The sequence below is a fragment of the Natrix helvetica genome (genome assembly GCF_964273705.1).
Source record: "Natrix helvetica genome assembly, chromosome: 3".
Classification (NCBI taxonomy): domain Eukaryota; kingdom Metazoa; phylum Chordata; class Lepidosauria; order Squamata; family Natricidae; genus Natrix; species Natrix helvetica.
In genome coordinates, this window is record NC_138549.1 from 29,609,346 (window position 1) to 29,734,873 (window position 125,528).

At 40.6% G+C, this 125,528-nt stretch overlaps 3 protein-coding genes across 10 annotated transcripts; 2 read left to right on the forward strand and 1 right to left on the reverse strand.

Annotated features, from left to right (window-relative positions):
- The first annotated feature begins 22,148 nt into the window (after positions 1-22,148).
- On the forward strand, positions 22,149-46,644 carry NAXD (NAD(P)HX dehydratase). Of its 2 annotated transcripts, none has more exons than XM_081947080.1 (11): positions 22,149-22,261; positions 27,268-27,639; positions 31,035-31,185; positions 32,434-32,479; positions 34,125-34,213; positions 36,117-36,225; positions 42,174-42,224; positions 42,304-42,408; positions 44,642-44,762; positions 45,323-45,443; positions 46,247-46,644. In XM_081947080.1, the coding sequence occupies exons 1-11, from the start codon at positions 22,195-22,197 to the stop codon at positions 46,395-46,397; spliced, it is 1,383 nt and encodes a 460-aa protein (XP_081803206.1). In that variant the 5' UTR covers positions 22,149-22,194; the 3' UTR covers positions 46,398-46,644. The 2 variants fall into 2 exon arrangements, with proteins under 2 accessions (XP_081803206.1, XP_081803205.1); XM_081947079.1 differs by lacking the exon at positions 22,149-22,261 and adding an exon at positions 22,476-25,308.
- Positions 46,645-53,316: 6,672 nt separating this feature from the next.
- Positions 53,317-92,509, reverse strand: CARS2 (cysteinyl-tRNA synthetase 2, mitochondrial). 3 transcript variants are annotated; one of them, XM_081949489.1, is made up of 15 exons: positions 92,400-92,509; positions 86,142-86,192; positions 84,325-84,442; positions 81,004-81,075; positions 79,803-79,908; positions 78,946-79,029; positions 77,936-78,065; positions 73,670-73,803; positions 70,971-71,035; positions 68,948-69,014; positions 62,304-62,442; positions 61,236-61,359; positions 57,692-57,790; positions 56,018-56,278; positions 53,317-53,489 (listed from the first exon to the last, which is right to left on the reverse strand). In XM_081949489.1, exons 3-15 carry the CDS (start codon positions 84,406-84,408, stop codon positions 53,445-53,447), a joined length of 1,410 nt encoding a protein of 469 aa, XP_081805615.1. In that variant the 5' UTR covers positions 84,409-84,442; positions 86,142-86,192; positions 92,400-92,509; the 3' UTR covers positions 53,317-53,444. The 3 variants fall into 3 exon arrangements, with proteins under 3 accessions (XP_081805615.1, XP_081805613.1, XP_081805614.1); XM_081949487.1 differs by lacking the exon at positions 92,400-92,509 and adding an exon at positions 87,603-88,479; XM_081949488.1 differs by lacking the exon at positions 92,400-92,509 and adding an exon at positions 87,611-87,695.
- Positions 92,510-92,672: 163 nt separating this feature from the next.
- ING1 (inhibitor of growth family member 1) lies at positions 92,673-98,821 on the forward strand. Of its 5 annotated transcripts, XR_014175107.1 has the most exons (3): positions 95,962-96,102; positions 96,976-97,042; positions 97,860-97,996. XR_014175107.1 is itself a non-coding variant. In XM_081949491.1 (2 exons), the coding sequence occupies exons 1-2, from the start codon at positions 93,477-93,479 to the stop codon at positions 98,561-98,563; spliced, it is 846 nt and encodes a 281-aa protein (XP_081805617.1). In that variant the 5' UTR covers positions 92,673-93,476; the 3' UTR covers positions 98,564-98,821. The 5 variants fall into 5 exon arrangements, 4 of the variants coding, with proteins under 4 accessions (XP_081805617.1, XP_081805618.1, XP_081805616.1 ...); XM_081949491.1 differs by lacking the exons at positions 95,962-96,102; positions 96,976-97,042 and adding an exon at positions 92,673-93,618 and having other exon boundaries at positions 97,860-98,821; XM_081949492.1 differs by lacking the exons at positions 95,962-96,102; positions 96,976-97,042 and adding an exon at positions 95,117-95,334 and having other exon boundaries at positions 97,860-98,821.
- The last annotated feature ends 26,707 nt before the right edge of the window (positions 98,822-125,528 follow it).

Here is a 125,528-nt window from a genome sequence, read left to right on the forward strand (position 1 = left end):
TCGGGGTATGCAGAGGGTACCCTATCCCATCGTTGGTTCCAGGTCTAGCTATGGGAACTTCCTGGGACCTCGGGGGGGTACCCTTGAGCTGCGATTTCCTGCCCTGTAGCCAGAATGTTGTGAGTGAAACGGGGCGGTTGGCGGTGAATGGAGAATAGAGAGCGTTTTTCTGCTGCTGGGGTTGGTGTGGTCATTGGCGGGGCTCCCTGCCTGGGGTTTCTGCCGCCGTCGCTGCCACTGCCCACGCCATGGTATTATCCTGGTAGTTCCCCCTGCTTATGGATGTGAAAGACTGGATTAGCGGGGGAGTGGCTGAGGCGGCTGGCATGGGTATTGATGCCAGAGGAAGATGGCTTCGGTAGTTGGCGTGGGCGCGGTTGGAGTGGGGGGGCTCCTGTGTTGTGGTCCCCACCAGTATCACCGCCATTGCCTGGGCCACCGTACTGTGCCATTTGGCCCCTCCCCTTGTGACACTATGGACTGGGTTAACGGAGTGTGGCCCTGGCGACGGATATGAGTGCAGCTGGCATAGACGGAGCTTAGTTATTGGAGTTGTTGGAGCAGCCACTGCCATCATTGGCCACTTCACCAACCCACAATTTATCATCTGCTGCGATTTTGATATCTGACCGTTACCCTTACATATTGTCTTCAACATTGACCATGGCTATGATGGACATAAGCCTCCTGCTACCCCCTTGAACACTGTCGGCTGCCCCCCCTCATGGATATGTCATCTCCCCATTCCATCTCCCTGTGATGTCACCCCATTTTGGTTGATGCCACACTCTCCTCTATATTATACTGCGACAGAACTTTACTCCCTTCAGGAACTCCCCTTTTCCCGGGGATGGCCTTCTTGCTTATCAAGACGCTTCCTTAATGACGGATCTTGGGATCCCGAGAGGTGGCATGCGAAGAAGAGGCTTCTTAGGGGTTTTCTACAGGGTTTTTAAAATCAAATTTTAAGGGGTGGGCGGGGGGTTGATTCGGATGGCTCAGACAGACTTGGGGGGGAAGTCTGCCAGGACACAGGCCAGAGCTAACTAATGTCCGCGGGTCGGGAATGCTAGAAAGGGTTGGGATTCCGGGGGAGACATTAAACCATTCCAGTGGGGGGTTTGCCATCTCTACTGTATGTGGGAGGGACAGATACGGGGGGGGCTTAGGGCCAAATTATGTCCGGGGGACGCAGGTTTGCTGGTTAAGAGCAATCGCGCACTCCAACCCTTATTGCCTCTCTCGCACCTCTGGGTGCTCGGATTACAGGACCCGGGTCTCCGGCTGGTATCGCTTAACGCCAGGTCCGTGGTACATAAGGCTCCCCTCATTTATGACCTCAGACAAGAGGAGAGAGCGGATCTGGCGTGTATTACGGAGACCTGGTTAGGCCATGAGGGGGGTGTTCCCCTCATTGAATTATGCCCACCAGGCTTCCGGGCGTTTCACCAGCCGAGAGCCCGGGGCAGGGGTGGTGGGTGGCGGTGTTTATTAGGGAAAGTCTTGGACCTCAGGAGGTCACTGTGCCTCAGATAGGCAGGTGTGAGTCCCTTTTTTTGAAGTGGGGCCTTGGAATCCAGGTGGGCCTTTTTGTTACGTACCTGTCTCCCTGCTACATTTCATCAGCCCTGCTGGAGCTACTGGATGTGTTAGCCGGATTGACGGTTGATTTCCCCAGGCTTATGGTCCTGGGGGATTTTAATCTGCCTTCCATTGGCGAGACATCCGAGTCAGCTCGGGACTTCATGGCTTCCATGATGGCTATGGACCTAACTCAGTTAATTCAAGACCCCACTCATAACAGGGGACACACACTCGACCTGATTTTCGTCTCTAGACAGTGGATGAATGATCTAGATTTAGGGGATATTTCTATCCAACCCTTGTCATGGTCGGATCATTTCTTCCTTAGGCTTGACTTCCATACTGCCACCCCTTGCCACAGGGAGGTGGAACCGATTAGATGGTTCTGCCCCAGGCGCCTGATGGACCCTGAAAGGTTCCTGATGAAGCTTGGGACTTTTCCTGAATCCCTTGCTCACAGTTCGACTGAAGCCCTAGTGGAAGCCTGGGATAGAGTGGCCACTGGGGCCTTGGACTGCATTGTGCCCTTGCGGCCTCTGACTCAGTGCCAATCCCGGATAGCTCCCTGGTTTACCGAGGAGCTCCGGGAGATGAAACACCAGAAAAGACACTTAGAGAGTGATTGGAGGGCCAGCCGGTATGAATCCGACCGAACACTTGTAAGAATTCATATTAAATCCTACTTAGTGGCGATAAAAGCGGCAAAACAGCAACATTTTTCCACTCTTATCGTGTCTGCAGATAACTGCCCAGCCGCCCTGTTTAGGGTGACCTGCTCCTTACTTAATCAAGGAACTGGGGAAGACCCCTTGCAGGGTAGGGCTGAGGAATTTGTTCAATATCTGCAGGATAAAATCACTCAGATTCAGACAGGCTTGGACTCTGACTGGGTAGATTTGGGTGAGTTGACGGGGATGAATCTTGTGGAAACTATCTGGGATGAGTTTGACCCTATGACTCCCGATGGCATGGACAGAATTATGGGGAGACTCAGTTTTGCCACTTGTGTGCTGGACCTGTGTCCCTCTTGGTTAGTTTCGGCTTCCTAGGAGGTTACACGAGGCTGGCTCCAGGCTTCATTGAGAGAGGGGTTCTTTCCCACCACCTTGAAGGAGGCGGTGGTGAGGCCCCTCTTTAAGAAGCCTTCCCTGGACCCAGCCTCTTTAGCCAACTATCGTCCGGTCTCCAAACTTTGCTTTGTACCGAAGGTTGTTGAGAACACGGTAGCAGGTCAGCTTCCCCAGTACCTGGATCCTATCTGGATCCATTTCAGTCGGGTTTCAGGCCCGGGTACAGCATGGAAACGGCATTGGTCGCATTGGTTGATGATCTCTGGCGGGCCCAGGACAGGGGTTGTTCCTGGTCCTATTAGATCTCTCGGTGGCTTTCGATACCATCGACCATGGTATCCTACTGCGACGACTCAGGGGGTTGGGAGTAGGGGGCACCTTTTTGCGGTGGTTCTCCTCCTACCTGTCAGATCGATCACAGTTCGTGTTCACTGGAGGACAGAGATCGACCCCGAGGTGCCTCACTTGTGGGATGCCCCAGGGGTCGGTTCTCTTACCCCTCCTGTTCAACATATACATGAAATCGCTGGGCGAGATCATCCGTGGTTTTGGGGTATGATATCATCAACACGCCAATGATACCCAACTTTTCATCTCTACCCCAAACCACCCAAACGATGCCCTCAATGTGGTTCCGATGCCTGGAGGCTATACAGAGCTGGATGGGGACGAACAGGCTCAAGCTCAATCCCTCCAAGATTGAGTGGCTGTGGTTCCCGTCATCCCGATTTGTGCATCTTGTACCATCTTTGATGATAGGGGGAGAAATTTTAATCCCTTCAGAGAGGGCCCGCAATCTGAGAGTCCTCCTGGATACATGGCTTAGTTTAGAAGAACACCTGACGGCTGTGATCAGCGGGGCCTTTTACCAGGTTCGCCTGGTATGCCAGTTGTGCCCTTCCTGGATTGGGATGCCCTGTGCACAGTCACTCATGCCCTCATCCTTTCTCCCCTGGACTACTGTAATGCTCTCTATAGGGGCTGCCCTTGAAGAGCACCCAGAGGCTTCAGCTGGTCCAGAATGCGGCTGCGTGGGTTGTCATGGGGGTACCTAGGTGCTCCCATGTTACACCCCTTTTAGGCGGCCTGCACTGGTTGCCGGTTGTTTTCCGGGTGCGATTCAAGGTGTTAATTATGATCTTTAAAATGCTCCATGGCTTAGGCCCAGGGTACTTGCGAGACCACCTACTGCCACCCGTAGCCTCCCACCGTCCAGTACAATCCCACAGAGTTGGCATCCTCAGGGTGCCGTCGGCCAGCAGTGTTGGCTGACAACCCCCAGGGGGAGAGCCTTCTCTGTGGGAGTGCCTTCCCTTTCGAATGAGCTGCCCCCGGAGCTTCGCATAATTCCTGACCTCCGGTCCTTCCGGCTTTTCCAAAAAAGTTGGCTTTTCCAGCAAGCCAGCCTGGCCTGAATAAAATTAATTATTAATTTTAATTGTTAATTTTAATTTAATTTCTAAATCTCATTGCAAATGTTATTGGGTTTTTTTTTTGATATTCTATTTAATCTTTCTTTTAACTTTTGTAATATGTGTTTTTATGTTGTACGCCGCCCTGAGTCCTTTGGGAGAAGGGCGACATATAAGTACAATAAACCTAAACCTAAAGCTAAACCTACTGTATACTGGCCAGTAGTGGGTGGCTTAACTTGTGCATTTCTTTATTCTAAATAATAATAGTAATTTTCTTTATGAAGTTTCATTCTTTTATTCTCAGCTCATTTATCCAACCATTGCCCCAGCTATAGCTTTTCCCTATCTCCCAACTGCATGTTTTTTCTTCTGATTTCAGGCTCAAAGTATATTCCAAGACTAGGTGCCTCCAGTTACCATATCATTTATACTTCAGATCTATTAGTATATGACATCAAACATTTTTATATAAATTATTAAATTTTCATATAAATAATGTGATTGCAGAAGCTGAACTTTCCTGAAACATTTGTCTAGTGGCTGCTATGTTTATTTGTTTTCCATGTACCAAACTATTGCAGAATTTCTCCTAGGTCCTGTCCTTTCTAGGAAATTGACATATGTAATAATGAGAGTTGCAAGAAAGCTTTAATGGTACATTGCTTGATTGAATTCAGAAGCCTATCCGAGATCTAGAACTACTGTTCTCTCAGTAACATTTCTCTGCAGGTTTTCAGCCTTTTAAAAAATTCACCTGTCATTATTATATATTTTATCTTGTTTACTATTAGGAGAAAAACTGCAACAGCCTTTTTCTAGAGTTGCCTATAGTTCACACTTTCAACTATACTTTCTTTGAAAATTGGGTAATTGCTGAGTCAAACCCACCACCAAACATATGGGCTATAGCTTAGTGCAGTCATTCCGATCTGCTGGAGTTGAATTCTACTGTCATTTATCCTCTCCATTAATCAATTCTGGTATCCCATAAGAAGGCTAATTAGTCAGACCTATGAATTTTAATTTTCAGAAATGGCACTGATTTGCTATCCTGAGTTCAATATAGTTAGAAAGAAGGAACCTGTAAGATAAGATTCATTTTATTTATATCAAGACATCACAATGATGTCTTTTTTGTAATTATTTGCATTTCAAACATACAAAAATAATCTTCAAAGGCCTCAGAGGTCCAGGTTTGATTCAGAAATGCTTCCCCTCCTGTCCTATCTTCATGTTTGTGTTAAAGAACAGGGTATAGAGAAGAGGATACACCAGTGGTCGGCAAGCCGCGGCTCGCGAGCCAAATGTGGCTCTTTACACATTTTAATGCGGCTCTTCTGTGTGCCGGGCGCCCGCACCCCTCCCTCCTCTCGGGCTTCGGAAGGAAGCTTCTTCAAAAGCCCGGGCGAGTGACAAGTCTCCCAGGCTGTAATTTGCCGAGCTGTACGCGCGCGCTTGTTTTCCATGGCGTGGAGCAGCGGCGAGATTCTGCGCGGCGAGCGATGATTCCGGGGGCCATCAGTGGGGGGGCAGGGTCCCCCCTCACGTTCCTCATCTTCCCGGATGGCCCCTGGAATCATTGCTCGCCGCGCAGAATCTCGCCGCTGCTCCACGCCGTGGAAAACAGGCTCGTGCGCACAGCTTGGAAAATTACAGCCTGGGAGACTTGTTGTCAATCGCCCGGGCTTTTGCAAAAGCTTCCCTCCGAAGCGTTCCGAGGGAGGGCTGTAAACTTCCCTCCGAAGTCTTGGGAAGTTCTGAGGAGCCCCCCAAGGCAAAACGCCGCTGCCAGGTAGTTAAAAGTACGTCTCTGATTCGTCTCTGTCAGTCTCTCTCTGATTCCCTCTCTCACTCCCTCTCTCTGTCTGTCTCATTCACACACACACATACTGTGGTCACCTTGTTGAGTGTTCCAATCACATTTGAAACACACTCAACAAGGTGACCACAGTGTGTGTGTGTGTGTGTGTGTGTGTGAATGAGACAGACAGACAGAGAGGAACAGAGAGAGGGAGGGAGGGAGGGAATCAGAGAGAGACTGACAGACACACACACACACACACACAGAGAGAGACAGAGACAGAGACAGAGAGGGGGAGGGAGGGGGAGAAAGATAGACAGACAGAGAGAGACACACACAGAGCGAGTGATTAAGTGAATGAGTGAGACAGACACACCCACATACACAGAGTGACAGAGAGAGAGGAAGGGAGGGGAGAGAGACAGAGGGAGAGACAGAGACAGACACACTCACACACAGAGTGAGTGAGAGACAGACACACACACACACACACACACACACACACAGAGTGACAGATGGGGGAAGGAGGAGAGAGAGAGAGATACAGAGAGAGAGAGAGACAGATAGACACCCAGAGAAAATGACAGAGGGAGACAGAGAGGGAGGGAGGGAGGGAGAGAGAGTCAAAGAGCCAGAGAGAGAGAGAGAAAGAAAAAGAAAAAAAGAAAGAAAGTGGGAGAGAGAGATGAAATGAAAAACAACAACATACAAACCTGACTTACTCAAACTATCCAAGGAAATGCAAGGCCAATGTTCACATTAGTGGTTGTGACTTTGTCAGTCATTGTCAGGATGTAATTTTCTCTACATTGTAAGGCAAATTTTACGGAATTTAACGTTATCGATAAATAATATCGTTCTAAAGTTTTTGTTTTATTAGTTGTGTTATTTGTATCCTCCCGACCTATGTGGATACTTGCATGCAGAATATTCTCAATAAAAACTTATTGAAACTAAAAACAGTGTACCATCCTATGTATTTTCGGTTTTAAAAATGCGGCTCTCCAAATAAATTTCAATCGTGGTTTTGGCGAGATTTGGCTCAGTTGAAAAAAAAGGTTGCCCACCACTGGGATACACCATAGTCTTTTTGTGCATATTCCACTCTAGCACAATTTTTCTGACCACTAAGACCTGGAGAAGGACATCATTGCACACTCTCTTCTCCAGAACAATCTACATCCGAATCATTTGTGTAATACTGTTTTCATCTCTTCCTCAAATGATCCTGTTCAAGACTCCAGTTTCCCCGGTGAGTTTTTTGTGTGTTTGTTTTTTGAGGGGAAGTTCCTGTTCCTAGGACAACAAAAGGTATTACCACTCCATGAGTTGTAGCTACTGAGCTGCATGTCCTTTCAGGCAGGGGTGAAATTCAGCAGGTTCTGACAGGTCCTGGAGCGGAAATTTTGAGTAGTAGGAAAACCAGCAAATACTACCTCTAGCTGGCCCCAGAGTGGGGTGGGAATGGAGATTTTGCAGTATCCTTCCCCTGCCAAGCCCACAGAACAGGTAGTAAAAAAAATTGAATTTCACCACTGCTTTCAGGCTGTATATTTTTTAGATGGCACAAAATCATTTATTTCTACAGTGGTGTGGAAACAAACCCCCTTCCAATCCCAGCCATCTTGATGTAAGGAAAATTTAATTTGAAACAAGATCAGAAAGGACAGTTTCAATAGGTGCATGAATCATGGATAATCATGAAAGAGAATATATGTTTGTGTAGTATGAAACCTGTGTGTGGTAAGGATAGCTTCAAAGGTAGAACAGCTTCAAAGATGTAGTGAATAGGCAGGCCTCCAGCCCACGTTCACAGAGAGCTGAACAGTATCTGAGTTTAAATTTGCTTCGTCTATCACACATTGAGTGAAACTTTCACCACTTTTCAAAATTCTCCTTTACCTGAACTAGGTAATGGGGACAAGTTATGCTGCTCTTTTTAAGTTTTGTTGGAAATCATTTAAAAAGCACCACGTTAGAATGCCAATCTTAATTTTTCTATCTGTATTGATATTTAAGCTTTATTTTCTCTAAGGCTTAGTTCCCAGTACAGGGTTAGTAACTGTGTTTTTTATGTGACTCAAAATATCTTTACAGAAGAGTTTCACATATTAATTGCGGAACGAAATCATCTGGAAATTTTCCCCAGAATCTTTATTTTCTTTTATATTTTCTTCTGTTGAAGAAAAAAAATCAGTCATCATCAGCTCTGCACAATATTTTTATCCAATTTCACTGGAAGTTATATGGAATATTTTCTTTTTTTTTCTCCCTTTCAATTAAAGTTTGTTTTTATTTATATCGATTTGGGAGCATTACTTGGAACCATGATACAAAGTCAGTGGGGGGGAGCCAGTTTCACTTAACAACCACGTTACTAACAACATCTTCAATGATTCACTTAACAACTGTGGCAGGAAAGGTCATATAACGGGGGGAAACAGGATTAATTTAAGAGTGTCAAAGCAAAGGTAAGCTACCTTTGAGCTGGACCTCAAAAAGGAGCCCTGTAAGAAAAATAGCTCGCTGAAGTGGGCAATGAGTGAGCAAGGATACAAAAGCAAAGAGACTAAATTTCCTGTCTCTATCTGTCATGCCCCAGCATATAACTTTTATATACTGTTGTTGCTCTCCAGTCCCATGTAGTAGCCGGAGCATCAAATATGCCTCAACATCTTTCAGTATCTTTATATACTGTTGTTGCTCTCTAGCCCCATATAGTGGCCGGAGAAACAAATACCAGGTATGTTGTTTGAAGCTGACCTCGCCCTATTTACCCATCAGTCTGCATCTCAAAACAAGTGCATGCTGGGAAGCCAGACTCCATTTCCTTTAGTATTTGGAGAAGACAGAAGCACAAAGAAGATTCCATCTTAATCTGTGGCACATGGTCATCCAAGGACAAATGCACATCCCACACACAGAGCATTGCTGGTGAGATTTAGATTGCGCCTATGTATTAATTGTTATGTTCAGCAGTAATCCAATACTGCCTATCTTGTATTTAGTTCTCATTGTATGTATTCCTATTTCCCCCCGTTTCACCATATCCTGTTCTTTCAATAAAGCATTCAGACCTACACACACGGTCTGTTTTATTGGAGGACAGGTGGGTTTAGCTGCATGTCAAGCTGCACACAAACTAACATGTAGTGGGGACAGAACGCTATCATTCCAGAACATTTGTTATTTACCTTGCATTGAAGGGCATTTCAAGCATATTATCTATTCATTAGTTAATGTATCGTCAATCAAGAAGTAGCTCTAGCAGCAGGATAGTTTCCTAAGCAAGATTTTACAGAGTGGTGATCTTTGTATCCAATGCATTCTTTTTAAATCTTAGATCAATTCCTGAGGGTATTCTATTTTGAATGTATAATTTTAACATCTCATTTTACAGAAATCCATCTGTAGACCATTTTCCTCTGAAATTATTATAAAGACATTCAGCTGATTATCTTCAAAACGTTTTCCAATCTTACAGCATATTCATACTCCCAAAAGTTCTCTTCATTCCCTTTCAAGATAACTTTGTCTGTGACTGAAGATTAATTCCTTTTTTAAAAAAAAATATGTTACAAAAGTCAACATGCTAATATGGAATGATGGCAGGACAGTCACTTTTCTTCCATTAAAGTTTAAGGACTTTTTAATGTTTCCTTATCAAAAATCATAGAGGTGAGAAATTTGAGAATGTGCTTCGTTTAATCAGATTTTGTTGAGAACAGGATATGGTGAAACGGGGGAAAATAGGAATACATACAATGAGAACTAAATACAAGTTCATATACAACAATGATCTACCATATTTTTCGGAGTATAAGACACACCTTTTTTCCTCAAAAAAGTGGGTAAATCTGGGTGCATCTTATACACTGAATACAGCATTTTTGGCCACCCAAAACCCCGCCCCCTTTACAAAAATGGCCGTGCATAGCCTTTAGGAGGCTTCCAGAGTGCTCCTGGGGGCTATGCACAGGCTGCTTTTTCTCATTCCCCCCCTGTCCCTAGGAACTCTCTATAAGACTCTTAAAGGCTATGCATGCCCTTTTTTTGACAAAAAAATGGGTCCATTTTTGCGAAAAACGAGCCGTTTTTGGGAGGTCCGCTGATTGCAAACACTTTTTTAAAAAATTTGCCTCTTAAAATCTTGGTGCGTCTTATACTCCGGTGTGTCTTATATGCCGAAAAATACACTATATACTAGGGTTGTACACAGTGGTGGGATCCTAATGGTTTAACAACTGGTTTGGTGATTGCGCGCTTTGCGGACGTACTCAGTTTAAAGAAAACCTACCTTCCGCATTACTGCTGGGGAGTAACACAGTTGAGGCGCAGCAATCTGCCCTCCCACACTAATCAGCTGAGAAGATATATGGCAGTAAAGCGCAGGGGCAGGCGGGTGGGCCCACCTAATCATCGGAACGAACCGGTTCATTCCCAGCTGATTGTCGGAGCTACCTGTTCGCCCGAACCGGTAGAATCCCACCTCTAGTTGTACAACACTGAGTCTGCCAAGCAGTCTTGTGTCTACTGGTATTTTCTTTAAAAAATTCACATTAGCATGGCCAGGAAGGATATGTTGCTGCTATTGCCCCAAAAGACACATTGCCAAGCACCTCCAAATGCCGCCATGTCTCACCAAACCACCAGCTCCAGCACTGCCTTCACTTTAGCAACCAGATAATTATTATTTTTTGCAGCTCACAAATATTTTTTAACTCATCAATGTGCCCATTTCCCTTTATAAGTTGTCCAGGCTGGCTATAGACCATAATTGCTCAACCGCATAACCTAGCAAAACACAACCAAGTAAGCCATATGATGGCTTAGCATGATGAACCCAGCCATTATCAGCAACCTTACCATCACTGCTAACATAGATTGTATAACTTTAGACTGCAGGTTTGTTTTCCGCCATCAGATTCTTTATTTCAATATACAAAGCTACAGAAATGATACTGAGGAGATAACGACACTGTATGATATATGAACATATGGAAACAAATATGGTAGTCCTCGACTCACGACTGTTGCTAAGTGAGACATTTATTAGGGAATTTTGCCCCATTTTACTATAGTTGTTGAATGAATCACTGCAATTATTAAGTGAATCCCCATTGACTTTGCTTGTCAGAAGCAGAAGTGGGTTTCTGCCGGTTTGCCCTGGATCGGGTAAACCGGTAGTGGCAGCGGCAGGAGGCTCCACCCACTCGCCCAGACGCTTCTGCACGTGTGTAGAAGTGTTGCGCGTGTGCACATAAGCAAACCGGTAGTAAAATAAATTGAAACCCATCACTGGTTAGAAGGTTGCAAAAGGTGATGACAAGATCCTGGGACACTGCAACCATCATAAATATGAGCCAATTGCCAAGCATCTGAATTTTGATCAGTTGACCATGGGAATGCTGCAGTCATAAGTGTGAAAAACGGTCATAAGTCACTTTTTTCAGTGCTGTTGTAACTTTGAATGGCCACTAAATGAACTGTTGTAAGTTGACTGTTGTAACTGACCATGTGTACTGATTTGTGTTAATATAAAGCATGAATGGATTTCTCTTTGGCATTAGGTACTAAAATCAACACTAAAATGTAATGCAAACAGTAAAAGAAAGAATAAACAGAATTTTGTATTAGAAGGTGCCAAAGAATTATAAGGTTAAGAATTAAGGCTAAGCTTGCAACAGAGATATAACATGGTGCAATAAGTACAGATGAATCTGGATCAAAATAAATTCAAATGAGGCTTATTAGATGAATTAGAATCAGTTAACATATGGTTTTATATATTCTGCTAAACCGTAAGCCATATTCATATAACTGTATTCATACAACACACTAAGGCAAATTTAAACAAACATTTTGACCTTTTGCATGCAAAATAGACTAATAATTTTCATGTCAGCCCTACTCCACATGATTGTAAGCCAAACATTTGAATGCTGCAGTTTTTTAACTAATGCGTGTGATTGTGGATGCATATAGTGACAATTGCTAATTTGGAGAAACAAATTCGAAATAATCATGAAATGGTTATAATGCAACAAAAAAAATTGATTGAATGGTTTGCAAGGAATGAGGATCACAATTCACTGAACAAGAATGAATGCCAAAGTAACCATAGGAGAAAATGCTACTGGAAATGATTTAAGTTCAATTTAGACATCCTGTTACATGGTTTTATCAAATATCTGTGGTATTTGTTGAGTCAAAGTGTAGAGAAAATGCTACTGGAAGTGATTTAAGTTCAGTCAAATTACCACAAGATGGCAGCTATAATTTTGTACTGTATAACTAGCCACTGTTCTCAAAACAGAAAAAAAAGAGGTATCCCTATTGTTGATAAATATTTGAATAAAGTCATCAATTAGTTCAAGAAAATAAATTTTATTTTGTGAATGACATTGCTATACAAATTATTATTATTATAGCTTTACTGTATTTGAAGACTACCTTTCTTATAGGATAAGGTTTTGCAGAGCTACAACTACTGAATATGAGGGATGGAAAGACGGACATAAGGTAGATTCATATAGGTACACACAGACACACACACACACACACAGAGAGAGAGAGAGAGAGAGAGAGAGAGAGAGAGAGAGAGAGAGAGAGGTTAAAGATATGTGCATCAATTGAGATTTGCAAAAAAGAAAACCAAATATAAATAGTGATAATTATGATAAGTTATAAAACAACTGAGTCTTAAGTACTGTACCAAAACAGAATGTAATTAAGACAGACTAAATGCAAATGCTTAGTCATATTCTGTACTTGCCAGTGTTCCAGATTCTGAATTATTGCTATTCCATCAAGCATCTCTTAATGTGACTTAGCTATGTCATTAGCTTAACAGTCATGGGACCTCTTAAGAATTCTAAAGGATGCTTAACTCTTAATAACCTCAAATTTTAAAAGATTAATCTCCTGGGTCTGAGGCCCATATCAATTTATCTTCAAATTATTCCCTGAGAAATAATTCCCTGAGTATCTTCCTTCATTTTCAATGAAAACCATGAATCAGGTACAGCCTAATATCAAAAGGTTAGATCAATAAGTTAAAGCACAATATTGTAATGGCAATATATTTCTTAATATATCATACAAATAAAGAAGAAATGTGAACTGTTCCACAAAATGCTTTTGGGTATTCTGCCTATTTATTATCTCCCAATTCATCCAGTTTCTATTGTCCAACAACAACAACAAAATGGGTGGGGAATTCTGGGAGTTGAAGAACATATGTTTTAATGTTGCCAAGTTTGGAAAATTACTGCACTAGAGGCAAAAATGGGTTTCCCCCCCTACTTTTTGCTTTACTAAAACTTCTAGAAGTAACCTCAGTGATTCTTCAAGAATCGCACCATAAACAGGAAACCCAAAATAATCATTCAAGAATACAAGATCATATGCATCCTTATTTCAATCAATAATAACAATAATACAATATATGGCATATTTTTCTGCCAAGAAACAGAACCCATTGTATTTACAAATCTAGGCACTACTGCAGCACTACTGATTGCTTTTGTGTGCAATCAGATAATGTCTGTTGTAGACAGTGTCCTTCAAGATAATGTGCTGAGCAGTGGGGGGGGGGGGATTTGCTTTCCTGCTGACAAACAACTCATTTTGCTGACAAAGTGAGTTTCTTGGCAGCTACCTCCCTAGACTGAGTGGGGGCTGCTAGAAATGACCCAAGATGACTCTCTGGCCACCATGGACACTCCTGAGAAGAGGAATCCTGGAGGTTGCAATTCCTGGTAAAAGTGGTCAGAGAATCTCTGTCCCCATCTTTCCTCTTAGCTGTTTGGGCTTTTTTAAATCATGCCTGGGCTTTTAGCTGCATTCAGAGTTTTTTCTTCTTTTAATTTGATTCTTATTTTAAAAAGTTAACTGACTGGGTGAAGGCAGATTTACCCTAATCCCCTGCTGGATTTGAACACTTTCTTTCCTTTCCTCATAAGGAATATAGATAATTAAGGCCATTCCTTATCTATATGTAAATCTATAAATCTTCAATTTTTCAATCCTGATGTCAGCAAAAAGTCTGTAAAGAGTTATCAGAGCTTTATAAAAACAAATGTCTTATTTTAACTTTGATCAAACAATCCAACTTCATATTCCTTTTACTTCTAACAATTCAGATGTTGCAGGATTTGTCTTTTCAATTTTTCTTTTTTCCATCTCAGGCTTCTTCTCTTTTGTAAATCCAATAAAAAATCATGATCTAAGATCATTGTCTTGGTTTATCATTTGTATGTCCACTTTGATTTTGAAAGCTTTTACCAGTTTTTTTTGTACATCCAGTAAAAAGTCCTTATTAGGGTTATTCTCTTGGCACGTCATTTGTAATCCCACTTTACACTGCCTTTTCTATTTTGTAATCTATTATTTTTGTATTTCTACTTTGATTTTCAAAATTTTAACCAGTTTCTTTTGTGCTTCCAGTAAAAATCCTTATCAGGATCATTCTTTGGATTTCAAAGCTTTAACTTTCTTTTCTATTCTAAAAAAATCCACACTTTTTACTATCTAGTGTAGGAAGTTATCACCCAGCCCTCTCCCAGAAAAATGAAATATCCTAGGAAATATTGATAAGGCAGAATATTATATTTTCCTGGATGTGAAAAAGGGAGAAACACATTTTAAAAACTAAGTAAATTCCTGCAGCTTCTTGCCATCCTCACTTTATCAATGGGCCATTAAGAAGGCCAAGCTAGTCCACTTTACATAATAAAGAGTTCTCCCCATCAGCTCCAGGGGGGATGGGAATGAAGGCATGATAATATAAGCCTTTACTCAACTGACCACATGGCATCTGAACTCAATCAAACCTGGATTCAAAACTCAGCCTAGAGGGTTACCCTTGCACAGGCCCATGGGAGTCTGGCAACCAATCAGAATACATTTCTTACACAGGAACAGGAAACAGATAGGTGGGGCCGAACAGATTATAAAAATCCCTGCAAGCCCTTCTTCAGCCCTTCCTTTGCCTTCTCTTCTTCTCCCCAACATTGAAGCATGTGAACACCTTTTCTGTTCAGGGCTCAAGCCATGTGGTCCTGTCCACCATTAAAACCATCTTTCCAAGCAGCCTCCATGTCTCCAGTGTCTTTTTCCCCACTTGGAGCCGAACCCAGAAGGACATTTCTTTCATCACTAGTATTTCTACATCGATTTTAACATCTTTATACATAATCTATCCACTCATATAAACATCATTGCTGATATTTCTGATACTGTAGCAGCCTTTCAATGCAGCATTTAGAGCAGTGTTTCTCAATCTTGGCGAGTTTCAGATGTGTGGACTACAACTCCAGATTGTCCCAAGCCAGCGTTCTGGGTGTCGTACACATCTGAAAAGTTGCTGAGATTAAGATATACTAATTCATGGGTTTGTCAAATTTGCCTTATTCAGATAGTTTTCAAGTTCAGCTTTGTATGCTGCGATGAACTTATTTTGCTTTGTGCTTACGAAATCTGAAATCTTCCCAAGAAAATAGCTAGCCTGTTCAGCAACTTTTGACTTTGCACAGATTCACTGTGACTAGTTTGTTGCTATTAGTTCTCTGCTTTCTTCTTACTGCCTTTCCAACTTCAGAAATAAGGCAAGATTGAAGAGGCTTTTAAAATGATCCCACTGGTTGGCAATGGGTTTTTTCTACTTATCTAATAAAAGGCAGTTGGGCAGAATTTTTGTTGGTGCTTGTGTTACTATAACTCCAAATCTCAACCTACAAACGCTCTGTCTTACACATTGGCAAAAAAAAAATCAAAACACTAAATACAACCTGGGCAGATACGACCTCGTGGATGACCCTCACTCTGTCAAGAACCTGGGAATACTCATTTTTAATTATCTAAGTGCCAGAGCTCATTGTAACAGCATTGCCAAAAAGCCATTAAGAGTTGTTAACCTAATCTTGCGAAGCTTCTTCTCTGATAATATTGTATTGCAAACTAGAGCATATAAAACCTTTGCTAGGCCTATTCTCGAATACAGCTCATCTCTCTGGAACCTGCACTGCATATCAGACATTAATACAATCGAACAGGTCCAGAGATATTTCACAAGAAGAGTCCTTCACTTCTCTGCTCACAACAGAATACCTTACACCACCAGGCTTGAAATTTTGGGCTTAGACAATTTAGAACTATGCCGCCTTCGGTCTGACCTGAGCATAGTACACAAAATTATCTGCTACGATGTCCTACTTGTCAATGACTACTTCAGCTTCAACCGCAACAATACACGAGCACACAATAGATACAAACTTAAGATAAACCGCTCCAAACTCAATTGCAGAAATTATGACTTCAGGAACAGAGTGGTCAATGCCTAGAATGCACTACTTGACTCTGATTTCATCCCCAAACCCCCATAACTTTAACCTTAAACTGTCTATGTGGACCGCACTCCAATCCTAAGAGGTCTTTAAGGGGAGTGCATAAGCGCACCATCGTGCCTACCATCCCTGTCCTACCGTCCCCACTTACTCATACCCATTTCCTGTATTCATAATAATGTTTAAACCTATATCTGTATTTTATACATGCTTGACAAAATAAATAAATAAAAACATATTGAAAAATGAACTCCAGTGAACCTGCAAGTCTTTCAATCTATTGTAAGTAGCCTAGATAAGCATCAGTGAAAGATCACAGGCATGTTTTATCATATAATGATAAGAATAACTAGTACATTACACAACTTAATTAATATTTTGATATATACTGCAGGATAGATATACAAGAAAATTATCTTGTTAAGGTATTAATAAATTTTCATATAATGCTTTTTATCACGCATAATGAACTTGTGAAAAACAAAAAATTATGGTGCAAATTCATACAATGATGCAAAAGGTACTGTGGATTAATATTAGAAGGAAACCAGAATTATTTGTATTACCGTATTTTTCGGAGTATAAGATGCACCAAGGTTTTGAAGAGGTAAATTAAAAAAAAAGTTTTTGCACTCTCCAAACTTCCCCAAAATGGCCCGTTTTTTGCAAAAATGGGCCCATTTCCCCCCCTCCAAAAAAGTGCATGAATAGCCCTTAGGAGGTTTGTAGAGTGTTCTCTGGGGGGGCAAAAAAGAACAAAAATGGCCCATTTTTCGTGAAAATGGGCCCGTTTTTTGTTTTAAAAAGAGCACAGATAGCCTTTAGAAAGCTCCTGGGGGCTGGGGGGGAATTGAGCAAAAATCATCCTGTTTTTTGCTCATTTCTGCCCTCCCCAGCTCCCAGGAGCTCTCTGAAAGCCTTCTACAAGCTATGCACGGCCATTTGGTGAAGGGGGCAGGGTTTGGGGAGGAAAAAAATGCTGTATTCAGTGTATAAGACGCACCCAGATTTTCAGCCTCTTTTTTGAGGAAAAAAGGTGCCTCTTATAGTCTGAAAAATACGGTAAATTATGTGGATGCTCAACTAGAAAATAAATATGGAAAACTAATATTAATATTGTATATGGTAACTGCAGTAAAATTACAAAAATAGAATAATAAAATACCCACAAAAGAAGATTGGTTTATAAAATCAACAGAGCACATGGAAACGCAAAGGGAAAATAAAACTTTTTTAAAAAGACTGGAAACCTTATATGGGCTTTTCTAAAAGAAGAAAAAACAGAATTGATGATTTATAGATTTGGGGATTATAAAGGGCTAAAGAAGTAAGAAGAGAATTACGTGATAAAAAGAAGAGTATTCTTTTTTTTCCTTTTAATTTTTCCTCCTTTTATTGTAGCATGTATGTATGTGTGTGTGTGTGTATGTATGTGTGAATACACACAGAGACACACAAACACATATACATCATCACCATCATTTTAGCTATTATCTACCCACTGCAGGATGAAGGCGTCTTCCACATCTTGGATTAATCGGTTATTATTCTTGCTTGCTCTTACAAAGTAACCTAAAACAATAACTTGCAGCGACTAATAATATAAAAATTACAATTAGTCTGCTTTTCCTAGTAAAAAAAATATCTTCCAGCCATTCTTTCTCTGTTCTTTGAAGATTCTTCCTTGCCATATTACAACATTAAGGTGGTCGACAACTTTTGCATTTTAGGCTGATTATCAACAGTAAAGAAATCAAGAAATACACCATAAACAATTGTAAAATAACAATGAAGGCCTGGAAAAGATGCTCAGGTGCTGGGATGCTCAGGTGCTATACCTACAAAGATTAGAATCATGCAATAATTTTTCCTATGACAGTCTGTGGAAATGAAAATTGGACTTCGAATGAACAGGATAGAAAGAGAATTTACAGTTTTGAATGTTAGGGTTGCAGAAGACTCCTAAGAATATTAGAGATGGAGTGAGGGGAAGAGACAGATTTTTAAAAAAATCAAATCAATCCCAGCTTCTCACTCTGGGACACATAACGCAAAGATATTGTAACAGTTCAAGAAAAACCCTTTGAAAGAAAGACCTTTTTATCCTAACTTCCTATCAAATTACCTAAGCATCATTAGAAAGCAATTCAGAAACTGAGGCAAATTTAATTACTCAAATTGATTCTGCTGGATCTCTTAAATATTTTGTATTACACTAATTAAAAACCCACCAGAAAAATGGGGGAAGATCCAATTTAAATTATGTACTGGATATTATTAAGGATCCCCCCCCCCCCCAGGATTTCCTTGGCTTCCTCAAAGTTCTAGTAAAAGACCTGGAGGTTTTTAAGGAAAATGTTCACCTGGTTCATTGATGACAAGCCATGGCTTGTTTCAATCTTCCTTTTTTTAAACCGGTGCTCCCCAACCTTTTTATCGCCGCGGACCGGTAAATGTTTGATAATTTTTCCGTGGCCCGCTTGTTTTGATTTAATAATTTTAATTTAATTGTATTTAAACGTGCCTTCAAAATAAAATACAGCTACACCAAAAATGAATATAAAGTGATTTATTTTATTTAACTCACTAGAATGCCAAATCAATGAGAACCCTGAGCTTGTTTCTTTGCAACGAGATGGTTCCATCTGGGGGTAATAGGAGACAATGACACCCGAAGTGTGTTGCTTATGTCCAGTTTATTTCATTGTTTTGTTTTGGTTGCTGTCACTGCAGAAAACCCCGCTTCACACAGATAGGTTGTCGGAAATGGCAATAGGGATTTAAGTGCTGTGGTGGCAATCTCAGGGTATTCCGCCATGACTTTAATCCAGAACACCGGCAGAGTTGTTGTCTCGAACGTAGTTGCCAGCGTGCCCCTTTCAATACAGAGATGCCAGCGTGCCCCTTTTAATACAGAGATGTCAGCGTGCCCCTTTCAACACAGAGATGGCAGCATGCCCCTTTCAATACAGAGATGCCCCAGCATTCCCCCTTTCAATACAGAGATCATCGCGCCATAGTGCTGAGTCTCCTCAATAGCAGAGAACCCCCGCCCCCCCCTCCGTGCACTTATGCCTGAACCCGCACAAACACATTCGACCCAGGAGTTGTTGACCTAAATAAGTGCAATAGGCCTGGGTGAATGAGAGTGCATTCTAATAAAACCACTGCTGCTCCTCTTTCCGTTTGATAGTGCTGAGTCCCCCCCCCGCTCCGTGCACTTATCTTACGGCAGCTTGTCTTCAGTCCCCGCGTCTCCGACCTCGAGTCCTCAGTCTTCCCGTGGCGCCTCCTCCTCGGCCAATGGCGTGAGGTTTGCCTTTCGGCCAATGGCGTGAGGTTTGCCTTTCGGCCAATCAGGAAGCGGGAGGACCCGCTCCCTGATTGGCCAGGAGGAGCATCAGTGTAACAATAGCGAATTTTCATTCGCTATTGTCACACAATGGGCGGGCTTGGGAGGGCGCAATGCTCTGCGCCTCGGCCGGCCGCCACAGTGAAATGATTTGAAGTTCCTCGGGTGGCCCGGTGCCGATTGATCCACGGACCGGCACCGGTCCGCGGCCCGGGGGTTGGGGAACAAGGTTTTAAACAAACAGTGGAAAACATACAAAAAAAACCAGAATAACTGTGCTTTACAGTTTGTTTGTTTGTTTGTTTGTTTGTTTATTATATTTATATAGTCACTTATCTCAAAAAATATGACTCTGGGCAATGCTCAATCATAATTAACCTCATGGCCAAATTTCCCACAGCCTTGTGTCAAACCATGGTGAACATCTGTGTTTGTTACGAATGAAGGAAAATATACACCTCCCAGAATAATGTTGCATGATCTAATCTGGGTCGGTCACCGTGATCAGAGGTTTAGTCTTCTGAGCTTTCTGACTTGTGCTGGAGCCCATCCTCAGGAAACATTCTGCTAGAACAGGGGTCACCAACCTTTGGGCCTCAGGGACCACTAAATTCATAATTTTAAATCCCACGGACAACTAATATGATCTGCCTAATGACCAGCTGGGTGGGTGTGGCTAGGTGGTCATGTGACTGGGTAGGTGTAGCCAACTTGATGTCTCTCACATGAAGGGGCGCCTTGTCGGCCTCTACTCACCCCTCCCCTCCCAGCCTCACCTCGCCTCCCCACCCAGGCTCCTTAAGGCCTCAACAGGAAGCAGTTGTTGGAGCTAAGTAGTCACCATAAGAGAGTTGGCAAAGCAGCTCAGTTCAAATTGGATCTGAATGAGAAGGAGGCGCAGCAGAAGCACCTCACTGAGGACTATGAGCATAGGCTTTCCAAGCAGAGGGAAGACCTGAGGGAGTGCAAGGCCAGGAACCGGCGCCTGGAGGCTCAGCGGGCTGAGTTGGTGAGCCAGTTCCACTGGAACAAGGCCCTCCGGCTCTTTGTCACCAGCTGCACTTCCCTCCAGCCTTCGCCCAAAGCCCCGCACCAGGAGGCTGAAGCAGACCCCAAGTCAGAATTTCTCCCTGCCTCCAACCCACAAAAAAAGACCCTGAAGGGAAAGACTCTCTGCAGCAACACAAATGTTCATTGCATGTTATTCCTTCAAAGTGTTGACCATCATTTTTAAGGCGCTCCATGGCACAGGACCTAGTTATTTGCGGGATCATATCCTGCCCCATACATCCCTCCAGCCGATTCGCTCACACAGAGAGGGACTCCTCTGGGTGCCGTCCACTAGGCTGTGCCAGCGGGCGATGCCTAGGGGAAGGGCCTTCTCTGTGATGGGCCCGACCCTCTGGAATGACCTCCCCCCCCCGACATTAGAGTGACTACGGATCTCCGCTCCTTCCGTCAGAAACTTAAAACCCACCTATTCCAGCTAGCCGGCTTGGCCTAATTCCACCTATCCCACCTCAGTTCTATTTTTAAATTTTTAAGATTGGTTTTAAGGTCTCTTTTTTAATTTTTATAAATTGTACAGGGATTGTTTAATGTGATTTTTACCTATGTGTATGTTTGTCTGTATGTTTTAAATTTATTCCTGTACACCGCCCCGAGTCCCTCCGGGGAGAGGGGGCGGTCTAGAAATTTAATAAATAAATAAATAAATTAATGTATCTGGCTCCCGGGGCGTAGTTTGAGGACCCCTGATTTACTGCAATATTAAAAAAATTCTGCAGACCACCAAAATTTTCTAACACACCACCAGCACCACACGGACTACCAGTTGGTGACCGCTGTGCTAGAAAGAGGTTCCGTGGGGATGGGCTCCAAAAGGAACCCAAAAGCTTGGAAGATTAAACCTCTGGCCAGGTGACCAACCCCGATTGGATCTGTTGTTTGTGTGCGTGTGTCTGAACCTAGTAACTTAATTACAATATAGGTCAGTCACATGATTAAAATAGTTGTTATTAAGCTATTATAGTTCATAACTATGTCATATAAACCAGTTATTCCTGTACTGGAGCTAAATATTGCTTTAAAAGATTGGAATTGCAAACAAAATTAATTGGAAATAACTTGCCATTAAAATCTAAAGCACGGAAATGGAGTTAGCGTTAGTGAGCATATAAAAGCTCAATTCTTTATGAACAAAAATATATATTTTTTAAAAAAAGGATTAAAGAGTTAGGTGATCCTAACTGGTGATCCCTTTTGTATCTCTTCCCTTTAAATAGAAAAGGGGAGGAGCAGAGCATATACTGTTCAAGCTATATACTGAATTGATATACAGTATATAGCTTGAACAGTATACTGTTCAACGTACTCCTTTTTATGTTTTAACACCATATCTTTTAAAATAAAGAGCTTGGTTCATATCTAAGAAAAATAATAATAACCCTGCACCTAAAATCGCGCTGCTTTACCCATCAACTTTCCGGGGATGTCAATCAATGAAAGAAAGGACCTACGATTGGCTTTTCAGTGGGCGGTGCTCTTGCGGAAGGAGAGGGCGGGAAGAGGGCGGCCTGTGGGTTCCCATTACCGCGGCTGGGCTGTCCACCCGGAAGGAGCGCCGATGGTTTGTGTCAGCCGCTCGCTTGTGTGGTTGGCAGGAGGTGGTGCGAGCCCCGCTTGGTGGCGAGGTAAGCAGGAGCGGAGCGCAGAGCCAGCAAACCTGGCGGGGGCGCGGGATAGCCGAGGAGGACCCAGTTGGCGCTTTTCTCCGCGGGAATGATTTGGGGAAGGGGCGCTTACGTAACTGTAGCATTGGCCTCGGCGCTGATTATATTCTGGCTGCAATATGGAAAAGGTACGAAGCTTCTTTGGAGTGTTTTATCTCACGTGCGTAACGCGTACCTTTTACGCGTCGGCTGCTGCAAGCAATGGATGCATAGCACGCCAAAAGCACTGCCTGTTTCCAATTAAGTCACCTGGAGTCATGTTGTACGAGGTTGCCTGGGACAGCTTGCATTCTCGAACTGTCTACATCTCGCCTCCCTTGCTTTATAGAGCACCCTTAAAAGAATGGGAGGCGGTGTGTGAGCGTGAGAAAGAAACTTGCTTTGACACCTCGTGTTTACTCAGAAGTAAGCGCCATTGAGTTCAGTGATGATTACTCAGCAGTATGTAGACCGTGCGTGGAGTTTTACCGCGGAGCGCACCGAGAAGTGGATCCATTTGGGCATTATTTAAAGGCAGAGTAATAATAATAATTAAAAAAGCAAATGTTCCCATTAAGGGATGAAGGCCACCCCACAATCTTTCCTCTGCAAAATCGCGGGGAAATTTTTACGGCCAAAAAAAAAAAGTTCTTAGCCTTAGTTACACTTGAAATGAAAAGTAAAAAGCTACAAAGTAAAAACCGATCGATTTGTTTCGAGATCATGAAAGGGCCACTCGGTAGCAGTGGGATTCAATTGATCTTGGTTTTGCGTTAGGCGTAGTTTGTTTATTTTTTAGTACCTGTGCCCGGATTTGCTCTAATGAACATTGTGCCATATGTCATTTCGCTGGCAGTGAATTGGCTTTTCAAGGACAGATCCACGTTTTAGATGCTTGAGATGTTTTCTAGCGCCGCTTATCCGAATAATGTGTGCGCAAGTAGAATGGTGAGAGAAGCCAGATGGACCATCTCTCCAACTGCTTTCGGCGGAGGCGTGGCAAATTCGCCTGAGATCCATCGTTCGGGTTGCATAACACTTGGAACCAAAATATGTATTGTTTGCATGTAGTGTCTTCTGCGGTCTCAGCCAACGTGCTTTGCAAAACACAATTTAGGGTTTGGCGTGTATGCATGACTTCAGTGGTGATTTGTTCACTGAACTGCGGTTTAAGCAATTCTATCCAGTATTTTTGAAATGAAACGGTATTTCTATGGTGTGTTGTTCTTTATAAGCGGTCCTGATGAAAAAAAAAATGCCCGCAAAGATAACACAATCATTTGGACTTTGATTGAAAACTAGCTTTTATTCGGAAAACTACCGTGGATCTAAATGGCGTGTGTTTTCTTTTGGAGCGGATCGACCTTGTTTGGGGCACGTTAGTGGAGTGTCTGTATTTCCCCCCCCCTTTTATTCTGTAGCCGTACATTGCACGCCCCCTTTATTTGCAGAAAGGCAGTCTGGTCGAGGGAGGCAGGGTTTAAGGACTGCTGCGGGCTTCTTGGTGGATCTGGGTCCCAAATTCCATTTTCTTCCTTACCGCCGTAGGGTTTAGATCCGTCGGTCGGAACCGGACCCCGAGGGAGCCATCCTTGTTTTGGGGATGGAGGAGTGTAGGGGGGGCGAGACCTCGCGCGAGGCGCATTGTCTTAGCCCGCTCCGTCTCCGCGGTTGAAGTTGTGACCCCCGAGACTCCGCCGCTTTGTGCGTGAACTTGGTGACTGACTGGTGTGCGCGCACGGAGGGGAGGGGGACCGAGTGCAATGCGCGGTGACGCCGGGCTGGCTTGGGCCCTCCGGAGCGGGGGAGGAGGAGGAGGAGGAGGAGGCGGCCGGCTCAGAGCTTCTCTTCGGCGCCGACCTCATACCGCCACCTCCGCCGGGTTATCCCCTAAGCCGCCGGGCAAGTGAGGCGATGAACCGGCAATCGGCCCGCCAAGCGCCGCCACCGCCGCTGCTCCCGTGCTCCCGCAGTCCGAGGCGAGGGAGCGGCCACCGCATCGGCGGCTGAAAGGCCAGGCCTGCGCCAGCCGCCTCCAACCGAAGCCGCCACGGCGGGGTCCGGCAGCAGCCCGGCGGCGTGGGGAAAGTTTTGCTCGGGGCCGAGCGGGCGGGGGCGGGGGCGGCCGCGAAGGGATGAGGAGGGGGCCCGGCGCAACGCCGGGGTCTCTGCCGCCGCCGGCAACCCGCGCAGAGGGTGGAGTGGCCGGGCGGCGCGGTGGGCGTTGATCCCCCCCTCTCGCTCGCGGTCCCCGCCGCCCCCTCCCACTCCCCCGCCCGTTTCTCTGCCGGCCGGCCGCGCTCCTCGCCTCCCTGCCCGGGCGGGCGCGGCCATTGCGGCCCCCGGCTGGGTGGGCAGGAGGATGATCACCAACACGCGGGGCTTCCTTTGGTCGGACCTGGAGACGCGGGCGCTGCTGGAGATCTGGGGGGAGGCGGACGTGCAGAGCGCGCTGGACGGCAACTTTCGCAACAGCCATGTGTACCGGGACGTGGCCTGCCGCCTGGCCGAGCTGGGCTTTGAACGCACCCCGGAGCAGTGCCGCATCCGCATCAAGGGCCTCAAGCGCCAGTACTACCAGGCCCGCGAAGGGCTCAAGAAGAACGGGCACGCCCGCAAGATCTGCAAATATTACGAAGAGATGGACCGCATTCTCAGCTGCAGGCAAGGCGGGCACGGCCTGGATGGGCACGGGGTGGCCGAGCGGCCTCTGACCCCCGCGGGGGTGATGGTGGTGGCGGCGACGGCGGCGGTCGGAGACGAAAGCCACCACCAGCCCGCCATGGTGCTCGCCGCGCCCCCTTCCGCCAGACAGAGCGGCTTCCGCAACAGCCGCCAAGCGGACCCGGAGGAGCAGGACGACGAGGACGAAGACGACGAAGACAAGGAGGAAGACGAGGATGGTGGCGAGCTGGAGTCTTCCCCGCCGGACAACTTCCAGGACGACTCGGGCGAGTGCTCTTCTTACGCCGACCACGCCATCAAAGTGGAATGCCCACCCTTCGCCATCCCGCTACCACCTGCCGAAAGTGAGTTACTATGCTGAAAAAAAGGAAGGGGGGGGGGCAAAGGATCTTTGTATTCTTATGTCTCTTATATTTCCAGCTGGTACTTAATTGGTTGTGGGTGAGATGTTTCCCTTACCTTAGTTAAGGTCTTGCACTCACTCTTGTGTTTGCTGACTGCAGACTGTGAGGTTGCAATCTTTTGTTGCTTGCCCAGAAACAGTTGCATTGAGCATGGGCATGAATGGATTGTGTGTGTGTGTATTTACATACATACATACATATCTATATACTTATACTTATAGATATAGATATAGATAGTTATATACAGTGGTGGCATCAAGTAATTTAACAACTGGTTCTCTGCCCTAATGATTTCTTCCAACAGTTCACCAAACTGCTCAGAAAGTTAACAATCAGTTCTCCCGAAGTGGTGCGAACTGGCTGAATCCCACCACTGATTATTTATAGATGGGCATATATATATAGGTCATTATGGATTTCCATTGAGAGCAGTGTTTCTCAAACTTTGCAACTTTAAGAGGGTGAAGTTAATGCTGGCTGGGAATTCTGAGAGTTAAAATCCACAAATCTTAAAAGTTGCCAGGGATTACAGAAACCTCTGTTGTGCTCTGTGAGGTTGGCTTAAAAGTGAAATATGCCAAAGATTGCACTCCGTAAACATATTTTCTCTGTTGTATTCTCAGTCCCACCTTTGTCTATCAGAGATCTTAAGAAAAAGGCTCAGCATAGCTCTTGTCACCTTTCTTTCAAGTCCTTGATTAAATTAGCATTTCAAAGCTGTCATTCCCAATTGAGTTGGATTTCTGCCCCACTTGTCACATTGAGAGAGATAGTAGATATGGTGCAATATGTTGAAGAAATCTAGAAGATAAGGAGCCTTACCTAATCACACAATTTAGAGCATGAATCATTCAGAGAATCCTCCCTTTCTTTTCACTGAAAAGGTTTTAATTAACTACCTACACAAAGGCTGGTTAACAGTAAATGTTAGTAAATTTCATTTTTATAATAACCACTTCATTTTAAAATGAATCCCTATTAACCATATAAACACTTCATTTAACTTAACCAGAAAGAATCCTTGCCCTGTATAAGCCAACTGCATATTAAAATGTTACCCAGCAACAGGGAGTCAAAAAAACGATGTAACACCTTGGAAATATCTGTCTTGAATTCTCTAAACAATACACTTCACATTCCTGAGGTCACTGTCACATTCATTATCCATGAAGAAATCTGACTTGACTTGGGATCCCAGTGAACTTTTGATCCATTTATTTTATTGAAGGATGGAAAATCCACAATATAAAAGCATACTCTTTATCCTCAGTTTTAATACCCATTTACCCCTCAGGTTAATTTTTGATAGGCCTTTTAGACAAATTCTGTGTAAAAGGAACAGTATTGCATATTTATTAATGCTATTTTCCGCAAACATTTTTAGAAAATTATTCATACAAAGCAACAGTGGTTTTCTATTCTGTGTTTTTTATTTTACCTAATTCTGGCTTCATAAATTGACAGACTTAAGGCTGATAGTTCACACATTTTTTTACACAGAAGTTATATCAAAGACAATATGTATAGTTACAGTCGTAATATATCTCTAAAAGCAGGAAATAGGCTGATGGTAATTATCTGGAGTGGAAGTGCTATTAGAGTTGTGTTGTAAACCACTGAACACTGGTATTGTGATTAAAATAAGCACATTTTTAGAGATTTTCCCTCAAAATCAGAATATCCTTACAGAATCTGAAAGACTGATTGATTATGGGGTAATATTTTATAAACTGCACTCAGTTAATTTCTATGAAGAATATATTAGAGTAGACTATAGTGCACAAGGTATTATACTATTATTAATGACTATTTGGAATGGTACATAGATGAATATGACATTTTAGGGACACTTTTTATTACTTCTATTCTTTATTAAAATCACCTTGCTTTTGTTTTTAGGTTTTAAACAAATTAATGCTCACACCAATGAACCACCATTATTATCTCAGGCTAAAAGATCAAAAAAGCGACATGCAAATTTAACACTGGACAAAATGATGGAAAAGTTTTTGCAACAAAGTATGGATACTGAAGAGAAGTTTTATAAATATGAAGAACAGCGGCTTAAAATTGAAGACAAACGACGTGAAGCAGAGCATGCCAGGGAGCTTCAGATGTTGCAGATGTTGGGACAGATGTTAGCAGGAATCTCTTCCACAGTATCACAAAGATCCCAGTTTGTACCAAGTAATCCTTCGCAAAGATCAAATCACCGATCGTATGGAGAAAATTTTAACTATAATTCTATGACAACATTATCTCCACCCATAGGTACTTCATTCTCTTGCATTCATGATACATGGATCTACAGTACTAAATAAGTTTTGTGCACATAATTGTGCATCTTTCTAAAAATCTGAGAAATTATACTTGGTATAAGGTTTGTTTTAAAAAATGAACCATGCTCTGAGAATAAAAATGTTTCTGTAGACACGGAGTTTATTTAAAGTTATGCTTTTCTTGAGCATTCCTTTGGAATACATCATTGTAATGTGCAGCTCACATAGTTCAGCATTTTTGAAGATGTAGAACAGTAAGTTATCATTTTAGATGTTTAAAATGAAATTCTATATACTGATAGTAAAATCCATGTAGGTAGATATTCGGTGCTTGTAAATTTCTGGAATTAAATATTTAAAATAATTTGACATATCTTTAGTAGAATCAAAATGGACTACTTAAACACTACAAGCAAACTGTATAAGTCAGTGATGACAAACCTTTTTGGCGCTGAGTGCCCAAACTGGAATGCGCATGTGCATGTCAGAGCCCTGGGAACTCGAAGGCCAGCTGGCATGTGTGCACCGGCCAGCTGATCTTCGGGTTTCTGGGGCTGCAGCACACATGATCAGCTGGCCGGTGCACCTGCGCCAGTGGTGGGTTCCTGCCGGATCGCACCGGATCGCGCGCTCCCTTTCGGCGCTGAACCCGGAAGTACGTTCTTGCCCCACCCCTGGCGACGGGACGACGCTTGCCTGCGCTCCACCAGCTCGGCTGGGACCGGAGACGTTTCTCTGCTCAGCAATGTCTTCAGTGGAGGGGTGGCAGCCTGGCAGGCTGAGCCTGCGTCCCTTTCAGGCGCTCCGCTCCGCTGAGGAAACGTCTCCGGTCCCAGCCGAGCTGGTGGAGCGCAGGAAAGCGTCGTCCCGTCGCCAGGGGCGGGGCAAGAACGTACTTCCGGGTTCAGCGCCGAAAGGGAGCGCGTGATCCAGTGCAATCCGGCAGGAACCCACCACTGACCTGCGCATGCCGGAAACCAGAAGACCAGATGGCGACAAGGTGCATGCCCACAGAGAGGGCTCTGCCTGCCACCACTGGCATTGGTGCCATAGGTTTGCCATCACGGGTATAAGTAATTGCAGAATACAGTGACATATTAAAAAGTGACTTGTTTAAAACTTTTAAAAAATCATGGCTTATAGCAGAAAGAAGGGTTTCATCAACCCTTCCCAGTATTAGATGGGAGAAGAATGTTTTTTGTTCGTAAATAGCAACACCTGGCAATAGCAGCCAATAGCACATTTCTTTCACTTAACCTCCTCAGTTCTACCTCCCCCAAATATCCTATTCTTCATTTGAGGGCTTTGTGACTTCATTAAGCATTAAAATCTTTCAGATTAATTGCTTCTTATAAACTATTAGCACTGATTGTCAGAATTTGCCTTGGCAAATTTGATGCTCTTCCAGCCATACATGGTTATTAGTGCTGGAAGAATTGCACAGTTATTTAGGTAACTCTGAAAGCACTTCCTGGTTACTAAATTTACATGATAAAGCAGCTGTTAGGATGCTCCAAAAGCTGCTTTCATGCACAATACGTTTCGCATAGTTGCACGGTAATACAGTGAACAAAGTTTTAAGTAGGGGAATATGGAATTTGTAGCCTGCAGTGTCAGGAATCCCCCTCCCCCTCAGCACATTCCCTGTGGGACCTTGCATATCACAGGGTTTGCTGGAGATTGAATGGAGGAAACGTGAAAAGGATGCTTGCAAATCCTATTGTATTTAGTTGTTACCCTTGGAAATTGTGCATGTTAGGATATGCTTAATATTTCCACCCATAGAGGTCTAGAAGATTTTTGGCAGTGCACAAGTTACTTACCATCTTATTCCAACCTGCTATGGAACAGAATTTGAAAACTGGTTTTAGAACAACTCTCATAGCTCACTGTGCCGATGTTCTTCAGGACTAGAGGTAACTGCAACTGAATCCAGCTCTATGTATTTGATTTAAATCAATTTTGAGCCTCCATTAATTGTGGAGTTTTTGTGGTTCTCTGGTTTTGTTTGTTTGCTTGCAGATGTTTCAGTACCTTGATATTAGGTAGCATCATCAGTGTGAGTTAATATGGACTTTATTTACTATTTATATATAGTCACTTGCCCTGCCAGTTTTGGTGAGGTGAGGAGGGAGCAAACCCCACACCTATTTGCACTGATGATGTTATCTAGTTGGGTTCTGAAATGTCTACATGGAAACAATCAAACTTAGAGGACTCTCCAGTTCAACCCTATATATATTCTCTTTTAGTGAAGCCTCCATTAAGGTTCAGTTTCATTCTGAAGTTGTAGAATGCCTTATGATTGGTTAGTAAGCTTCATTGTACAAGTACAATGTAAAAATACTAGTTTGGTGTAGTGATTAAGATAGTGGCCTGGAAACTAGGTTTCTAGTCTTGCCTTAGGCATAAAAGCCAGCTGGATGCCTTAGGCATAAAAGCCAGTTGTTCTCTCAACCCAGCTCACTTCACAGATTCACCAATTCACAAGTGAACCACACCACCATTACTTATTCAGTACAAGAAAAGTTAACATGATTTGTGAGCCTAACTATTGAATTAGCATTTATCTCTTAAGGAATGTTTTTAGTCAGTTGTATCATTTTCTCTTTGCAATCTAATGCATAAGATAGAAGTCAATACAGATTGTACATCTGGTTAGTCTGGGTTCTTCAGAGCAACAGTGTTATTTCAGGTAGTTGGCATGCAACAAGTAAAATTTGGCTTCATAAATTGATTTATGTAAAATCAGCTGCCTGGAGCTCCTTATAAGAGAATGTTTAGGTTACAGTTAAGACATCTCCATTTTTTTCTCATTAGCATTTCCTCCCAATATACTACATACTACATCTTGGAAATCATTAATAGACAAGCGGGAACTTGATTGTTCAACATGAAATACTTAGATCAATATGTTTAGAGTATGCAGTACATTTTGCACACCTCTGTTTCATAGTGAGTGAGGTCTCTCAGGATAAAATATATGTCTTTTCTTAAGAGATTTGTTGTGCTTCCAAGTATGTGTGACCAGATCCAAGTAAAGAATTGGGAAACTGACGCCTAGATGTGGAAGACTAAAATAATTGATTTGCCGAACTGAACTAGAAATGTTTTTATATCTGTTAGAAGATTGGTGATTTTATTTGTTTTGGGGAGTGGGGAATAAGTGTGGTTTATTCAGGCTGATAAACAAAAACATGCATAGTACACTGTTGTTTGTTAAGATTATGTGGAATTTGGTTTGTTAAAATATGTTTACAATACAAATACTTTAGCACGGCAATTTCTTTAGAAACAAATTCTGATCTGTGAATACATACTTTTAACATACTAATCTTAAAAGTTTATATTTGTAATATTTATTTAAATGTCCTTATTTTTTTTCAGTTATAGAGAGATCTTTTTCAGTTCACAAAACACATTCTATAAAGGAAATGGAAAATATATTTCAATTGGTGCGAAATGTTATTCCACCTTTAACTGCCAAAAAACACAAAGGCCAAGATGGAAGAATAGGAATTGTTGGAGGATGCCAAGAGTAAGTTAAATAAAAATGTACAAATATGTATTGGTACTATTCTATCTCAGACATTAGTGTTTATCTTTGTTTTTTTACTTGTATCATTTTAATATCAATCATTTTACTCTTCATAGTTATTTGTGCCATTTTCACAGAAAATTAATTATTTTTCTATTTTACAAGTTTTTTTTTCTTGCATGGAAGTAGTCTTCAAATAAAACAACAAATATTGCTATTACATACCTGTGGGGCATAGACATGGTGTTAATTTTCAGTTAAGGTATCATAGCGAATTCATGCTTTAGCCTTTAGAGGTATATCAAGGGCACCTTTCTTTTGTATGTTCCAAATATACAGTAGATATTACTGTCAAGCAATATGTTGCAAATGTAGCTTGAATCTAACTAGAAAGGTTACTGCTTTAATTAAATGTTACATTTTAGTCTGGAGAAAATGTCAGAAAGGAAAAAATACATTGGCCTGATCGCTTCCATATTTCTTCACTGTTGGAATATGACTCCATTTTTAATCACTAGAAAATTAGAGTGATAATTTTGATAATGGCCCTTTTTAGTCTGTGTAAGTGGTGAATTTTCACTAAGTTCATTAAAAGAAATATTGGAACACACAAACAAAATGGAGTGATAAATGTGTATCCTATTTATAATTAGTACAATGTTAGCCAGTTAAATCAGTGAAAGCTACATAAGAGTTCTGTTTGGATCTTTAAGAATCATCATCTGACTGCAGTTCTGAAATTTATTATGTAAATTAGTATCTCATAAAAAGCAATATTGTTAAGAAAATGCAGAAATGTTTTTGGGGTATATATATTAATAGCACAAACAAAGGGAAAGTATGAAATATTAAAATTTACTAAAATTTTAGTTTAAAATTATATGGTACATGAACTATTATTAATTAGATTCTATTTTGTGTGTATATTCACTAAAATATATGATAATCAGTAATTTAGGGTGTTCTTATTGCATTCTACATTTGATGTTCAAAAGTGAATATAAATAATTTATGTTAAACTGACTGCATATTGTACAATGTTAATAGTGTGAAAAGGCAGTGCAATGTTAGATTTACTATAGTTGACAAAAGTATTATGTCAAGAAAATATCAGTAGAAATATATTGATTAAAGTGATGTGATGTTTCCACTTTCATATATCACATGAACACATTGTGGTACAAGTTCACCATCACATTTTAACGAAGTATATATTTCCTGGTGTTTTGTTTTTTTTTTCATATTCAGGTATACAGGAGCACCATATTTTGCTGCAATTTCTGCTCTTAAAGTGGTATGTTTCTTCTGACATTTGCATGGAGTACAATTAATGATAATGTTCTTTATTCCATAGAGTTAAACACATAGTCGAACTATTTAAAAAGAGTGCTGAACTCTGTTCCCAATAATAGACAAAAATGATAGTTTTGTATTGGTTAAATGTCTAATTTATTCAGCAAACTGAGATTTTAGTATGTTGATAGTAACTATGTAGGTCATTAGGGTATCTCAGTGGTTAAGACGCTGAGCTTGTCGATCAAAAAGGTTTGCAGCCTGAATCCTTAGCGCCGCATAACAGAGGTAGCTCCCGTTACTTGTCCCAACTTCTGCCAACCTAGTAGTTCGAAAGCATGTAAAAATGCAAGTAGAAAAATAAGGACCACTTTGGTGGGAAGGCGTTCCGTGCAACTTCAGCGTTTAGTTATGCCGGCCACAGGACCATGTCTTCGGACAGCGCTGGCTATTTGGCTATGAAACGCCCTAGAATCAGGAACCACTAGCACATATGTGCGCAGGGAACCTTTACCTTTTTATGTAGGTCATTGCATCGATAAATTTTAATATCCATTTGGATCATCAAATGTAGATGTTGGTTACATAAGTGTGTGCAATGGTATTGGAAATTTTGGAAATAGTAATGACTAAAGTTGCTCATTAATCATGAATGAAGCTTGAATTTCTTGCTGGATTGGAGAATTTAATTTATTCAAGATGAACTGGGTATTCTAACCTATTCAAATTTGATTACTTGGTGAACTTCTGGCCCTGATTGGTTACTTCATAAATTTGGCAAGAGGTCCAGGGGCACTATGCCAAGAAGAAGAAGAAAGCTTCTGACGTTTACATAAAACACCATGCACAGGAGAGGGATAAGGATTTAGTTATCAATTAAATCAGAAGAGTCATATAATTGGACCATACAGTTGGACCATAATTGGATGCTTGATTCAGTTCAGTTTAGTTCATTTGGTGACCGTTCAAAAGTTACAATGGCACTGAAAAGAGTGACTTATGACTGTTTTTTTTTCACAGTTGTAACCATTGCAGCATTCCATGGTCCCATGGTAAAAATTCAGACATTTGGCAACTGACTCATATTTATGACATTTGTGGTGTTCTGGGCCACGTGATCAACTTCTTCAACCTTCTCACAAGCAAAACCAGATTTATTTAACAACCGTGTTACTAATTTAACAACTGCCGTAATTCACTTAACAACTGTAGCAAGAATGGGGAAAAATTTACTTAACAACAAAAATTGGGGGCTCAGTTGTCGTCATAAGTCTAGGACCACCTGTATTTATAACAAGTTAGTTCAGGAGTGTATTTCATTTTTTTATTGGCTGCATTGCAAACTTCATAGGGAGAAACTGCCCTTCTATATTCACATCTAACTTCAATATATTCTTTTATTATTAATAAAGTAAAGGAGTTTTAGATATTGGCTTTTAAAGATAGAAATATTTATTTCTAATCTGGAGTAGAGTTTTTTTTTAATTAAAATTAGTGAGATTTACTTCTTTTATTTAAGATTGGGAAATAGAAAGGAAAGAGAAACCTGAGAATATTGAATTTCAGCATGAAATCAAGAGAGAAAAAACGTAGTTTTCAGAAATGTTAAATGTTGCTAATGATTGTAAATATGTTCATTTTTTTAGGGAGCAGACCTATCACATGTATTTTGTACCAAAGATGCAGCAACTGTAATAAAATCTTACAGTCCGGAGCTTATAGTTCATCCAGTTCTGTAAGTATTCTGTCTTTCTTTGGATGTGAAAAAGTACATACTTCGCCAGCTGCTATATAACTCAGGGTCTTAACTGAAAAAAGTTAATTCCAACTCATAATTTTTAGTGGCATATTCATATCATCATACCAGCCAGTTGTCTTTTGCATCTGTCTTAAGAGCTTCAGGTTGGTGAGATGAAATCTTTGTGCCTAGAATTAACAGAGTAATATTCAAAATTATTTATGCAAGTGTTTCTTATGTGTCACATGCATGCCTTCATTTTTAACAACAGTAAGTTTTATCTTGCTGAAATTAGGATCATTTCAGAAAATTATATTGAGATATCTGTTTTTTTTCCTTTCACACAGTTTCTTAAAGGCATGTAGACGTTTGATTGCTTCAGAAACTAGAGGTTGCTTTCTGAAGTCACTTAAAATAGTATCCTCAAACTTGACAATTTTAAAATGTATAGATCAGAGGTGGTATTAAACAGGTTCTAACCAGTTCTGGAGAACTGGTAGCAGAAATTTTGAGTACTTCAGAGAAGTACTTCAGTAAATACCACCTCTAACTGGCCCTGCCCCACATCTATTCTCTGCTTCCCGAGTCCCAGCTGATCGGGAGAAAATGGAGATTTTTACCGCCACGCCCATCAAGCCATGCCATGCCCATAAAGCCACGCCCACAAAACTGGTAGTAAAAACTTTGGAATCTCACCACTGGTATAGACCAACTGCCAGAATGGCCCAGCTAGCACTGGTTGGTTGGGGAATTATAGGACTTGGGCCACACATCTTAAAGTTTCCAAGTTTGAGAAACTCTGTTAAACCCTGAAAAAGGGTAGCCAAAACAGGGTAACTCTTTTCTCCCACAAATGCTGATAACTCACTACTTGGATTTTTGTTCAGGCTGAATTCAAACTATAAATCAGACACCCCCCCCCCCCCCCATTTGTTAAAGCAAAATGTAATGCTTTAACAAATAGTTAAATATAATGCTGTAAAAGATTTTCAGCAATGCCTGAAAATTTCAAGAATTAAGTATAGCTAAATGCATGTGGGATTTAAGGAAGCAGTGGCTCAGTGGCTAAGACACTGAGCTTGTCAATCAGAAAGGTCAGCAGTTCAGCGATTTGAATCCCTAGGGCTGCGTAATGGAGTGAGCTCCCATTACTTGTCCCAGCTTCTGCCAACCTAGCAGTTCTAAAGCATGTAAAAATGCAAGTAGAAAAATAGGGACCATTTTGGTGGGAAGGTAACAGCGTTCCATGAGCCTTGGGTGTTTAGTCATGCCAGCCACATGACCTCAGAGATGACTTCAGACAGCGCTGTCTCTTCAGCTTTGAAACGGAGATGAGCACCGCCCCCTAGAGTCAGGAACAACTAGCACATATATGCGAGGGGAACCTTTACCTTTTAAATGCATGTGCCTTACAGTGTAAATATTAAATGAGCTTGGGGGTTAATTATATGGGATGGGTAGAAACTAAGAAAGACAGATTGTCACTCAGATAACCAGATCCTCTGTTTTGAAGGACTTGATAGGTAATAACCACTTTAAAATGTGAAACGTACTGGGAAGGGTTCAGTTTTCATGTGAAAATCAATACGGTTAACCAGAATATAGTTCTTTACAAGTGTAATATTGGGAGCGGCTCTTATGAGATGCAGAATGTATTCTCTAGCCCCACCTCTCTTATTCTATTGCAGTGCATCGTGCTTCTTCCATAGGAATAAATTGATATCCCAATTGTTTTTCAAAAGTACTGGATGTTAACATTTTTAATCATATGAATGTGGTAATCTGTATTTTCAGGAAAATTTCTGTACATGCTACTAGTAGATGCATAGGAAGGAAAATGGTATAGTGGTAAACTGGAAGGGTGATTTTTTAATTTGCACTGTTTGCTGTTTCTTTTTAGTGACAGCCCCGATGCTGTGCGTGAGGTAGAAAGCTGGTTACCACGACTTCACTCAGTTGTCATTGGACCAGGTTTGGGAAGAGATGATTTATTACTTGAACATGCCAAGGTAACTTGGATTTCTTAAGGTATTACTAGTACATTGTCCGGCTACTGTTAATTGTTATTTTTAAAAAGAGAGTATCAGCTTTATTACTATTTATTTCTAATATTTTATGCTATTTCAGAAATGTAACCAAAGTTGCGTGGCTTGCAAGTTGTAAAAGCTAGTTGAAATAGAAATTGTTAAAACAACCTGTATTTATTTGTGGCTTCTACAAGCATGCTGTTACACACATTTGAAACCCAGGCACTGGCTAATTTCTGGGGACCAATTCATAGTTAATGGTTTCTATAAAATAAACATGAAATTTATACTCCCTCTGCCTGTATACCCACATGCATGCTATGGTGTTAAGTATTTATTTCAAATATATTTTTCTTGTTACACTAATGTTAGCTGAGAAAGCATGAATGCCAAAATAAAAGTTGCCTGCCCATAGGGCTCCATTTAATAAACTTCTAGTAACACCTGTTGCTCAAGATTGTGAATGCCTGTATCATGGCACTACAAGAATTGCAACATGTGGAAAGTGGCTTTATTGGGTATTGTTGAAGAAGAATTCAAAGGTTGTTTTTTCTTCAAAAGGCAACTGGACTGTATTTTCTTTGACGAAGAAGAAAGAACATTTCACTTCTCATCCAAGAAGCTTCATCAGTTCTGATGACCGGGTGGGTGGGTGATGGAAGGATAGGTATTGAAACAATTGAGACTGGATGGTGGGGGGGATGGAAGGATATGTTCTGATAGGATGGTGGGGGGGAAAGATAGAAGAATTGTATTTCTTTGCAGTCATCTGATTGTTAGCACTCTCCGACAGCTATTGAGGCTACTTGGGGAATTATCTATGCCCTCAGGCTTACCTGAATAAGGGTGCAATTGGTTGTGGAATCTTCTTGAAACTGGTGCAAGGGCTGCATTGTATACTTGAGATTTGTTGTTGTTGTGAAGTCGTGTCCAACCCATTGCGACCCCATGAACAACACTCCTCCATGCTTTCCTGTCCACCACCATTCTCTGGAGTCCATTTAAGCTCATGCCTACTGCTTTGGTGACTCTATCTGACCACCTCATTATCTGTCGTCCCCTTCTTCTTTTGCCCTCAATCTTTCCCAGCATTAGGCTCTTCAGTGAGTCCTTCCTTCTCATTAGGTGGCCAAAGTACTTGAGTTTCATCTTCAGGATCTGGATTTCTAAAGAGCAGTCAGGGTTGATCTCCTCTAGGACTGACCATCTTGATCGCCTTTCAGTCCAAGGGACTCACAGGAGTCTTCTCTAGCACCATAGTTCAAAGGCCTCAATTCTTTGGCGCTCGGGCTTTCTTATGGTTCAACCTTCACAGCCATACATTGCAACTGGGAAAACCATAGCCTTGACTATACGCACTTTTGTTTGCAGGGTGATATCTCTGCTTTTTAGTATGCTGTCTATATTTGCCATAGTTTCCTCCCCAGGAGCCAGTGTCTTTTAATTTTTTGGCTGCAGTCCCCATCTGTGGTGATCTTGGAGCCCAGGAAAATAAAACCTGTCACTACCTCCTTTTCTTATATACTGGAGATAGGTGGTGTCTTGTTCCTCTTCCTCTGTTGTGGGAGGGGTATTCAATTTTAACACATGAATTCTTTTACCCCTCTTTCAAACCAATGGTCTCTATCCAAAATGTAGACTTCAAACAAATGACCTTTGTCTTTCAAATGCAGATGGACCGCTGAATCTTGTCATGTTGAGTTTAATTTCCCATGTTATGCCATCCGCTTGTGAAATTGCTGTTTTGTTTCACCAATGTACAGGCCTGAATGTGTTTTACTGCATGGTATTGCCTATATCACATTGCTCAGTTGGTATTGGAATGTTTTATCCTTGGGGTGGACAAGCTTCTGCCTTAGTGTATTCTTGGGTTTAAAGTGTATATGTATGTTGTGTTGGTTGAGAGTCCTCCTGAGCTTTTCTTGAAAGGAGAAAAAAATTTCCCATGTGGTATGTTTTACTAAGACAGAAGCCTTATGTCATTCTTTTGAAGACAGCAAAGTCCACATAATCCCCAAGTGGACTAAACAGTTCTCAGAGAGTGCTAACAGCTAATCTTCCACTCCCCCTTCATCAGAACTGATAAAGCTTCTTGGATGAGAAGCTTCTTCCTCAAGAAAAAAAACAGTCCATCTGCCTTTTGAAGAAAAAAAACACCTTTGCATTCTTCTTCAACAATTCCCAATAAAGTCAGTTTCTTCAGTGCAAAAACCTTAAACTGTCTACTATGGACATCACCCAATTCCTAAGAGGTCCGAAAAGGGGGCGGGCATAAGCGCACCAGCGTGCCTTCCGTCCCTGTCCTACTGTCCCCATTTATTTGTACTCATTTACCTTGTTCATGTCCGTGTTTATACTTATACTTGTTATAGTGTACACGTTTGACAAACAAATAAATAAAAATAAAATAAATAAAAACTAATAGTCACTACCGTGTTTCCCCAAATATGACATGTCCTGAAAATAAGGCCATGCCACATTTTTTGGGTGTGCAAAAATAAAAGCCCTCCCCTGAAAATAAGCCCCCTGGACAAACCCATCAGCCAGACAGAGCGCCACTCACCGACCTAGCGGTATCCCGAAGGCACCAAGCTGCGGGAACCGGGGGGGGGGGGGAAGGCACTTGCGTTGCTTGGCGCCTTCGGGATACCACTAGGTCGGTGAGCAGCTCTGTGCCCAGCTGGAGAGGGGGGTTCCCGGGCGGCTGCTCTCTTGCAAGCAGGCTCCAGAAGAGCCGGGCATAGCCTCAGGGGCGAACAGCTATGTTGCACTGTCGCAGCAGTGCAACACAGCAGCCATGAAGTGACTCATGAGCAGCCACCCAGCAAGCCCCCTTTCCAGCCAGGCACAGCGCCATTCACTGACCTAGGGGTACCGTCAAGCCGTGTGAGTGCCTGTTCGCCCTCCCATGGTTTGGCGCCTTTGGAATGTCCCTAGGTCAGTGAATGGCGCTCTGCACGGCTGGAGAGGGGTTGCGCAATCGGCTGTTCCACTCCCTGCTCGCACGCCTCCCAGCCTCACGATGCCCTAGCCCAACTCTCCCTGCAGAGCCAGGGCACCACTGCTGCTGCCATCCCAGCATGGCTTTTTCTGACTCGGCAGCCTATCTCCGTGGTTTGGAAGCCGCAGAAAAAACCATGCTGGGGTGGCGGCAGCGGTGGTGCCCTGGCTGTGCAGGGAAAGTTGGGCCAGGGCATCGTGAGGCTGGGAGGTACACGAGCGGGAAGTGGAACAGCTGCTCGAGCAACCCCCCTCTCCAGCCATGCAGAGCTCCATTCACTGACCTAGGGGCATTCCGAAGGCAAAGCCCAAGCCATATTTTGTGAGTCAAAAGAAAATAAGATAGGATTTGGATAGGTTGCGTGGACGGCTGCGACCCACCACATGTTTAATGGACCCGTGTCCCTCCTGGTTGGTACTGGCATCTTGGGAGGTGACCCGAGGCTGGCTTCTGGGCCTGGTGAATGCCTCATTGGGTGAGGGATCCTTACCAACCGCCTTGAAGGAGGCGGTGGTGAGGCCCTTACTTAAGAGGCCTTCATTCGACCCAATGGAGCTAGCTAACTATCGTCCAGTCTCCAACCTTCCGTTTCTAGCGAAGGTTGTTGAGAATGTGGTGGCGGAGCAGTTTCCACGACACCTTGACGAATCCGAGTATCTAGACTCACGCCAGTCCGGCTTCCGACCCGGGCACAGCACAGAGACAGCCTTGGTCGCGTTGGTTGATGATCTCTGGAGGGCCAGAGATAGAGGTTGTTCCTCTATCCTGGTCCTATTAGACCTCTCGGCGGCTTTTGATACCATCGACCATGGTATCCTATTGCGCCGGTTGGAGGGGATAGGAGTTGGAGGTACCGTTTTGCGGTGGTTCGGCTCCTACCTCTCCGACCGGAGGCAATGTGTGTTGACAGGGGGACAGAGGTCGACCCCGAGGCCACTCACTTGTGGAGTGCCACAGGGGTCGGTCCTCTCGCCTCTCCTGTTCAACACATATGTGAAGCCGCTGGGTGAGATCATCCGTGGTTTTGGGGTTGAGTATCACCTCTACGCTGATGATACTCAGCTGTATATTTCAACCCCAAACCACCCCAACGAGGCTGTCGAAGTGATGTCCCGGTGCTTGGAAGCCGTCGGGGTCTGGATGGGGGACAACAGACTTAAACTCAACCCCTCCAAGACCGAGTGGCTGTGGCTACCGGCACCTCGGTTCAGCCAGCTGATTCCATCGCTGGCCATAGGGGGTGAACAATTGCCCCCTGTGGAACGGGCGCGCAATTTGGGCATCCTCCTTGATGCCCGGCTGTCAATGGATGACCATGTGGCAGCCGTGGCGAGGGGGGGCGTTCCACCAGGTTCGCCTGGTGCGCCAATTGCGCCCCCTACTGGACCGGGATGCCCTACGCACGGTCACTCATGCGCTGGTGACGTCCCGCCTGGATTACTGCAACGCTCTCTACATGGGGCTGCCCTTGGGACGCGCCCGGAGACTGCAGTTAGTTCAGAACGCAGCCGCGCGGGCTGTGATGGGGAGTACGAGGTACTCCCACGTAACACCTCTCCTGCGCGAGCTGCACTGGCTACCTGTGGTTTTTCGGGTGCGTTTCAAGGTGCTGATTACCATCTTTAAAGCGCTCCATGGCACGGGACCTAGTTACTTGCGGGATCACATCCTCCCACATACATCCCTGCGGCCAATTCGCTCACACAGGGAGGGACTTCTCCTGGTGCCGTCCACTAGGCAATGCCAACGGGCGACACCAAGGGGTAGGGCCTTCTCTGTGATGGGCCCAACCCTCTGGAATGACCTCCCCCCCGACATTAGAACCACTTCTGACCTCCGCTCCTTCCGGCAAAAATTGAAGACTCACCTGTTCCGATTAGCAGGCCTGGCATAATTACAATCTGTCCCTCCTGGCAAATGTATTATTATCTGGCTATCTTAGGGGTTTTTTAATTTGTGGTGTCTGTTTTAGGGATTTAAAATTTATATTTATATTAGCTTGTACAGTTCTTTTAATTGCATTTTAACCTCCTCCAAACTGTACATATTTCGCTTTTTTATTGTATTTTGTGATATTCTCTATGGACTGTACACCGCCCCGAGTCCCTTCTGGGAGAGGGGGCGGTCTAGAAGCACCAAATATAAATAAATAAATAAATAAATAAATAAATAAATAAATAAATAAATAAATAAATAAATAAATAAGACAGGCAGGCAGAAGAGTAGCAGAGCGTATCCATGAACACCAATAAGCAACATATTTGCACACATTCAAGAGATAATAAAGCTAAGAAGGAAACAAGAAGACCACAACACATCCTCTTCAGCAGCCAACATCTAGATAAGCATGGATAAGCATAAGCATAAATCAGGCAAGCGATCAAGCAGCAAACAATAATCACTCCTACCAAAATTGGCAGGGAAGCCTACTGTGTATAAACAGGGAGCAAGCTACATACTCACACCGATGATGTTACCTGCTTGGGTAATGAGCTACATATATATTCTCTTCTAACGAATGGGATTATTATGCTTAAATATTCACAGTTCGCTTTTATCTTAAAAAGCTATTTGTATTAGCTTTGCATGCGTTTTTAATATGTGCTTTTAAATGTGTGGGAAGTCTTCAATAGATTCACTAAATGTAAGTGCGAAGCTGTATGTGAACATATTTTTGGTGAAAATATTATGGAAGAGAAAGGAAAATGGTAAGAGCAATAAATGTGATACAGAACATACAATGTGCTTTTTAGAAGAGGTGCTTTATTATTTGGAATGGTGTAAGTTTTACTTTTAAGTTTTATTTAAAATGTTGAAGTTGCCTTTCATTTAAAATGTATTACTTTTTTGCAAAAGGAGAAAAATAATTGCGTTTTCCAAATCAATGTTATGTTTGATTTAAAGTTTTTAATTTTTTTCCCACAAATAGGGCATTATAGAAAAATCCAAGGTCAAAGGAATTCCTATTATAATTGATGCTGTAAGTATGATCATCATATTGATTTGGTTAAACAATTTTGTACCTGTCATTAAATGTTTCCTCTTATTGTCCCATGCAGGATGGTTTATGGCTCATTGCCCAACAGCCTTCTCTTATTCAGGGTTATCCTCGAGCTATTCTTACTCCAAATGCTATGGAATTTAGCAGACTCTATGAGGCAATGGTAAGTCCATACAGTTCTTAATTATAGTTCAAGGAGGGAAGGTACGCCAAATCCAAATTACATTTAATATTACTAATGTAGAACTTCAATAATTAATTAAATAGGCTTGATTTTAGCCCAATTTAGGCTTTTAAAACATAGATTACTAGACTGTCAACCAGGTGAGGGATCAAGAGTTCATCATACTGTAATGACACCCAAAGAATAATGCAATTATTAGCAATTATCAGTGCATACAAGTACATACAGTGCTTCTTTATTTAATAAACACATATGTAGTGAACATTGAAAAGGCAGCTTTTGACAAAGTCCATATATATCATATTTGTAGTTATTTGTCTACCTATAGATATCTACAATCTCTATAGATACACAAGTAGTCCTCATTTAATGACCATAATTGGGATGGTCAGATCTCTTGTTAAGCAAAGCTGACGCTAAGTGGGAAATCATGTGTCCATAACTGTGCTTTCCTTTTTCACATTCCTTTTCCCATTCCCCTGCCCTTTGGAATATTCATCTGGGCATTGGATAATCAACAAGAAGGGAATTAATGTTTGTATTTAAATTTATTGAAAAAGAAGGGATTAAGAGAGTAGGCAGGCACACAATTGAGAATGCACATTGAAAGGAATGCAGTGGTGCAAGCAGCCCCTTGTTCGCAAACAGCCTATATATGCCTTATTGTGTGCTGCCTTATCCTCTTGTAATCCTTTCCTCTCCAATCTCTGTTTTATGAAAAAAAAGAAAAACGAGGTCAAGCACAGGGCAATGTGTGCTGACTATAGTGATCACAGTCTGAGGGATACTGTTCAGTCATAAATGTGTGGTCATTGGCTGTAAAATTATTTTTTCAGCAGCATTTTAACAACAGTAACTGAATGAGGCAGTCAGTAAGTGAGAACTAACTATAGAGGCAATAGATCACAACTCTAGCTGGCTAGGTTAAGTTTGAGTTCAAGAAGAATTGAGAGAAGATGCCTCCATGCACCCACTGCATTCTGTGCAATAGGATTAAAAAAAACTAAGTTACCATCCATCTTCAAGTAGTTTGGTCAATCTTCTAGCACAGGGCTGTCACTCGGGCCAGATGTGTCATGCACTGGCCACACCCAAGCCCGGTTCAGCAATGGGGAAAAAAGTCACGATACATCATGTGACGCCACCATGACAACTTGAGTTTGACACCCCTGTTCTAGCACTTCTTCATACTTTCCTACATGATGATTAGCATTATCTCATCAAGGTCAAATGCAACTGTCTCTTGTTTGAGAATGACTTTTTGTTTTGCAATCATTGCTTGTATCTTAGAAAGAAAGCTTCATGCTACCGTGTTTTCCTGAAAATAAGACAGGGTCTTATTTATTTTCTTTTGAAAGAATTATCCGGGGAGATCTTATTTTCTTTTTTTTAAGATTACATGGTAATATAGTCTTTATTGTCATTGTACAAAATAAATGCAACGGAATTGGTTTTAGCCTCACTGGTGCAAAATTATAGCGGAAACGAAAAAAGAAAGAAAAAGAAAAAACTAGTCATACATTCCCGCGCTTGCATGGATTGTGGTTGTATTTAAAAGTCTGACAGCCCAAGGATAGAAACTATTTCTAGACCTATTTGTTGTGCTGGCTATACTTTGATGTCTTCTGCCCGATGGTAGAAGTGCAAAGAGACACTGACCAGGGTGTGAATCATCTCTGAGTATCTTCCTTACTCTGCTAAAGGAGCGAGACCTGGCGATGTCATCCAGTGATGTTAGAGGGCAACCAGTGGTTTCTTGTGCTGAATTGGTCACTCTCTGTAGGGCCTTCCTGTCTGCAGCTATTAAGCCAGCATACTATACTATAATGCAATATGTGAGGACACTTGCTATGGTGGACCGATAGAAAGAGGTCATCAGCTGTTGTTCCATAAATTCCATAAGTTAAAATCTTCCAAAACAAACCCTTCCAAGGTCTGGGACTTACTTTGACTGGATTTTTTGTATCCCTTCTTTTATATACCTCCATTTACTTCTGCACAAATAAGTGCAGATTGCTTGTAAACAAATCAAGTGAGACATAGTAAGACTTGTTACAAATATGGCAATATCTGTTGTATGGCTGATGGAGACTAGTTGTTACGAACATTTCATAACATAAACGTTTTTAAACGGTATGAATGGAAGTTAACCCTTTTCCTCATTACTTGCTACCCTTAATTCTGTGTGATTTCCCCCTTTGCTCTTCTCTAGCTTAGAGATCCTGTAGATAACAATGATTATCATGGTTGCCTGTTAAGGCTCAGCCAAGCCTTGGGGAATTTGACAATTGTTCAGAAAGGCGAACGAGACCTCATTTCAGATGGAGAAAAAGGTATACGAAAGAAGCACAGAGCAAATATTTTATAAATGTAAACATTTTTTCCCCTATATGGATAGATGCTATAGGAAAATAAAACCAAATGCAGGTGCATGCATCTAATATATCAAAATTAAAGGAAGTACTAACAGGTTATTTTGCTAGTCATGGGTCAAAGGCTGACTACCGTATTACGTTAAAAATGTCACCATTCCAACATTAGCACGGTATTTTATGATTTTAAAATATAGACTGATTAGCCATCAGAGCTGTTTGAAAATTTATAGTGAAACTATTAAATAAAAATTGCTGTTGCTAAAGATGTTCTTGTCTTAAACCTTTGAGGTTAATGCAATAAGGCAAATATAAAAATATAGCTGTTTAAATATTAATCTTATAAAATACCATAATTTTCTGTTAACAATTTAGTTATATTCAGTTCTGGTCATACTTTAAAAAATGAACTTTGTAAGTAAAGATATAATGCTTGCTCCATTTCAAATCTACATTTTTTTCAATTCTCCCACAGCTCTTGCTCAATAAAGATTGAGTTCCTTTCATTTTTTGTGTTACAGTGCTTGTATGTAGCCATGAAGGAAGCAGCAGGAGGTGTGGGGGTCAAGGAGACATCCTCTCTGGGTCCCTAGGAGTCCTAGCACACTGGGCCTTTCTTGCGGGACCAGAAAAAACGAATGGGTAAGCCATGTCATGCATTCTGATCAGCTTCTTTTGAAGGTACCTTTATAGCAGGTGGTATTCAGCTGTTTCGGACCAGCTCACCCAAACCAGTAGTGGAAATCGCAGGTGGGCCTGCCCACCCACCCCAGCTCTATGCCATCCTAGTTAGGCACATTTTCAAGTCACGCACAAGTATGCAAGCCACGCGCGCGATCAAAGCGCATGTGCGGAAGGCCAAGCGCATGCACTCACATTTGTGAACCGGTAGGGAAAGGAAGTGAATACCACCCCTGCTTTATAGAACAATTCAGCACATGTCCAAATTACACCGTCCAGAGCCGCTCTGTGAAGAAAATGGGAGGTTTCTAAATTTGATATATAAACAAATGAATACATTTCTATTAGCGGCTGATAGACCCAGCATCATGGCTAATATTGAAATGTTTGGTGCAACTGTTTGCCAAAATCATCAGGCACGAACTGAAAATACAACTGTTAAATACATTAATTTTACCGTATCAATTTTAGCCCTTTTCCCTTTGAGAAATCCTCACCTGGTTCTGGATGTTATTTTTATTGTTACTTGCATTTTAGCCCACAGTTGGACATACATGTCTGGGATATTTAGCATATTTTAACTCTGATCTGGTGGGCAAATGAGATCCATCATTCTTATTCTTTTCAATGTTCTTACTGTCCTATTTGCACTGGCCTAAGAGCTAGTAACGATTTGTTGGTGGGTTTGTGCTCCGGGAGGGGGTGGTGGCAGAGCATAGTGATGCTCATTTCAGATTTAATTGCGATTCTTGTTTCTGTTTTAGTCAAAATCCCTTTCTAGTGGCTGCATTTGGAGCATGTTCACTTACAAGGCAGTGCAACAACCAAGCATTTCAGAAATTTGGACGGTCCATGACAGCCTCTGACATGGTTTTAGAAATTGGAACAGCCTTTAATAAACTCTTTGAAACCTAAGACCAAAGCAGCAGAAGAGGAAAAAGAAGAACAGGTCTGGCAGCCACAAACGTTACAGTAGGATGTCCTTATACAATGCACCCTTTTTCAAGTGCTGTTAGCAGTAATGGTATACTAGGTAGTTTTTATTTTTTAAAATAAAAAGTGTAGGCATTTTTAAAGGGTTTGGAATATTTTTTTTTCTTTGCCTTTTTGGGGATGAATAAGCTGTAGTTGCAGATGTTATAATAAAACAAAACTGAAAATATTTCCTCTGTTCTATCTTACAGGTTGGTTTTTGAGCAATAATTACTAGTAGCAAAAAATATTCACTTGACAGGCAACATAAAGATCAGCCAACTGTGGATTCATACGCTATGTAATTTGAATTCAGTAGGGCTTATATTCTAGTAAGTACTTAAAGGTCTGTGAAGATTCCCAGTCATCCAGGCATGGTTGTCTCAAAGGTGATTTTTCAAAAGGCAGACCAGGCTGTTTTTTTTTTCTTGAGGAAGATGAGTTTCACTTCTCATCCAAGAAGCGTCATCAATTCTGACAGGATGATGGTTTAGAGGGGATGGAAAGATCATATTTCTTTGCAGTCATCTGGTCTTTCACACTCTCTCTGAGAGCATACTCTCTGAGACTCAATGGCTCTCAAAGAGAGTGCTAACGACTAGATGACTGAAAATAAATAAATACGATCCTTCCATTCCCATTCCCACCATCCAGTTAGAACCGATGAAGCTTCTTGAAAGATAAGCAAAATGTCATTTTCCTCAAGGAAAAAAAGCACAAGTTCAAGTTGCCTTTTGAAAAAGCACTTTTGAGATAATTATTTAAATGTTCATGGCCCTGGACTTACTAATTTCAATGGAAGGAAAATTAACTATATGTGAAGCTCTCCTGTTGAAATAAATGGGATTTTAAAGTACTTGACTTTGGTGGCTTGTATTAACAATATTCTTCCACCAGCTTAGCTTGCTAAATTGATTTGCAAGAATTAATTTGTTTTGTTCTCGTAACAATTGCAGAGGTTCAGTTCTGTGCACTTAGTATGCCACTTTTGATAAGTGCCGTCTTTGAGCAGAGACTGCATGCAAACTGCCTTTGACTCCTTGGTCTGTAAAGAGACTAATTTTTGTTCCTTTTTAAAAGGAAAGGAGGGGGGAGGATTGGAAATGCATTGCTAGTTTTTGTAAAGCAGCACCAAGAAGCTGTAAATCATGGCATGTGAAATAGAATTTGTTTAGCTGAATGTATTAAAGCTTCATCTATTATTCAGTGCTAGTTTAGAACATAAACCCAAGTCATTTGCAGAGAAATCTGGCATACTTGGAATTAGGGGTTCAGCAGGTTATATTACAAAAGGGGGGGATGTTTTAGAAACAGTTCACCATAAGCAATTCTTGCATAGTCTTTGCACAGAGATAGCTGTCAATAGAAAGTGCCCTTCATGCTTTTATACTAGCATTAAAAAATCACCTTGTAACATACTACTGCATGTGGACGTGCTTTTTAAAGGGGGGGGGGGAGGAATCACCAGCATTGAAATTGATTCAAAAATAAAGTGAAGGATTAACCTTAATTGCACAATAAGATCACAGCCTACAGCAGACTGCAACATAGAGAGAAGATACCGTATATACTTGAGTATAAGCCGAATTTTTCAGCCCACTTTTTGGGCTGAAAAATCCACTTCGGCTTATACTCCAGTGAACAAAAAAAAAAAAAAAAAGAACTTACCGAGGACTTGCGCGCGGCCGAGGCTTCGGTGCTTCCGGGATCGCGAATGAAGAAAGTCCTACCGCGCAGGCGCAGTACAGCTTAAACACAATAGAGGTAAGGAGCCTGCGCATGCTCTGTTTCATAGCATGAAAGACTAGCATGAACCCCGGACGCAAACGAGCAAGATGTATGTAAAAAAAGTACCGGTTTTCTATTCGTGTTTATGTGTATACAGTCCCATCGCACTCCTGAAAAGAATTTAATTTTAATTATGGTAAAATTGGTTAGGTGGTTGTGGAAATAGCTGAAGCTTCCAATTTTCCAATTTACCGTGAGCTGCTGCATTTCCCAGCCTCGGCTTATACTCGAGTCAATAACTTTTTCCAGTTTTTTGGGGTAAAATTAGGGGTCTCGGCTTATACTCGAGTCGGCTTATACTCAAGTATATACGGTAGTTCAAATCTCAGTAGCAATTTATTCTTAATATTCAGCATCATTGTAAGAAAGGCTATGGAACCACCCAAGAGCATTCAGCTGCCCTAAGTGTATCCTGTTAGCTTTACTGAATGAAAAAAGCTTAATTTGGTATGATGGATGAACTAAATATTTTAATTTCGGCAGTTTCATCTCATAGTGATGGTTTTCAAAAGACTGCATAGAAAGACGATGGAACATAATTGGTTTACTTGAATGATTAACAACTTGCAACTATTTACTCAGAAATAATGTCCCAACAATTCAGCGGAGCTTATTCCAAAGTATATATGTGGACAACGTAAAAGCCTTAGTATATACTTTCTAATGCTAAATTAGCACTCCTCTTTGTGTACGTACAGTTGCTGTTGGGGTTTGCTACATGGTACAGTGCCAACTTTCTTTGTGCAACCAGGAAATTGCTCTGTATAAATTCAGTGCTTATGGTTAACATTTCAATGCACTGAGATTTCTACCTCAGAACAATACATTTGTTTTTCTTTATATTAAGTCTTCTTTTCTTTGCTTCTATCAAAGTTCAGAGCACAGCGCATTAAAAAAAATATGGTACAGGTTCTGCTCCTTGGAAGTTATGGGTGAGGGATAGCTCTACTGTATGTGGAAGAATAGGACAACAGGGAAGAAAGTACCAATGGGCGTTGCTTCCAATTATACAGATTGGCATGGTTTTTCTTTCTGAATTGACTCTAAACAAGAGCCTGTTTCTCTGGAACCAAAAATATTTCAAAACTAGAATCTGCCTGAAGCAGAATTAATGTTGACCTTCTATTTCCAGAAAATTGCAGTAGAATGTAATCATTATTCTTCCTATCTGTGCAGGTGACTAGGATGTTATAGTACACAGAGGTTTTACATGACTAGCATCCACCTATAAGCCACTCAGTGGAATTTTTTATTTCTTGCATGTTGAAGGGAATCTACAGTAGGACAGGCAAGTTGTGTCTAAACCCTATATCTCTCATGTCTGCTCCAATATACAATCTGAAGTTATTCGAGGTACAAAAGGATGAGAAGCAAGTCAACCAATCAAGATACTTCATTTGTGGGTGTTAGATCCATAAAGTGGAATGGATTCCCTGTATTGTTGAAGTCACAGCAAGGTCTTGACAAAAGGAAGATGTTAATCATACAGTATATGTTGTTTTCAGTTAACATGTACCAGAGCTGTCCCATAAAATTGAAACCATCGATAGAGCTGAACAATGAGAAAGGTGAACATTTAAGTTAAATTTGTAGGGAAACCAAATGTCCAATTTTTCAGGTGGCTCCGATGAATAACTACAGTAAATCTGCCTGTTTTTTATGTTGTTCACTAGTGTATAAAGATTTACATTTGAAATTTTCTGAAACTGTAGAAGTTTCTTTTGAGGAAATAAAAATGACAAATTGAAATAACCATAGCGAGTATTTGTTTATCCTGACCCTGGCTAATGAATCTGTGACAAGGCATTGGACTGGCATTTCCTTTTTAAGCTGCATTTACTTGCCTCATCATTGCAGTAATTTTCATTTCTCCCTGCAGAAAAAATAAATAAGAATTCATTTATTTCATCAACTGCCTGTACCTGTGTAAAATAGTATTCAGTTAGAGATTTATTTCCATGTGGATGTCACAAGGAGTTAAGCAAAGCCTTTCTCTAATCAGTATCTCAAGACCTGTTCATGAATAGGTCTCAAACTTTTTGAATTGATAAGAACATTTGGATTATTTTGCAAACTTTCCTTCAAAATGGATTTTGGGTTGGTGCCCTGGTGATGGAAACAATACAAAGCAATTGGTTATGAGAATGTTAGCTCCACAAGGATGCATCCTGTTACATAATAAGCTTTTTTCTGTATGATGGGGCTCATTTGGAACTTAGAAGCATTCTTGAAAATAAAGATGTCAAGACACTTGTTCTACAGCATGCCATCTTACTATTATTTTAATAAAGAAAATATTTTTAAAAATCAGGAAGCTTTCTTGGTACCCAAATAGTATTTGCACATGTATTAGGGCTTCTGGTTCTGTGTAGCCAAATCCTGTCATATAAAGCAAAAGGGGGAAAAGTACATTTTTCTATTGCTCTCTCCTTCTGATCCAGGACAATGGCAGCTAATTTTTTAAATTCCTTTACACATACCTTAAATTGCCAAATTTGAAAGACACTGATCTCCACAGTTCTGAATTCAAGAGTGCTCAATCACAGGATTAAACAGATGGGAAATTTCTAGCTTGTAGTTCCTTGTGTAATTGATATTAACATGAATGCAAATTTTGCATGTGGAAAAAGTAAACACACTTCTACATTAAGCTCCAATTCAGATACTCTTAAATTAGACTTTAGTTACAAGAGAGTAGGGGCCAATGATTAGAACACAAGGTAAGCCTTGACTTGCAACCACAATTGGGACTAGAACATTTGCTGCTAAGTGAGATGGTCATTAAGTGAGTCACATTTGATATCAATTGGCTGTTAAGTGAATCATGCAATTGTTAAGTGAATCCGTATCCCCGATTGATTTTGCTTGTTGGAAGCTGGCTGGGAAACTCATAATTTGACACTAGGATACCGTGACTGTCATAAATACACGCCAATTGGCAAGGGCTTGATTTTTTATTGTGCCTTTGGGGATGCTGCAACAGCAAGGACCAGTGGTAAGTCACTTTTCACCACCAACATAACTTCAAGTGATCATTAAACAACCGGTCATAAGTTGAAGACTACCTATAATGACAGGATCAGGGAGAAGCTTGTCTTATTAAAATCGACATTTCATTCTGCTTTTCGTTTTATTTGCTCTTCAAGTACTCTGAGGCATTAAAAAAATAAGGTTATAGATGCCTATGAATCTGGGATTTGAAAAAATGGCCAAGCAATTGGACAATGACCGTAAACTGTCGATCCTCACTGGCTCAAAGTTGACTCGGCTTTCCATCCATCCGAGGTTGCTGAAATGTGGACCAAGATTGTTGGGGGCAATAGACTGCCTGTAAACCGCTTAGCTGTAAAGCACTGTGAAGCAGTATATAAGTCTTAATTGGTAGACAATGATAAAGTGGTTTCTGCCAAAGGTGTATTTACTTTTTCATAGAAAGAAATGGCATATTTGTTAATTTTTGAATTGAATAAACTATTTCAATGTCTATTTTTCAGTTACATCGGCTTTTTTTCACTATACGTGGAGATATTTTCAGTATATAAAGTTGATGTCATCATCATTCTACCCATTGTCTATCCACTGCAGGATGAAGGCATCTTCAGCTTTCTTTTGCCAATTGGGCAATACTTGCTGATGTCATAGTTCCATCTTCTTTTAAGGCTCTTTCGTGGATGCTAAAACAAGATGGAGCTACAACATCAGCAAGTATTGCAGGCCCAATTGGCAAAAGAAAGCTCAGAACCATATTGGATGGAAACATGCGGAATAGGTCTTTATCCTGCAGTGGATAAACAATGGCTAAAATGATGGTGATGACATCAACTTTATATACTGAAAATTCTATGTCCATGTACGTGTCCAAAAAAAAACACCCTCCTACATGGATATACTTACTTTTTCACATGACTGTATATGTGTGGGTGTTTTGTTTTTTTTAGGAATTGGGAAAAGGATACACAGCACAGAGAAAAACCCTAAAATTGCTAATTCTGTAAACAGAATGTTTATTGTGATTTCATCATTCTTTTGCTTGCTTTTCTATAGGCAATATGAATCAAAATAGCCTAAACATGTCTATAAATAGTAGCAACATTTGAAACGGATACACACAAGCTCAGGGAATTCTGCAGAAAATCTACCTAAACATTTTCTATTTCTGATCAATGTCATCAGTCAGTCAGTATCATATGGTCGTTCATGGGGGGGCTACAGTGGCAAAGGCAGAAGGGCCTTCCTGAAAAGGAGTGTCATCCAACATTTTCTGGGCAAGTATCGTATCCTTCATACTCCATTAAAACATTAATCTTTCTTCTTTTTGAGGGAATGAACCAACAAAGAGCATTGAACCCCAGATACTTTAAGACCTGCCTATTTTTGGAAACTTTTCTTAATGCCCCTTGCTTCTACACTTTCCAACCCGCACTTAATAGGTGGGTTGCAAATCCCGGCGCTACTAGTTAGTTCATGCGCATGCACAGAAGCGTCTGGGAAGGTGGGTGGAGCCTCCCGCTGCCGCTACTGGTTCGCCCGATCCATGCTGAACCGGGAGCAACCCATCTACCGTGCTTGTTACTTGACTTTTTCCACCTACTCTACATTTTTAAAAAAATGCCGTCTTCAAAAAGCCCAAATGTATCTGCTGTGACATTGCCTCTGTTCACCTGGATGTTTCTTAACACTGTAGGGAACAAGGCACCTGCTGAGGACAGCTTCAACTTCTACAGACCATGCTCTGTGCTTCAGTTCTTGAAATGCTCGTTTGGTATCAGCCAAAGAAAAACTGTTAAATCCAATGTGAAATTCCATTAATGATGGAAAAGTAGACTTTTGATTTTAAAATATAAAATCTATAATCCATCACTGTTCTCAAAAATTCCCTTCATTTGGTACTTTTGGTGATGTTAAACTAAACCATACTTTATGTCATTTCAACCATATTGTTATAACAGATGGGAATAAGCTTGAATCATTAGAGCTGACAAAGGTTTCACTAGATAATTTCTACTATTGTAGAAGACACATTTGAAGTAACTAAATTCTCACGTAGGCAGTGAAGCAGACAAAACAGACCTCAATCAGTAAATCAACACTTGTATTTCTCAAATCACCAAATTAGGCTTTTTGACAATATTTTATTTAAATTGCTTTAGAATAAAAGTCCAGCAATCCAAAGACATCTGTCTTTTTATCATTTCCACTTCATTATTGATTTTGTTCACGTTCCCATGTAGAAGTAGAACTTCTATCCTATAAATATTTTGGGGGGACAGGGTGGGGATAAGAGAGAAAGAGCAGAGAATTGCATTCATCACAGCTGAATTTGGAAGACTATACAAGGATGCTTAGCCAGAAATATCAAAACTTATTTTAGCCCTCATTTCAAATGCATAGATTCAAATATGGAGAAAACCAGCTTCCCATATCATTACTTTTGCAGATCTAATCTGTGGAAGTCAAACAGTGGTTATGACAGCTGTAATTCAATTATAAAAATATGAACTGAATAAATCAAATTATAGTTTACAAATACTCAGGTTTGGCCAAACTTTAGACTTTTAATGTTTCATTTAATCTTTTAACAAATGGCTTCGATTAAATCCCACATTTTTAATGTAATTGTATCATTCCAGTATAATGGAAACAATTGTATTTTTTCACTTGTGTAATTATATATTTGAGGAAAGGATCATTGATGCACAAGACTCAATATTAGTTCAGGTAATTAATTACTAAAGTTGACTTTATGAAGAAAGTAGAGTTAGCCTTTAAAGTACAAACTCAACGCTTAATTTCTTATTGACAATGCTATTTTGAAAAAAAAATAAAAACCTGTTAGACTGCAGTTGGATGTTGGATCCCTTGTGTTATTTTGTATGACTGGCATTTTCTGTCTTGAGTGTAATATTTTACTGATAACATTTTAGACTTCACATAAACCTTACTTCATCATTCAAGTTTTCCATAGCTTAACAAACTTAAGTGATGGGCTATACCTGGGATGGCAAACTTATGGCACATGTGCCACAGGTGGAACGCGGAGCCATTTGTCAGGGCACGCGAGGCATTGCCTGTCAGCTGGCCAGAGCTTATGTGCGCTCTGGCCAGCTGAGTTCAGCCTTTTTTAAAGGCATTTTTCACTCTCCCCAGGCTCCAGAGGCTCCCCCCACCCCCCACCCCCAGAGGCCCTCCGGAGGCTTCAGGAGCTTCCCTGAAGCCTCCAGAGCACAAAAAAACGGCCCTATGGGCAAACCGGAAGTTCGGAAATGGACTTCCGGTTTGTTCGTAGGGTTGGTTTAAGCCCTCCGGAGGCTTCAGGGACCTTCAGGAGGCTTCCCTGAAGCCTCCGGAGGACTAAAACGGACCCTACGAGCAAACCAGAGGTCACTTAATTCTATAAAGCCTCTGGAGCCTGGGGAGGGTGAAAAAAGCATGGAAAAAATGGGGGGAGCGCCTCTCATTGTGCGCATGCACACTGAGGGGGTCATGTGTTGCATTATGGGTGTGGCACGCCCGCGCACGACCCTCTGCACTCCCCCCCCTTATGGCACGTGAGCCAAAAAAGGTTCGCCATTGCTAGGCTATAGTTTTTCCCAGAAACACCCTATCTGCCCCCAAACCTACAAATTTTCTGTTTTCCCTGTGCTTTCAGTTTAACATTATGGGCTCTAGATGCTTTCAATTTAACATTACAGGCTTTAGCAAAACAATTCCCAATAATTGATCTGCTAAATCGTTTCTGCAATATCAATATAGATAATACGTCTTACTTGGAATAACTCTGAAATCAGTTATCTTTATTTCTACCAAAGATGACCTCCTTGTACAGTATGTACTGCTCAATGTTCATCTTTTTTCTGGCTTTCTCCCTTAGCAGGAATTGAATAAATATGTATATGATGTGACTGAATAAACACTCCTTATTTTTCAGAAGTGCTTATTCCTCAATTTAAAAAGATCTGGTGGCCGGAGAGGAGCTTCTCTCTAAAAATGTTGAGTGACCCCTGGCCACCCATTCTAGTATCTAGGCAGATAAAGAAAAGAAAAAGCTGCTTTAACAAGTAATTTTGTGGAACCCTATGCCCTTTCTTTCTGTGCAATTACAGGACTATGCAAATATTTAAAATTTCCCAATGACCCTTCAAAACAATGGAGCCCCTCTAATCTTAACCATGCTGTTCCCAGATAGAACATCTGCAAAAGCAGCTAGCCCAGCATTTCTGAGACACAACATTCTTCAATCAAACATAAGGATTCAGATCAGACCTACACTTAGATTTTTTACGTTACAGTGTAGAGCGGGGATGCAGTGGCTCAGTGGCTAAGACGCTGAGCGTGTCGATCAGAAAGGTTGGCAGTTCAGTGGTTCGAATCCCTAGCGCCGCATAACGGAGTAAGCTCCCATTAACTTGTCCCAGCTTCTGCCAACCCAGCAGTTCAAAAGCATGTAAAAATGCAAGTAGAAAAATAGGGACCTTTGGTGGGAAGGTAACAGCGTTACGTGCGCCTTCAGCGTTTAGTCATGCCGGCCACATGACCACGGAGATGTCTTTGGACAGCGCTGGCTCTTTGGCTTTGAAACAGATGAGCACCACCCCCTAGAGTCAGGAATGACTAGCAGGTATGTGCGAGGGGAATATTTACCTTTATGGAGCAGAAAAAAGGACACTGCCTGTTTTCAGTGTGAAAGAAAAGTACAGCTGGAGCCTTATTCCTAGGCTTGCCTATACAGTCAGTAAAATAAAAATGATCAGAGTTTGGACAATGCGGAGACAAACCTTTATGTTGATGCCGTACATGGCCAAGTCTTGGCGCAGGCGGTCACATGCTAGCAGAAGAGGCATTCTCTCCTGCAACCGTTGCCGCCTTTCCTCTTTCTGTTGCCGTTTTACTTCTTCAGAGAGATCAGCATTTGGTGCAGATGGACTTTCTTCAGCATCAGGGGTAGCAAGGGCAAAATTGCGCACTTTGATCCGGAAGCTCACTAGTTCATCTATCACACTGGAAAGCAAAGCTGAATGCTTGTGTTCAGGGAGAACCTATAAATCACAAGTTTGCTTTTATTAAAGACTGATTTTCACTGTTATTGTACATCATTCTGGGTACTTTTGGAGGAACACAATATAAAATGAAAATAATAATAATGGTAAAGTTAAAATTAAGACCACTAATATACAGTATATGTGCCAATAAAAGTCAATTATAACTACAATGATGCAACAGGAAAGAAGTCTATGACAATTCACTGCGGCCAACTTGCTACAGTCAATTCATTGCAGGCAGGGGTGGGTTGCTGTGGCATTACTGCCGGTTTGCAACTCGGGCGCAACATGCGCTGTTCAACGTAAATTGTTATGCGTGCATGCACAGAACAATTTACACTGAGCTGCGCACGCGCAGTCACTAAAATCCAAAATGGCAGCACCCAAGCGGCAGTGAGGGAACCGGTTCGGAGGCGTGGCAGCTGCTGGTTCTGAGACCCAGACCTGAATTCCGCTAACGGTTTGAACAACCCACCTCTGCTTGCAGGACAATTTGCTGCGGGAAGAGTTACACTAATATCAAAGAGATGGTGGGACAGAATCATTAAAAAGGGATGCAAAAAGAGGGACAGGATGAAATGTGAATGGCAAAAATTAATTTAAATTTTTTTTTAAATAATTAAATAGAATTGTCCTCCAGCAAATTATTCTGCAGCGAGTTGGCCATGGTGAATTGCCTGTAGCAAGTTGGCTGTGGCAAGTTGTCCCATTCCCACAGGAAAGAGTGTTGAATCTCAAAGCATCATCCCAGTTTTAAATTAATACCAAGTTTAAACTTACTAAAATCCCATCAAAGAAAACAGTTCAGAGGTGGCAAACAGTAACCTCAAGTGAAGAGGTGGTTTCAGAACTGCATTCTTCCTTGTGGAATACAGAGTGGTGGGAAAGACGTCAAAGTCCTGTGCTAAAAATCCGGTTCCATTGAGAGCAGGAAAAACATGTTCCATTTTTTAAAAGTCTGCCACAGTTGCTGCTCCTCAGAAGGAGATTGCCCAGAGTGGCTGCAGCATTGTAGGTTTGAATACATAAAATTCTTAACAATAGAAACCACAATAGAAGTCCTGGACTTACAACCACAATTGAGCCTAAAATTTCTGTTGCTAAGCAAATCAGTTAAGTGAATTTTGCCATATATCTTGCCACAGTTGTTTCACTGGAGTGTTAAATTGGTAACATGGTTGTTAAGTGAATCGCATCCCCATTGACTTTACTTGTCAGAAGTTTGCAAAAAGTGAGCCAATGACCCCAGGACACTGCAACTGTCATAAATATGAGTCAGTTGCTAAGCATCTGAATTTTGATTGTGTAATCATGGCGATGCTGCAAAGATCTGGTGAAAAATGGTTACAAGTCTCCTTTTTCAGTGCCATTGTAAGTTCGAAAGGTGTTGTAAGTGGACTGTTGTCTTACCTGACTTTCAGCAAAGGTGACTCCAACCGTGTTAAAAAATTCCATCAGGTAGGAGACTATGGCCCCAAACACAATAGCACTTCTAGGGGATCTTGTTTCCTGATTTCAAAATAGATACAAAGAAAAAGCTGGAATAACTGAAACCAGTTACTTTGGTGACCAAGGTTTCAGCAAAGGAACTCAAGATGCAAATGAAGCATTTTGCAACCATTTTGGAAAGCAATTTTGCAGAAATTGTTTTATCCTAAACCTTTCCTAAACACTCCTTATCCAAGAATGGAAAATTATGAATGGTAACAAGGGGAGCTACGTTAATAAGGGAGATAGGACAACACAAGATGCATAAAAGCAATTCTCTTAAAACCATCTTAAAAAATATCTAACTACAGATAATCCTCGACTTTGGCTCACATAACTAAGGCACAGTACCAGCATATAGCCCGAATCTGCAAAAATGAAGTCAGGAAAGCTAAGCTCAGAATGACTTGCAACAAATGTCAAAAATATTTTTTAAAAATCTTTCAACATATAAAAAACAAGAAAAAAGTCAAAGAAACAATCAGTCCACTGATGGGAGAAGATGGCAAGGAAATGACAGGCAGCAGGGAGAAAGCAGAGCTACTTAATTCTTTCTTTACATCTGTCTTCAAACACAAAAATAGTCCAACCTACCAAAGACAGAACCTTAAAAGACACACTAGGAATTCAAATTAATATAGGCAAGAAAATTGTAAGAAAACATTTTTTCCACTCTAGACATGTTCAAATCATCAGTACATAAGGGGTTATATCCCAGAGTTCTGAAGGAGTTGGCAGACATGATCTTGGAAGCATTGAATCATATCTTTCAAAATCCTGGAACACTGGGCAACTACCAGAGGATTGAAAAGAGCTGATGTGGTTCCAATCTTCAGCAGGGAAAATAATAGATCCAGAAAACTACAGACCAATCTGCCTGCCATCAATATCTGGGCAGATCCTGGAAAAGATAATCGAGCAATGGATCTGGAACACTTAGAAGCAAGCAAAGTTATAACCAGAAGCCAACATTGGTTTGTCAAAAACACAGCATGCTAAACAAATCTTATTTCGTTCTTTAGCAAAGTGGACTACCGGTGGACCACCAAAATGCTATGGACAAACTCCAAATTTTCAGAAGAAATAGCCAACATCCCAGAAGATAGGCTCAAGATCCATCTGGATCTTGACAAACTTGAACATTGGGCCCTATCCAACAAAATGAAATTCAATAGAGAGAAAAGTAAGCTTTTACACTACAAGAAAAACCAAATGCAGAGGTACAGATTAGGTGAAAATTGGTTCAATAACACTAATTGCGAGAAGGCTCTTGGAGTCCTAGTGGACAATCACTTAACTGAGCCAGCAGTGTGCTGTAGCTGTCAAAAAAGCCAACGCAATTCTAGGCTGCATTAACCCAGGGATAGAATAAAGAATACATAAAGGTACTATGCACAACGCATAGTACCACTTTATAATGCATTGGTAGGACCACACCAGAAATACTACACCCAGTTTGGTCACTGGAATATTAAAAAGATGTTGAGACTCTGGAAAAAGTGCAGAGAAGAACAAAAAAGATGATTAGCGGGTTGGAGACTAAACATATGAAGAACAGTTGCAGGAATTGGCTATGTCTAGTCTAGTGAAAAGAAGGACTAGGGATGACATGATAGTAGGGCTCCAATATCTAAAGGGTTGCCATAAAGAAGAGGGGGTCAACCTATTTTCCAATACACCAGAAGGCAAGGCAAGAAGCAATGGATGGAAACTAATCAAGGAGAGAAGCAATCTAGAACTTAGGAGAAATTTCCTGACAGTGAGAACAATAAATTAGTGGAATGGCTTCAGAACTTGTGGGTGCTTAATCACTAGAGACTTTAAAAGCTGACTGGATTAGTCATTTGTCTGAAATGCTATAGGGTCTCCTGCTTGAGCAGCGGGTTGGACTAGACCTCCAAGCCCCCCCCCTTCCAACTGTTATTCTGTTAAATTTATTCTTTTAAATTCTGATTCAGTCCTTTTTGACTTGGGTAAAGATCAATTCAGCATAGGATACTTTTCTGTTTGATCACCATATTAAATAGACTGAAAGATACATCAGTCTGGCTCTTCCGTGAAGACCTGCCTAGCATGAGTGACCCTCCCAGTAGAACACACTACCACCAGCATAGCTCTCAACTTTATTAATATTATTCACAATCTGATTAACTAAAATATTTCTTAAATTATTTTCATATAATACATTTTTGTATATATGTTGGTTTTGTTGTATTCGGGTCTTTTCCCGTGTAAGGTTGAGATTGTCTTTGCAACGTTTCGGCAGGATCTCACCTGCCATCTTCAAGCGTGGGCTTAAAATGGGAACAGAGCTGCCGTCTTTCTGTAAGTCTTGGTGGGAAGGGATGGGGTGCTGGCTTTGTTGCAGTAAGTGGAATGATTGGTTGTGTGGTTGTATCATTATTGGTAGATTGGTGCTGATTGGTGCAGGCTGTGTGTGCATTGTTGTTTTGTATTGTAACGGCTTGGGTGGTGGGTGGTGTTCGTTTGTTGGCTTGGGCTGGTTTCCAGATGTTTGGTAGGCGGGAGGTATCATCACGTTTGTTCATGTTGTGAGGGTGTTTCTCTATTTCGATGGCTTCCATGATTATTCTCTTGTGGAGGTGTTCTGTTTTGGAGATTAACCTGGCTCCTTCAAAGTTGATTTCATGTCCTGTAGCTTTAAGGTGCTGGAAAAGGGAGGAAGTTTTTTCTTTTTTTCTTACTGCGTTCTTGTGTTCTGTGATGCGTGCATTTATTCTCCTGTTTGTTTGTCCTATGTATATTGCTGGGCAGATTTTGCATGGTATTTCGTAGATTCCTTGGTTTTCTAGCTGGATTTTGCAAAGACAATCTCAACCTTACACGGGAAAAGACCCGAATACAACAAAACCAGCATACCTACACCTGTGAAAATCTACAAAAACATATATATATATATATATATGTGTGTGTGTGTGTGTGTGTGTGTGTGTGTGTATGTATGTATGTATGTATGTATGTATGTATGTATGTATGTGTGTTACAACCCCTGGCTTAGTGGCTAATATAACTGCCTAATATATAATACAGCCCTGGTTCGAATCCCAGTAAGGGTATGGCTAGCTGATGAGAGCTAAATAGCTTGAAATGGATCTATACTAGTCTCCCTTTATTTATTTATCAGCACAAATACAACACACACAGACACACACACACACACACACATATATAAAGAAAATCCAATGATTAGCAAAGAAAACAGAATCCTTTCTAAACTGCTACTAATCCAGCACAGTAATGACCAAAATAAAATTTGAACAATTTGAAGCATAACAAATTTAATGTTGACTTTCTGCAAATGCAGTACAGATAAAGCCTGTTATAGGAATGAAATGTGTTGCTATTTTTTTCCTGATCACTTATTCTAGAAAAATAATACACTGATTTCAGTCAGGATAGAATTAGACAACTGTCGCTTTCTGATCTTTGTATCCTAATGGGTTACCTTAGTGACAGTTTTAAGCTGTCTGTTGCCATGGTGAATGAGGTCCAAAATTGCACGAATAGCCCTGGGAGTGTCGAAGTCATCAGCACATGCTTCCTCTACTGTTGTCTTAGTAAGAGCTAGTCTTGAAGAAAAATGGAGAATGTAAGATACCGGAAACAAAACCTTTGTCTCATTGCTATAAGCCAGACAGCAAATAAAAATGCTTCGATTCAGATGTCAAACTGAAAAACTGCTTTAAATGGAAACCACAGGCATTTTCTACAATTATCCCCGTTCTAAGCATGCGTGTGTAATGTGTGTATCTGTGTTATGACGAATGAAATGCACGCTGGCTAAGAATGCTAGAAGTTTCCGTTCAGCAATACCCCAATTCACTCATGATAGTGTCCTACTTAAAAAATAAATAAAAGTGAAGAATTACTTGTTTTGTTTATTCAGACACAAAACAAAAGCTATTTCATCACTCATATTTTAGATCTAGACAAGATAACTTTGGAATTGTTAACATATACATAGAGGGCTAAGATCCAGGCATTTGTAAGCATTGAGATGCCCAAACCACCACTAGATGGCGCTTCGTTTTAAAAAAAATGAAGTGGCTGAATCATGCAAGTTCATGCTTTCACATGAGATTTACTAAAATTTGTCATTAACTTATTTTTAATATTTGGGCATCCATGGCATTGCACAAAAAATGCACAAAGGTGAGCCTTCAGAAGATGTATGCTGCCCACATACATAGAGGCAAATGAACTAAAAACAGACTCCGTTACTTTCCCACTTGCAGTCTATGGTGCCCAACAAGCAGACAACCAACTCATACTAAATTCTCATATTAAACCAATTTCGTTGTATACATGATGTACAATGACAATAAAGGCTACACTAATAAATAGTCGCCCTTATATATTAGTTTTACATGCGGAAGTTAATTACAAGGAAATATCTTAAAGTTATGCCTGCTGCTTGAAGCAGCTTCTCTTCAGATCTCTACGGTGTTGTTCTTCTCCACAAGGCACCAAATCAATCACAAATGCAAATTATAAAGGAGAATATAGCACTTACTTCTCCCAAAGTTCATCTTCCCTAATGGCATCACAGTCAAACTGTCCTTTCATGTAGGAATTGGCACTACTTATAAAAGAATGTATTATGTGAAGGATATTCTTTGCATCATTCATGGTATCATTACTATATTCCACTCCTAAGAAAATAAATTTAATTATATGGATTAATATAGAGTTTGGCAATATCAGAAAATAGAACAAAATAGAACAAAACAATACTGTTCTTTTCCTGCCTCTTCTCTATCCAAAATTTCTCACTAGAGGATTTCTTGGCATATATCAAAAATTATCAAAGCAGATGAGAACAATATCTTATTCCGTCAAAGAAAGTAGATCTTTTGTTGTTACATATATCTCCCCGTTAATTCCACTTTTGGTAGAATCTGTTCTATAGAATACTAGAATTAAACTAAAAAAAAAATAGCAGCATCTTTAACAATATTTGGGACAATAAACAAATATAAATGCCTGAAAGAGATACAATACATAAATAAGATATCAAAACAAGTAATACTCTGTGTCATCAGATTTCCATCTTTGAAAACTGTTCAAAGTACATACTGTAATACGAGGATGAAATAGTAATAAAAGAATTAACAGTCCAGATGTTGCAAATTATTATTCTGGTGACTTATTAGCAGATTGATTGCTGTAAGTAGCACTAAAACAAAATATTTGTAAAGGTCCCTTCCTTGTTACTTCATCTATTTTAGTGTCACCCAAATTCCATGAATAAATGGAAACAAGATGTGCAATAAAACAGATTTTTTGGTCCTCCTCACATTCCAGGCAGTGGTGGGTTTCAATTTATTTTACTACCAGTTCGCTCGTGTGCATGCGCAGAAGCGTCGAGGCGGAGGTTCCCATTGCTGTCACTACCGGTCCACCCGATCCGGGGTGAACCGGCAGAAATCCACCTCTGATTCCAGGGTAAGCTCAAAGAAAAAGTACTGTAATGCTACTGAGTCCAGTATCAAAGATGTAGATGTTTCACAGCATTTAATAGCTTTGACTAAAATATACAGTAGGTTTATTGCTTAGGCGCAAAAGAGAGAGTGAATGCATTTTATCCCTTTGTGTAAAGACAGATGCATGCAGCCATGCTGGTCTCTTTTGGGAGCTGTTATTTTTCTTCTTCATTGGTATTGTGCTAGATTGGGCTTTTGTAATCTCATTTTTCAAAATTTCCCAAGCTTCTTGAGTTGTTTTCCCCTTGAGGATTCTCATCTATGGAATTTTCCCCAAGCTCTCTCTAAGTTTATTGAAATTAGCTCTCTTAAAGTCCAAGACTCTGGTTTCACTTTGTTCTACTACTTGTGTTTGCATGTTGAATTCCAATATTGCATGGTCACTTGTCCCCAGGGTTCCTGTGGCTTCAACACCTTTTATCATTTCCTCTCTGTTAGTGAGAATTAAGTCCAATATGGCTGATTCCCTTGTTCCCTTCTCTACTTTTTGGGAAACAAAATTGTCTGCTAGGTTTTTAGGAACCTGTTGGATCTTCCACTTGGTGCAGAGTTTGTTTCCCAGTTGATGTCAGGGTAGTTAAAATCCCCCACTACTATTGTGGTGTGCTTCCTACATACCTTAGTTAGCCGACTAGCAAAAAGTTCATCTACTTCCTCTGCTTGGTTGGGTGGCCTGTAGTATAGACCTAGGGCAATGTCACCACCCCCCCCCCCACCAATCTTTAATATTGACCCAAATGCATTCAAGATAGTTCTGATCATTGTTGTGTTCTATTTCTGTAGAGAGGTAATTATTTCTTATATATAGTACAACTCCAACTCCTCTTTTATTTGGTCTATTTCTTTTAAATAATTTAAATCCTTCTAGCTGTATGTTCCATATTTCAGTTTCATCCCACCAAGTTTCTGTAATGGCAACAATATCGTATCTGCCCACTTTTACTTGAATTTCTAATTCGCCCTGTTTATTCCTCATACTCTGTGCATTGGTGTATAGACATTTGAGTCCATTTTGATTGACCCTGTGTTTACTATCTACATAACCTGTGTTATGCCTGACTGCCCCTATTTTCTTGCCACTTGTTTGATTCATGCACATGGTATGGCACTCACTATTAAATGCTTGGTTTTGCTTGACAGCGGGAGTGATAATCAAACATCTGTGTTACATGCACTGATAACCCTATGAATTTTAGATTTCTGGGGACAGAAATGTAATTTCTTCAGTCTTTCTATTACCTTCCTTGTAACTCTACCAGACCTATTTAAAGAGAATGGAAAATATTAGCTTTCAGGAGGAAGTCACTGGGGGAATCTGGAACTAATAATCATCTTGTTCTGAAACACTTTTTAAAGCTATTCACTGGTGTAGGCAAGACTACTTTTGAAAAATAAGAAGAGCATCCCACATTTTCTTCTTTTGTTTTAGTGTTTGAAATGCTTTCCTCCAAAATCTGATTTGCTGAGTCTGGGGAGGAGGGGAGGTGTCACAAAGCAGCAATTAATCACTGAAAATGTATTTGCCCCATCAAACAAAATGTACTATTTCTAATGCCTTGGATCGAATCAAAGAAAGTCTCCACATTCCTAATAACTATGTGAGAAATAAAGATTATCAGCTCCCCAAATAGACCTGACCAGGAAATTAACTCCATAGGTAGGTTAAAACCATACTTTATTGAGAATGGCTATAACAACAGAATTCTGCAAGTCCAATTGTGCTCAGCCCCTCACCTCCTTCTTATAACTTAGTGAATTAGGAAGGTATCTCTCTGAGCTACTTATAAATGTTATCTTGACTTGAAAGGAGGCGCTAGCGTCGCGACGGCACGACGTGCGATTCCGAAGCTCCAGGATCGCAGTCGATACTTTTGTCGCTGGACGGTCCTTTTGGACCTAAACTGTCCCGCAGAGACAGTGACAGGGAAGAGTACGTCCTCAGGGACATCGCAAAGTCCCTGATTGATCCAGGAGAACCTCTTCTTGCCGATGATAGAAGCGCAGCCACTGAAGCTGCTGAAGTTGGGACAGCTCCAGAACGGGAGGAAAGCGGAAAGAGAAAGTGTGCTGTTTGGTGAGGAAATTTTATTATTAGACAAGAGAGTACCCAAAAAAATCAAAGTTAAATTAAATTTGAAAACAGAAGAAAGTAAGCGGCAAAATTAAGCTACATTAGACAGTGTGTTATCCTTGTTTTTAAAAATCTTTTTTCATGGATGGAACTTTTGCAAATATTTCCTATTTTTTAAACTGAATGGATTAGATTTTCTTCTACTTTTTATTTCTTTTTACATACCAATGGATTAAGAATTTTTTCCTTTATTTTTACAATGCTGGACTGGATGGTTTATTTCTCCATTTAAGAAGTTTTTTTTCTTTTCTCTGTAAGTTTACATTATAAAGAAGATATTAAAAGGAATACAAAGAGGTCTGTAACAATAGAAGGAAAGGAAGTAACACTGTCACTTGGAGACTAGAAGCTGGAAATATTGTTTTCCCCCCCCTTTGATCATTTGTTTTACATTTCAAGGTCTCTCAGCTTGTTTACTGTGAGTGATAGTGGGAGGAGCACGGGTTGTTTATACAGGTGCTCTTTGGGAGCTCTTTCAATAGCTGGAATGGAGAGAGGAGAGACATTGACTTTGAAAGATTATAAATGAACTTGCTTCAAATCTAAAAGCTTCGAATGTTATAGTGGCAGTGTTTACAAATTGGAAAATGGCGCAACAAGAAAAAGAAACCTCAACATTGCAAATGATTATGTTTGGAATTCAAAAGATCTTAGCAGTAACAGAAAAATTTGAGAAGAAATTGGAGAATATAGAACGCAGCTCAGTAAAATTTGAGGATGTTTATCAAATGGACAAAGTGGAGAACAGAGTTCTAAAAATGGAAGGGAAAAATAATCAAAGAAACAAGAAAACTGTTAATATTTATAGTAAACCGAGCCTGGCTGGAAATGAAAAGAGTGGAATATGGAAAGGGGAGATAGATGGACTGGAACTCTATCCCAGACTTCAAAGTGAAGACGAAGAAAAGAGAGAAAAATTGATGGAAGTAAGGAGATAAACTTTATCAGAAGCACGAGTGGTAACTAAAGATAAGCTGATTGAAGAAGCAAATGGAGGGTTTTGAGTTTACATAAGAAATGAAATGAACAATAACTTGCGAAGAGAAGTCTATATAAGACTTACCAAGACATTAATCAAAATGCTAATGCTACAAATGGCAAAACACATAAGACTGCACTATTACTGGAAAGACACAGGTTGATGTAATGAAAGCTGATAATAAAAATTAAATAAAATTTAGTTAAATTTAGAGTATTATGTATAAAATGAAGTGATAATGGTTATAGTTAAATAAATGATTGATAATGATAGTAATGCATATATATGCATTGGTTTGTTAAGAGGAAATTCTATATAAATTGCAAATGGAGACTATGAAAGGAAGTTTAAAAATTAAACATAATCATTTTTTTTTATTTAGAACATGTTATAAAGATGCAATTTTATTGTAGGATGTTGGGAGGAGTTAATGGAATGCCATTATGTGGTTTTGCTTTAAATTGGAATATTTCATATAAAAGGATGTAAAAACAATTACAGTCAAATGAAGACTGAAGTATGATGAAAGCAATGTATATAAATACTGCATACTTGATTTAAAAATATGTGATTCGATATGAATTATAGATGATGACTGTGGAAGGGACGCACAGAAGTTTTTGTAACCAACCGTCACACTTTCTACAATTTGTAATGGAAGATGGTTTTGTGTTTTTTGTTTTTGTCTGTTTGTGTTCATTTAAAAATAAAAAAATTAAAAAAAAATGTTATCTTGACTTGAAAATCTTTTAGCCTTTTTTGCCTAGGTCCTAAGTGTTTCCATCAACCTCATCTTGCTTATTCTCTAGATACTGATTAACTTACCATTATGATGTTATAATAAGCGAATTATATGGGACTGGCTTTGGGGGGAACTAAGGTATATGACGTGATCTTGATTGACCAGAAGCATTAAGCCGCATTATTGTCATACCCAGAAAGATAGCTTGTCTGAATGGGAGAGGCTGGTTTTGTATGGTGAATGAATAGGGGGGGGGGGGGGTGAGACTAAGTGCACAATCTCTATACATATAAAAATGGCTCTGTGTGTGTGTATGTTCCAGCATAACTCTGGAACTCCTCAAGCAATTTCAACCAAACTTGGTACGCAGATGACTTACTCTCTGGAAACAAATATTGTGGGGTTAAAACACCCTAACACTCCTCGGGTGTGTGTTCTGTTACGATACAGCCTGTTGTGCCTTCAAATGGATTCTACTATACTGCCGTAAAGACTTCTCCTGCACAGTGCAGTGGAGTTGCCATGGTAACGGCTTCACAGTACTCCATAAGAGGGCTCCCTCTGGTGAGGGGGAAAATCTAACATTAAAAATTACGTTTGGTCCGGACATTTTCTCCCTATAAATAAATACCCGGACAACTCCGGGTTATCAGCTAGTCAACAATAAAGCAGAGATTGAACAAGCAAGCAAGAGAAAAAGGCTGTGTGAATGCATGCATGGTGATTAGACAGATAGGGTAAGCAGACATAGTGATTAGGTGTCAGAGACAGAACACATATAATAATTGGGGGGGGGGGCACCTTTTTCAGATACAAACGGATTTTTGTGCTGACTCTGGATCAAAGAAGAAGGAATAATGCTTCAGGTCCACCATTGATAGGCCATATTTTGACAGATTTTACAAAGCTCTTATGGAGAAATTCTTGGAAAACTTCACTTTGTTCTCATTCCTCAAATTTGGCATGATTTGCTTGTTATATCTTTGCTTTAGATCAAAGAACACAGATGAGGAGATATGTTTGATGTGCGTTTCAAATACACAAGCAGATATTTTTATGTGCCTTTCCATGTGCATCTATTGCAAGTAAAAGCAACAATGTCACTGATGTTCCATTTCAGATTTTAGTAAATAGCCAATCAATGTGACGCTGTAGTCTTGCTGTTAAAAAATAAAAATCCTTAGATTTATTCTATGTCCTGCTTTTCCTCTAAGTCAGCAATCCCAACCTTTCCGGCTGGGCGGACTGGCACAGGCAGTGGGAGTGGGAGATGGTTTTGCACACACAGACTACTTCCACAAATGCAGTCTCATGCATGCCCACCTCTTTCATGGTCAGGCTGGAGATTGGGGACCCCTGCTCTAAGTGACATTTGCTGAATGTCTTCCTACAACAACCCTATGATATGCAGATTTTTTTCAAGGTACTGAAAATGTGTTTCATTACTGAAATCTGCCAATGAAATTAAATGGGCCATATTTTGAACTGTAAACGGAACACAGATTTAAACCCCAACTTCACCAAAGAAGTCACCAAATACTCCTGCATCAGTCAAAACCTGAACTCTTATCAATTTCGCTATGAAAATAGAACAGGGCCTTTCCCTTCAGTTGCCAGCTGGAAAAAGGATACAATTTAAAGTTTAGCTGAAATTAAGAACGAAATAAAATGACCTGAAAATTTAAAATTCTCCCCTGAAAACATTTTAAAACAAAAGTATTTATTTCAGAGGCATGCACATAAAATAAGCCTCTAATTGCAACTTCATCAACAATATATATATATCTTGTAAAGTCATATTTAGTCCAAGAAGTGTTCTTACCTGAGCCGTATTTGGTCCGCAAACAAAACATTCTGAACTGATCGGATGAAAATTCTTTTAGAAAATCCTAAGGAAACAAACAAAAAGAGAGAAGAAAGAGACTCATTCTTCATTCTGTTAAGAGAGTTAGATTATGAAGAATTTGGCGAGGCATGGATGATGGACCCCATTTCAGAATTCAAATGCTTTCCATCACATCCCAACCTCTAAATTAAAAAGTAGCACATTATCAACTTCATGTTCATGCAGGTATGCCAATATTTGTTCTTAGATCTAATGATTTATTCAGGTTTTGAACTGGAACAAATCTGTCCACACCAATTAGCAAAACTGATATTTTTTCATATGTGTGTCCGTGTCCGTGTCCGTGTGTGTTTGTGCCTGGCTGGCTGGCTGGCTGGCTGGCTATCTATATCATCTATCTATCTATCTATCTATCTATCTATCTATCTATCTATCTATCTATCTATCTATCATCTATCTATCTATCTATCATCTATCTATCATCTATCTCTATATCTATCATCTATCTATCTATCTATCTATCTATCTATCTATCTATCATCTATCTATCATCTATCTATCTATCTATCTATCTATCTATCTATCTATCATTTATCTATCCATCTACCTACCTACCTACCTACCTACCTACCTATCTATCTATCTCAGGGGTGTCAAACTCAATTTCATGGATTGCTGGCTGGGCGTGGCCAGCTTGATGCTACTAGATCGGGCCGAAGCGACGTGGATAGACCAAGCCAAAGTGACGCAGGCAGGCCCCTTACATTTTCCAGGACGGCTCCATGGGCCAAATCCGACCACATTGCCGGATCTAACCCACATGCCTTGAGTTTGACACCCATGATATAGACAAAAGCAAAGAAAGACAAATACAAGCACAATGAGAGCTAGGCACACTGCCAGAAAGTGTGTGTGTCATCCCACATTGTAAATAACGCATATACACACTATGTTTCTAACCCCAGGAAAGGCTTCTGGGATTCAGCTGGAAGACTTTTGCCTCCACAACTCTTTCTCCTCTTTTTAAAGTTGCTCTTCCCTTTCTACAATCATCCTTAAACCCCAAATCATAAAATCTGACAAAGCATTTGGGGCTTAAACTGAAAACAAAGCATAGCTCTACTTCTTATGGGTGCAGAGATGTGGAAATGCAAGACAGCAAAAGCCCATCATGATACAGTCACTATGAATGCCCTTTTCCATTCCCATAAGACGGTCTACTCGTCTTTTCAGAAACATTAACATTTTAGAAATGTAAAATACATTAAAGCATCATACAGTTATTCAGTAACCCCAGGATAAAACACACTGAAAATATATATCATATTGGCACATGGTAACTAATTTCATTCTATTATAATCCAAAGTGAAAGGGATACAATTTCCTCAGTGAAAAAGGCCAGCACCGTTTAGTGGCAAGTCACCTGACCAGCGCTATTTTATATATTGGGTCTAATAGGATCGCTCAGAGAATCAAACAGGGAACAAAGCTTATTCTTGGATAAGAGGAACAAGAGATGGATAGTAAGGAAAGTAAGAGGTGTAGAAGGCAGAAAACTGCTGACAAATAATTGCAGATACTGTGGTATATTTTGTATCTTGAATTTGCAAGAAAGGGGACAGGCAGTTACAGCAAACAGAGCAATGTTCTCTTTTTTAAACATACAATTTGACCCTTTGCCTCAGTGGCCTCACGAGAGTAAATGCTGCATAATAATGCATAGGACTATACTGTTCATTTTTAAGGATTCCACCCAACTTTAAAGAACAGAAACTGGAAGCTCTTATTACTCTATCTGCCTTTATATACATTTGTCTTAGATGCCCACCAAATTTGTTCAAGAAGGGATCCCAATTCTCCTGTGTTCAAACTCTCTTCACACTAGCCTCCACAAGCCAATTCCCACCCACCTTTTGCACAGTTCAAATCCTTGCAGGTACAGCTTTGCCCAGAAAAACACTATTAAGAAATAGCTAGACAACGTAGGTTTACTTGTACCTTAATTGTAATGTAGTTTTTTAACGATTTTGACATTTTTGTACTCCCTTTAATATGGAGATGCCCTGGAATGAAAAAGAAAATTGCTGCTTTGTTTTAAAAACAAAAAGTGTTCCAGAATTAGGAAAGACAAAAGAAAATTATTTTTCTTAATAGGAGACAGGAAAACAAAAAATGTGACTGCTTCAACACTCTTATTTAAATACGTAGCCATTGTTTTTATATACCAATAAATAGTAAGAAGAATTCTAAACCTCCCACAGATAAAAATAGATTTTTGGTAATTGACTTAAGGATGTGTTTTATGGTAAAATTTAAGTAAATAAATACTGCCAAATAAAGAGATAATAAAACTTCTCATTTTCTATCAATTCATTAATCACAGGATATATTTAATGGCAAAAAAGTTACTCCTTCAGATAACATTCTATGAAACATTTTGTATATTGTTTAGTCCACTTTCGGAAAAATTACACACTTCCTGAGATAAAAACCAATTCAAATTTATTTTATAGGCTATAGTTCAAGAACTTACAGTTGTCTCAGTATTGTTGGATTTCAACATTTGATAATATGTAGTAGGGTATGTTTTAGCCATCAATACATTTCATAAATATTGTAAAAACAGCTAGAAGATATTAATAACTTTACTTTCATTCTATATTCTGTTACAGAACACTGACCATTTATTTTCTCAAACTAATAATTATAGCCAATTATTAATTCACACCAAGTTATAGAAACTTTGTAGAAATTTTAAAACCCATACAATTTAATGAATATAGCAGCTTCTGTCCTGGTAATGTTTATTTATTTTCATCCCAGTCTATTATTTTTATAAATAACTCAGGGTGGCAAACATACATTAAGATATGCATATTAATTAATTAAATTAAAATTTTATTTACGGTCACAGACCAAAACACAAGTACTACAAAGAGACATAAGAGAATTGATCATAGCATCATAGCAATCAGTCACCAGAAGGTTAACTAAGGAAAGTGATATGCATATTAGTTAAAGACATTAAATATTTAAAAATTACTATATCAATTTAAACCAACATCCAATCTTTTCTCTTGTAAAATTCTGAATCTTTCACCAATTGTAACACTAAAAGGTCTGCTGTTTCCTAAACTACTACAAGAACAGTAAAACAATGTGTAAGAACTACATGCTGAAAAACTCAGAACACTTTAAAAGACTTGGGGGAAATTGGCCATTCAAAATTTAATGTCTGTTAAATATATGTCACTTGTGTGATGTCATTAAGTGATCAAATTACATAAACTGCCCTAGACATTTGGACTGCTGCAGAAGTATTACATTCAAAATCTTAAATTAAACAAATATTTAAAAGAATTACCCTGAGTATGTGTATTCTCAAATGTAGGTATCTTCTTTTTTTTAAAGATAACCAATTTTCCTCTACAAATCTGGATATGCAATGATTTGCGGGCCGACAGATGCATTCAGTATTTTGGAAAATATTATAATGGAAGCTCTCACAAAATGGCTGCCATAGCTTGGTGTTCCTATTCATAAAATGGTTATCAAAGAGGCTATAGCCTATTGCAAAAACCCATCTCCCGCAAGGACAAAGGAATGAGATTGTTTACCCCTACCTCCCCAAGGTGTTTCCTATTATTCAATTTTACCTTTGTATTTTCCCCCTCCCAAATGCAAAGGGCAAGTACCATTTTTATTTTCTGGGACTCAGGCAGCCTGAAGATAGAGTTTATCATTTAACGGCAAGAAACTATATTTATGGAGGACAAAAACAACAATGAAAATATTTGCAGAAATATTACCATTTTTTTTCAGAAATAAGTCCTTCCTTCCTTCCTTCCTTCCTTCCTTCCTTCCTTCCTTCCTTCCTTCCTTCCTTCCTTCCTTCCTTCCTCTGCTCAGAAATCAGAATATGTCTTGTAGTATTTCTATGTAAATATTTCCAAGAATATAATGGCTTGAATCTCAATATTATTTATTTATCAAATTTAGGTACCGCCTATCTCACTTTCTAATATCCATCGTCATAATGTATGTTCGTATCGACTCAGTGATTCCAAGGAATTTTACAGTCCCTCTTGAGCAAAGTGGCCAGCAGTACAAGAGGATGTAGTAGTAATGTCTAAAACGGGGCAAAAGTTTCTTGTATAACAAAATTCCATTCTAGAAAAGTGCTCCTGCTCTGCTTTGAGTAGCTCTTTGTCCTTACGTGTTTTTAAGAAAATCTCCAAATGCCACACGTCTTGAAGGATGTTCAGAGAGAAAGAGGACAGCAAAATCAACTTTTATGAATTTCTATCAGTTCTGGAAATCAGGGTCCAAGTAAACTTTTGTCTTAAATTCTAATGTAAACCATCCAAATGGATGGATGAGCCCTGCACTGTTTATCCTTGGAAAAGTCAGCTAGAGCTACTCCAAGCTATTAAAGTGACTCATGCTATAAAACCTGCCTAAACTTGTATTCCATATGGTAGAACATCACGAGGTATAAGCAACCTCAATAGTTCCAACAAGGAAACATCTTGTATGCCATGAAATAAGCACACTTTATGATAGTCACTGTATATCTTGATTTATTTAATGTGTTCTTCACAAAGTTAACTGTCCTTCATAGCCATGTAATTTCCTGAATCCTGATATTTAAATAAAAGGAATAAAAAATGTAAAAGTTTATTTAAACTAGAACTTACCAGAATGTAGAAAATAATTTCCCCATTGTTCACACTGATGATAAGCCTCGCATTGAGCTATTTCATTTTCATGATGAGGAAATGCCAGATCTATGCCACCAGTATGGATATCCAAATGACCCCCAAACACTAGACTATTAAAATAATAATTGAAACAAACAAATGAACAATGATTAGATTTAAAGAAATGTTAATAAATTAATAAAAATTGATATTCAAACTTCTGCTTAAAATCAATAGAAAATTGGGAGTCACCCTAGGAATTTAATATTCACGTACAATACAATAGCAGAGTTGGAAGGGACCTTGGAGGTCTTCCAGTCCAACCCTGCTTAGCAGGAAACCCTATACCATTTCAGACAAATGGCTATCCAACATCTTCTTAAAGACTTCCAGTGTTGGGGCATTCACAACTTCTGGAGGCAAGCTGTTCCTCTGATTAATTGTTCTGTCAGGACATTTCTCCTCAGTTCTAAGTTGCTTCTCTCCTTGATTAGTTTCCACCCATTGCTTCTTGTTCTACCCTCAAGTGCCTTGGAGAATAGTTTGACTCCCTCTTCTTTGTGGCAACCCCTGAGATATTGGAACACTGCCATTATGTCTCCCCTAGTCCTTCTTTCTATTAAACTAGACATACCCAGTTCCTGCAACCGTTCTTCATGTCTTAGTCTCCAGTCCCCTAATCATCTTTGTTGCTCTTCTCTGCACTCTTTCTAGATTCTCCACATCTTTTCTACATTGTGGTGATCAAAACTGAATGCAGTATTCCAAATGTGGCCTTACCAAGACATTATAAAGTGGTATTAACACTTCACATGATCTTGATTCTATCCCTCTGTTGATGCAGCCTAGAACTGTGTTGGCTTTTTTGGCAGCTGCTGCACACTGCTGGCTCATATTTAAATGGTTGTCCACTAGGACTCCAAGATCCCTTTCACAGTTACTACTGTTGAGCAAGGTATCACCTATACTGTACCTGTGCATTTCGTTTTTGTTGCCTAAATGTTGAATTTCATTTTATTAGATAGTGCCCAATGTTCAAGTTTGTCAAGATCCTTCTGTATCTTTAGCCTATCTTCTGGAGTGTTGGATATTCCTGCCAGCTTGGTGTCATCTGCAAATTTGATGAGTTCCCCATTTATTCCCTCATCCAAATCATTGATGAAGATATTGAAGAGTACTGGCCCCAAAACAGAGCCTTGGGGTACTCCACTGCATACTTCCCTCCCTGAAGATGCAGTTCCATTGAGGACTACATGTTGAGTGCGGTTGGTCAGCCAGTTACAAATCCATCTGGTGGTGATGCTGTCCAACCCACATTCTTCTACTTTATCTAGTAGTAGGTTATGGTCTACCTTATCAAATGCCTTACTAAAGTCCAAGTAAACTATATCGGTGGCATTCCTCTGGTCCACTAATTTTGTCACATTATCAAAGAATGCAATAAGATTAGTCTGGCATGATCTGTTTTTGACAAACCCATGTTGGCTTTTGGCTATTACTTTGTTTGCTTCTAGGTGTTCGCTAATTCGTTGGTTGATTATCTTTTCCAGAATCTTTCCTGGTATTGAGGTCAGGCTGATAGGTGTATAGTTTCCTGGATCTGTGTTTTTCCCTTTTTTGAAGATGGGAATGACATCAGCTCTTTTCCAGTTCTCTGGTAGTTCCCCGGTGCTCCAGGATCTTTGAAAGATATAGTTCAGTGGTTCTGAGATCTCGTTTGCCAGTTCCTTCAGAACTCTGGGGTATAATCCATCCAGTCCTGGTGATTTGAACTCGTCTAGGGTAGACAGGTGCTCACTTACCATTTTCTTCCCTATTTCAAATTGTGTTCCTAATCTGATTTTTGTGGTACTGTTTTTGATAGGTTGGACTGTTTTATCCCTTTGTCTAAAGACAGATGCAAAACATGAGTTAAATAATTCTGCTTTCTCCCTGTTGCTATCATTTCCTCTCTGTTAGTGAGAATTAAGTCCAAAATGGCTGATCCCCTTGTTCCCTTCTCTACTTTTTGGGAAACAAAATTGTCTGCTAGGTTTTTAGGAACCTGTTGGATCTTCCACTTGGTGCAGAGTTTGTTTCCCAGTTGATGTCAGGGTAGTTAAAATCCCCCACTACTATTGTGGTGTGCTTCCTACATACCTTAGCTGACTAGCAAAAAGTTCATCTACTTCCTCTGCTTGGTTGGGTGGCCTGTAATATAGACCTAGGGCAATGTCACCCCCCCCCCCCCCAATCTTTAATATTGACCCAAATGCATTCAAGATAGTTCTCATCATTGTTGTGCTCTATTTCTGTAGAGAGGTAATTATTTCTTATATATAGTGCAACTCCACCTCCTCTTTTATTTGGTCTATTTCTTTTAAATAATTTAAATCCTTCTAGCTGTATGTTACATTTGTCGATTTCATCCCACCAAGTTTCTGTAATGGCAACAATATCGTATCTGCCCTTTTACTTGAATTTCTAATTCGCCCTGTTTATTCCTCATACTCTGTGCATTGGTGTATAGACATTTGAGTCCATTTTGATTGACCCTGTGTTTACTGTCTATATAACCTGTGTTATGCCTGACTGCCCCTATTTTCTTGCCACTTGTATGATTCATGCACATGGTATGGCACTCACTATTAAATGCTTGGTTTTGCTTGACAGCGGGAATGATAATCTTACCCGCACAAACATCTTTGTTACACGCACTGATAACCCTATGAATTTTAGATTGCTGGGGACAGAAATGTTCTGTATCAATTAATTTTCTGTCCCTGCTGTTCAGTTTAAATGTGATTTAAATTTCCAGGAACTGCTCAATTAAATTAATGTGAGGTAATGGATGAAGAGAAAATAGTTCCAATTCAGTTTAATATATTAAAGCCATTTACTTGGATGTTGCAATATGTCCAGACTGTGGTAGATCTGATTTTCTACAACGTTATGTTTAATTCAAAAGTGCCACTGGATAATTACATGTAGCCTCGCTCTTAGCATCTAAATTGTCAAAAGGAAATGCTAGATTGCCTCTAAAGGCCCAGATTGTGCTAAAATGTATGATACAGTAAAGAAATATCTGGCTCACATCAATATTACTTTTACATTAGCATTTTCAACCTTACAGACTTTAATATAGATTTAATTATACTGAATATTAATGGATTGTATATTAAGGTAAAGGTTCTCCTGGCACATATGTGCTAGTCGTTTTTGGCTCTAGGGGTGGTGTTTATCTCCGTTCTAAGCCGAAGAGCCAGCGCTGTTCGAAGATGTCTCCGTGGTCATGTGGCTGGCATGGCTAAATGCCGAAGGCCCATGGAGCGCTGATACCTTCCCACCAAAGTGGTCCCTATTTTTCTACTTGCATTTTTTACGTGCTTTTGAACTGCTAGGATGGCAGAAGCTGGGACAAGTAACAAGAGCTCACCTCGTTACATAGCACTAGGGATTCAAACCACTGAACTGCCAACTTTCAGATCGACAAGTTCAGTGTCTTAGCCACTGCGTCCCTGGATTATATATTACTTATATATTAAACTGAATTGGAACTATTTTCTCTTCATCCATTACCTCACATTAATTTAATTGAACAGTTCCTGGAAAAGCTACGCTTTCTGATGTCTTCTTTACATTGTGAAGGACAAATAACACTTTGGTCCTTATAGACATAATTGCTGTAAGGGATTTTTCTAGACAAAAGGAGACACAGAGCTATTTGCAAAATATACAATTCTGGCTTTATAAGCTGTCTTATTTGAGGCATTTCCTTTCATCAGGCCCAAGGAAATTGACCTGGGAGAGGATCCAGCAAATATCTAAACTGCCTTCCCCCACCACTTTCAACAAATTTGATGGGTTCAGTACAAAGACATAAGGCATATAAAACACGAAATCAATTCTTTACTGAAACACTACTCAACATTCATTTTCATAACCCACAGAAAAGTCTGTCAACACCTTCCCATTCTTTTATTGCAGTCCCCACAATCATCTTACAAGCTTGGCTTCAACACAAGAGACGTATGTCACAATCAATCAACATTCAGGATGACAATGCTATGGACCACAGCAGTTAGTTTAGATTTCAAGCTGCAAAGGAGACAAAAAGCTGTTGGCTTTAGTTAGCCATCGTGCCATTCAGATGAGTCTGTTTCCAAGTGTGCATTTAGAACAGTACCAAACTGCGATTCCTATTAATTTATGTTTTATGTTAATTTATGTATGGTTAGCATGTTCTTGAACAGAAGCAAGAATAGGAAATGAAAAAGAGCTGACCTTGATATTGTAGAGCACTCAATGTGCCAGCCAGGTCTTCCTTTCCCCCAGGGGGAATCCCAGCATATCTCATGAGGTCTGGCTGCCTTCCAGAGAGCAAAATCCTTCTTGTAGCTCTTATCACTAAACCCTGCCAGTAACAAGTAGTGATGATATGATTAAAGAGAAAATTCGGAATTCAATGTTTGAAAGAAATCCATCAGGACTTGTAGTGTAGACGTCATGGCCTCATTTAGCTGAATGACAAGAAGGAATCCCAAATACAGGGAGTTCTCGATTTACAACCATTCATTTAGTGACTGTTCAAAGTTACAATGGCACTGGGGAGGGTGAAAACAGCCTCCCCCAGCCCCTTGGAGGAAATACCAAGCTCAGCTTGGAGGCTAGTAGCCGGGGGGGGGGGGTTGTGCATGCATGCGCCTGTGGGGGGGCGTTGCATTATGGGTGTTGGCACACGCGTGCGCTATTGCGCCCATATGCCCTCGCATTTTTGGCACCCAACAACAAAAAGGTTAGCCATCACTGCTCTAACCACTGAGCTGCCTCGGCTCATAATGAAGCTGGAGTGTAATTTTCATCTTGTGTCCAATTTCGTTCTACTCATTTTATTTATGCAATTTATTTACAACCAAAATTCTTATGGAATCCAACGAGTTCACAGAAATGTTAATTATTTTCATGACACACACTATATGAAACATAGGCCTGATCTCAGTTATGCATCTGCCAAGATAACGATAAAGTTAACTCGTGGGGAAACCTCACGTTATGGAAATAGTTCTACAACTGGTCGAGTCTACAGTTCTAGGAAAGGCTACAGGAAACACGTTTTTTTTAAGGTAGTCAGTCTTTTTATTTTTGCTATATTGCCGCTACTGCTTTACGCTGGGCTGGTTAATGTTAATAGTATTTTATGGCCTTTGCAAACTTTCTAGAATCTTAGTGACGAAATATGTATAGTAAGTAAATAAATAAACTTGTACAAAGGTCAGTAACCGTCAATAACATACCAAATTCCTCTTGGTTCTCAGGATAAATATTCGTTAGCTTTCCGTATCTGCCTCCCCTAGAACGGACATCAAAATAAACATTACCTGTCGGAAATAAACAATTTGATCTTATTATAAAGATGGGGGAAATTGGTATATTACTCAAGGGAATCATTGATCAATGCCTCTACTTTTAGGCAACAATTCAGGCTAGCCCATATTATACAAAAGATGCAAAGCAATGTTCCTGGGTATGTTGTTCCCTGGAGATGATGACATTTCAGTACCAAAGCAGGAAAAATTTCACAGCAGACCCAAGAGACAAGAATACATTAAGGGACAAAACCCACTGAAGCAAAGGCCATGCCAAGGATGCAGATTTCTCAGTCTCCGAAATCAGTGAAGGGATGCATATTCTACAAGCAAAAATTAGAAGCAGTTACTGTTTGTTCAATGGTAAATCTGGTGTTAGGTCAATTTGTTTCTTAAAAATGGTTCACCCATGTTTCTACCCCAATTATTTCCAAAGTCCCTTGCCAGTAAAATAGTAAGCTGCAAGCAAAGAGAAAGAAGGAAAGGGTGGTGGGTGGTAAGGAACGTACAAAGTGATAGAGAAGGCTGCAGGGGACTTGTGGATAAGCCCTCACTTAGCAATTTAGCCTGTTAGCCTACACTGCCTCCTTTGAGACGGTCTTTCAACAAGCCGTGCGTCACAATCTCATCAATAAAAAAGTTAGCACTAATGCACAAATGCAACAGTGTTATTAACACTCACCTTATCTATACATGTGGGCCAGGGATGCCCCAGCCAATTCCAAAGCAACATACTAACAACTGCAAACATATCACAGGACTACCGTAAGATTGGGAAGTCTTACCTTGTGGAGTTGCATAACCATATCCATTAGTAACAAGCTGTTGTATAAAAGAAATTATCTGAGGAACATTTTCAGTTACTCTCATATAGATTGTGGGAGGAAGGACCTATGTAAAAAAAAAGAGAACCATATATTAAGGAGATGATTAATAACTATATATTAAGGAGATGATTAAAGTGATACAAGAGCAACGGACCATCTCTAAAGGAGATCATTAATTAGGAACTGAGTATCTTAAAAGGTTAAATCATGACAACTGGACCAAAGTTTTTTAAAACTGAGACGTTTTGTTACTCATTCAAATAACCTTTTCCATCAAAATGAAAATCTGGGTAGGCAGAGAGTTAGATAGTCATTGGAAAGAATTAACTCTTGTCATATAGACTCAGTTTTAATAAACTTTGGTCCAGTTGCCATGATTTAACCTATTAAGATACAATCTTCATGACTCTGGGAAGCTAACAATAATTAAAACAGCATAAAAACCATGAAAGTGTAGATACAACAATGCACATGTCATCTGTAACTGGGGATGAAATCAAACCCAACAATAGCAAATCAATCTAAATGTTGCAAAGACTTGATGGCACTTCCAGATTTCCAGGCCTGCGATGGTCTGAGCAGTTTGGACTGCAAGGCCTTCTCTTCCAAGCCTATGATTCAACTATTTCCCCCCCCCACACACACACACTATTTCCTCTCTTCTTCCATCTCACCTTCTTCTTATCTTTCCAACTTTCGCATCTGTTCACCTGCTTAGCCCCTTTTCCTTTGTCTGTCTCCCGACATTGCTCCCTCTCTTTTAGCTTTTCCCTCATTTCCCTAACTTAAATGTTCCTTTCTCTGCATCAGCAGACATTGTCTTTCTTTTCAACTCTACCCACTTCTCTGCTTGCCGTCCACTTCATCTGCATTCCACACCCATGCTTCTTCCACTTATTTTGGTTTTTTTCTTTTGTTGCTAAGGTCCTCAGAAACAGATCTCAGCCACAACCTATCTACCGTTGTACCTACAATTTTTTTCTTAAAGGTTTTAAAGTGTTGTTACAAAGCTAAATAAAGAGGGTTCATTAACTGCTATTACAACTAAGGCATCCCATGAGCCAAAAGGAGTTCTCCACCTATTGCTCCTAGCAGCTCTGCGACAAAATAAATTTTATGTTCAACATTAATGCATGTTTATACCTTTAAATGTTTATACCTTTAAGGCAGCCATATCTTGTTTAAAGTCCTCCTCATAAAAACGAGCAAGGGTTTCTGGGGAGATCCCCATCTATAAAAAAAACAGCAAGTGATTAAGTCATGTATCAAGTGCATCAAGAGCTCACAGAGGTTATGAAATCAAGATACAACTAAGAGGTCTCCCCAACTGTTCTTCTAAAAGGTTTAAAAAATACTGGCCTAGAGCAGGGGTGTCCAAACTTGGGAACTTTAAGACTTGTGGACTTCAACTCCCAGAATTCCCCAGCCAGCCATGCTGGCTGGGGAATTCTGGGAGTTGAAGTCCACAAGTCTTAAAGTTCCCAAGTTTGGACACCCCTGGCCTAGAGAATCTCCAAGATCCATTCCAACAGGACTTTTATGATTTAATAATTACTAATTTCGTACATCTATAATCTATGAATTAATACTCTGATTCCTTAACCTTCAGGTGAATTGATGCATAACAGGGCAAAACTTTTTCAACCAAGGTAGCTCAAATGAACTAACTTACAGAAAGCATCCAAAATCCGGAGCCCATAACTCTCACGGAATTGCAATTTGACAAATTTTATAAAACTTTTAATGACATAAAAATGACCGTTAGGTATTTTATGACACAATCCAAAATGTCATAAACGCAAAATTCCTTGTCTGACTGTGCTATACAATTCAACATGGATTATTTGCAAGGCAGAACTTTTCCGTTATGTTAGAAACTCTGCCACTGTTGAAGGCACTCAGTAAGGAAATATCTCTGAAACAATGACCCAACAAGTCACGGGGTTGTCCACTAATACATATATATATATATATGTATTAGTGTTACAACCCCTGGTATGCCTAGTCCCAGTAAGGGTATGGCTAGCTGATGAGAGCTAATTAGCTCGAAATACATCTATACTAGTCTCCCTTTATTTATTTATCAGTACAAATATAACATTATTTATATATATATATATATATATATACACACACATATATATATATATTTGCTCCCCTTTCTGTTTATCGGCTCACTGCAGGAGACCATCCAGGCAGAAAACCATATTTTTAATGTTGCCTTTTTATATTAGCTTAGTGGCTAATACATCTGCCTAATATGTAATACAGCCCAGGTTCGAATCCCAGTAAGGGTATGGCTAGCTGATGAGAGCTAAATAGCTTGAAATAGATCTATACTAGTCTCCCTTTATTTATTTATCAGCACAAATACAATACAAATATAAAAAGGCAACATTAAAAATATGGTTTTCTGCCTGGATGGTCTCCTGCAGTGAGCCGATAGACAGAAAGGGGGAGTAGTGAGTTCCCTCCCATATTTGGGCATACCAGGGGTTGTAACACACATACATACATACATACATACAACCATTTATTCAGCAAGTGTTCAGTGCTGCTGAATGAAGCCATAAATAATGTGACAGGTCCTTGGAGTTCTAGTCATCAGAGGGTCCCCTGGTCATATAATCATTATTTCTGGCATTCTCTACTAGCTTCCTATGAGCAAAGTCAGGAACTTGTGATGACATGAGATCCTAGCTTAATGACCTGCAGTCCTCATTTCACAATAGCAACTGGGATTGCCAGAATTGTCCTTGCTATGTAATGCAGTCATTTCATATCATGCTTTATGAGTGCATCCCTTGGCAACAGAGTTCCTGGTCCCAATTATTGTTGTAACTTAGCATAATTAAAGTAATAATATGAAGTAATTAAAAATGTGCTGATCTATAAATCAGACAAAAAAAAATATTCCCCTGACATTAAGCTTTGACCTCCTCATTCTGCAATTGTAGGAGTTGCTCACTTACTTGGAAGGATTCTCAAAATCATTTGATGGAGCAACTTGACATTGCAAGCTAGGAGAAGGTCATTTCAAGTGAGGATTTTCACTTCAAATTCAAGCCTCATTGCTCACTAAGATCATTATGATGGCTTCTAGTTGATTGGGCTTTCTTTCTGAAGTATTCCTAAAACAATGGAACTGCAAACACCACCACTTTTCAAGTTCATCTCTGGAATTCATTGCTTCAGAAAATAAAATATCCCAGCCACTTAATGCCAAACCTACTATGATAAATGCCCTTGTGTAAGAGACAAATAAATAAATGCATTAACTGTTTACCAAGCAACACTAATTGAATTGTTTCCTAACAGGAAACAGGTAGTCTGTCTTGAATGTTATGGTACTGGGGCATGAAGATTATGTGTGCCTTATAATGGATAAGCAGAGAAATAGTTTGGGGTAGTGCTTGAGACAATCACGCTAGAAACTGGGGGACTGGAAGTTCTAGTCTCACCTTAGGCATAAAGCCAGGCACGAAACTCTGCCTCATGGCATCCCATTCCGTCTCTTAACTGCAATTAAGAGAACCTTCTCCATCATGGTCTCTCTGAACCAAGCAGATTGTTTCATTGGAAAACAACAGATAAATGTAATTTATTATAAATAAATATTAATATTAAATAAAGCAGCTGAGGCTGCTTTTTTACTACAGCACAGGTATCAAATATGCTGCATCACGTTGCCGTCACATGGTATTTCTTCCCTTTGCAGAGCTGAGGTTGACGTGGCCTGCACACGACGCATCCAGCCCACGGGCCGCCCGTTTGACATCCCTGTACTACAATATTGAATATTGTCTGGAAACTGTTTAAAGACATCTCTGTCATCATGATTAAACGCCAAAGGCGCATGGAACACTGCTACCTTCCCACCAAAGGTGGTTCCTATTTTTCTACTTCCATTTTTACATGATTTTGAACTGCTAGGTTGGCAGAAAGTGGGACAAGTAACGGGAGCTCACGCCGTTACTCGGCGCTAGGCACTCAAACCGCCAACCTTTCTGATTGACAAACTCAGTGTCTTAGCTACTGAGTCATCACATCCCTTTGTTGGTTTTCTACCAGGTTCTAAAGTATGACTTTTATCAGAGAGCTTCCTCCTAATTTGATTTGTTATTGCCATATTTGATTCTCTTTCTACTTTTCTACTCTATTTTGTTTCTATTTGGGGTTTGTTTTATGTTGTATTTTTGAATAGTTTTTGATTGCAGTGACCTACCAATATGTTCACTAAATAAACAAATAAATTTCAAGGGTTTCAAGTATTTTCAGCTTATGTAAAAATCAATTCAAACAGATCAATTGTATGTTACTATTTAACTTGGATATGTTGTAAATAGCACAATACAAGAGGAGGACACATTTCAGGACAGATTTTATATACCAAGTAGTAAAACATGTATAAAGTAATACACAATACAAAGTAGATATATATTCTAAAACATGTATAAAGTAGACTGATTTATATGCTTACCTCATTTGCTCTTTTAATTATTTTATCATCTATATCTGTAATCCCCATCACCATCACTACTTCCCTTCCAAATATCTTTGTCATTACTCTTCGAATTATGTCAAATTTTACATAGGAACTAAAATACAAAGAGAAAAATCATGAATGTGTTAGGGTGGGACAGGTTTTATAAAGTCTGATCATCATTTTCAGTTCTCTGAAAATATGTGTGTGTGTGTGTGTTGTATTTGTGCTGATAAATAAATAAAGGGAGACTAGTATAGATCTATTTCAAGCTATTTAGCTCTCATCAGCTAGCCATTCCCTTACTGGGATTTGAACCTGGGCTTTATTACATATTAGGCAGGTGTCTTAGCCACTAAGCCACAGGCTCTCCTCCTTATGCTCCTTGGGCATACCAGGGGTTGTAACACACATACATACATACACACACACACACACACACACATACATATTTGTGTTACAACCCCTGATATGCCAAAATATGGGAGGGAGCTCACTACTCCCCCTTTTTGTCCTTCGGCTCATTACAGAAGACCATACATAGATCTAATATATATATTAGAACAATAGAATCTTATGGTACATTGGAAGATTTACTGTGACATAAAATGTAGTTTTTTTGCAATAAGAAAGCTTCAGGATTCTATACTGCTTTTTAATTAGACATCAAATGTGCAATAAACACACATCTGTCTCTGATAAATGCTTAAAATCATCTACAATTGAAATTAAATAATTATAAAGCCAGGAACTGAGCAAAAAATTTAGCCACTTGACACAAAAATTATTATCCCATGTTCTTAATTTCAGCAGTATGAAGATTTCATTTGGTAGATAAGGGAGGAGACACTTTACCGTTGCTACAGATAACAACTGGGAATCAAGTCAATCAACAGCAAATCCTCCAGATTGTGTAAGATCCCACAACTTTTTTTAACCCCTCCATAACTTTATCTGACGTTTGAACTGTTAAATGTACAGAAAGGAATTCTAGGCAAACAGGCTACAAAATTTAAGAGGCAGTGGCATTTCTATACAAACTTCAACTATTTTTAACTATAGCTATTATTAAATATGATGTTTTTTATTTCTTTACAAAGCAATCACACCTATAAATTCTGAAATAAGTTCCACTATTAACATGCAATAACCAGAATGGTAAACTTTCTTTCAATCAAGGTGATTGCTAAGTGAAAATGCAACTGTGTTATGATCTTATTTCAGCTTTCCTTTGCTTTATAGATGAGCAAAGGTAATGAATGTGTAGAGGGGTGTAAGTGGGTGTTAGAAAAGACAAGGTGCTGTCACAACAAACATAAAAAGGGGCAAGGCTTGGATCATGTGTCATAGACACTACTCTGCAAACCTCCCTGGTCAGATAGATCAGTCATCTATCATGCTATATCTCATCTTCATCCATTTACATGTCTTTGGCAATTCTCTATGAAGTTTCTTGAGATTAGTGAACCTAATGAGACTTTCATTATAAATAAATAAAATATCAGGGTTAACTCAACTCCTGTTTTTTGTTGAAAGAGCTAATCAATGTTAATTTATATAATAAAATGGTCATTTATGGGGAGATCAACAACAAGATAAATATCTAATAAATAAATAATAAACAAATGACAACATTGTCCCACATCTGTAATTTGAGCAGATGTTACAAAAGAAGGTTGTAATGGCATTTGCATGCACCACACAAATGTCAACCTTTTATTATGGAAGACCATTTGCTATGGATGCTGCTGCTAATTATAGTCTATATTTAGAGAAGTTTGTGAGATGCAAATATAAATAAAATTAAAACTCACCAAGCATGCCCAAGGTGTGCATGATCATATACAGTAGGTCCACAGCTGTACCTGCAAATCAAATTACAATGACAAAAATCAGATACAAGTAGAAAAGTTACATCACTGAACAGTTTTTAAAAGTTCAAGATCAGCCACAATGACTGACCCTGGGTGATGACATAATCTGGTTATGGTGATCTTGCTAGGGAAACTTCCCTTAGAAATATATTTTGAGAGTCATATCTTATTGGCCACACTAAACCTGCTAAAAGTTCACCATCTTAATAAGGGCCTAAGTGAACAATGGCAATTTTCCAAAAAAGAGGTTATAAAGGCAGAATAACAACCTGCAATGACTGCAATGGCTTCAAGCCCAGGAGGACTCAAGAATCATCATCTTTGATATGCAAACAATAAGGTACTTCCAGAAAGCCTCAAGAGTTTGGATTTTATTTCTACCCATTTCTTTGCCTAAAGCAGCCTTACATAACATTAAGTCTTCCAACTAATTCCCAATCATGGTAGGTAAAAAGATTAATTATGCAAACTGCACATCACTACAACACCAATTAGATAGTACCACCTAGTCAACCTTAGATGATAAAGTAAAAGATGAGTAAGGGGTTCTTGGATAAAAACAATGACAAATCAAGTAAATGATATTAATATGTCTGTAAAGTGGTCAGGAATTGATCACTTACTTTCAGGCCAACAAATCTGTTAGCACATGTTATTTAATGATATCTTTACATTTTCTGCTTTTCTGTTTCTGCTTTAAATATCAAATATCTGAGCAAAGCTCCAGAAGATCATTAGATGACAGTAGATATGGACATTCAAATTATTTTCTGCCATCTAATTGCAGTCCCTAATTTCCCAGGTCAGATATGGTGCACTTATTCTACCAGAAGCTGGCACATGAATTTTTTTAATCTGTAGCTACTCCTTGGCCTCTGCTAATATTCCAGGTCTTAACCCACCTGCTTGACCATTATCTGACAGGGTTCTTTTTTATTTGGAAGGTAGATACTGTATGCCTATTTCACTGCAAGGTCAATTTCAGCAGGAGGCTACTAAGATCTTGGGAACAAATGAAATTCCAAATTCCACAAGCCAAAACGCTGCCATTTTAGGCTGCAATCCCCAATAAGAGCCGCAATCTATTCTACTTTTTTTTTTTAATAGAAGAGGGAGAAATAAGTTGTTCGGTTTTTTTTTTAATTGACCAATCCAGTTTTGTACTACTGTACTGCTTTTGCTTCCCATTGAGAAGGCCTGTAGTTTTACAAGCCCTGGGTCAAAAAAAAACCTTCAATAGGAGAGGCTTCCCACACCGCCTATCCCCAACATTTACTACATCTCCATCAGCAACAAAATAAGTTTATTTCATTGCTTCTATAAGCTGCAAGATGGGGAGGGGGGAATCTGAAAATTTAACAGTAGCCCAGGACAGATTTGACAATTTTCTAATTATTCTACCAAGTCACCACGTTGGCATTTCCCAGGATAAGGGGCTCTTTGCTTCTGCTCAAGCTGTTGTAGATCTGGATCCCGGTGTCTTGGCCGCTGGGCTTGATCCACTTCGTCCCGACCTCCGGGGTAGCCACAGTGCACCTTCTCCTGCGGGAGCCTTTCCCCAGCGGCTGGCGCTTCCTTGGAGCGGCAGGCGGAGCCCCGATGGCCGCCGAAGTCAACCACTGACGCACGTCCAGCCGCTGCAAAGGAGAAGCGGTGGCGATCAGGCAGCTCCCGCCAGGCCGGGCTAGCAAAGGAGCGCAAAACATGCTCTCGTTGCGGCGGGGAGACACCGCCGCGGCACCGGCTCCTCTTCTATTGCTCGCACCGAAGCCAATCCAGACACGCGCAGCTCGGACGACTGCGAGACCCCGGCGCGTTGTTGTTCCTCCTCCTCCCTCCCTCCCTCCCTCCCTCCTCCCAGCCAGAGGGAGGGGCTTTCTCGGCGCCGCAGCTCCCCAGCAGAAGGAAGCGCCGCACAGCCCACTCCGGCGGTAGGAACAGCCGGCGCCGATTGTTCACCGCTGAGGAGAGCGGTAGCTACAGGCGGAGTCCGGCAGGAAAAGGAGGAGCTTTCGTGCTTCTTTGCCTACGTTAGTAAGGGAGAGGCGGAGAAAGCGGGCGACAACAGCGAAGTGATGGCTTTCACACATTACACGATTCTCCCCCCTAAACTCCCTTTCCAGACTTGCCGGTGACCTTGGAAGTTGCGTGGCTTCCCCTGTGTTAACTCGCGAAAAAGTCCCCCGCGGAGACTTGAAAGTAAAGCTGGTGCACGTTGTCCAGGGAAGGCATCCGATTAACTGCACGGGGCATTGCTTCTGAGTAAGCCTGAATTGCAAGGGGAGGGAGAAACACCGTGTGTGTGTGTATAGGCAAACGGTAAGTGGTTGTAGTTACCTACCACAGATGTAGATATTCGCCCTTTTAAAATCTGAAATATAATGCAAATCTCTACAGCTTTACTCGGAAATAATACTCGCCGATAAATTTCCTGGGTGGAGTCTTGGCAGGAGAAAATCCTGCTTCAGTCCCTATTCAGTTTGGGAGTTACTGGATGATTTTCGGACAGCGTGGCTTTTAAGTGCTACTCAGACTTTTAGCGGGATGAAAATGATTGTTGAATCCCATGTCTGCCACCGTGAGCTTCTTCGAGGAATATGAGAAATAAAGGCTCTGAACAGCAGCTTAAGACTGTGGGTTAAAACAGCAGGAACCCAGAATGCCATGTCATGCCTATTGGACCCTTGCAGTTGATAAGTTAATAACCCGGTTGTTAAGTGAATCTGGTTTCCTCATTGACTTACTTAGAAGGCTGCTAAAGGTGATCACATGACCTTGGGACACAGCACTGGTCATAAATATGAACGTTGCCAAGCATCTGAATTTTGATCACATGATCGTGCAAATACAATACAATACAATACAATAGCAGAGTTGGAAGGGACCTTGGAGGTCTTCTAGTCCAACCCCTTGTAAAAAGCATAACTGAAAAACAGTCATAACTCACTTTTCTCAGTGCCTTTGTAAGTTTAAAGTCACTAAATGACTATTGTAAGTCGAGGACTACCTGTACACATACACACACAAACGTGATGCCTTGCTTGATGTAATTCAGATTGAATCCCAACATATGCATGGTCATAAGTACCATTAAAGTTACTGAGTTACTAATACACCGGAATACACTAGAAGTCTGCTTTAATTTTATTCATATTCTCTAATTTTATTTAGACATGCCAGAATGATTTACAGCTAAAACAATTTATGCATCTGTAAAAATAAAAAAATATTACCAAAAAGAAAATAGCTGTGGTTTGTAGTCCATCCTGCATCTATAGTCTAAAATAAAGTACTGAACAGACACAAGTCTCACTAAAATTGACTTGTGTGTAGCTAATAAAGTATATTAAGACTATTAATGCAAAGCATCTTATACATCTATTTCTGATTAAACCGAATTAAGATACGTTTGCAGGTCTGCTTTTCTTCTTTGAAATGGAACTTATATCTAAGTCTACAGATTGGTCAGAAAGTTTCCCAAATTGAAAAAGTCTCATTCAATATAATAATTATCGATCTTTGTCTTGAAGTCACACAAATATTGTAGCTAATTGCCCCACACAAAAATAAGTTCCTATGAACCCGTAAGCACTATTTAAAGCTTTCAAGATTTATGATTTTTCAGAAGATTTTATACTAAGTATTTCTGTGTGTATGTACTTAGCTACTATTGCTATTTATAGGAAACACAGGTAGAAGAAGCAAATCTTACAACAGAAACCACTGAACACAAATGCGGTTTATCATTTATAAAAACTCCTCCCTTCCTACCATATGTATAGTTGTGGCTTAAGCAGCAGAGTGAAATTGTGTCTACTGAGAAACATACTTCCTTAGGCGAGGGCAAATCCATTCCTTCTCTTCTGAGACTCGGTATGAAACAAAAAGGGCTAGTTCTATCCCCACTCCCTTTTTTTCTGGTTCTTGTATGTTAGAAAAAAATTGTGCTGTTTTCCCCTTTTCACTAGTTCAGAAAGAGTAAAATTGCTTGTGCTTATTCCTTTTATCTGCAGGTTTTGTATGCCGTTTGTGCTGCTTGTTTTGGCATCTCAATTTTTTTAAAGCACCAAATAGGTCTAGGTTATCAATCAAATGGTTGACAATTGCTTCTGTGACTTTTTGTAAATATTTCTCCTGTCAAGTCATGTCCTACTCCGTGCCCATCTCAGTTTCTTAGCAGATGGAGCCAATGTTGTCAGAAGACACTTCCATGGTCATGTGGCATGCATAACTATATATCAAAGGCACACAGAACGCTGTTATCTTCCCCCAAAGTGATAGCTATATATCTACTCGTATTTGCATGCTTTTGAACTGCTAGGTACCCACAGCATAATCACTGCAAAGTTATCACACGAATCTGGTGTGCAGGTTGTCTGCAACAGGCAAAAAAAATTCAGGCATGAGATTCAGCATTTGTTTATAACCTTTTATTATTTTCACAAATAATTCAAGACAATGAACATATCCAGCATACCTTCCTCCTATTTTCCCCCTAACAACAACCCTGTGAAGTGAGCTGGGCTGAGCGGAAGTGACTTCCAAGGTCATTAATAGTGGATCCTTTGATTTTTTTAAAAAAATTATTTTTATTTCCTGGGAGTTGCTTTTACAATCTCTCTTCAAGAGAAGCAGCTGATGCACCTCTTTCTTTTACATAGACTGCTATTTTCTCTATCGACTGAAGGGCAGCTATTTCAGTGACGATCATCTGCACCAGAGAGGATACTATTTCTCACCTGTGGTGAGAATGTAAAATAAACACTTTGTCACTATCTACACTACAGTGTAGTGATTAATGTACTGATCTGGAAACCAAGAGACTGGGTTGTAGAAAAAAAATGCCTTAGGCATGAACATCAATTGGGCGACTTTGAGCCAGTCACTCTCCCTCAGATCCAACCCACCTAATAGGGTTGTTGTGGAAGAGGAAGGAGTATAATGTCAGCTTGCCTCCTTGAGAGATGTATAAAGTGATCCAGGCAGTCTAAAAATGAATCTATTCAAATCCTCATTGTGCAATCTATTATCAGTATAGCTATTCAAAATCTTACATTTGTAAGTCTATAAAGTAAAAGTTTGTCACCACACATCCGTTTGCCTACAAACACAGTAAGTTAACTTTTAAGGTGTAATATGTGAATATGATGATTGTAAAAACATCTCAATATCCCTTCGACATTCAGTGGACAAATATGATCTGAAAATTTAAGAATGACTACACTGCCTAATTCAGCAAGGCATCCCTTTTCTTCCACCTGTTTTACATCCTCAACCATTTTCAAGGCAGTTGTTTTTATGCAGGTATCTGACAATTAAATTTACTGCTAACTAAATATATTCTTGGAGTTAACTATTGGCTTTAAAGCTCAGTTTCCTGATGTTTCCTCTCTTTGTTCAATTTTTATCTTTACATCAACCTAAATCTAGTTTCCAGACACCAGGACTACCTGGGGATCTGAATATGGATTTGAGCTTAGGAGGGTACTGCAGTTGAATAAATTCAAATAATAAGTATCAAGCGATCCTTTCTCATCAGGGCTGAGGAAAGCAACCAGCTTGTTCCACTTAGATACTCTCGTTTTTTGCAGCTGAATGTGCTTTTGTTTTCAGATTAGGCAATTTTAAAAAGCACGGGGGCTACCCCACCCCGGAGTCCAATAGCCATTATCCGGGCGCATGCGGCATCACAAAAAAAAAGGAAAGACATTTTTTAAAAAAAGGAAACAGGTACAGCGAAATGTAGTCTACTTTTTTTTTTTTGCATCTTTTCGCCCTCCATTTTATTCACAAGTCATCAATTTGCGCATGCACCGATTTGTTACTTGCCTCCTCTTTCCGGCTCTGCAACCCTCAGCCTGTGACTGGATTAGAAAGCAAAGGGGTGGGAAACAGCCTGACGGCGGATTGGGCCATCCTGTTGTCAGTGTTGGGATTATAATAATAGAGGCCGTGGCTAACTTCAAGCAGGGAAGGAGACGGTCTCCTTTTAACTCGGGAAACTCCTGCAAACTGGGAGAAACGAAACAATGCAGAGGAGAGGCAGAAGGGAGCCAAGAGCTGCATCCCTTCCTCTCCAGCCACCAATGCGGCTTGATGCCCAGGCTGACAAGGACCATAGTCCTTTTTTGTCGCAAGTTCTGCCAAGTTTATGCCAGGGGACCCGACAAACCCAAAACCAACCATCCCAACTCTTACCAGCATTGCCCGTTGTCCGGTCGGCGGTGCTGAGCGATCTAAAGGCTCCGGCGGCGGAGTTCAAAAGCCGGCAAGAGAATGAAACGCCGCCCACCAACTTCAGACGTCTCTCGTTTTGCCTTATGGCCAACGCGGCCCGAGTTCCCGCTCCGGCGGAGGCGGCGCAGCGCAAACCCCCCCCCCCCAATTTTTTTTTTTTAGGGAAAAGGAAAGACTGTTGCGTTTGCGACACCTCCCCCCCACTCCGCCCCGAGCCATGACTACGTCAGAAAGCTGTATTTGGCTGGGCATGCACAAAACCCCATTCCCGTGCAGCTCCCCCGCCCCCGCGGTCTCACTTCCTTCTGGGGAGGAGGGAGAGCCCAGCACAACTGTAGAGAAAGCGGCGCATTGAGCAGGAGTCCCGGCTGTTGCTGCTGCCGCCGCTCTTGCGGAGCGGGAGGGGGGTTGCAATGGGAGTGCTGCGCACGCGCACTAGCTGGCGGGGTTGAATGTTTCCCAAGTGTTTGAAACTGGTATTTGGGTTTTCCACGTTGGATCAAGTGCGGCGTACAGAGCAAGCTGCATTAAGATCACCGGCAGTGCACAGGAGCAGCGGCACGCACTGGGAGACGCGGCTTCTGCCTTCTGCCAGGCAATTTTACCGCGCGGATCTTACTTGTCTGCCGGGGGAGATCGGTGTATTATTTTTTTTTAGACCCGTCTTCTCCCTTTCCACCCTCCCCTCTCTTGTCCGCACACTCACACGGAGACGCACACACATCCCTCCGATTGTTCCTACCACCTCCTTGGTGAGTTACCGACAACGACAGCCATTCAATCAGCTGCTACTGCCGCTGGAGAGACTCGCGGACTGTGTAGACTGCCTGTTCGGGGAAGAAAAGATTCAGATGTAGCTTTTCTGGTGGTTCTTTTTTTCTCTCTCTCGGTTGGATCGAGGAACCGGAGAGCGGCACCGAGACGGCGGAGGACTGAGTCTCTGCCATTGGGGCTGCCGTGCTGGAAAGGAAAACTCTCGCCCATTGGGGTGAGAGGACGAGATACACACACACACACATACCCACAATTTTCGGCCGGATGAAAATGTTGAATCCTGCCAACGGAGAGCAGCTCCATTTAGCGAACTATGTGGAGGATTACCTGGACTCGATCGAATCGCTGCCTTTCGATCTGCAGAGAAATGTCTCCCTGATGAGGGAAATTGACGCCAAATACCAAGGTAAAGACCTTTATGTGTTGGTGGACGAGAGTCTGTAGAAGCCACCTCGGCTTGCCTTGTTTGTAGAGATGGTCTCTTGGGTCCCTTTTCCCTGCGCCCCCCCCCTCCCGAGCTTGAAGCAGAGGGTGGCTTTTATTATCAGGATTATTTATTAGTGAGAAGAGGAGCGGAAAGCAAGGAGAGTAGAGAAAGGGGGGGTTTGCTCTGCAGGGATACCCAGTTCTTTTCCCCCCTCTCGGGGCGGAACAAAAGGTCTTCCTTTCGGTCCTCCGCTCTGAAGCGAGGACTTGGCTTTTTAGGTGTAAAAAATGCTGGACAAAAAGGCGGCGGCACCGAAGCGGGGCAGAGGAGGGGCAGGAAAATCCGGACGCGTGGGGCACGGAGGCAGCTGTTTCTTCCTCTTCCCCCGGCGAAGAGGAGCTGCTTTGGGGGACGGTGGGACAGCGGCGAGGAAGAAGCAGAGGGAGACTGACCAGGGCACCACATTGAGGAATTTCTAGTATTCGCAATGGCTGTAGTAGGAGAGGGTGCTAGTAAGAGGGAGAGGGCGGGCGGGTGGATTAGCTGGAGTGTGCGAGGGGTGGGCCGGGGTTGTAGCCTTCGTTCCCTCTTTTTTTTTTTTTCAATGAGGATTTGCTTTCGAAAACGGGCTACTCTCGCCCAAATTCTGCAGGGAGAAGGAGCGGAAAGTGATGGGAACCGATTATATAAATCCCGTGTGGGCTGGGGATGTGCGGAGGGCCTCCCCCTTCCCAAACTCCTGCCGCGTTTTGCAGCTCTTGCGGAGGGGAGGCTGGATCCTTCCCTCCCTCTCGCACTCTGCAACCCGGGAAATGGTGGTTGGAGTTAAAGAGCTGGAGAAGTCCTTTGTCACCGGGTGCTGTGAGAGGTAAAAGGGGTGGAGAGCGGCGAAAAGAGTGCGACGGCTGCTAGCGGAGGTGACACCGGAGTGCCTCTGGCACGTTCAAACTCCTTTTCCGCCGATGAACTGAAGGAGGAGAGGGGAACCGGGTCGGGTTTGCGGCGCTTAGGGAGGAGTAGGATAGGAGCAGCAAGTATTTGTTTTGTGGTGAGGACTTAATAATGTGGCCGTCCCTCCGTAAGACGCGCCAAAAAAGGCAGGCGAGAGAGTGTAAGAAAGGCGAGAGAGAAGGGGAAGAGACGAGCGTCAACTTGCGGGTATGAACGGCTGTTTGAGGAGGGGTAATACGGAAGAGAGGAGGGTTGAAGGACAAGGGCGGGCATTTCAACCCGCGGTGAACACTCGACTGCGCTAAAGGGAGACGCCTCTGCGCTTGAGCTCTAAAAGAAGAGAGTGAAAAGCGCCGTCACAGGGCTTTTATAGGTCCTCGTCATTCCCCGATTGTACTCGCCACGCCTCCTTTGCCATTATTGGTGGAGCTTCCCTCAGGAAGCCGCTTTGGCCCCGCCCTGTTGCTCAATGATTAGTATCCCCTCTACCGATCTTCGCTTCGTAGTGACGCTGACAGGACCGAAGGGTGGAGGATGGAGCGGGCGGGGGGGGGGGTGCGGCAGGGCGGAGGTTTCTTCTAATAGTTCGAACTGCTCCGACTGCTCCTCTGCGATTGATTGGCTTGCTTAGTTGAAGGAAGAGTTGAAGGCGTGCGGTGACTAATGGGTTGATGTGGAAGATGAAGGCTGTCGTCTGCCCGCCCTCGAGACCTGATTGGAACATTGGCATTCAAGGAGGTGGAGGTTGGTTTGGGACTTTCCCTCCTGATTGGTGGGAATAGTGTTTAGCTGGAAGGTGGGCTATTGGTATAATTCCTTATTCTAATTGGACGGTTTCGACACAGGCAGGCTGTGGTGGGAGTTGCCAGACCTTGATTGGACGGTTGGACGGTTCCTGCTCTTCACGTACGTTCTATTAAAGACAGACGTAAAGAGAAAAACAGACATACACGCACTCACGCCTACCGCCACTTCCCTTCTAAGAACAATGGTCCTCGAAATCGCATCCTGTGGGAGGGACGGGGAGGGAGTGGCTCCGTTGCCTGAAAAGGAGACGGGGGGGAGGGAGAGGCAAGGGAGGCGCTTTTGATTGGCTGAGGATAAGAGGCAGCTGGGACGAAGTAGGTCTTTTTCGAATGTGGGAGCGGACGCGAGCGCACACTCTCGGCGGCGGGGCGGGGCCTGAGGGTCCTTGTTTTCCCGCTCCCTGCTCGCGCTCTGCTGGTTCAGCTCCACCCCCTCAGCGACGCTGCGGGAAGGCCTCTTGTACTCTGGGATGGCCCCGCCTCTTTATCCGCGAAATTGGCTGCTGCCCTGGAAGCAGGGTGGGGGCGGGGTCTGCTCTCTTTCGTTCCCCCCGCGCGCGCATTAATTTACTTCAGGCTCCGGCCGGGACTTGGCGGTTGAGGAAGGGAACGCGCTACGCTGGCCAGCGGCGGCTTTTTCTTTTTCCCGAAGCAAGAGAGGGGTCGGGGCAAATCCATTTTTGCTCTCTTCCCTTTTGCCCAAATGGTATGTCTCGTTTCGCTCGCTGGGTTGATACGTAGAGGACCCCTTGAAGCCCTGGTCTAAAATAAAGACGGGGACGGGCGGAACGAACGGCCATCACGAGGGAGAGAGAGAGAGAGAGAGAGGGGTCGCCTCAGTTCCAAGAATGGCGCTGCTTTATGTTTGAGAACAAAAGTCAGCCGGGTAGATTTTTGCATGTAAATTACACGAAATGGATATTGTTTTTTTTCCCCTATGTTTTGCCGCCTCTTGATTTAAAAGAGACGGACATATTCCGGCCTTGAAACCCCCACCCCCCATGTATTTCCTCAAGATGGCTTACAAATAGTTCAAAAGACTGCTCGGATTTTAGAGTAAAAACGGCGGCTAAATCCGCGCAGGGTATAATCAACAGAAGCAAAGAGAATAAATTGCAGCAAAGAGAATAAATTGCATCGCATGAATTATTACTATATTTTAGAGGCTAATAATACATTAACGGCTCAGCTAGGTGGCAGTACCTCACCAACCTTGCTGATTTTAAAAGCTACATTACTTAGTAGGTAGAAATTAGATGGGAGACCACCAGGAAATTCCCAGTACTGGGAAAACCCCTGTTCCCCCAAAAAAGAAATGAAAGAAGACAGTTGTAAACTACTACTGGGATGCTTTAAAAGAACTACATGTCCGTGGAGTGACCAAGAAGCTCAAGTCAGTTTTACCTTTTTTACTTTATACAAACAGAAACATATATCTAAATAATGAGCAAAATAAACTATGGTGACTTGAAGCAGAACCTCTGAGTAAAATCTTGAAGCAACAAGTTTAGTAGAAACAAGGGAATGCTTATTTTGTTTGCTTACCAACAATTTATACCACCAATATTTTTATCCCCAGGCTCCAGTTTATATCTCAGTATGCCACAGTCCCTGGATGATTTTGTCTGGGATGGAAAAGTAAACAGGTTTGTGCTTGGTTAGCATCTGGATGTGAAGAGGTGTGATGGCTCATTGGCTTAATGACACTGGAGATGGTCTCTGCTCCAGCGGTTCGAGTCATAACACTGCGTGTCGGGGTAAGCTCCCGTCACTCGCCTCAGCTTCTATCCACTTAACAGTTCAAAAGCATGTTCTATGCATATAGATAAATAGGTACCACTTTGGTGGGGAGACGAGTTGATGCTCTGCACCAGATTCCTGCAGGCTCTGAACCTTCACGGCCTTAGCATCTGTTTGCATGGCAGCTATGGGGAGGGAGAGGTGATGCTGCAGGAAGAATTGCTTGTCTTTCTTTCTTGTGTGAAGCCAGCTTGCCCTCCTGTGGCGCACCTTGTTTCCTACAACAGATCTGGTACCTTGTCACCCAAACTATTACTCTACAATACTATTGTGGTGTCCTGGTTAATGTAACAATGTCATATGCTAATAATAAATAACTTGATATGAGACTTCTAAGTAATACAGTAAAGGATCTATAGGCTAGATAATGAAATTCATAAAAAATCATTCTGGAAGAAAGCAGTAAGAAACTGCTTTCTGTACCGCTTCTGTACTATTGCCAGAAAAACCAAAAAGACATGTCCATGAAATCAGCAGCAGTCAAGCTCGATTTAGAAGAAATTACACATCTCTTTTTCCAAATAGTGGTGCTTAAAAGTAGAGCAAGTTACACAATGAAAGGTTTTGGGAGTTTTTTATTTGAGCAAACCTGTTTGATGAAGCTTAATCATTTCTGTGTTGTGTACAAAGCTGACAAATAACAACCTTTTTCTTTCTTTACAGAGATCTTAAAAGAACTCGATGACTATTATGAAAAATTCAAACGGGAAACAGATGCAGTACAAAAGAGAAGATTATTGCATTGTATACAGAGGGCACTGATTCGAAGTCAAGAACTGGGAGATGAAAAGATCCAGATTGTCAGTCAAATGGTAGAACTCGTCGAGAACAGAACTAGACAAGTTGATAGTCATGTAGAATTATTTGAAACCTGTCAAGAGACGAATGACATTACTGGGAATAGTGGTAAGGCTAATCAAGATAAATCAAAGAATGAAACACTGACTCAGGCAGAAAAGCCCAACAATAAGCGATCTAGGAGGCAAAGAAATAATGAAAACCGTGAAAATGCTTCTAATAATCACGATCATGATGACATCACTTCAGGAACACCAAAGGAGAAGAAAGCAAAAACTTCCAAGAAAAAGAAGAGGTCTAAGACCAAAGCAGAGAGGGAGGCTTCCCCTGCAGACCTGCCCATTGATCCCAATGAACCAACCTATTGTTTGTGTAACCAGGTCTCCTATGGAGAAATGATAGGCTGTGACAATGATGAATGCCCAATTGAATGGTTTCACTTCTCTTGTGTGGGACTCAATCATAAACCCAAAGGCAAGTGGTACTGTCCCAAATGTAGAGGAGAAAATGAGAAAACAATGGACAAAGCCCTGGAGAAATCTAAAAAAGAAAGAGCTTACAACAGGTAGTTTCTAGATCAGAAGCAAATAAAGCCCTGAAAACTGATATTTATTTCCTGCCTGACCTTTTTGTTGAGGTTGCAGGATTGTAAAATGTATATTTTTAAAGGAAGTTATACATCAAACCATTCTTGTCATAGGAATGGCAGTAGGAAAAACGTTTGGTTTTTTTCCCTTTGATACAGTTGTTAGCAAAAAAAATGAACTGTTGGGCAAGGCATAGAGCAAAATAATAATGTTAACATGTAATAATGTTCAGGTTCATCTTATAAAAAACATATTTTCACAAACTGGTAAGACTTCACCGGTGAAAATGTAGATGGAAACTTGAATAACATTTCCATTCTTCCTTGTAGAAGAATGTGGTCTTGTTTTTCCAGAAAATTATTCTGTAGTTTGAATAAAGCAGCATTACTTTGCAAGTTCAATGAAAAGTACAATCAAATGAAGAGCCTAGAGTGCTTAAACCACCTTATTTTAGTTGGTTTAAACACGCTTCACTCTGAATTGGTTTTATGGCTGTTTACTTGGAAGTATGTGTTCTTTGTTTCAGTTAAAAATAATTCTAAAACTAAGAGATCACCATACACCCTATTAATACATCTTACAGACCATTGCTTTCAGTGGGTCTTGGTTTCTAAGACAGATGTTTAAATCAGGGTGAATTTTTCTGATGGTGATTGATGCAATAGCAAAGGAAAAGAAGTTACAGCATGGCTCCTGTTAAATGTGTTACTCTTAATAGCTCTCAATGACAACATGTTACAAGCTTATTTTTTAAAATGCAGAAGGTTAAATTTTACAGAACATATTTTATATACTGGCCAACTACCAGAAAGGCCTTTTAAAAATGATTTAGTATATTTTATATTTAACCAGAAAATGGTTTAGTAGTGAAACTTAACATAAATCAAGGCTTTATACTGTCACAGAATAATAGTGTAGCAGTCTTTACTTTGTATAAGTTGTACAAATGTACATTTTCAAGTGGAGTTGCACTTAATTGTATTATAATTGGAAATGCATCTACATGCCATGATGTAGTCAATATGCATTTCCTTCTGTATGTATGAAAATTGTACAGTTGCGATATTACGGAATAAATTAAATTGAATAATCCAATTCACATCTGTGTTACTATTCCTTTTGTTGTTCCTTTAGTTTTGAATGCACTGGATTCTGAACATATATTTTAATCTCTGCACATTTAGAAAAAATTAAATGCTTTATAAATGACCAATATAGTCCTATAAAGAAGAGTGCATATTTTATTAAATAATCCAGCAGTAATTTGTAAGAGTGAATACACATCCACCCTCTTCTATCAGGCTTTTTCTGCCTAGACACCCATATGCATATAGACAACCCATGACCCATTGGGTCGTCACTTCAGAGATATTTCCTTACCTAAATAAAGAAAGCATGGGCAGGGGAAAAAACAACCAGTAGGAGTGACTTCTGACTTCCCATCAGATTCCCCATTGAGTTTCCTTTTGTGAAACTGGTAGGAAGCATTGGAAGTCTTATTTCTTTTCCTCTCTTCCTCCCTCCCCCCTTCCTGTGACATCTGGAGTTTAGACTTCCTTACCAACTTTCCCATGAGGATCACAAAGTCAACCAGAAGTTACAAGCCTGAAGTCAGCAAGTAATAACTGGCTGCTGCTGAATGGGGGAGGGAATGAGGGGTTGTGCAAATGGCTGGCATGAGCACAGGACTGGGGAAGGGGTGGGGGAGACTTGGGCAACTTGGGACTCTTCCCTGCCAGTTTCCCCATTGACTTTCCCTACAAGCTTCTTACAAGCAAAGACTTTCTATGGGGAAGGTTGCAGGAAGTGTCTGTAATCACAGTACTTGATGGGTTTCCCATTGATTTCCGGGAAGCTGTCGGAGAGCATGGAAACCTGAGAATCACCTGAGCGCAATCACATGGCGGCTAAAGTGGCCACAACTTTCTCATATGTGATATGTCATGGGTCCCAGCATTGTAAAAGATTGCCTTTTTGAATTACCTTGTTTCAATAATTATTGCCTTATGGCTTCCAAGTTCACCCAATTGAAGGTTGCAAACAAACATGAGGCTTTTTGTAGACTATAAAAACATAATCTACATGCATTATCTAGATATAAATTCAAGGATGACACAATTACTTTCCTCCAGGAAATCACCTTTATTTCTTCAACCAGTTCTTTCCTGTTGGTGGGATTTAGATTCAGGATAGTAGATCCCTCTGTTCTTTCATCTGCCTTCTGACAAAGTTGTCAATAAGAGAAAAGAATTACCGTAAACTTCTGACTCTTGCCAGAGTTACATCCTCACCAGATGTCAGCATAACTGAAATCCTCATTATTATTGCATGTCTCTTTCAAAGACTAATAATCTAATGCAGAAAGATACTATCTATCTTCTGCCTGCCCTGATTAACTATAATGAAAGATTTTTGTTTCTTGAGGTGGCGCAGTGGTTAGAGTGCAGTATTGCAGGCTACTTCAGCTGACTGCTAGCTGCTGTTCGACAGTTCAAATCTCACCGGCTCAAAGTTGACTCATCCTTCCATCCTTCCAAGATGGGTAAAATGACCCAGATTGTTGGGAGCAATATGCTGACTTTACAAATCGCTTAGAGAGGGCTGTAAAAGCACTATGAAGTGGTATATAAGTCGCTATTGCTATTGTTATACTCTCAACATGGTTGCCATGCTCTGATTTCTGAATTTTAAGCATATTTTTCTTCAGATTCTGAGAAGAATATGCACCTGTCTGTTGGGACTGTGAGATGGCCACCCCTATAGATCAATTAAATTATCCTTTTGAATTGTAGTTTTTCAGTACTTTGCAACTCATGAGTATCATTCCATCAAGTTTCAAGATTGCTTCTAACATGTTTATCTTCTTGAATTAAGATATCTAGTTCTCTGTTTATTTCCCACAATAATTTAAAACTTTGAATGCCACCTATCACTCTTGTTTTCTGCAAAACTCCCAAGTTTTCATTCTGCCCATCCTATTTCTTTTGTCTTCTGCTTTCTTGGTATTCGTCCATACAGTAGCCACATATTTTGTTCTGAGCTTTTGCATGCTATCTTCCTGTTCTAATTTTATACCATTCTAATGAAGTTTGTGAACCAGCTGCCAAATATTTCCTTCCTTGCTTTTTTTCCCCCTTAAGATGTTTCTTCTAAAAATCTTTAATGGCATAGACCACTGTTTCTCAACTTTTCCAATATTAAGATGTGTGGATGTCAACTCCCAGAATGCGTATTGACGTTGCAGAGGTTGAGAAACACCGGCAGAAACCATTGCCAAGATCCCCAGCGACACATTTTGTGTAGCCAGATTTTGACTTCCAGGATTGTGTTTTCTTTCACCATGACCCTGAAGTTGGAACATTGATGAAAAATCTATTTGCTGCTATTTCCTTTACTTTCACGTCCAAAGTCTCATCGTCTCCAGAGATTCCTTTCAGGATTTTTTGTCATTCATTCTCACATGGACAAATGAAAAGATCCTTGTGAGTGGATTTGAATAGGCTCGGTGCCCTTTCTGTCATTCTATACACTGTAAAGGCACAACACCATATTGAGTGCATAGAGCTGTTCAGTTCCTCTTCACAGAGGAACATTTAACACCATCACATACCCCTTTTTTCTCTGGTTCTTCGATTTTGTTGACCCAATGTTCTGTGGCATGCTTTTCTCAGGTGACTGGCAGTCATTCTCTAGAACCGTGTTTCTCAATCTCAGCCACTTTAAGAGGTGTGAACGTCAATATTGGGAATTCCGGGGAGCTGAAGTCCTCACCTCTCAAGGTTGCTCAGGTTGAGAAACACTGGTCCATGGGAACAGCCTGTCGTGGAGTTATGTTTCCATTGGCACTGAAGTTTCTTCGTTGTCCTGATTCCTTGGATCACAGTCTTCTATATGTTTGCCAACTGAGGTTTTTCTTGATCTTCATGCTTTTTTTGGTTCTCTGCCTATCCAGGAAAGCTTCCTTCTCCGATGCATTTCATTGTAGCAACTGTGCAATCAAGTTCCAAAGGTACTTGCAGTGCACGCTCAGATGCGTTTCCAATTTCTTATTTATTTATTTATTTATTTATTTATTACTTGAACTTATTAGTCGCCCCCTCTCCCCACAGGGACTCGGGGCGACGTACAAAAGTATTATATAGCGTACAGAGGAGGTAAGAATAAATAAATAAGTTACAATACCTAAAAAAGTTAAAACCCCAGTGAAATTAACCCTTAAAAACTAAAATTACCAATTAAAAATGCCCTGGGCTGGAGAGGTTGTAGAATTATGCCAGGTCAGCTAGTCGAAACAGGTAGGTTTTCAGCTTCATACGGAAGGAGCGAAGGTCGGTTGTAGTCCTGATGTCTGGGGGGAGGTCATTCCAAAGGGTGGGGCCCACTACAGAGAAGGCCCTACTTCTGGGCGCTGCCCTCTGGCACTCTCTGGAGGACGGCACCTGGAGTAGTCCCTCTCTGTGTGAGTGGACGGGTCGCAGGGATGTATGGGGCAGGACGCGATCCCGCAGGTAACTAGGCCCTGTGCCATGGAGCGCTTTGAAGGTGGTAACCAGCACCTTGAAGCGCACCCGGTAGGCCACAGGAAGCCAGTGCAGCTCGCGCAGGATAGGTGTTATATGGGAGAACCTCGATCTCCCCATAATTACCCGCGCGGCTGCATTCTGGACCAACTGCAGTCTCCGGGTGCACCTCAAGGGGAGCCCCATGTAGAGAGCATTACAGTAGTCCAGGCGAGACGTCACCAGCGCGTGAGTGACTGTACGCAAGGCCTCCCGGTCCAAAAGGGGCCGCAATTGGCGCACCAGGCGAACCTGGTGGAACGCCCCCCTCGCCACGGCTGCCACATGATCTTCCATAGACAGCCGGGCATCAAGGAGGACGCCCAAATTGCGTGCCCCTTCCACCGGGGCTAATTGATCATCTCCGATGGTCAGCGATGGCATATGCTGGTTGAACCGGGAAGCCGGAAGCCACAGCCACTCTGTCTTGGAGGGGTTGAGCCTGAGCCTGTTGTCATCCATCCAGACCCGTACGGCTTCCAGACACCGGGACATCACTTCAACAGCCTCGTTGGGGTGGTTTGGGGTGGAAATGTACAGCTGAGTGTCATCAGCGTACAGATGGTATCCCACCCCAAAACCACGGATGATCTCGCCCAGCGGCTTCATATATATGTTGAACAGGAGAGGCGAGAGGATCGACCCCTGTGGGACCCCACAGATAAGGGGCCTCGCGGTCGACCTCTCCTCTCCTGCCAACACACATTGCGTCCGGCCAGAGAGGTAGGAGCGGAACCATCGTAATACGTAATTATTAACACTGGAAGCAAAATTAATTTCGCTATTGGCCTAAAAGCAATTCTGCTAGATGAAATACAGGATTTGTTCTTTGTTCTGTTGTTGTTTTTTTAATTTAAAACCTTTTGACTTGACCCAGCAGGATAATTCTATTCCTTTAACGCTAATTGAAATATTTTCCAATCTAGGATTTTACAGATACTCGACACAGTATTTGATCTCAATTGGCTAAACTCAGTCAGAGACAAACAGCGGATTTACAATCTTGATCTACAGAAGAACCTAACCTCTGCTTCAAAAATCTATCATGTAGGTTTGCAGAGAGACCATTCTAAGCAGCCAGGTAGCTCTTTAACATCCCGTGTCCAAAACACATATCAGCTTTTAGATTAGTCAGAATTGATATCTTGCTTTTAGCAATTCTAGAAGAAAATTAAACAGCAAGTGGCATGCCCGTACAAGACAGTCCATATCTATTTCCACGGGGAGAAATCCAATCAGTAGCATACAGTTTCCCTCATTACTCTTCTTATTCTAATTGGTGCAAAGATATAATCATCTCTCTCTTAATTGCCAAGCACCGCAAAATAGATGCTGATCCTATTTTTCCCAATTTTGTAAATACAATGTCCTAAGTCCTCAAAGCTTTCAGGAATATAACTACATTTTGCTTGATCGCCATTGGTATTCACCAGGAGATTGCATTATTATATTATTAATATTTTATCCACTTTTAAATACACACACACACAACTACCTATCTATGACCAGTCTGAAGGAGGAACTGGAGAGAATGTGGAATGTGAAGATCAAAGTGGTCCCAGTGATAGCAAGAGCACTTGGAGCAGTGATTTTTAAGTAGAGGAATTGCTCAGACAGATCCAGGAATAATATCAGAACTCTCTGTCCACATGAGTGCAGTGCTAGAAACAGTTAGGATATTGCACAGAACCTTCAAACTCTCAGGTCTCTAGTAGAGGACCTGAAATTGAGGAAGACACATATCACTCATAGGCAGTGACGTGCGGTGAGGTTTATGGCTGGTGAGGCTGGTGACGTCATCAGGAAGGTGGGGAATGGGACCACGTGTGCGGGAGGCTGAGGTAGCCTCAGCCTCCTGCACATGTGGTCCCATTCCCCGCCTTCCTGAGTCAACATGAAGGGGACCGCGGAGCGCGAGCCAGCGGAGCGCACACCGCAGTCCCCTTCATGTTGACTTAGGAAGGCAGGGAATCGGACCACATGTGCCTTTTCCCTTTTCCCTTTTTTTTTCCTTTCATGATGAGAGCGGTGAGGTTCTGCCTCCCCTGCCTCCCCTGACCGCACGTCCCTGCCATAGGGCAGGGGTGGGTTCCTGCCTGCATTACTACCGGTTGGGCAGCTGAAAAATTTTGTGCATGTGCACAACATTAAAAGGGGGTGGAATTATATTTTTTCAATGAAGTTTGTTCTGCACATGTGCAGAACAGAAAATCAAGATGGCAGCCCTGAGGATAGAAGTGGTTTGGGCACGTGTCCGGCGGAGTTGCTACCTACTCGGCCGAACCAGTAGGAACCCCCCTCTCTCATAGGGGTAAAAAAAGGAATTTTAAAATATTTTTACATCTAACTATCTAGCTCAGGGGTCGTCAACCTTTTTATACCTACCGCCCACTTTTGTAACTGTTAGTAGTAAAATTTTCTAACCGCCCACCGGCTCCACAGTAATGGTGATTTATAAAGTAGGGAAGTAGCTTTACTTTATAAAATTTACAAAGCAGAGTTACAGCACAGCAAACCCCCACCGCCCACCATGAAAGCTGGAACGCCCACTAGTGGGCGGTAGGGACCAGGTTGACTACCACTGATCTAGCTAGTCTCAAGGCAGTGACTCTTAACTCCTGCCTCTTATTTTCCCAACAACAATCCTGTGAAATGAATTCGCTTGAGAATCTGACTGCCCCAAAGTCACCCAGCTAACTTTCACACCTAAGGAAGGCTTAATTTCCTGTTTTCTAGGGAAGTACCTAAACCACTAGACTAAACTGGCTTTTTCATTATTATTATTATTATTATTATTATTATTATTATTATTATTATTATTATTATTATTATTATTATTATACAATTGTATCACAGCGGCCAGTTGTTTTGCTGGATTTGGCATTAATTACTAGTTGGGCCCCACCCAGGGGCCTAGGACGTCGTAACGTATTTTCGTAATATACGTGCAGATTCAAGCAGTGCAGCTTTTTGCATTTGACTGATGGTAATTTTGTCAAGTTTTAACTGTTTTAAATGTAATTCCAGTGCTTTTGGAATAGCACCCAGTGTGCCGATTACCACTGGAATTACCACTGCTGGTTTGTGCCATAATCGTTGGATTTCAATTTTTAAGTCCTGGTATTTCGCGATTTTTTCATATTCCTTCTCGGCGACCCTGCTATCACCTGATATTGCGATGTCTATGATTGTAACCTTATTTTTCTCAACCAGTGTGATGTCTGGTGTATTATGCACCAGTATTTTATCCGTTTGTATGCGAAAATCCCACAAGATCTTGACCATCTGACCCTCGACGACTTTTTCAGGCTTATGTTCCCACCAGTTTGTTGCTGTTTTAATATTATAATTTTTGCACAAATTCCAGTGGATCATTTGTGCCACTGAATTGTGCCGCATTTTATAGTCAGTCTGAGCGATTTTTTTTACAGCAGCTGAGTATGTGGTCAACAGTTTCATCAGCCTCTTTGCAAAGTCTACATTTGGCATCATCAGAAGATTTTTCGATTTTGGCCTTAATGGCATTTGTGCGGATAGCTTGTTCTTGCGCAGCCAGGATTAGTGACTCTGTTTCTTTCTTTAATGTACCTGCTGTTAACCATAACCAAGTTTTTTCACTGTCCACTTTATCTTTTATGTTTTCCAGAAATTGGCCATGCAATGCTTTGTTCTGCCAACTCTCCATTCTTAATTTTATTGCATCTTTTCTGTATTCTTGTTTCGTCTGTTGGGCCTTCAATAGATTTTTATTCTTTACTTCGATTAATAGATGTTCTTGACTTTCTTTTAGATAATCAGCCAGTGCATGTTTTTCTTCTTCAACTATTTGCTTCACTTGTAATAATCCTCTGCCACCTGATTTTCGGGGTAGGTATAGTCTATCAATATCACCACGTGGATGTAAACTGTAGTGCATTGTCATTAGTTTCCTGGTTTTTCGGTCCAAAATGTCCAAATCAGCTTGTGTCCAGTTAACTATACCAGCTGTGTATCTTATAACTGGTATTGCCCAGGTGTTTATGGCCTTGATTGTATTTCCACCATTCAATTTAGATTTCAAAATTTTCCTAACTCTGTTGGTGTACTCTCTCCTGACAATAGTTTTTACTTCTCCATGCTTGATGTTATCCAACTGCAGAATGCCTAAGTATTTGTAGGCTTCACTTTCGTTGCATTTAATTAGTTGGCTATTGGGCATTTCAATTCCCTCACATGTAGTGATTTTGCCCCTTTTTATGGATACAGTGGCACATTTTTCCATGCCAAACTGCATTGAAATATCGGTGCTGAATACTCGGACTGTGTTTGTCAATGATTGGATTTCTATTTCTGACTTTCCATAGAGTTTCAAATCATCCATATATAATAAATGCGAAATTTTGTTTGGTAACCTAATTTCATTTTTTTTAAGATTACTGGTAGTGGGATCATCGCGATGATTAAGAGAAGAGGTGAAAGTGAATCACCCTGGAAAATTCCTCGCTTGATATTAACCATTCCGTAGTTCTCATTCCCTACTGCCAACTCGGTTCTCCATTGTTTCATCGCCTTTTCAGTAAAGGATGTAATATTTTTGCTAATGCCAGTTGTTTCTAAGCATTTTATGATCCAACTATGTGGCAATGAGTCGAATGCCTTTTTGTAATCAATCCAGACCATATTCAAATTTGTTTTTCTGTTCTTACAATTTTCTAATATCATTTTATCAATTAGGAGCTGATCTTTTGTGCCCCTGCTCCTTCTTTTGTTGCCTTTCTGCTCTACTGGCAAGATGTTGTTTGTATTATTATTATTATTATCATTAATAATAATAATAATAATAATAATAATAATAATAATAATAATAATAATAATAATAATAATAATAATATGCTGCCTGCCTCCCAGTAAATCTGGCATAAAGATTGTATCATTCTTGCTTTTAAGGTGTTTTTTGTGTGGATTTTATAGGAAAGCATTGAAAATAGTTATGTTTATATTGTCAGGCAAATATATATATATATATATATATATATATATATATATATATATATATATATATATATGTGTGTGTGTGTGTGTGTGTGTGTGTGTGTGTGTGTGTGTGTGTGTGTGTGTGTGTATATATGTATATATGTGTGTGTGTGTATAGTGTCTTGATTTAAACTTGCACATTTACTTACAACTGACTCTTAAACAATTTAAAAATGATTAACATTACAATAACATAACAATGTAAATGGCATCTGTATCTTAGCAGTTTCCTAGCTGTTTGCCTAATAGTGTTTTAAAACTTAGTCAGTTGCCTTTTTAGATTTCTTCTAATAACTCATTATTTTATTGACACAATTTTAGTTGTTTTCATTTGCATTGCCTTTGAAATAAATTGATGGTATTATACCATTCTTGTTACTGACCTTAGGAATAAAAGGATTTGACCTCTACAGATATTACCATTAGTTCTATAATCACTGCACTGCAGGTCAAGAGCAATAAACTTTGTGGGTGTTCTCAGCAAACTTTGAGAAAGCCACAGAAACACTTGATCATCACTTGATCATCACTGGAAAAGTCCCTGTGTCAAGCGTATACTATAGCGTATACGTATACCAGGATACTATTCTGTGGACTATGGATTTTATTAGAGAGTTTGTAAGAAAGGAGTAAACAAGAACATTATCCATATACAAAGAGTAACAGCCCTGCATTAATAGTGAGGGGGTGGAAAGCACACACAGTACTAAATATGCTATGCTGACATGGATCCTATGACATTTGATCTATGACCAATATGTTGGAGACATCCTACAGCACAACAGTCACATAATTAGGAAATTACAGCAGAAACAACTGCAAAGAGGTGAGATTGAAAACCTTTACTAATATGAATTGCCGTGACGAGATTTTGAGTTGTACTTGGACCTACCATTTTTGGGAATCAAACGCTCACAAGCTAAATGAACCAATCTCCTTTGTTTCATCTCTGTGTTAGGACACTATTGACCATCTAAGTATTTTGTCTTTTTGTCAAGTAGCTATAGCTGTTTTAGCAAAATGCATGCAAGTATAGAAAAGTGCTTTCTAGCATATTTATACCATCCTCTTATCCATTACGGGTATGCGGTGGCTCACTGACTAAGACACTGAGCTTGTCAAACAAAAAGGTCAGCAGTTCGGAGGTTCGAATCCCTAGTGCCGCATAATGGAGTGGGCTCCCATTACTTGTCCCAGCTTCTGCCAACCTAGCAGTTCGAAAGCACGTAAAATTGCAAGTAGAAAAATAGGGACCCCCTTTGGTGGGAAGGTAACAGTGTTCTGTGCACCTTCGGCATTTAGTCATGCTGGCCACATGACCACGGAGACGTCTTCAGACAGTGCTGGCTCTTTGGCTTTGAAACAGAGGTGAGCACCGTCCCCCTAGAGTTGGGAACAGCTAGCACATATGTGCAAGAGGAACCTTTAACTTGACCTTTACCTTATCCATTAGTATGCACAGTTTATTTATCAGTGCTAAGGCTTACCATGTTACTGAAATATGGAATGACCAATGTTTTTTTGTATGATGAAATCAAAATATGACACCACCGCTTAAAAAACAACAGCAACACATCAACACTTTTTTGAAGCTCTGGGGCCCAGTCTTCCTTCGGTATGTAACCTTCTTCACACTTGGGAGACTTCATGGCTGAATGCATGGCTCAATAAACAAAACCAGATCATCTGACTTGCAATCTGATTTTCATTGGGTAGCTTATAAATTCAGCTTCAAGTTAATTTTAAAAATACCAAGTTTGTTTGAGAATGTGAGGCACAGGCACTTAGCAATTTATCAAGGGTTGTCATGCTTAATGTTCTATTTCTCTTTATTAGGGACACATGTAATTGCCCGTTGAAATTTCATGGCAGCAAAAACATGAATTTTAGAAGGCAACTTAAAACTGATTAAACCATTGAAGGATGTACATATCTCATTCAAAACTTACTGGTATGCCTTTAGAACTTTTAACTCAGTACCCTCTTGTAGAAGAAACTACAAGTTTCTTTACTGAAGTTGTTGGGACATGTTAAGAGGGAAACCAGATAACATGGTACAAAGAAGATACAAAAGCAGATGACTCCAATCCTTTAATAAATATGACAACTTACTTATGACCTCTGCACTGATCCCCCTCCCTTTTTAAAAAAAGTTCATGGGCAATATAGCAATTTCTGTTTTTTTTCCATACTGGAAAACTTATGTAATTAAAGTTCATAAGCTCACAGTTAATGTTTTTCTAACTTTGTCTATACTCCTGAGAATCCAGAATCAGCCATCTCATGCCACAGAATTGGAGAGCTGTGAGTCTCCCGATGAAGAACAACTTTCAGCAGACTCAGCCAGTCTTTGGACTGCCATAAATTACATAGGTAAAGGTTCCCCTCGCACATATGTGCTCGTTGTTCCCAACTCTAGGGGGTGGTGCTCATCTCCATTTCAAAGCCAAAGAGCCAGCGCTGTCCGAAGAACTCTGTGATCATGTGACTGGCAGGACTAAACGCCGAAGGCTCACAGAACACTGTTATCTTTCCACCAAAGGTGATCCCTATTTTTTCTACTTGCATTTTTACATCCTTTCGAACTGCTAGATTGGCAGAAGCTGGGACAAGTAACGGGAACTCACTCCGTTACATGGCTCTAGGAATTTGAACTGCCGACCTTTCTCATCGACAAGCTCAGCGTCTTAGCCACTGAGCCACCGAATCCCTTATAAATTACATGCCCTGTCCTAAAATTAATAGTACATCAGAAATTTCTTCCTGCAAATGAATGTACTGCATCCTATCTGTGGACTTTTCAAAGAAAATGATTGATTGATTGATTGATTGATTGATTGATTATGTGTTACTATGGCAGTGTCAACTTTTAGCAAACATGTAAATTTTCTCTGTGACCATCTACCCTTGCTGTTTCAGGTTTTTCCAATGGTGCACTTGTTGTCACTGTAACTAAGTCAATTTATTGTACTGCTGGTCATCCTCTTCTCTTTTCTTCCACCTTACTGAGCAATAGAGCATTAAGAGAAAGCTATGTCTTTGCATAATGTCTATGAAGTATGATAATTTGAATCTAATCACTTGAGCCTCTAGCACTGGTGACGTCTCGCCTAGACTACTGTAATGCTCTCTACATGGGGCTTCCCTTGGGACGCGCCCGGAGACTGCAGCTAGTCCAGAACGCGGCCGCGCGGGTTGTCATGGGGAGTACCAGATACTCCCACGTAACACCACTCCTGCGCGAGCTGCACTGGCTGCCTGTGGTTTTTCGGGTGCGTTTCAAGGTTCTGATCACCATCTTTAAAGCGCTCCATGGCACAGGACCTAGCTACTTGCAGGATCGCATCCTCCCACATACATCCCTGCGGCCAATTCGCTCTCACAGGGAGGGGTTTCTCCAGGTGCCGTCCACTAGGCAATGCCAGCGGGCGGCGCCAAGGAGTAGGGCCTTCTCTGTGATGGGCCCAACCCTCTGGAATGACCTCCCCCCCGATATTAGAACCACCACGGACTTCCGCTCCTTCCGACAAAAATTGAAGACTCACCTGTTCCGATTAGCTGGCCTGGCATAATTATAACTGTTATAACTGTTACCTCCTGGAAATATACTTTTAACTGGTATTTTAAGGGTATTGTTTTAAATTTAATTGATTTTAGGGGTTTTAAAGCCATATTTATATTCTTGCTGTACAGTTCTTTTAATTCTTTTAACCTCCTCCATATTTATATTTATATTTATTCACTTATTCATCTGTTTATCTATTTAATGAATTTTACTGTGGATGATGTATTTGCTGTGTGGACTGTACACCGCCCCGAGTCCCTTTTGGGAGAGGGGGCGGTCTAGAAGTGCGAAGAAATAAATAAAATAAATAATAAATAGTGAAAACTGTTAGAACTTTATCTTCTAGTACTAGAGATTTTTATAAGTAGGGAATATCCTCTAAGGCAGTGATGGCAAACCATTTTTGGCTCGTGTCCCAAAAGGGGGGGAGAGTGCAGGGGGGTCGTGCGTGGGCGTGCCACATCCATAATGCAATGCGTGACCCCCAGCATGCATGTGCGCATGACCAGTGCTCCCCCCCATTTTTTGCATGCTTTTTTTGCCCTCCCCAGGCTCCAGAGGCTTTATAAGCCTCCTGAAGGTCCCTGAAGGCTCTGGAGGACTAAAAACAGCCCTACAAACAAACCGGAAGATATTTCTGATTTGCTTGCAGGCTCGTTTTTTGCCCTCCAGAGCCTTCAGGGAAGCCTCCGGAAGGCCACTGAAGGCTCTGGAAGGCTAAAACCTGCCCTATGAGCAAACCGAAAGTCCATTCCCAAACTTCTGCATGCGCACTGGCCAGCTGACAGGGCAACGCCTTGCATGCCCTGACAAATGGCTCTGTGTTCCACCTGTGGCACCTGTACCATAGGTTCGCCATCCCGGCTCTAAGGTATCTTGGCTATTTACTGTACAGTGTTTCAGTATACTTCTTCTATCTTTGCTTGATCTCTTTTGAATTGGTTACTATTTGTCTGTTGGCCTCCTTTAGCATATCAATTCAAGGTTGGAGCCTCTTCACAGTTCAGAGAACTTTTGAAACACATCCCTTGTTCTTCTATGTCTATTTTTATCTTCAATGTTTTTACAGATGTTGTTGTAATACTGCTTCTTGTCTTTTCTAACAGCTCTCCAAAACTCTTTGTTCAGTTCCTTCCTGAGATTTTTGTTTTTCTTGGCCATGGATTCTTTTTTTTCTTCTTGGCGATTTGAATGGTTTGTTCTGACATTTCAGTTTCCTTTCTTCTAGGCTTTCTCTCTCTCTCTCTCTCTCTCTCTCTCTCTCTCTCTCTCTCTCTCTCTCTCTTTGGCAGTCTCTTTTTACATTCATCCTTCACAATATATTTAAGTCTGCTCTATAATTCCTCTAAATCTGTGTCAATCAGTGTCAGGATTTCAAACCAATTCCCAATGTTCTTCTTGAAAATGGTGCGCATTTGCTCAAGACTGTGGGAAATAGCTTTCTTTTGCTTTAACCTAGGAGTTTGCATATGAGAAGTTGCATAGCCAGCAGCTGGTCATACCTTTGACATTATAATTGAACTCCCCCTTTTAGAAAAAATATAGTTAATTTGATTTATACTCCATCTGGAAATGTCCACATACAGAAGCATTGTTTTGGTTGTCTGAGGCCAATGTTAGCTTGAAAATATAATGCGAATAGCAGCAATTGTTTTGCTGGTCTTCTGTTTCATACAATCCAATTACATTTTCCTCTTTCATATTTCCAGCTTTGGCATACCAGTCTCCAATCACAAGCAGACCATCTTGAGAGCATTTTTATGAACTTGGTCATAATGCTCATAAATCTCCTCTTCTACATTAGAGTTTATAGTTGGAGGATAAACTTGAATGATGGTTATTTTAAAGGGTAGTCTATTAAATCTAATTGACAATATTCAGTTATTGAATCAGGGGTGAAATTCAGCAGTTTCTGACAGGTTCTGGAGAACCAGTAGCGGAAATTTTGAGTAGTTCGGAGAACCAGCAAATACCACCTCTGGCTGGCCCCATAGTGTGATGGGAATGGAGATTTTGCAATATCCTTCCTCCAGGAGTGGGGAGGGAATGCAGATTTTGCAGTATCCTTCCCCTGGAGTGGGGTGGGAATGGAGATTTTGCAGTATCCTTTCCCTGCCACGCCCACCAAGCCATGCGCGCAGAACCGGTAGTAAAAAAAAAATTGAATTTCATCACTGTATTGAATGCATTGTAGCCAAGTATTGTTCTTATTATACCTCTTCTAACTCTGAAAGCAATACCGTTACTTCTTTGTTTTTCATATCCAGAGTAATACTAATACTTCCAGGATTGAAGTTGCCCACTGAAGTGGTACTCATTTATCAACTCGCAGTTGCCTGTTTTCGAACCGCGGTGTTGGCAGGAGCTGTGGCGTGTGATGGGCGTGGACCCTGCCCCATGGCAGCAATGGCTCTCAAACATGAGCCAGCCAATTGTCAGCTCAGCGTTCTAACCTCATAAGCCACTGTGCTCCTATATTCTGAATAATAAACAGTGTGATCTTCTGAATGAAATATACAATCCTAATCATTTCACTTTATATTTACACTGTGTTGAGCTTTCCTGTGTTCATACTTATTAGGTTCTGTGTTACCACTGTAATTCTGTACATTCAGCATCAGATTTTCCTTATGGCAACATCAGCAACTAGACATCACAAAGACTTTAATCTAACCACGCTATAAACACCCTTAGTGCTCTGAAACATTGCCTGTTCTCCCTTACCAGCATATTGAGCAGCCTGAGGGGCCCATCACTTGGCAATTATTTTATATTTTTCATCCATGTGATTATCTTGGTAAAAATACAGGAATCCTACTCGATATGAAACCCCCTTGTGCAATGCCATTGTTTGTTTGCTTGTCAACAAGTACAAGGAAACAACTATAAAAACACATGAAAAATGCACAAATAAATAGATATAAATAAGCAAAGCATAGCCATAAACACATAAAAAGAGTACATATAAATGGGAGAGTAGGACAAGGATGGTATAGGCATGCTAGTGTACTTATGCATGCTCCCTTAGGGACCTCTTACGAAATGCGTAAGGTCCACGATAGATAGTTTAAGGCAAAAAGTATGGGGATTAGAGGAACTAACAACAGGATCAGGTAGGGTGTTCCACACATTTACTACTCTATTGCTGAAATCATTTTTCCTGCAATCAAGATTAAAACAGACTATATTTAGTTTCTATCTATTGATAGCCCTTGTGTTATTGCAGTTGAAGTAAAAGTAGTCATTAACTGGTAGGACGTTATGGCAGGTTATCTTGTGCACTAAGCTCAGGTTGGAATGTAGACGGCGTATTTCAAGGTTATCCAAGCCTAAAATTTCAATCCTGGTGGTATATGGAATTTTATTATGAGCAGAGGAGTTGAGTTCTCTTCTTGTAAAATACCTCTGGTCCCTCTCTAATGTTTTAATGTCCGAAATGCAGTGTGGGTTCCAGACATGTGAGCAGTATTCAAGGATAGGTCTGGGAAAGGTTTTGTATGCTCTACTTAGCAGCATAGCGTTACCAGAGAGAAAACTACTGTAACTCCAAAGAGTCATTGAATGAGTGGTTGTTCAACAGGGACTAACTGTACAATTTCAGCACATTTTAGATGACTCTCAGACTGTAATGAGCCCCAAATGTAATAACAGTCCAAGTATTCAAGCAGTCTATGAGAGTGGTTATTTGTTCTGATCATCCCTGCAAGTTCTCAACTGTGGTGAAGGAAGAAGGAAGAAAGCTGACATTTTGAACATCCTGCAATGCAATTTTAATGCATTTTAGACCACTGAAATATTCAGGCTTTTCTAAATCCATCTATTCTCATTATATGACTTTGGGACTTGAAGAACATATGAACAAGATAAGTGAGTAGGCTAGGCAGGAAGTGTGGATGGATTTTTCTATGGGCAGAATTCTTAGAAATACAGATAAAGCAGCAGTTCATATTATCAATGGTTTTTCTGCATCAAGAATTAGAGCCCTTTTTAATGTTTTAAACTGATCTTGTCAATAACATGCCAAATATGATTAATATTGTTTCTCATCTCTTCAGGATAAATGAGGACTAATCAGGATGCATCATTCTAGTTTTTTAAAAAAACATTTATTCCTTTAGCAAATACTGCTATGAAGAGTTTCCTGTGTTCAAAGAAAGAAACAGGACTATGTGAGTCAGAGAAAGTTGAATTTTTTCTTTCTTTAAACAGCAAATCAAAGAAACAAAACTGCTTTTCCCTGACAAAGGAGCTTCTTCACATTCCTGAATCTCATTCATTCCTTGAGTTAAAAGTTTAGCCAGAATTTCCTGGAAAGTCTTATAGAGTGGTATATTATATGTGTGAGAGTTATAGCTTCACTCAGTTTCAGTTTTTTATATTTAATCCTTTTTATCTTGAATCTTCCATTTCCTCTTCAGTTATGTGTTGATAAACTACTTCTTTTGTCATCCTGTAAATTTTGTGAATAAGATTTCACTCAAACTTTTTCAGTCTTTTCTGTATTCTATTGACTACAGTGTGTAATTTGGAACACTAACTGGCAAATGGTTATACTTATTTCATTGTGGAAAGATGTTTGGTTCCATCTCATAAACTGTTTCAACTCCTACCCTCAAAATGATGCTATAGAGCACTGCACACCAGAACAACTAGACTCAAGAATAGTTTCTCCCCAAACGCCATCACTGTGCTAAACAAATAATTCCCTCAGCACTATCAAACTATTTACTAAGTCTGCACTACTACTATCTTCTTATCATTCCTAACACCATCTCATCCCACTTATGACTATATGACTGTAACTTTGTTGCCTGTATCCTTATGATTTTTATTGATTATTTCCTAATATGATTTGATTGCATATTTGCATGCTATGACTATCATTAAGTGTTGTACCTTATTATTCTTAATGAATGTATCTTTTATGTACACTGAGAGCATATGCACCAAGACAAATTCCTTGTGTGTCCAGTCACACTTAGCCAATAAAGAATTATATTCTATTCAATTCTATATAGAAATAATTGTTCTTTGATCTTTTTCCTTGCACAGTGGATAAGGCAGCCATTCTTCTGACATTGCCTTTTACAAAGAATTTTTGTTTGGTAAAGTTCAATTTCTTGTAGATTTTATTCCAGTAAATATATTTGATTCCATATTGTTTTTAGAACGAGTATTGTCTAAATCAATGGTTTTTTTTTTTTTACATGTGGTAATTTTAAGTTGTATACACTTCAACTCTTAGAATTGCTGGCTGGGGAATTCTGGAAGTTGAAATCTACATAACTTGCAGTTGTCAAGTTTGAAAAACACTTGTGTGAACACAATGCTGTGTTCTCATTTCTTTATGTTCCTATGAATTCATTGTGTCTTTGTTATCACAACTGTCAACTCTCTAAAGGTTTTGAACAAAGACTAGGCTTTTTATTATATTTTTCCTGACAACCATAATTTAAATAATGATCAAATATAGTCATTATTATGGTACTTTCATTTTCATTGATAGTATGGAAATAAAATCTACCGTAAGTTGGTCATTAGACACGAAGTATTATTACTTGTGCTAAATGAGGCATCAAATATGTTTTAATATCAGTATTTTTCTCAGTCTAACAAGCAAGTTGATTGTTAAATTTGTTGCAGTGCACCTAAATAAAAAGGGTATTGTAATAATGAATGGGCCATTGGCTTTAATAAAACTTCTTCACATGCATTACTATATATTAATGCAATATAATCTATCCAACTAGAAATAAGATTAATTGTTACAATTCAATACAAAATAATGTATTGAAAACAAAACAAATATTTTTACTGAGCTATTATCTACCCTTTTTTCAATCTCATTATTTGGAAAAGCAGAGGTGGTATTCAGCAGGTTCTGACCAGTTCTGGAGAATTGGAGAATACCAGGCACTGCAGAGGTAGGTTGCTAATTTTTTTACTATGGTTCAGGCATACAATGCTTCTGCACATGTGCAGAAGTTTCTGCGTATGTGCAGAAGTATCGGGGCAGGTGAGCAGAGCCTCCCGCCACTGCTACTACTGGTTTTGTTAGATATTCACTCTACCTGCTATGGTTTCCACCAAGGTCCTCTGTTCAGGCAGGAACAGAGATTGAATCCTATTGGTTAAGAGGTCTGACAGCTCCCTATAAAAGGGCTGTTGTCAGACCAAGCAGTTGGTGGATCGTACTGACTGTTCTACTGTTAATAAAGAGCTGTTGTTATTACAAGCCTGTCTCAGCCTTCTCAATACCCAATCTGTTTGACCGATCCAGGCCGAACTGGGAGCAACTCACCTCTGCGGTAGCGGAAATTTTGAGTAGTTTGGAGAACTGGTAAATACCACCTCTGACTGGCCCCGCCCTCATCTATTCTCTGCCTCCTGAGTCCCAGCTGATCAGGAGGAAATGGGGATTTTGCAGTATCCTTCCCATGCCACACCCACCAAGCCATGGCCACAGAACTGGTAGTAAAATTTTTTGAATCCCACCACTGTGGAAAAGGCACATATGCAGCAGTTACTGTAACTCCATGATCGCGAACCTATGGCACATAGGCACATTTGTCAGGGCACACGAGGCGTTGCCCTATCAGCTGGCCAGTGCACATGCGTGTGCTGGCCAGCTGACTTCGGTCTCCTTTTGAGGCAGTTTTTCGCCCTCTGGAGCCTTCAGGGAAGCCTCCTGAAGGCCCCTGAGGTTGAAAATCGGCCCTATGGACAAACTGAAAGTCGCCATTCCCAAACTTCCAGGTTCCCCGTAGGTCTGTTTTTCACCCTCCGGAGGCTTCAGGGAAGCTCCTGAGGTCTCTGGAGGGCGTTGGGGGGGGCAGGGGAGGCTGTTTTCGCCCTCCCCAGGCTCCTAGAAAGCCTCTGGAGCCTGGAGAAGGCAAAAAAACCACGGCAAAAGCAGGGGAGGTCTCTGATTGCGCACATGCACATGCTCTGGGGGGGTCGCACCCATAGCATTATGGGTGCGGTACGCTGGCACACAACCCCCCTGTGCTCCCCCCGCTTTTGGCATAGCAGCCAAAAAAGGTTTGCCGTCACTGCTCTAACTGTTCATTTTCAGAATTATGCAGGACTTCTTGTGTATGTTACCCACTCTCGTGTGCAAAAAAGTATAATAAATCAGTATTAAATAAGATTTCAGGAGACTTGGGATTACGTCTCCAAGCATTGAGATATTCAAAAGTCTTCAAGAAATATCCATAAATGTTTGTTTACTTCTACTATTTTCTGAGATTAAGACACTCACTTTGAGAATGGCTTGCCTATTTCAGTACTCATCAACATGATATAACTTAGGCTCCTTCCTTGGCATCTGCAACATTCACTGTTCTGCTTGTTTTCTTTTTTAAAAATTTATTATTGCTATTAGATTTTAAAGTAGAAGGCCATCTTACGCAAGATAAATTTAACCCCATTATTTTCTGTTGTGACAGATGAACAATTATCTTTTTCCTCAAATGGAACAATGGAGGCCATTTTATGACCATGTTCAAGACAAGACTTTTCAAAGGGCCATGTTATGCTTAAGATATTCAACAAAGCGGGCAAAAATATTCAATTGGTCACGAAGCTCACTGGGTGATTTAGGGACCAGGCACACTCCTAGCCTCTCCTCTATCACAGAATTCTTGTAATAGTTGTTGAAAATGAAAATGAAAAATAAAATTGGTACGTACACTGCCTTGCAGTATCAGGAGAAAAAATGGATATAAACCAATGCACTCCCCGTGAAAATAGCACAGAACCCATGACTTAAAATTTTAGTAAATGTGAAGGTTTAGTAAATCTTAATAAATTGGAAGATCATGATATCTCTAGCTTATTAAAACTAAGCATTTATGTGGAATCTAGTTACTGTAGATAATTTTGTATGCCCTAAATTCTTCATAGTGAAAGACAGCAAACTATAACTTGTATTCAGCTGTTAAACTGTTATTTCTTGCCAAATCTCCTATGAATATTTCTTTTCCCAAGGCAAGTTCTTGCCCCTCATAGCAATAACTCTTGCTTAAATTTTTTTTAAAAATGCTTGGAATGTGGCATTCATTCAGTACCAATCTTTATGCTCTTTCTATCCATCAATTTAAAAATGCGAATTGACTCCAGGGTGCTTTTAAGTTTCTCACCATATTTGTCAAATATTGACTTTGGTAGTAATAAATACAGTGGTGGGCTGATTTCAAATTGCTTTTCACAAATTTTGATAGTGTCCTCGGTATCTGGACTGAAAATCCTCTTTCCCCCCATATTAAATTCTATTTATTCTGATGTAGAGAACCTACTGATCCAAGTGGCACACATGGCTCTAATCCATGTTTTCTTAACCATGGTTTTAAAATAAATTATAATTGGCCTTTTCCTAGACATAAATTACATCTAATCTACATAGATTAGAATGTCTGATTTGTAGAAATAGTTAAACCCAAACCCAAACCATCACTATTGTTTACTAGAATGTCTGATAAATCCCGCAAACAATATGAAGTGCTTACCTGCACCCAATCCCATTTGTTATAGCCTTGTTAAAAGGCAAAGGAACATGGGTAGTATGTGAAGTAATGTCATGATCAAAACATGGTTGACTAAATTAATCCAACTGCCTGAAGCATAAATTAATCACATTGGCTGTGTGCATATGGACAGTGTTTTATGGAAATCCAGCAACCATATATTAGCCTACTGTAAATGTGTTATGTGACTGAATCATAGTGATCTTTGGAGGAAGTTGAACAAGGTTGACAAAAGTGTTTTCCATTCAGTTGTATCTCCATAAAGTCGGGCTTTCTAGAGCAGAATCCACAACTACCCTGTTAATTGAGGTTGCAATTTCATAAAATTCAATTTTGCAAATCAGCTCTGGGTCATATTCTATCATCATACTCTCCACTTCTTATTCCCAAAGTCCATTTCAAGTGATCTACTATTGATTCCCCCCCCCATTACCAATAATGTGGTTTTTTTTAAAAAAAATACTTACAATACAATAGCAGAGTTGGAAGGGACCTTGGAGGTCTTCTAGTCCAACCCCCTGCCTAGGCAGGAAACCCTATACCGTTTCAGACAAATGGCTAGTCAACATCATCTTAAAGACTTCCAGTGTTGGGGCATTCACAACTTCTGGAGGCAAGCTGTTCCATTGATTAATTGTTCTGTCGGGAAATTGCTTCTCTCCTTGATTAGTTTCCACTTCTAACTTTTGCTCTGAATAACATACAATTTGGCTAATAAGGGTTATGGATCTTCTGTCTGGAAATACTCAAGGAGGTTTTGTATCTCATTGCTTTGATCTAAGTTAAGATTTTGTTTAGCATTTCCTAAAATGCAATATGCATTTAATGAAACTTTTTTTTAAAAAAAGCAGTCTTAATGTGTAACACAGATTAGTCACAACTCAAATAGCATCACTATCTTTCCTTTACACTGTATTAGTATTTTCTATTTTTTTTAGAAACGTAAACATTATCTTTTGTTAACTATTTGTGCAAATGAAAATTAATCTTCGCAACTGATTCTATTACTAAATGCCTGAAGCCTGCAAAACATCAGCAGGACAGGAGTCACCCATATCTTGGGGTAGAAATGCAACAGAGAAGGCATGCTCCCGATAGACTTCCAGAACTCTGCTGGAGGACAGGCACATACTAGGGACATCAGGAGTCCAGTGGTGGGATTTAGCCAGTTCGCACCTATTTGGAAGAACCAGTTGTTAACTTTCTATGTAGTCTGGAGAAGCGGTTGTTGGAAGAAATCTAATTTTGTTTTTTTCCACTTTACAGGGCTACTCCTGTAAGGAAGATAGGAAGGAAATATTCTGGTGTTTCTAGCCTAATGTTTATTGCCCTGCTTACAGAAACTGCCTCTCTAGTTAACCCTTATTACATTGTAACAGCTAAGGTGAAACGCCCATCGACTTGAGTGATGTTGAGCTGGCCACGCCCACCCAGTCATATGACCACCGAGCTCCACCTACCCAGCTGGTCATTAGGGCAGAGAACTGGTTGTTAAATTATTTGAATCCCACCACTGAAGGAGTCCCTCAACTAACAAGACCATACGCCACATAGAGCTTTATAGGTAATGGCCAGCAACTTGAATCACACATAGAAGCACCCAGGCAACGACTGCAGCTCTCAGAGGCTTTGCCCATCACTGCCCACATCACAGACTCTGGACCAGTTGGAGTTTCCAGGTGATCTTCAAAGGTAGCCCAGGTAGAATGCATTGCAATAGTCAAGCCACAAGGTAACCAGGGCACAATTGACTTTCTAAAGGGCCTGTTGATTTAGGAAGGGAAGCAACTGGCTTTAGTGGTTTTGATAACTGATTTTGATAAAGCCCAAGGGGCATAAGCAAACTCATCAGAATTTTTAAAAAAGACAAGTGCTTTCATGTGAGAAAATTGAAAAACAAGAAACAAGAATAAACCAACATTTTTGTAATAGAGATCTGAACAAAGTGTTCCTTCTTCCCTGACCCCATTACATGGTCAGTGTTAGTCCTGTGCTTTTAAAGTTAATTTTAAGTGATCTGGAGTTAGGACTGAACAGTGAGTGCCTAGATTTGCTGTTGATAACAATCAGCGCAGAGTGCTAAATTGAAAAGGATTGTGCAAAGCTTCAGGTTTTCCACTTGACTGAAAAGTGACAAATGCAGCTCAGCATAAACAAGTTTAAAATGAAGCATATTAATTCAAAAACCATAAACTCCATATCTACATTAACAGCATTTATACTGGTATTGACAAATCACAAAATGTATCCTAGAATCATGGTGAATAATTCATTGAAAATACCAGTGCTGTAAGCAGCTGTTGAAGGAAGGATGCAAGCAAGCAAGCAAAGTCCTGGTAGAAATTATTAGAAAAGGAACCGAAGATAAAATAAATAGTAAAGCTCCCATACAAATCAACATCATAGCTACCGTGTTCTGCCCCAACAAAGAGTTTCCAGTTGATCTTCAAAGCTCATCGAAGCTCGATTGTTACCTCCTCCATGTACATGTACGTGTATGTGTTTGTATGTATGTGTATATGTATTGTATGTATATGTACATTTGTATGGGTTTTTATTGTACGCCGCCCCGAGTCCTTCTGGAGAGGGAGCGGCTAACAAATTAAATTTATTCTATTCTATTCTATTATTCATGCACAGTAGATTGTAATAGTCCACACGTGGCACAGTTAGGACCTCTTGCACCAGGTAGGGCCACAAGTTGCTCACCAGTCAATTGGGCAGAAGCTTCACGGGTGTTGCTCCCATCTGCTCATCTTGTTAGCAGTTGAGAATCTAGGAAAGCCTCCAACTCTTGGAATTCCCCTCTTCCAGGCAGTGCCATGCCAAAGACGGGCAATAAAAGAGCTGCCTGACTACTTCAATGAACAAAATGGTTCATCTAGTTTGGGTTCAGCTTCAGCATGTTTTATCTCCTGCAAGCCCCAATAGCCTTCATACACTGTCACAGTCATGTTTTTTTCACTTAGTAACCACTTTTATTTTATAGTGCGACGCGGTGACTCAGCGGCTTAAGACACTGCGCTTGTCGATCAGAAAGGTCGGTAGTTTGGTGTTTCGAATCCCTAGTGCTGCATAATGGAGTGAGCTCCTGTTACTTGTCCCAGCTTCTGCCAACCTAGTAGTTCAAAAGCATGTAAAAATGCAAGTAGAAAAATAGGAACCACCTTTGGTGGGAAGGTAACAGCATTCCGTGAACCTTCGGCATTTCGTCATGGAGGACCATGGAGATGTCTTTGGACAGTGCTGGCTCTTCAGCTTTGAACTGGAGATGAGCCACTGCTCCCGAGTTGGAAATGACTAGCACATATGTGTGAGAGGAACCTTTACCTTTACGCTACCAACTTTTATTATCAACCAAATTGCTAGAAACCATTTAGTTACTAAACAAGGGTTACTTGTAGTTAGTATAACATTATTTAAGGTGTTTAATAATCTTGACCATGTGGAACATTTTTGTGCTAGATCAAGAAAAGATACTCCAGGTACTGTTGAACTTCAATTTCCATCAGTTTTGAAGAATGATGGAGGGTTTGTAACCCAATATCCTCCTTTTGCACACCTCATTATATGTTTATATGTATATAGAAGAAAACTAGCTTACATGTTTCTGTTCATTTCCACTAGAGGGGAGTGCAGAGTAAGGAAGTTGCTTTCCTCTTATGAAATATATTAGAACGTTTCTCATAACTATTATAATTGTTATAATTTTATTATGCTCTTCCTTTCGCCATGTTTTAGAATGGATTAAATGCAGAGCCTGCATATACAAATTTATAGCAAAAATTATTTACTGTTATTGAATTATGGTGTCCTAAGATACCATTTGTAAATGTAAGATATTCCTTGTTCGGGAAATAAATACATGAACTGGTTTAATTACGTATAATGATAGACATTTGAAGGCAGTTGGGAAAATAAATTTCAGCTAAGGCAGGGAAACAAAGGAAAGAACAACTCATATGGGATGTGAGTAGTTTAGCATGGGACTAACTACAGGGAGATGTTTTTTAAATTCCTGGCCCGTGGATTTCCTTTGGATTAGTCTACTGGATTCAAATATTCCCATGTAACCTTCCGTTCTCTAGACCCCTTCACTAAAATGGAAACCTAGATCAAAACTAGAACTTGCATTGATTGAGATACCTAATTCAAGTGGCGTTTGAAGTTCTTCAGACTCCGGGTCACACCCCTACTTCTTGTTGACTCTCCTAGTCTATTTTGGACGCCTTGTGCCAACCAAAAATACAGAATTCCCTTGCTAGGCAACAATGGGTGTCCCCACCTTCTTGTAACATATATTCGTCCTTTGCTGGAGGAAATCTAAATCAGGAATCCCTTTTTCTGATAATACATTAGTTAGATTTGATGGAGATGTCCAACCAATGCATATTTTTATTTATGCATAGCCCTCAGTGAGCAGTTTCAGAAATATTCATGTAGACTTCAAGACAAATCTGAAAGCAGCTTGGACAAGCATAGCCAAGGATAAGTTAGTCAGTCTGCAATTGGAACCTTACTTAAAAATAAACAAACCCCTGAATCTGCTCCCCTTTTCTCAATCTATTTTATTTTTCTAAGAGCCCAGATTATGAATTGTCTTCATTTTAAACTTTTTCTTTCTGCTGGATTAAAATGAGCAGCTGGATTTGAACAAAGGTTAGATAATATAATCACTTTTTTCTAATGAATAACCATGTAAACATCCAAAAATAGTAAATAACAGTCTGAGATGTTTTGATAACTTAACTGTTTCTTCTTTTCAATAGCCAGCCTTCCTGTCTACTTTCCCATGTCTTCTAAGTTAGGCCAGAAGTCTTTGAACTTGGCAACTTTAAGACTTGTGGACTTCAAGTCCCAGAATTTGCCAGCCAGTACAGCAGTTGCCAGGCTTGGGGACACCTATAATAGGCTGTATACCAGGGGTGTCCAAACTTGGCAACTTTAAGACTTGTGGACTTCAACTCCCAGAATTCCCCAGCCAGCGGAGTTGAAGTCCACAAGTCTTAAAGTTGCCAAGTTTGGACACCCCTGCTGTATACATTCCACTCATCATAGTTGTCCTTTCATTCTACCCTTAATTATTCTTCTGCCTTTAGATAATCAATGATTTTGTCAAGCAATAAGGCATTTTTAAAAAAAATAACGTTGTTACTAACCTGCTCACATGAAATGTGGCCTGGATGGGTAATTGCTTATTAACACATGCCTTCCCACTAATACAGGTGGCCATCTCACCTGTTTCCAGAGACTGAAGATAACTGTATTCTCTTCTCTCTTCATCT

Coding starts and splice junctions, on each gene's coding strand:
- NAXD (XM_081947079.1), top strand. CDS start 24,642: ATGATCACCAACACGCGGGGCTTCCTTTGGTCGGACCTGGAGACGCGG. Junction 27,640..31,034: donor AACATTATCTCCACCCATAG/GTACTTCATTCT, acceptor ATTTTTTTTCAG/TTATAGAGAGATCTTTTTCA. Junction 42,409..44,641: donor GCAGACTCTATGAGGCAATG/GTAAGTCCATAC, acceptor GCTCTTCTCTAG/CTTAGAGATCCTGTAGATAA.
- CARS2 (XM_081949487.1), bottom strand. CDS start 87,907: ATGTTTTGCGCTCCTTTGCTAGCCCGGCCTGGCGGGAGCTGCCTGATC. Junction 86,193..87,602: donor AATGCCAACGTGGTGACTTG/GTAGAATAATTA, acceptor TTTGATTTGCAG/GTACAGCTGTGGACCTACTG. Junction 62,443..68,947: donor GCGGACCAAATACGGCTCAG/GTAAGAACACTT, acceptor TTATTTTCTTAG/GAGTGGAATATAGTAATGAT.
- ING1 (XM_081949490.1), top strand. CDS start 95,727: ATGTGGGAGCGGACGCGAGCGCACACTCTCGGCGGCGGGGCGGGGCCT. Junction 96,103..97,859: donor TCTTCCCTTTTGCCCAAATG/GTATGTCTCGTT, acceptor CTTTCTTTACAG/AGATCTTAAAAGAACTCGAT.